General features: G+C 34.3%; 9 protein-coding genes and 1 long non-coding RNA gene across 14 annotated transcripts; 6 read left to right on the forward strand and 4 right to left on the reverse strand.

The window, feature by feature from the left end:
• Positions 1-5,313: 5,313 nt before the first annotated feature.
• Positions 5,314-6,392, reverse strand: LOC105969262 (uncharacterized). Its single transcript, XM_012994011.2, has 2 exons — positions 6,031-6,392; positions 5,314-5,485 (listed from the first exon to the last, which is right to left on the reverse strand). Exons 1-2 carry the CDS (start codon positions 6,390-6,392, stop codon positions 5,314-5,316), a joined length of 534 nt encoding a protein of 177 aa, XP_012849465.2.
• A 5,436-nt stretch (positions 6,393-11,828) lies between these two features.
• LOC105969314 (uncharacterized) lies at positions 11,829-15,978 on the reverse strand. The gene is made up of 11 exons (XM_012994067.2): positions 15,770-15,978; positions 15,597-15,673; positions 15,403-15,464; positions 14,840-14,909; positions 14,494-14,731; positions 14,214-14,318; positions 13,958-14,086; positions 13,726-13,775; positions 13,545-13,642; positions 13,166-13,453; positions 11,829-12,407 (listed from the first exon to the last, which is right to left on the reverse strand). The coding sequence occupies exons 4-11, from the start codon at positions 14,907-14,909 to the stop codon at positions 11,934-11,936; spliced, it is 1,452 nt and encodes a 483-aa protein (XP_012849521.1). The 5' UTR covers positions 15,403-15,464; positions 15,597-15,673; positions 15,770-15,978; the 3' UTR covers positions 11,829-11,933.
• Positions 15,979-21,857: 5,879 nt separating this feature from the next.
• LOC105969301 (putative glycosyltransferase At3g07620) lies at positions 21,858-25,680 on the forward strand. Of its 3 annotated transcripts, none has more exons than XM_012994047.2 (5): positions 21,858-22,201; positions 22,372-23,303; positions 23,376-23,506; positions 24,298-24,649; positions 24,785-25,680. In XM_012994047.2, exons 2-5 carry the CDS (start codon positions 22,470-22,472, stop codon positions 25,451-25,453), a joined length of 1,986 nt encoding a protein of 661 aa, XP_012849501.1. In that variant the 5' UTR covers positions 21,858-22,201; positions 22,372-22,469; the 3' UTR covers positions 25,454-25,680. The 3 variants fall into 3 exon arrangements, with proteins under 3 accessions (XP_012849501.1, XP_088679777.1, XP_088679776.1); XM_088823651.1 differs by having other exon boundaries at positions 22,450-23,303; XM_088823650.1 differs by lacking the exon at positions 21,858-22,201 and adding an exon at positions 22,251-22,371 and having other exon boundaries at positions 22,450-23,303.
• A 119-nt stretch (positions 25,681-25,799) lies between these two features.
• LOC105969321 (uncharacterized) lies at positions 25,800-29,267 on the forward strand. The gene is made up of 7 exons (XM_088823652.1): positions 25,800-26,489; positions 26,663-26,773; positions 26,894-26,992; positions 27,195-27,305; positions 27,380-28,139; positions 28,229-28,368; positions 28,457-29,267. The coding sequence occupies exons 1-7, from the start codon at positions 26,331-26,333 to the stop codon at positions 29,006-29,008; spliced, it is 1,932 nt and encodes a 643-aa protein (XP_088679778.1). The 5' UTR covers positions 25,800-26,330; the 3' UTR covers positions 29,009-29,267.
• A 1,839-nt stretch (positions 29,268-31,106) lies between these two features.
• Positions 31,107-32,574, reverse strand: LOC148767436 (uncharacterized). 2 transcript variants are annotated; one of them, XR_016033724.1, is made up of 3 exons: positions 31,949-32,574; positions 31,734-31,782; positions 31,107-31,220 (listed from the first exon to the last, which is right to left on the reverse strand). It is a non-coding gene; the product is annotated as an uncharacterized LOC148767436 (long non-coding RNA). The 2 variants fall into 2 exon arrangements; XR_016033723.1 differs by lacking the exon at positions 31,107-31,220 and adding an exon at positions 31,584-31,633.
• Positions 32,575-46,860: 14,286 nt separating this feature from the next.
• LOC105969323 (protein CfxQ homolog) lies at positions 46,861-49,304 on the forward strand. The gene is made up of 6 exons (XM_012994081.2): positions 46,861-46,971; positions 47,083-47,181; positions 47,282-47,392; positions 47,742-48,138; positions 48,227-48,366; positions 48,457-49,304. Exons 1-6 carry the CDS (start codon positions 46,861-46,863, stop codon positions 49,036-49,038), a joined length of 1,440 nt encoding a protein of 479 aa, XP_012849535.2. The 3' UTR covers positions 49,039-49,304.
• A 4,370-nt stretch (positions 49,305-53,674) lies between these two features.
• Positions 53,675-54,431, reverse strand: LOC105969263 (uncharacterized). The gene is made up of 2 exons (XM_088824619.1): positions 54,006-54,431; positions 53,675-53,683 (listed from the first exon to the last, which is right to left on the reverse strand). The coding sequence occupies exons 1-2, from the start codon at positions 54,429-54,431 to the stop codon at positions 53,675-53,677; spliced, it is 435 nt and encodes a 144-aa protein (XP_088680745.1).
• Positions 54,432-59,004: 4,573 nt separating this feature from the next.
• LOC105969264 (ribulose bisphosphate carboxylase/oxygenase activase, chloroplastic) lies at positions 59,005-61,169 on the forward strand. Of its 2 annotated transcripts, XM_012994013.2 has the most exons (6): positions 59,005-59,158; positions 59,265-59,363; positions 59,455-59,565; positions 59,644-60,001; positions 60,336-60,475; positions 60,566-61,169. In XM_012994013.2, exons 1-6 carry the CDS (start codon positions 59,048-59,050, stop codon positions 61,115-61,117), a joined length of 1,371 nt encoding a protein of 456 aa, XP_012849467.2. In that variant the 5' UTR covers positions 59,005-59,047; the 3' UTR covers positions 61,118-61,169. The 2 variants fall into 2 exon arrangements, with proteins under 2 accessions (XP_012849467.2, XP_088680047.1); XM_088823921.1 differs by lacking the exon at positions 59,005-59,158 and having other exon boundaries at positions 59,200-59,363.
• A 22,610-nt stretch (positions 61,170-83,779) lies between these two features.
• LOC148767437 (uncharacterized) lies at positions 83,780-87,107 on the forward strand (the record flags this gene model as incomplete). The annotated part of the gene is made up of 2 exons (XM_088824620.1): positions 83,780-83,961; positions 86,753-87,107. Coding segments are annotated over 2 exons (435 nt in total), but the record flags the coding sequence as incomplete, so codon positions are not given.
• Positions 87,108-92,566: 5,459 nt separating this feature from the next.
• Positions 92,567-95,060, forward strand: LOC105969281 (cytochrome P450 71AU50). The gene is made up of 2 exons (XM_012994030.2): positions 92,567-93,773; positions 94,258-95,060. Exons 1-2 carry the CDS (start codon positions 92,889-92,891, stop codon positions 94,867-94,869), a joined length of 1,497 nt encoding a protein of 498 aa, XP_012849484.2. The 5' UTR covers positions 92,567-92,888; the 3' UTR covers positions 94,870-95,060.
• Positions 95,061-144,179: the final 49,119 nt, after the last annotated feature.

Consider the following 144,179-nt stretch of genomic DNA (forward strand, 5'->3'; position numbering starts at 1 on the left):
CGACTCAACTAATATTTTGTTTCAATTGGCTAGATGTTTTAATCAGTTTCGTGTTTGATCGAGTTCTTTGTTTGTGTGTGTGTGTGCATTTTTTAGTTTATTACATAATATTTTAATTTGGAATTTTTTTCTACAATTTGAATGACACGCGTGTCGTAATTAAATGAAATTTTGTATGCTTGGTGAATCTTTTAGGTCAAATTTTATGATTTACCCCTTGAAATTTATGATTTGTGATTTTTGCTTTATTGTAACATATAGTAACATGTAGTAATGTATGAGTTATGTGGGGAGTATATGTTCGTGATGTGTCCGTATATCAGTAGGTGATAGTGTGTGTGTGTGTGTGTGTGTGTGTGTGTGTGTATGTGTGTGTGTGTGTGTGTGTGTGTGTGTGTGTGTGTGTGTGTATAGATTCAAATTTGAAGCAAAATCCGTTGTTTATTTAACTATTTTTTCTTTTTCGCAGGTCTTGGTGTTTGAACTACTATGTATTAAGTTTTTGCGGAGTGGACTTTGTGTTCGTCGTTCAAAACAAGCCGTTCTCGTATTGAAAAATGGGATTTAAGTCAAATATAATCGTATAGATGACTATAGATAACTATAGTCATGTATAGTTCCATGTAGCAATATATATAGTTATATACAAGCTATGTGATTTTTCTGATGTATAGTTATCTTGATTACTGTTTTTTTTTTTCAATTTTTTGTTGGCTGTAGATGAAGTTTTTTTTTTATATAATCAACGATTTACCATAACTTTGGGGTTAAAGGATAGTCAGTGCATGACTACATATAACTATACATGACTGTGGTATACTACAGCCTATGTATTCAATTTAAGTACAATAAATTTATCGAAATTTGAAAAAAAAAATTATAAAAATTAAAAAAACTAAAAATTAAATAATTAAATACTTACAAAGGTAAAAAAGTAAAAATACTAAAATACAAAAAGGGTATATATAAAATATAATAATAAAATAAACATTTATATTTTTTTATTAAAAAAATCTATAAAAATGATAAATACAGGTCCATAAATGCTAAATGCAGCTAACCAATAATGTTGAATGCAGTTTGCAAAAATATTGAATGCTGTTGGGCGAAAATTGCACATAAGGACACAATAGTACTTTTGCCTCACCAGAAGTATCTCAAAGGAAGAATTTTAGGGGTGAACATATCCCTATATATTTCTCATATGAGAGGTGTATATCAAATGGACCCAATAAAAATTTCATTCGGTGAAAAATCTAGCAAATTCACAGTGTAAACTTGTAACCTTATTTTTTCTTACACTATTCGTAAAGAAATATTAAAATTTGAACGTGACACTCATATAAAGGTCTAAAATATCCACTTAAAATGCTTTTGCTATTATAAAGTATTGTATATAAGAACTTAAGACTAAATAGAACAGTACGTGTTTAAAAGATTGAAAATAAAAATAATTGAAGACTTGATGCTACTGCATATCGAAAATAAGAAAGATGTATATTCTCCATTGTAAAACATTCTATTTATATACATAATCAAAATTCTAAGTAAAGGCTATAAAATAACCACGTACACAATATACATATATATCTAATTTGAAAAACATGCTATGTCCATATCCATAAATCTCATATAGGCACACCATGAATCACGTGAAGTGGTAATGTGTCACATGTAAATGAGCCATGCAATTGGTTGTTGGGATACATAGTGTAAATCTATGTTGTCATAACACTCCCCCTTGGACATAGCATAATTGTATCGGCTCAAATGTGTGCATAAGTTGCCTCGTTAAAAACCTTTGCTGGAAAATCTAATGGGACAAAACCAGTGATAAGGAAAAAGAGTGCAGCGCACCATTGCTCCCCCTGAAATGAGCCTTCAATCTTGTTTCATGTTGGCTCTTCTCATTCCAATGCCGTACACTAATTTCTCAAATGTAGAAGTCGGCAAAGACTTTGTAAATAAATCAGCAAGATTGTCGCATGAGCAAATTTGTTGAACATCGATCTCTCCATTCTTCTGAAGCTCATGTGTGTGGAAGACTTTGGTGATATATGTTTGGTCCTATCACCTTTTATATATCCGCCCCTTGTTTGCGCTATACAAGCAGCATTGTCTTCATAAATAACTGTAGGCGTGTCTGTAACTGGATGTAATTGGCAATAATTTTGTATATGCGATATAATCGATTTTAGCCAAACACATTCTCTGCCTGCCTCACAAAGAGCTATTATTTCTGAATGATTTGATGAGGTGGCCACTAATGTTTGCTTGGTAGATCGCCAAGATATACATGCACCATTATAACAAAATAACAATTCAGTTTGTGAGCGAGCTTTGTGTGGATCAGATCTATATCCCGCATCGGCATAACCAACTAACCCTTACTTAGTTGCATTCTTTGAATAAGATAATCCCAAATATGCAGTACCACGGAGATATAGAAAAATATATTTAACACCATTCACGTGTCTCCTGGTAGGCTCAGAACTGTATCGCGCAAGCACATTTACCGCAAAAGCGATATCAGGTCGAGTGCATTGTGCTAAATACATTAACGCTCCGATAGCATTTAGATATGGCACTTATGGGCCAAGTATCTCTTCTTTAGGTCGGAACGGATCCTTTTCAGGATCTAAATTGCGTACAACCATAGGGATGCTCAATGGATTAGCATTTTCCATATTAGATCTTTTGAGCAATCGTTTAGTATATGCAGATCGGTGTATAAGTATGCCGTTATTTCTATGCTCAAGCTCAATACCAAGACAGAGTTTGGTTTTTCCAAGGTCCTTGACCTCAAATTCTTTCTTTAAATATTCAGTTGCATTGGCCAACTCTTCATGAATGCCAATCAGGTTCATTTCATCTACATAAACTGCAATAATAGCAAATCCGGCATTTGATCCTTTGATAAAAACGCATGGCCAAATAGGATCATTTTTATAACCTTTCGTGATAAGGTATTCACTTTATATCATACAATTTCATTGTTCTCGTTTCTCTTACGGACAAATATCCATTTATATCCAACGGGCTTTACATTATCCGGAGTTTGAACATTTTGCCCAAATACTTTCCGTTTTTCTAAGGAAGCCAATTCAGATTTTATTGTTTCCTCCCACTTAGGCCAATCGTTTCTTTGGCGGCATTCCATTACGAAACGTGGTTCACTATCATAATCATCGTACATAATTTCTTGTGCAACTGAGAATGTAAAAATATTATCGATGATTATCTCATTTCTATCACATATTTCATTGGAATAACTTATGGGATTTTCGGTATTCCCGGGATTTGATATTGCTTTTCCGATATCATGCTCAACAGATTCATCTGGAGCATTCTCACTAGGAATTGCCTCATTTGATGGTTCATTGATTTTCCCCTTTCTTTTTCTAGGAACAATGTCCTTTGATGCAATAGGTCTACCCCGCTTTTGTCGTGGGGGATCATCATTGATTTTCGTATGCTCTTCAGGAACAGCGATCCTATCTGGAACATTCACAGCTGGAATATAAGACTTCGTGAATTTACTTGCATCATTAAATGCATCAGGAAGTCTATTGGCAATATTTTGTAAATGAATGATTCTATGGATCTAATTTTCACATTTAGAGGTACGTGGCTCTAGATGAGATAAATGTTGCTCATATCAAGTGAGATTCTCGATTGGTTTTTGTTTATCATTATCAATGATATTTTTATCTTTACCAATCGATGGAAATACAGTCTCATCAAAATGACAATCCGCAAATCTAGCGGTAGATAAATCACCCGTCATTGGCTTTAAGAACCTAATAATCGACGGTGAATCAAACCCAACGTATATGCCAAGTCGGCGTTGGGGACCCATTTTAGTCCTCTGAGGCTGATGAATTGGCACTTGCACAGCGCAACCAAATGCCCGTAGGTGTGAAATATCGGGATCGAAACCTAATGACAATTGCATTGGGGAATGCATATGATAAGTAGTGGGGCGTAATTTAATCAGTGTTGATGCATGCAATACTGCATGGCCCCATGCTGCACTAGTGAGTTTGGATCTCATCAGCAAAGTACGAGCAATTATCTGGACACGTTTAATCAGAGATTCCGCCAATCCATTTTGAGTGTAAACATATGCTATTGGGTGCTAGACATTTATTGCCAGTGCTTCACAATACTCATCAAAAGTTTTTGATGTAAATTATCCGGCGTTTTCCATTCGTATATTTTTATGGGATAATCAGGAAAATGTGCTCGGAGTTTGATAATTTGTGCTAGCAAATGCATTAATGCAACATTTCGTGTAGATAATTAGCATATGTGGGACCATCTACAAGATGCATCTACCAAAACCATAAAATATCTAAATGGTCCACTTGCAGGGTATATTGGTCCACAAATATCACCATGAATACGTTGTAAAAACGATGGTGATTCATAACCGACCCTTTCGATGGAAGGTTTTATAATGCACTTCCCTTGTGAACATGATTCGCATAAATATTCATTGGACATTAAGATCTTTGTATCTTTTAATGGATGTCTCTTAGTATGTTGTACAATCCTACGCATCATAGTCGTTCCTGGATGACCCAGTCGATCATGCCATAACCCGTGTATATCGGGATTAACAAGTTTCAATGGCATAGTGGCATACGATTCGAAAGCTCGAATTTTAAAACAATACACTCCAGAAGCTGTCGCTTTGAGTACTTTTTCATGAACAATTCTTTTGTTCATAACCTATGATGTGATGCAGAGGCACTCCACGGTATTTTCAACCAGTGTTTCTAAATGATATCCATTACGTCTCACATCTTTTAAAACTCAGTACATTCTTATTTGATCTACTTGATATCAATGCATTTTCAATATGCAAAGTGGTACCATTAGCCAACATAATTGTTGTGTTCCCGGAGCCATCTATTATTTCCGCGGAACCTGCTATGGTTTTAACTTGTGCCTTGCACAAAGTCACACTCAAGAAATATATTTTGTTATTGAATATTGAGTGTGTAGTTGCACTATCAAGTAGGAAATTTTCTCTTTTGTCGATGTTCTCCATGTTTGCCTGAATTAAATAACATAAAATTAATATTGAATCGTAGTATAGTTTGCAAATGATATGATAACAAACTCATAGTTTTATACAATCAAAATATCAGCTCGACCTCGGGAGCATAACTTCCAAGGGAGATATGTACATGGATACATCAAAAGTCAAACTAGCTCAATCTCGGGTACTACATCATCCGAGAGAGATATATACAAAGTATACATTGTGAGTACGAAATAACCCAAAAGAGATGCTCATATGGCAATTTACACAAGAGGATCAAGATATGTAAAGAAATCTGATAACTCAAGAGAGGCTCCATCTTGAGCAGGATCTTGATCAAGCATGCTCCCAGATGTGGTGGCTTCAAGAACAACAAGTGGCATTTCCGCCTCAGTGACATGTGTCTGGACATTTTTTCCTGTCTCTTTTTGAATCCTGGTACAGATTTACCAGATGTTGGGCGGTTCTACAAACTTTGGCCTAGTGTCTAGTCATTCCACATTTAATGCACATATTTTCTGGAATTCTTTTCGCGGGCATCTTGCCTTTATCGTGTTTTGCCTGAAATAGTTGTCTCTGCCAGACCTTATTATTATTTCGATGGGGATATTCATATCCACCTCGGTCATTATTTCGGGCATCTTGAGGGGGACCATGTCCACCGCCTTTGCGTGCACCACGCTAGAATCTACGCGCACGGCCTCTAAATCGGCCCATATTTCTATTTTGATTAGCATGTGCTTCAGGCACAGTTTGGGACCCACATGGTCGCAAATCATGATTTTTCAACAGCAATTCATTTGTTTTTTCTGCTGTAAGGAGTACAGAGATCAACTCCGAATAGGTTTTAAACTGGCGTTGTCTATATAGATGTTGGAGCACCAAGTTCGAGGCATGCATAGTCCAAAAACTATTTTTCCAATTTATCACATTCAGATATTTTAACTTCGCACAAGGCTAATCGGGACTTAAGTTTAAACAGTGCCGAAGTATAGTCGGCACCAAATCTGAAGTCCTGCAGCCTTAGGTGCTGCCAATTATACTGGGCATGTGGGAGAATCACGGTTTTTGTGTGATCAAACGTTTCTTTGAGTTTTTGCCATATCTCTGATGGCCTTTCAAGTTGTATATGTTCGTCTTTCAAATCCTCAAAAAGATGATGGTGGATAAAAATCATAGCATTTGCCTCATCTTTCCTGTTTGCCTCCTTGATATCTACACAATCCAAGGCTTTTACAAGATCTAGCCCTTGGAGGTGTAATTTGATATCTAAGCACCAGGATAAGAAGTTACTGCCGGTAACATTAAGGATTTGAAATTTTTGTTTTTCGATTCCGGTCATCGTAAAATAAAATAAGTAGAAAATAGTACAGCAAAAAGAAATTAACCTTTTTACAAACCTATAATTTTGTAGAGCAAAAACTCGTGATGATAATGTGTTATAAAATATTGTATATAAGAACTATAAGACTAAATAGAACAGTACGTGTTTAAAATATTGAAAATGAAAATAATCGAAAACTTGATGCTACTGCATATCGAAAATAAGAAAGATGTCTATTCTCCATTGTAAAACATCCTATTTATATACATGATCAAAATTCTAAGTAAAGGCTATAAAATAGCCACGTACACAATATACATATATATCTAATTTGAAAAACATGCTATGTTTATCCATAAATCTCATATAGGCACACCATGCAATCACGTGAAGTGGTAATGTGTCACATGTAAATGAGCCATGCAATTGGTTGTTGGGATACATAGTGTAAATCCACGTTGTCATAACATTTGCAAAATAATAGATAAATCTGAAGTTATAAAGAAATGGTATATTACAAAAAAACCTATCACGAGCTACTTAATCATAAAGAGATACACATAAAAAAAACAATTTTCACAAAATTTCAAACAATTATTTAATTTCATTTCTCCGGAGGTGTGTAAAAGACTAAAGTATCCCATCACATTTTAATATGCTTTGATTTTATCATTTAATTCAATTTAACCTCAAATTTCACCAATTATTCATTTTTCATCCAAACCCAATTTTTGAGGTCTATTCCGCCCGTCGCCGCCGTTGACTGCCGGTCTGTGGTGTTGATTTTTTTCTTCTTTCTGCCGCAGCTGAATGGCGGTCAACGCCGGTCTCCAGGGCCTTGAATTTTGTTTTTGAAACATTTTTTTTCCTCAACATTTTTTGGCTCATTTAAACAGTAATATTATTGTGGTTGACAGTCATATTAACTATATTATTGTTTAACACATTAGTATTAACTATATTACAGTTTAACACAATCATATTACTATATTAACTATATTATTGTTTAGAACAATAATATTAATACAACAAAAATCACTATTATTGCGAAATTGAGTAATATTAATATGTTTATGGTTCAACAACGGCAAACATAACAAAAAGCTAAAACAATTAATATTGATGTGGTTGACAGTAATATTACCGTCAACCACAGTAATATTATTGTGTTTACAATAATATTACAATAGTAGATAGTAACACTCTTAGATTCAAGGAATGCTCTCACAAAGAAAAACATTTAGGTCTTCCTTTATGTCTTCCCGAATCCAAAGCGGAAGATTTTAATGATGTTTCTCATAGAAATCAACTTGAAACTCAAATGGATGGAGAAGGCTAAAACTCTCTCTCAAGATGGTAGGTCCATCCTCCTATCAATCAGTTGTGTCCCAAGCCATTCCATCATATCACATGGCTATCTTCTCCCTTCCAAAATCTATCACCCACAAGCTTGATGTTGCCTTTCGGAAATTTTGGTGGGGTCAAAACAGTAATGGTAACTCTTACATGCCTAAGTGTTGGGATACCATCAGCATTTCCAAGTTTGTGGGTGGTCTGGGTTTCAAACGCATGAATGATGCTAATAACTCCAAATTCTCCAAACTTGCTTGGGCCATGACCACTCCTAATGACAACCTTTGGTCCCAACTTCTTCAAGCTAAATACCTGGGTCTCTAGAGCTTTTTTCAATCAATCCTCTACTATTTCCCGTCCTTCATGAATCTGGAAGAACGTTTCTCAAACCAAGAGTATTACCCTCAAATATGCCTGCTACTTCATTTCCTTTAGGTTCTGATGTGCTCATTTGGCATGATCCTTGGATTCCCACTCTTCCTCAATTCAAGTCTTCTCCCCTCACTCACATCTCTCCCAACTACAATCTGGTTAGAAATCTGTTGATTAATAATTCTCCAGTCTGGAACATAAGCCTCCTTCTTGAGTTATTGTTTCCACAATCTCTGGTCAATGAGAACAGGAAAACTCACATCTCTCCTGATTTTAAACCAAAATCTCTTTTTTGGGTTCCCTCTTCGTTAGTCAAATTTACCTCTAAAAGTGCCTATATCACTGAAAATTCTACCCGTTTTGAGAGTGCCCACCCCTCTTCTTCCTTCCATTGGAAGCTTCTCTGGAAAGCTAAAATTCACAACAGGCACAAACTCCTTATGTGGAGGCTTGTGCACGATATTCTGTCTACTAACCAGAAACTCTCACTCATCATTCCAATTCACTGCTGCCTCTGCCCTCTTTGTGGTCTTGAGATGGAATATGCCAACCACCTCTTCATTTCTTGCCATTTCATTACTCAACTGTAGTTTGGTTCTGTGTGGAATCTTAATTCGTATGGAACCTTTCTTTGTTACTACTTTGAGCTCTTGGATTGAGATGGTTCTTAAAAAGAATGGAGGTTTCCTGCCTAGCGAAAACCTTGAAAAATTCTTGGTGCATATTGCTCTTCTTTTTGAAGTCTTATGGTGCCTCTCCTCCTTCATTACAGGAAATCCTCTAAAGAATTTCTTTACTTGCCTGGCCCACTGGTCTAGCCAGCTCTCATCTTGTCTCAACAATAGTCTCTCAAGCTCCAAAGTTTGGACCAAACCTCGTCCTGGTTGGCTCAAGATTAACTCTCACTGTCCGTTTCAAAATGGCAAGGCTACCTTACCATTTATCATCCGAAATTCAAACGGCTCAATCATCCATGCACAATCAAATGATTACTTTTGCCATCATGTCCTTGTTGCGGAAACCAGTGAAGCTTGCAGATTTATAAAAGAAGCAACGCTAGCCAATATTCTCTTTGAATCTGACTGTCTCAATGCCATCATGTTTATTCAAGATCAATTTGCAGCTATTCATCATTGGTCTACCCAGGTTCTCATTGAAGAAATTCGAAAGCTGTGTGGAATTTGGCCCAACTGGAAGTTCACTGCCTTAGAAGTTCAAACTTTGCAGCGCATCACCTGGCTAAATGGTGCGTGATAATTGTATCTGAAATGATTTATGCAGCGCAAAATTACGAATGTCGTTCACAATAGTCTTCTCTTTCTCTCTCTAAAAACCCCCAAATCCACCCAAACCCCAAAAGCCCCAAAATTCACAAAAACCCTCAACCTCTCTCACAAATCCTTCCAAATCCGAAAATCTCATCAATTTTAAAGGTAATTAATCATCTAAAGTAGTTATATATATTGAATTTGTGTTTAATCATGTGAAAATTCCAACAAAATCGCGATTTGGGATTGTTTTTAGTGTTGAGTTTTCGAATTTTCCACGCCCAAAATGGGAGTGTGAAAGCAGTTTCCACGCCTAGCCTAAACCAGGTGTGGAAACTGCTTTCACAGGCCCATTTTGGGCGTGGAAAATTGGTTTGGGTGTTCTGTTCAGACGCCGGTTCTGGACCGCTCGTCCGGTTCAAATTTTTTTTTTACCAGTATAAACGAAATGAAGTATTATATTTAAATAACTATTGGTAAACAAACTCGCTTTGGCCTAGTTGGTCAGGTGTTACGTCTATTACACAACAGACCTGTGTTCGAGTCTTGCGTATATATATGAATTTTAAATACTTTTGCGCGCCCAAACGGGGCTTGAATCGGGCTTTTTAGCGCCCGGTTTGGTCGTGAGTCGCGTTATCGCGATTTATAGAACAAAAACGAACAAATTTTACTTCATTGGGTTCCGTATCTCGATCCTCATTCAATGCACTCATTTTTCTTTGCAAATCGCTACAATAACATAGGTTTTGGAACGATGTCAAATATAAAAGCTATTAAAAATAAAATTGTAGAACTTCATTAGGTTCCGTATCTCGATCCTCATTTCGCTACACTAACATGGATTTTGGAATGATTTCTAATATAAAAGCTATTAAAAAGAAAATTGTAGAACTTCATTGGATTCAGTATCTCGATCCTCATTCGACGCACTCATTTTTATTTGCAAATCGCTACAATAATATGGGTTTTGGAACGATTTGTAATCTAAAAGCTATTAAAAATAAAATTGTAGAGAGAGAAAGATACGTATATAGTGGATTCTTTAAACCCGCATTCGTAATTTTGCTACTGCGAATATCACCTCACTAATTGTATTGTTGGTTGTATTGATGTTAATTTCCTGCCCATTTCTTGCTTTCGTGATGGGGGTCATCCCATTGTAGACTCTTTTCATGCATTTGGTTATTATAATATAATTATCTTATCAAAAAAAAGAAAAAAAAAATGGTCATAGACTGTGTGTTGTTAAATGTACATATTTACACTTTATCGTACCTTTTTATTTGAGCTTTTGGTGTGTTTTAACGATAATTGGTGCTTAAAAAGTTGATTTATTGTATTTTATGTACAAATTGAAGAATTGGAAAAGTATGGGGTCAAAACTGCAATTTTGGAGAAAATATGGGCCAAAAGTAAAAAAATCAAAATTTTGAAGATGTAAGGCTCGGACGGCCGTCCGAGTTTTAGTTCAAATCATGGGACGGCCGTCCGAGACTCCAAAGCTGCGGAGTAAAGGGATTTTAATTGCACAAGGAAACTGACTTCTTCCCCAAGTTCTTCACCCTATACAAGACCAAGTCAAGCACACAATTGGAGATCTTTTTTTACGCAATTTCAAGAGAACGAAGAAAAAGAATTCGAAGACTTCAAGCGTAGATTTATCGTCTATGATTTATTTTATTTGTGTTTTTCCTTTAATCATGAGTAGCTAATTTTCTTATTTCTAGAATTTTATTTGGAACCCTATGTGGGATTTATGAACCCAATTCTATGATTTTATGCAAGTTTTAATTCCGGATTATTTCTTCTACTAGTTTTATTAAGTTCATGAAACTGGCCACTTTATGCGCTTTTATGTTATTGTTAATCGCATGAATCGGAAGATCGGGTTAATAATTAGAACTGTGGTAGAAGAGCCTTTGTGGTATTAACATAGGAATATAGTTAATCTCTTAGGTAGCCATTATTGTGATTTGTGCTTAATGCCGTGTTCTAGAATTAATGCATAGGAATATAGTAATTGAATCTAGAGTATTAGAATCGTAATACACGCGGAAGCGGGTTACGATTATTTTAACATCTCAGGTAATAATCCAGGTTAATTGCTTGCATAATTGATGGAATTAGGGGAGTAATAATCACATAGGGGGAAGAATAAAATCCTAGGCTTGCTTATCTTGATTAAATCTTCGTTTTAAATTACTTTCTTCTTTTTGCTTGCTTTTAATTTAGTTTAATTTAGTTAATTCTCTCTAAAATCCGACTGTTTAGGGTAGGCTTGATAATAATTGATAGAATTTAGCGTCTAGGATTAGATAATTAAATATACCATGTGGGTTCGATATCCAGACTTTTAGTCCACTATATTACTTGTACGATACGTGCACTTGCGTGTAGGTATTTTAACCAACATGTGTTAAAGCCGTACCCAGGTGGGTTCATCCAATAACCCGACATATCAAATAAGTATCGATGCATCACACCGTTAAAACCTGCACGGCAACTTGTCAATTTATTCGTTACGGAAAGACCAAAAACATTTTGTGCTTACAAGAATTTAAACTTAGGTTCCAAGTTCGACAAGCATAGTCAAAAGAGCTTCACACATTTCACAAGCATCGTGTTCGTGAGTAGGGTCTTTATTCCAAGAAGAGTAGACCATCCAAGAATGGTCGAGTTTGCGGTCAGGCCTCACAACAACCGAACCAGGCACCTCAGCATCGCGACACGTCACAAGGCCGTCGCTTTTCTCTCCGTACCGTAGTTGAAGGTGCAAAGCGCACACAGCCATTGCAGCCGAAACTGGAACTATAACAGGCACGTTTTTTCGCGCTATTGCATCGTCGGTACTGCCGATCATGTGAGGCAGCCATGGGAGTTCTGCGTGTGCTATGTGTGACATTGTTGATATTACAGCTGGCGCCACACTCGCTTCTGAATGGAACGAGATTATCGGAATATTGTCCGGGAGTTTGTGGTTCCGCACGAATTCCTTTCTTTTATCGTAGGTTAGATCCTCCAGTGCTCTTATATCACCCTTTTCAAATTCATCAGGAAATAAAAATAAAAACATTATCAGCTGGCATATGGGACTTAATTTACGAAAAATAAGAAACTCAGCAGCAAGTATTAAATTTTGAGATAGAACAATCATGAATATCATAAAATCAAAAGAACACTAAGATACTAGTATAAATTATAACGTACAAGGAAACTTTGCAATTTGAGAAAATAAAATCGTAGTCTAAGGTGGTGTTTGCAAAAGCTTTTACAAAAGCAGAAGTTGGTGATTATGAATTAAGTGAACGATAAGTACTCATTTCTAAAAGTTGGGGGTGTTTGCAAAATCCATGATAAATTAATTTTAAGCAACTTATTTTAAGAGAAGTAGTAGCAAAAATTGATATTGCAAACACATCAAAAGTGATTATGCGCCCAAAAAAAAAAGCTCAGAATCACTTTCTAAAAGCTTTTGCAAACCACCTAGATAATAATAAACATTCTTCAAAGAATATCAGAGTTTTAAAGTAGTAACTACCCAATCATCTACACGAGTTCCTTAATTTCGTTGTGATTTTTCAGAGTATATTCCAAAAAACATCAATTATAATTGATTCTTTAAAATCTATTGTGTCTAGTTTTATTTCTGGAGCACTTATATGCAATGTACATAAAGAGTTGTGTGTGTGTGTGTGTGTTTATATATATATATATATATATATATATATATATATATATATATATATATATATATGATACTAATACAAGCAATCGGAGACAATATACTATTATTACCTTAATGAGTTTGCATATAATAAACTCCATGATGCGACGGGTTTCCACGTCAGCGAGCTGGCCTTGACGAAGGATATCAGAAGCAATGGGGGTCCCACCATAAGGGCTCTGCACAAGCGCCAAACCAGCTACTTTATCTCTCAATTCATTTAAATATATCGACAATGCAGCTGCAGCATCAACACCACCTTTGCTGTGGCCCAGCAACATTACTCGCCGCTTCCCAGATCCCCAGTATAGCTCCTCTATATATTCCTTCAGTTCCCATGCATTCTGCTCCACCGACGCCTTCACAATAAAAAAAAGAAAAAAACATTTACGTTACGCGCACACAATTAATTAAAACAGATTAGCAATTTCGGTTTGGATTCCACGTCACCTCACTGTGAATTTTGGCAATATGGCAAGCTAGACCCATCTTCGAGAAAAATCTTTTGGTGCTCACAAAATACAAGGGGCCGTGATTACTGAATAATCCTGAAATTTTGCGTTTAGAGATAAATGTTTTTGCAGAAAATGGGAAAGAAAAATCATAATTCAAGGAAATGAACTCGCTAAACCTGGAATGAGTAGGTAAACGAACGAATCGGGTAGTTTGTGCAGCCCATTCCTAGAACAAAAAATATAATAGAGAAGTATGTACTCACGCTGGTATAATTAGATGAATTACTCGTTAAAAAAGCTACATATGTAACCCTAGTTGGTCCTAATTCCATTTACATGGAAATTCGACAATTTGTTTTGTAACTAAGAATACAACAATTTATGTTTGACAATCAAATGAATATGTACCTAATGCTCTGTAGAAGTTCCCGGAACCTAGACGAACCATCCTTCACTGGAGGCATTCGAGGATCACATTGCAACCACCCAATGTCACCCGAAGATCCATGCAATGTTTTAAGCACACGAGATGCAGTGCTATGTATTGCCAAAAATGAATATAATTAATTACTCGAGCAAGAATACAATTAACGTTACTCGAACAACTGGGAATAATCTTTGAATTTGTGTTAATGTTGTTCAAAATCAAAAGATTATGTTTTACCTCTGCACACAAAGTTTCATCCGTCTTATACGATAACAGAAACATCTCCATGATGCTAATGCTAATCCCCAAGCGGATTCGAAGCAGTATTTGGGGAGCATCAACCTACAAATATAGTACCCGACTGCATATTTTAAATGGCAAAGTAACTAATTCAATTAATAGGAGAATATTATACAGGTAAAATCAAAAAAAAATGATTAGAGTCAAATAAATAATAGATTTGTTACAAACTATTACAGAGGAAGCTTGAACGAACGCACTAGAGCAATAATTTTACCCTCTAACAATGAAGCCGACACTCTTACAGTAACTTCGGTTTACGCTTTCGAATCCTAAATTTATGAATGATTGATCATTGCATTCCCTGACATCACTTTCATGAAGATCACAGCTTGCAATGTTAGAATAGCTTGAAACATTGTGATTGTTGCTTGTTCCAGATCTTAGATATTGGCCACGTGAACTGATCTCTGAATCTTGTAAGAATCCACTCACATCTCTAAAGAAAAGATCCTCTGTAATGATGCAATATAAAAAGAACAAAAGTTAAAACATTGCAAATCCAATGGTCAGAAGGTATCCAACAGCATCCACAAACAAAAAGAGTAGAACTTAGAACTTACCGATAAATTGGATGAGGCGATTGGCTATAGATGAAGTTAGTGCTAACATGCGAGAAAAGATATCATCCATCTGTATAGAAACAACAATAACTTGCATAAAGATTGTTGAATTACCATCTCAACCAAAGCTTAAAGCTGCCTTGCACTCGAAATATTTGAAATGGGTGGCTGTAGGATTCGAACTCAGGACCTTTTCATTGGCATTCAAACTCAAGACCTTTTCATTTAGCCTGGCTCTGATACCATGTTGAATGACTATCTCAACTAAAAGCTTAAGCTGTTATCATTTAATATTAATATCTCCAATAAAAATTATTATTTGTCTTGCAAGTTCATGATTCCGACACGCAAGAAACTAGTGTAGACAAGATATAATAGAACAGAGAACTGCGTTCGAGTTTTATTCAAATGATTATAGAACACATGTGACAAGATTCGAAAATGCTTCTGGAATGATACACATGAATCCGGAGATTAGATTAGGCTAAAAACAGGGACTATTAAAACAATTAATCATTGAAAAACAACAATATTTGAATATTTCGTCATGGTTTAGTTCTCACCTATGAAGGGGTGACACAACACATCCTACATATATGATATCCGCTTCACCATTTTTACATCCCTGAAATAATAGGGCCAATATTAAATTTAAAGAAAAAAATAAAAAGAGAGACAGAGAGGGAGGGAGGGAGAGAGAGAGAGAGAGAGAGAGAGAGAGAGAGAGAGAGAGAGAGAGAGAGAGAGAGGTGCTTACTGCTTACTGAAACTCTGGAGAAATGCTCTAAAAATGGAAGGTTAGCCCCAAATCTGCAGGACCCGGTTGCTGCCTGCCTGTTAAATGAAGTATTTATAAAAAAAATAATAAATAAGTCAGCAAGAGAAATCTAGACATTTCCGTTTGCTATATAGTTTATCTTTCCGCAATACCTGCAACAATGTCCCCATTTCAGAATTCCACAACTTTATCCACTTCACAAAGCCCTCCAATATTAAATCACTTAATTTACGAAAAATAAACACTACTTTTATTAAACAAAAGAAGAAAAATAAAAGAGCAGCAGTAACTGTAAAATAAGTGGCGAAGAAAGTGCATAAAAAATTTAATAAGCCTGGAAAGTAGTAGTAGTAGTGATCGTGTAAATGGTAAACTCGAGACAGCAGTATTGCAGTGTGTGAGGTAATAAGGGACACGTGTCTGTATGGTGATGCAGCGTTTGGATAGTCAGCAGCAGCAGATGGTTGAAAAAAGGACCCCAGATAACAGGGGTCAATTGATTTGCTTTCGATGGGTTTAGATGGACCCCAGATGGTTTGAAAAAAGGACCCCAGAAGATAGCGGTGGGTTTAGATGGTACACGTTGCACTTTCAAATTATGGGTTTTTATATATAATTGTTGACCAACCATCTTTATTATGTTTTAGGTTCGGAGTTTATATCTCTTTCACCAATAAGTCCTACCTTTTAATATGTATTATAAATAACCACTAAAATTAATGTATATGATAAAATTATCTCAACTCTTTAAATCCAATTCATAATTGTAACTCTAATTTAATTTCAATTTAATCAATTTTGACCACAAAAATTTGATTTGACTTTTTTTTTCTGAATATTTTTTTGCAGTCGGTTTTCGGCGTTGACTTTTTTTTTCCCCTAAAATTTTAATCAATTTTTTTACGCCTGCCGTTGAACGTTATCCTTAATTGTATTGTCACTAACAATAGTTATCATGTTGCTGACAGTAATTGTACTATCGTTGGAAGTACATGTACATAATTGTACTTTCATTGGGCGTACATGTACGTAATTGTACTTTCGTTGGCCGTACATGTACGTAACTATCGTGGCAGTACATTTACTGTCAATCACAACAATATTATTATTTTTTGATTTTTTAATTTGTTTGATTTGTTGACAAGTCAACGTAATGACATTAATGTCGTTGATGATAAATTTACTGTAAACACAATAATATCACTGTCAACCACAATAATATCACTGTCGTTGACGATAAATTTACTGTAAACACAATAATATTACTATAACAACAGTAATATTACCGTCTACCACAATTATATTATTGTGTTTACAGTAATATTACAATAGAAGACGTTAATATTATTTCGTTAGATCAAGCAAAACAAAAAAGCTAAAAAAATAATAATAATATTAATGTGGTTGACGGTGATATTATTGTGTTTACAGTAAATTTATCGTCAACGACAGTAATGTAATTATGTTGACTTGTCAACAAATCAAACAAATTAAAAACCAAAAAATAATAATATTGTTGTGATTGACAGTAAATGTACTGCCACGATAGTTACGTACATGTGCGGCCAACGAAAGTACAATTACGTACATGTACGGCGAACATAATTACATTACTGCCGTTGACGATAAATTTACTGTAAACACAATAATATCACTGTCAGCCACATTAATATTATTATTATATTATTAGCTTTTTTGTTTTGCTTGATCTGTTGACCGATTAATGTAATAATATTTACCGTCTTCTATTGTAATATTACTGTAAACACAATAATATAATTGTGGTTGACGGTAATATTACTGTTGTTATAGTAATATTATTGTGGATGACAATAATATTTCTGTCAACCACAATAATATTAATTCATTTGGTGTTTTATTATGTTTGCCTTTGTTGAACGGTCAACATATTAATATTATTCTATTACACAATAATAGTAATTTTTGTTGTGTTAATATTATTGTGCAAGAGATTAATACAACAATATTAATGTGTTAAACTATAGTATAATTAATACTACTGTGATAAACAGTAATGTAGATAATATGATTATCAATCACATCAATACTGATTTTGAAACGGGGCAAAAAGATGTTAAATAAAAAAAATAAAAAAAAAGTCAACGCAGGAGACTGGCGGTCAATGATTTTGTTGGTTCATTTTTTACTTGTGGATTCATTGGCTTTTTTTTCGTTTTCGTAAATATCCTTACAAGTGATTTTTCATCGGCACTGCCCTGTACTTCAAGTTCACCTATTTGTTTAGGATTTTCGGCCCCCAATTGAAAACTATTGGTTCATCCTTGTACCAAAAGGAGAAATCCCTCGCCCCCAGGGCCCCATCCCTTCGTTCGACAAGTAATTGCTGGAGGAATACAAATCATGGTGACTCAAAGGCGATGCAGGAGACTAGCGGTCAACGATTTTGTTGGTTCCTTTTTTACTTGTGGATTTATTGGCTTTTTTTTTTTTTTTCGTTTTCGTGACTATCCTTACAAGTGATTTTTCATCGGCACTGCCCCTTAACCTCAAGTTCACCGTTTGTTTAGAATTTTCAGCCCCAATTGAAAAATATTGGTTCATCCCTGTACGAAAAGGCGAAATCCCTCGCTCACAGGGCCTCCATCGCTTGGTTCGACAAGTATTCGATGGAGGAATGCAAATCATGGTGACTCAACAGCCCGTTAAGTAGCGGACCCGGATCTGGTTCCCCAAGGAACCAACCATTATTGGAGTTGAAATTCCCACACTGGGACTGCCAGGATTCGATCCTAGGATCTTATACCAACTTATCACCTTCAGAACCAGTTGAGTTATACCCAAGCGGGCAATCTTGGTTCATCCTTAAACAATGCAAAAATGGTTTAATTTAAAAAAAAAAAATAGGTCAAGCAAAAATTGCAGTATTTGATTTGATGTATGTTACTCACTCACTGAAATATTAAAATAATTGCTGCAATGATTAAAATATAGGATAATTTTGACAAAACCACCCATCACACAAGTGCAGTTACAATGGGTCTAAATTTATTTTACATTTTTAAGATAAATTCAAAACTGCTTTTATTAATAAAAATTAATTAAGTATCACCATTATACCCTTTCTTAAAAGTAATGTATGTTTATGATTGAAAATCAAAGATAAGCAATATATTTTTTATATATATCAATACATCAAATTTAAACAAATCCACGAATCCCGCTCCTTGATTGTAGATTACCGTTTTCATCGTAATGGAAATTATAATTCTTAGAAATTCTTCCACGATTGTATGAGCAGGAAAGCGGCGTTTCAGATAGAAATTCTTCCACGATTGTATGAGACCTGCGTTTAACGGGGACCGGTTGACGGTGAAGGTCAAAATTGAGGCCACAATTGGTTAATTGGTGACAAATAAGGAAATTAGGGTTGAATAAGGGTTTCAAGAAATTAGAGGTAATTTTAGTATATATGAAACAATTTTCCTTATTAGTAAATAAGTTTGAATGAGAGGAAATATTTGCAAGACAAAAAAAATATTCTTATTTTAATTAAGTGTCAATGTTGTGCACTTCATTTCACACACACAAAAAAAAAAAAAGGAAAAAAAAATAGATAGATGTGTTGTACAATTAAACCTCTATAATTTAATACAGTTGGGACTATCAAAATTTCATTAATTTAGTGAAATATTAACTTATTCATAAATTAATAATTATTAATTTATACATTAATTAATATGGCGAATGGCAAAAAAGCCCATCACATGGGACTTTTTTTTTTCTTTTTAAAACCCTTCAATTATTTTTTTTTTTTTTTTTTTTTGAGTAATTCAAGTCATTACAAGGGGAAGTAGGGGAGGGGGGACTCGAACCCTAGACCTTTTACCCTATTGGTAAGGCTAGGTACCAACTCTCCTAATGAGAGTTGGTTGCCTATCACATGGGACTTAAATGCATTTTGGTCCACAAAAAAAAAGTCTCTCAATTAAGCCCATCCTCATGTCTTTAGTCTAAAATACCCTCAATAATATAATTCTTATCAATTCCACCCATTATGCTCTAACTTCCTTAATATTACACATTGACCCCGGATTTTAACAAATATATCACATTAACCCCCAAAACTTTTTTTTTCAGAAAATAATTTTTTTTCTGAAATATTTTTTTTCTGGCCAGATTCCGGCGCTGATTTTTTTTTTTTTTTTTAAAACTATTTTTTTTCCTGAAATTTTTTCCGGTCGGTCAACCACCGTTGACCGCCGGTCTCCGGCGTTGACTTTTTTATTTTTTCTTAGAAGAAAAAAATATTTTAATTAATATTATTGTTTCAGCTACTAAATTACTGTCTCAGACAGTAATATTACTGTTTGGGACAGTAATATTATGAATATTATTTTTCCGAACAGTAATATTATTAATATTATTGTCTAAGACAGTTAAATTACTGTTGAATACAGTAATTTAGCATATAAGGCAGTACTATTAATTAAAAAAAAAAAAAAAGTCAATTAACAGTTAAATTTCTGTCTCCGACAGTTAAATAACTGCTGGAGACAGTAATTTAGCAAACGAATACAGTAATATTAATTAAATATATTTTTTTTAAATTAAAAAAGTCAATTAACAGTTAAATCACTGTCTCAAACAGTTAAATAACTGCTGGAGACAGTAATTTAGCAACGAATACAGTAATATTAATTAAAATATTTTTGAAGAAAAAAAAAGTCAATTAACAGCTAAATTACTGTCTCCGACAGTTAAATAACTGCCGGAGACAGTAATTTAGCAGCCAAGACAGTAATATTAATTAAAAAAAATTAAGAAAAAACAAAATTATAAAAAAAAAAAAGTCAACGCCGGAGACCGGCGATCTCCGGCGGTCATCGCCGGAATCTGGCCGGAAAAAAAAACATTTCAAAAAAAAAAAATATTTTCTGAAAAAAATAAAAAAAAATTGGGGGTTAATGTGAGATATTTGTTTAAATCCGGGGTCAATGTGTAATATTAAGGAAGTTAGAGCATAATGGGTGGAATTGATAAGAATTAGGGTTAAAATTGGGGTCAAAATTGAAATTAGGGTTAAAATTGGTTAATTGATGAAATTGGGCAAAATTGTGGTGTAAATCATGAAATTGGAGTTGAATTGGGTTTCAATGAATTGGGGGTAATTTTGGTATATATAAAAGGATTTTCCATATTTGCAAATAAGTTTGAATGGGCTGGATTTATTTGAAAAACAGAAAAGTTGGATGTCTCTCTTTTAATTAAGTGCCCTTGTCATGGGTCTATTTGTCATTACCCCTAATTAATAACGTATTAATTTATGAAATTACTTTTATTAGTATTTTCAATAAACACATTATTTAAAAAAAATACGTGTATATTATTCATCGTACCATTTGTTGAATGCACTATAGAAGCCGTTTTACGAACGGAAGCTCTTAAAGCAGTAACGGTATAGAACAATTTATGTTGAGTTATGCGAAAACTATATACCGAAAGTTCCAACCATGTAAGAAAAGTGAAGGATGAGATTGATGGTAATGTGAACTTCAACAAGAAATAAGCGAGAATTAAATTATATTGTATCAAGCCTTAATAGATCTATAAAATATGTATTGTACATGTAATTTAAGAATTATTTTTATGCATTATTAATTTATATATTATATGGGGCTTCTTAAAATTTTCGAATGTGTATTATCTTATAAATTTAGCACGTTGTTTCCGAGTTGGGACTGGAAAAATTTATTATTTAATCGAGATTATTAATTTATCGGGTATTAATTTATTAATTGTTAGAGCAACTCCAATGGGGGAATCAAATGGAGTATTAAATGATAAAACTTCCATTTTGATTCCCAAAACTCAAAATTTTCTCTCCAATGGAAGCATCGAAGGGGTAGTTTTTTTGATACTTCATTTCCAAGAGGTGCAAAAATGCACCCAAAAAAACCAAGTATCAAATATTCCTAGAAATTAGGAACTGCAATTTCAACGTAAAAATAATAAATTTTTTAACAAATTCCTATGGAATATGGACCAAATATATTTATTAATTTATGTTTAATACATTTTTAAAATTAAAATAATTTATTTGATTCCTACAGGTTGGAGCATATAAATTTTTCCGAAGTACCAAAGTATTATTTCAAGCATCAATTAAGAGTTTAGATGTCTCATTTTAATACCTACCATTGGAGGTGCTCTTAAATTATTATAGTATAAGGGTTGGATACTAATATTTATCTTCAAATAACAATAATTTAGATCATCATAACCAGTCCTTAAAATACGGTTCGGGTAACAGTTCTGGGTGGTGGAAACAAAAAGTTTTAATGTTCTTGTGAAATGAAATGCCCACTTTTATTACATAATAGTTAATACTTCCAGTCAATCATGTCAGCATCTTTGTGTTGATTATGCCAGTTAGTTAATTAGCTATTACATCATTACCGAATTAAAAATACAGTAGTGGGAAATTAGGAGCTGAAGTTATATCATCTCCTACCATTATTTTCAGCGCCGACAAAATAGCTACAGTACACTTACTGGGTACAACAAGTCTTCAGAGGGAGCAGTTTGTCCAATATTTGTACTGAGTAAGTAGTAAGAATTTCCACATTTCCTTGCCATTTCCAATTTATGTATGTTTTTTGTTTGGAGCTTAATTTTGGAAGTTCAATTAGCTTTTTTTCAACCTTAATTTTGAAAGCTGAATTGTCATCATTTTTCCTGCTCGTATTGCTGACAAATTCTAATTCGTTTTTAGGTGCGAAATAATGTTGAAATTTTACGAATTAAGTATAACTGGAAGGGGTTTGTTTAATTAGGGTTCCTGTATGAGCAGATAGAAGATTAGGGGTGCATATGGATTACTGTGTGAAGATTAAGAAATTAGTTCAGTTTGAGAAAAGGAAATGGGTGTTCTTGGTGGGTTTGGTTGGTTTGACTCATTTGTTTTGTCAGTCTTTGATGCTTCCGTACGGAAATGCCCTATTGTCTCTGTTACCCGACGACAAGAGCAGCGTAGTTGTGACCGCTGAGGATGACGATTCTTCTGTTAAGATTTCGATTGTTGAGAATCTTGGTACACTTGCTGCCTCAAATCTCGACAGTCAATCTCTATTGGTCCGGAGAGTGACGAGCACTGTGGGGAGAGATATTGGAAATGACGACGACAAGGGATCAGTGGGAACAGACAATCAAGAAAAGATGAATCCTGATCCGGACATGGATGATGATGACGATTTCGATTTTGTCGAGGATGAAACCTTAGTTAATAATTCGAATAATGTCGACATGGATAAAGAGGGTTCCGTGATGCAAATTGAGATAAGCCAACAGCACGAGTCTCTGTCACAAATTGGGGAACAAGGTGATAATATCATGAAAAATATTTCTGTTATTCAGCTTGCAAAGGAAAGTCCCGGGGTTGTGTTAGATTCTGAAACTAGTGAGATGAAGGATAAAAACGTGAAAGGTGGTTCCGTTACTTCATCCCCATTGTTGATTGAATCTCAAGTAAGCACCACCTCATCTGCCGAGGGCCATATTTTGATGGTAAATAATAAGCTTTCGGATTCGACCAATGGTTCGTCTGTGAAAAAGAAGATGAGGTGTGATATGCCACCTAAAACGGTGACACCTGTAAATGAGATGGAACGGATATTAGTCCGCAATCGTGCTCGTTCACGTGCCATGGTATGTTATGTCTTTACACTTTATTTAAATTAAATTCAACATTCAAATTTTTAATTGTTTGATTGATTGTAGAGACCAAGATGGTCTTCTGAGCGTGACCAGGAAATCTTAACTGCAAAGTTAAAGATCGAAAGTCCTCCGATTTTGAACAATGATCCCGAATTATATGCTCCGTTATTTCGAAATATTTCCATGTTCAAAAGGTTAGTTATAACCCTTCATATTCCTGTTTAAATAGCCGAACAGAAGGCTGCATTGTCAGTCATATGTTGTTGTCTCTCTGAATTGTCTAACATCTGTTGTATCGGATGCATGGTTCGCCGGAACAGAACAGTGCATTGTCGCGGACACTGCCGTTCCAGTTCCGTTGCAACGTCGCGGCTGCGTCACGGCCGGAACGGACACATTTTAATTAAATTGTTAAAAAAATACAATATACTTCAATTATGTTTTTAATAACAATATTACAATTCAATAATATGCAAAATATTATTACAAATTAAAAAATAAATATTACAAAGAATATTATGAAAATATAAGCAATATTAATACCAAGTAGAACACCGAGCTAGAATTGTGTAGGATATAATTGAAGAGTGAGGCCAAAGATCTGTGATTCAGGGGAATCTTCAGTATCTAACGTGGCCACCACCGTCATATTATTTGTTTATTTTTTCTTTTATGTTTTTTTTCCTTATTTTTTTTAGTTAAATTTTTTTTTTTCTTTCCAAATTATTTTTCACTGTTCCGGCACCGTTCCGGCCGCGTCGGGGCCGTTCCGTGGCTCCGTCTCGCCCATCCCACCGATTTCTCGGCGTTCCGACGAGTCACGGTGCAACTACCGTTCTGGTTACGGATTCCGGAACGGAGGGCACCGTTCCCGTTCCGGAACGGCCGTTCCGACCGTTCCGACGCCGTTCCGGCGAACCATGATCGGATGCAATATATTTTTTTTAATTGTATATTTCTTTAATTATACTTATCTAACTGGCAGGAGTTATGAGCTAATGGAACGGGTGCTGAAGGTATACGTATACAAGGAGGGTGAAAAGCCTATCTTTCATCAACCTATACTAAAAGGATTATACGCATCCGAGGGATGGTTTATGAAACTTATGGAGGGTGGGAATAAACGTTTTCTTGTCAAAGATCCAAGAAAGGCTCATCTCTTTTATATGCCTTTCAGTTCAAGGATGCTAGAATACACACTCTATGTGCGTAATTCCCACAACCGAACAAACCTTCGTCACTATTTGAAGGATTATTCTGAAAAGATTGCATCCAAATATCGTTTCTGGAACCGAACTGGCGGAGCAGATCATTTTCTCGTCGCCTGCCATGACTGGGTAATGCTCATGTTACCCCTTTCTCTCTCTCTCTCTCTCTCTCTCTCTCTCTCTCTCTCTCTCTCTCTCTCTCTCTCTCTCTCTCTCTCTCTCTCTCTCTCTCTCTCTCTCAATATTCACTGTATATGTGTGCAGGCTCCATACGAGACGAGGCACCACATGGAACATTGCATTAAAGCACTCTGCAATGCTGATGTCACCGGGGGTTTCAAAATAGGAAGGGACGTATCTCTCCCCGAAACATACGTCCGCTCTGCAAGAAACCCTCTTCGAGATCTCGGAGGAAAGCCGCCTTCACAAAGAAGCACACTCGCCTTCTTCGCCGGAAACATGCATGGCTATCTTCGTCCAATCCTGCTCAACCATTGGACAGATAAAGATCCCCGCATGAAAATACTCGGACCAATGCCGCCAGGTGTCGCAAGCAAAATGAACTACATCCACCAAATGAAGAATAGCAAGTACTGCATCTGCCCTAAGGGATACGAAGTCAACAGCCCGAGAATAGTCGAATCCATCTTTTACGAGTGCGTGCCGGTTATCATTTCCGATAATTTTGTACCGCCGTTCTTCGAGGTGTTGAATTGGGATGCATTTTCGGTGATTATTGCGGAGAAAGACATTCCGAATTTGAAAACCATACTCGTTTCCATACCGGAGAAGAAGTATCTCGATATGCAACTCAATGTCCGGAAAGTTCAGAAACATTTTCTTTGGCATGCGAAGCCATTGAAGTACGATCTCTTCCACATGACACTTCATTCCATCTGGTATAATCGAGTTTTTCAAATTAAAAGCAGGTAACATTATCAAAACTATTGAGTAACAAGAGTTTGTTCAGTTATTCGACTTCTTTATCGAGTAGCTCTGGTTCAAGAGGACCGACGAAGTCAATCATCTGCACTAGTTTCCTGTAAATATATCTTATCGTGTTTGTGACTTTGTGATATTAATTGTCGAATGTTTTTGAATACTTGAAACATAGAAGAACTTTTAAGAAACAATGTTAGTATATAAATGTTATTTTGATTTGTTAGTAGCATTAATTTCATACATATGATAGATCAGTTGTGTTTAATTATGTTTGAACTGCATCCTATCAACTTGGATTATTTGATGTCTAATCTCTCCTACACTTGATTAAAATCATTTAAGTTGGAAAAGAAAAAGAACATGGCTGTGAAATTATGAATCATTAAATATGAAATAATACTCCACAAATAAAAAAAATATTGGATCTTAAAAGATTTAATCTTGGTAACGAGGGGTGTTTGCATAATTGACCATTATTCATTAGGTTAAATTAGAAAATATTTTCTGGAAAATAAAATAAAATGGTATTTCGGAATGTTTCAAGAAAAAGAGTTTAATGATAAATTTGGATTGAAGGACTAATTCAAAAAACAGAAAAGAAATAGAAAAAAAAGATTGGTCAACAGGGGAGCAATTTCTGAAAGGTTTCCAAGCACACAACTTGCACAAAAGAATAATTTGAAGTCAACGGTAGCTATAATATTGGTGTTATTAGCTGTAATGAAGTCAGAGTGGACTTTTTCATTTGTTTTACATAACACCTCTGATCAGAAAAAGAAAAGAAGACAAGTAAATTAATAGGCCAACGTAGCAAATCCAGAGATAAAAATTTAGATCGGAAAAAAAAAATAAAAAATAAAAAAAAAAGATGAGGATTAAGGACAAGAAATCAAAGTTGTTGTCTGATGGAAATACTTCCATAATCACCAAAACAATTCATGAATGCGCAGAGACCGGAGATCTCGTCGTCTTGCAGAGTTTACTTCGCCGTAATCCTTCTCTTCTTAATCAAACAAGCGATGACATCGTAAGATCAAATCATCCTTCTCCGAACTATATCTTTGATTGATCAATCTTGCGTTTATCTCTCGGTTTTTTTCTTTTTCTTGCATATCATTTGTTTGACAAGTTTGTATAACATAACAAGTTATCTTCTACATGTATTTATTATTTTTATAATTGTTGTTCAATTGGGTGCAGATGTCACATACACCGTTACATTGCGCTGCTAATTTCAATAGAGTCGAGATAATTGCGTACTTGATTGGATGGGGAGGACCGGGGAAGGTGGAGTTGGAAGCTCGGAATGTTGTACGTACAAGTTATAAACCATAAGTTTAATATTCATGTTACTTCCAAATCACGCTACAATTTCAAGATTTCGATCCATCTAATATTTGGCTATTTTGTTCACCGTTAAATTATGCACAGTATGGTGAAACCCCGTTGCACGTTGCAGCTAAGAATGGATGCAACGAGGCACTCAAGCTGCTTCTTCAATCTCGGGCCTACGTTGAAGCGTCAACAAATGTACTGTACCTTTTCCTTTATTTTTTTTTCTTTTTTAAAAGGAGGATAGATACTGGTTCCCTAATTCCCCTCTTGGTGTCCCGAATACATGACCAAATAGTCCTAGGGGCTTACCAGCAGGCTACCTTGTCTTGACAAAAAATAATATATATATATCACAAATTACTCATTTACTATTTGGTTTGGTTCTAATTTCTCGCAGAACTCGATGACTCCACTACATCTTGCTGTCGGTTACGCACTTCGATCAGGGGAAAACTCGACTGTGAAAACATTGTTAGAATACAATGCTGACTGCTCTGCCAAAGACGACGTAAGATCCATGTTCTCTATTATTCGAATTCGGTACTTTTGAAACTAATATTTCATAATTAATTGTTGGGGCAGGAGGGCATGATTCCTTTCAACTATCTACCAGCAGCACTACAAAATGAAGAATTGATCAGACTCCTCAAAATCAATATCCCAAATCAAAATATTGGTGTAACAAGCTTCTCACCATATCTCGGAAATCAGAATAATATTGTAGATCCTATAAGCAGTTACACAGCACAGTTAAACAACATTATGATTGGAAACGGTACGACAGGCTACTCGTCGTATCTTGGAAATCAGAACACCGTTAATCCAATTAGCAGTTACACAGCACAGTTAAACAACATTCTCAATGGAAACGGAACAACAGGCTACTCGTCGTATCTTGGAAATCAAACGAACAATTCTACAACACAGTATAACAACATCATGGAGCAGATTTACGGTACGGCAGGCTACATATCGCCTGCAAATTCGAACCTCGGCTCTTCAGCATACTTTAACCACATCATGGAACAAATCAACAGCTCAACAGGAGATCTTATAAACCAGACCAACTCCAGTACATCAACGCCCGTACAACAAAATCTTTTCAACCAGACTAACTACAGTACAACGGGGTCGTCCTCAACGAATGATAACAGTGGAATACAAGGAAAGATGGAAGAGTTTGATCAAGAACTATCGAAGATAGTTGGATTGCATGAACTCAAACTCCAGCTCAAGAAATGGGCAAAGGGGATGCTCATGGATGAGAAACGTCGTGCCATGGGCATTGATCTCGGACCAAGAAAACCACCTCACATGGCATTCCTCGGGAATCCCGGGACAGGTAGTTTTGCCGAATGTCCCGTTATTTTCATCTCTCATATCTTTTAATGAGATTTATTATGTTGCATCTTTTGATTATTTCGTGTATAGGTAAGACAACTGTGGCACGAATCTTAGGCAAGCTACTTCAATCTGTTGGTGTACTTTCTTCTGATAGTGTAACCGAAGTACAAAGATCGGATTTGATAGCAGAGTATACTGGACAAACGGGACCAAAGACTAGAAAAAAGGTTTGTCCAATTGTATGATTCGTGAACTTCCACAATGTTGGTTTAGCTTATTCCGTGTTATAATAATCTTGGATTGATGTTTGTGAAGATCGAAGAAGCAATGGGGGGGACTTTGTTCGTCGATGAAGCATACCGTTTAGCACCCGAGCGGGGCGCTGGTGATTCCCAAGACTTTGGCGTGGAGGCATTGGAAGAGATTATGTCCGTTTTGGAAGATGGGGATATCGTTGTCATTTTTGCAGGCTATACAGAGCCGATGAAGCGCGTGTTCTCTTCGAACGCGGGATTCACCAGAAGAGTGACTCACTTTTTCCAATTTGATGATTTTACATGCAAAGATCTTGCGGAGATGGTGATGATAAAGATGAGTAAGCAGAACAAGAAGAGCCGGTTGTACGGATTTAAGCTCCATCCTTCGTGCACATCTGCCGCGGTTCTTGCGGTGATAGAGAAGAACTCCACAGAGAAGCTGCGCAATAAAATGAATGGAGGTTTGGTGGATCATATGCTGAACAATGCTAGAGAGAATCTTGATTCGAGGCTGAATTTCGATTCTAAAGGTGATGAACTTTTGACGATCACTTTGAGTGATTTGGAGGCTGGACTTAAAACTCTATCACAACGAGTGAATGTCGACTGAAAGAGACAAGAAATGGAAACGTCAAGGATTTAAATCATAGAGATGTTCGCTTGTGTGTGATGCAAATACGAATATTTGTTGCAGGAACATTCATCGACAACTGCAACCGACTTACAGTTTCTTAGCGCTCGATTCAATTGATTTAGTTTTGTAAGCAAATAAACTCGAACAAAAGTAAACTTATGAATCAGGTATTGTGTAGTATTGATATTAAGTGGATTGAGTATATTTATATATGTAGCAAATTTGAATGTATTTATATTTCCCTGCATCAATATTAATTATGTATTGCTTCATAGTAGAATCATGCACCTCATGGACAACTTACTTCATAAATGGTGTTGATGTTCAGGTGAAGTTTAATGGAGAAAACTAAATTCAATAAAGAAGACTGATAAACTAAAACACAAAGAACTCTATTGAAGACTCAAAAGAGTGTTAGGTCATAATGAATAACCAATAGTAGAGAGAGGAGTCTAAGAAAAGAGAGGACTAAAAAAAATATAACTAATGCACTATTAATATTTGGCTAGAAAGTTGGAGGTTTTAGCACTAACCACCCCATGTAATTTCTAATTGCCATAAAAATTCCCGTGTTAAAAAAATTAGCTAGGGCCTCTTATGAAAGTTAGTCAAAGCAATTAGGGTCTTGCGAGTTGATCGTAAGATATAGTCAAATATGTGACTCTGGAGAATTTTTTATCTGAAATGACCCTTTAAATTGGAAATGTCGAAAATAAGCCCCAAATAGAAGATTTTAATACTTTCAATCTAGTCCCTTCAATTTTCAGAAAAACCATATTCTTTGTTAAGCTAGGGGACTGAATTGCAATTTTTCCAAAAATATTAAACCTACTCCGAACAGCCGCTCTCCTTCAGACACCCTCTCCGACCTCACCTCCTTCCATACCTCCGTGTAAAACTACACGAAACGCATCATTGCATTTCTTTAATTCAACACAAAATAGATTAAAAAAAACACAATTTTTTTATTCATTTCGTATTGCGTTACACAAAATGCAATGATGCATTTCGTGTAATGCAACACGAAATGAATAAAAATCAGATCTACTTTGAATCATGTTCCTTCATTAGTTTTTACTTTTTATGATACGATCCTAGCAAGCTTAAAGATAAAGAATTGGAAGAAGCGCATGCGTACGAGTTTAAGTAGGCTATTTGAGTTTTTCTTGGAGAAGAAATGCTTGAATCGAATGTTTGAGATGTCTATGGTTTGGAATTGAAAGAAAAGAAAAAAGGAATAAGTTGGACAAAAGTCGAATTACATGCATCCCGAAAGTCCCGTATGATTCTGGCAGAGTTTACCATTTGAGTTATAACTTTCTCATCTGAAGTCCATTTAATCTGATTCAAAATGATTCCGTCAAGTTAACTGAAAGATACCAAAGAGATATTCGAAGGTGGAATAGTGCTGAAATCGAGCTAGAAGTTCTGTACGTGCACAACCAAATGTCTACGCGAGTTTATAAGGGTGATCGAGAAGTCGACTTGAAGATCAAGTTATTTAATTTAGCTATACACGTTTTTTTTTTTTTTTTACGAAGACTCTAGACAACACGATTTTTACGAAGACTTTAGACAACACGACTCGAGAAAAGATGAGATAAACAAGAAGACACAACAATAAAATAAGAAATAGACGACCAAATGATGCGTTTCGTGTAGTTTATGCATTTTGTAAGGGAATTTTAGCTCATAAATCCCTTTTGGCTAATTTCATATATATATATACTAGTGAGGAGCACCGCGCAAGGCGCGGTGCCGGTGCTCGGATCGGCGGTGCTGATTAACAGGAACATTCCATGCTAGGTTACAGAATTTCATTCTATGCTAGGTTACGCAATTTCTTGATGATTGCATCGACCTGAGCAAAAGGAATCTCCATAACTGTTGCTTTCTTAACCAAGTACTAAGACTGAAGAATGTTCTTGTAAATTACGGTCAATAACAAGTATGCTTTAGGCATATAAGCAGTGATTTCAAATGCTAATGTTAATCATACTGTCAACAACTCTAAACAACTCTACAGATAAGTCACCCTTACTGCCGTGCCACTTTACAGAACTGTACATGAGCTGTGGAGCAATAATAAATGACAAGTAAAACATCTATTGGAAACAATAACCCAATATAGTTGAATGAAAAAGAGTGGGACCATTACAGTTTAACCATTCTCCGTCTTCATTGACACCTACAATAACATTTATACAAGCAACAAAAAAACGATGAGCCTGTCCTACCAGTACTGAAAAAAATAATTCAAGAATTTGTCGTGCCGATACGCGAAAAAAAAAACTATAGATATTTGCTAACAATGAAAACTGAATACCTATATCTACAATCACCACTCACTAGACACGATTATGCACCAAAAACAAGTGCAACTGGAAGGAACAACATAATTATAACAAGCGAGACGATAAGCACGCATACAATGCTAATCCGAATGCTAGAGCGATTAGGTATTATATGGTAAACCTGTTTTACTCTGTAAAGAAGATTCTAAAAGTTCAGCAAAATTCTAGAGGATAAAACAAACCTGCTTTCGAGATTTTGCATCCGAAAACATAAATGAAACATGGCATGCCGGCTTAAATGCTCCAACTAAAAAAATATGAGAATAAAAATCGACATGTTCTTCAATGACAAAACAGGAACAAGAACAATAATATTTAAGAATGTCGAGCAAGGGTTGAAACTTTACCATTGCCGAAAATTAACTCAAAATTAAATCAAATCGCCAGCAGAAGCACCTGCAACAAAATTATTTCAGAATTCAAGACCATAAATTATATCAGAATTATAACTGGATATGAAACAAATCCACAAAAGATCACATCCAAAGAGTATAAAGACTGCTCAATAATTCGTGAATAACATAAGCGCAAACTCTCTAAATGAGCCGACGACAACACTGACCTCAGCGACTGCCATAAAATAGACGCGGCGACGCCGGCCTGCCTCATCTTGTTCAAAATCCTGTTAATCGAGTCGTTCAATTTATCGATGCCGGTCTCGACTTCCGAATATCAATTTCCATTTCGCGCAGTGCTCTGAAACGGGGCATCAATGGAGGGTAGGACGGTGCAGGGGGGGGGAGAGAGGGAGGAAAGTAGCTGTTAGGGGGAGGGGGGCAGCTGGGAATTCTTGAGATGGTGGACGGATCCGAAAGGAATATCGGAATTTCTGGATGTGGAGGAGGAGGCGCGGCGGAGCAGGTGGGGGAAAGATGTGGTGGGAAGCGATGCGGGCGGTGACCGGGGCGGCGAGCGAGGAGGCGGCGGCGGCGGGCGTGGAAGTGGGCGGGAGTCAACGATTGCAGGCCTCCCGTCCCATGGCTGTGTGGAACAAAAGGGAAACCTGCTGTGAGAATTGGGCGGCAGAGGAAATCGAAATGAAGGAAGAAAAAGGCAGGGCTCTGAGTGGAGAAGAAGAGGGGCGGAGCGGCGGTCAACATTTGCGGCGGCAAAAGGGAGAGAAGAGAAAAGGGGGAAATTAATTAAATGGAAAAGAAAAAGCAGGTCGATCGTGCATTTTCGGGAATAAAAGGAAAAAGAAAAGAAAGCTGCACGGTGATTGGTGGATTAAAACGAAACGGCGCCGTTTCAGATTAAAAGAGGCCAAAAATAAAGCGTAGAAAAATAGGGGGGCGAGAATTGGGGGTTATGAACATATATATATACTTAATATATACTTTGTACCCATTTTTAATTTCACTTGCACCTAGCTGCTTACTCACTCGAAATGATTGTGATGCCCTTCATTAGATTTTGTATTTTTTTTCTTCTGCATTTTACTATTCTCATTGCCAAACACTCCATATCCTACTTCCAACTAGACACGGCCGCGGGCGGGTCGGGTCTGGGTCCACTCGTTTCACCCGGTTCCGGGTCCGAACCGGATTTTTAAATTTTGTTCAAAATGCTTTGAATGAGATTCGACTCCGGTGCCTCACACATCAATGACAATCCAAACCAGTAAGACAAGGCAATTATTTGTTAAGTTACTTGCAAGAACTATATATCACATAAACTAAAAGTGTAAAATGATTATAATAAATAATGTTAAATAGATTATTAATTATCATATTCATTATTATGAAATAATTTTAATTAAATTATTAACAAATATAATATAATAAAAAAATTAAAATACATTGAAAGAACTTGAGTTTAATCCATTTGATTCAAATATTTGAATAAAATGTAAATGTAAGAAAATGATAAACCATATGATCTACGATTTAATTCTTACGATTTTTACAAATTAAACCAATTATTAAAAGAGAAATCACATCATAATATTTTAATTATACTCATCATATATAGTTTTATTTTTAAAGTAAGAAAATTTATTGAAATGAGATATAATCTATTTTTGTTAAAATAAACATTATCTATATTTTTATTAAAAGAGAAATCACATCATAATTCGATTTTTTCACACTATCGGTTTTAATAACATACGTGAGTTTGTATTAAGTCAACGCATTTATTTATATATTGAATTGATTCTATACTTTATATTTTTCAATAGTGAAGATTATATTGATATAGTAATTAATAATAAATGTTTTGAAGGACTTCATTGTGTCCTCTCTTACTCCAATCTTAGTACGTCATTGTGTCATCTCTTCCACAAAACAATATCCTCTCTCTTTCAAATCGTCTCTTCTCCCCGAGAGACGCCATTTTCTTTTATCTTTCCATGTACACAATTGTCTATTGGGTTTCAAAAAAGGTAGCGAATGGGTTGTGGGAGGCTCTAAAATAGGCTGATTGAGACATTCGAGAGAATACGACGTTCAAGGTAGATTGGGTGGAATCGACATTTGAGAAGCAACGAGTGGACCCATCCATTCGACTACCTCAGGCACGTGGCAATAATCTTCGGCATTCTCTACACTTGCGGGCTCAAATACTAAATACTCTTGGATTGCCCAATCGACATTAAAACAATAGTGAGTGGTATCTCAGACACATGACAATAATTTTTGACATTCTCTACTCTCTTGGGCTAGAAAAATTTTGGGTTGCTCAATCCACATTTGAGCAGTATTACCATTCACCTATCTATATCCCTCCACTTCTCACTTGATTGTTCTTTTTATAAATTCTTCATCCACATTATTTTCTTTGCTTTTTTTCATTCATATCGCGATTGGGTTTCTCTTTTCTACCTTGTTTGGGCTTGCAACGTTAAATAACATACACACAAATTATTGATGTTTAATATTATATTAATTAGGTGGGGGTCCCACCATTCAATAAAGGGCAAATTACCAAAACCCCCCTGAGGTAAGCCTAAATAACGAAAATCCCCCCATGTTCTTGTAATTACGAAAACCCCCCTGAGGTATGCAGACGTCTTACAAATCGCTCTAACGGTGTTAGACTCGATAGAATCTTTTTTATTCTCCCGAATATTCCTCCGATAATACCAATTTTGCCCTTGTACACGAAATTAACCTTAGGGGGGTAATTGTAAGCATTTTATTTAATGAGGGGTCATTATGAATGTACAAAATATTTATTTTTCTTAAATTAAACCCAAATATAATCAATCATTATGAATGTACAATGTATTTTTATTGGATTAAAAAAAATCAATGAATGAGATTTCAAAATTTAATTATTTTTTATATATAAAATTAAATATTTTACAATTCGAGAAATACAACCATGCATCATTCAAGCTAAAAGCATAAATCCGTATGAATACTCCTCTGGATAAATAAAATCAATTAAAATATATAAATAAAAAATATATAAGTGTCTGCAAAATACTTATTTTTCTTAAATTAAACCCAAATATAATCAATCATTATGAATGTACAATGTATTTTTATTGGATTAAAAAAAATCAATGAATGAGATTTCAAAATTTAATTATTTTTTATATATAAAATTAAATATTTTACAATTCGAGAAATACAACCATGCATCATTCAAGCTAAAAGCATAAATCCGTATGAATACTCCTCTGGATAAATAAAATCAATTAAAATATATAAATAAATAAAATAAAAAATTATAAATACAAATTACAAAGTAATAAATAAATTTATAAAAGCAATAAATCATCAACTAAAAGGGATGTCAGGGGGGATTTTCGTTATTTAGGCTTACCTCAGGGGGGTTTTGGTAATTTGCCCTTTATTTTTTACATATTTAACAGAAGGATATAATAGACATTTCACGTTTTCGGTTAAAAAAATTCGGTCAACCGTTAGTCAAGGGGGGTTTTCGTAATTACGAGAACATGGGGGGGATTTTCGTTATTTAGGCTTACCTCAGGGGGGTTTTGGTAATTTGCCCTTCAATAAACATTCATGCATGTGCGGTGGCCGGAAATTTCATTGTCCTTCGGACAGTGGCGAGGCCAGAAACATTTGTGAGGGGGGCTTAAACATATCAGGGGTTCGGGGGCAGAGCCCCCGAAAATTTTTTTGCTATCAAAGAAATTTAAGATGAAAATTTTATATGAATTTTTTTTCCTCCATTTTCAGAAGATAATACCAAAGCGAATTGCGAAAGTTAAATTGCTATCTAAGAAACATGAATATCAAGTCGATTTTGTCAAAAAAAAAAAAAAAGAATATCAAGTCGATTATGAAATTTACACAATGAAATTTTAATTGATATTCATTATAAAAATTATATAAGATGAAAAGAAAAACGTCAACCGTTAATTGGTCTCCGGTGTGCGTTCGATCGGCTGTGGATAGCCATTTAACCGCCATTAGTGCGACAATGCAAAAGAACAAAGTTTTTTTTCTTTTTCAAAGAACGAGAACGAAGTGAAATAGAAGATGTAGACAAGTCAGACATGAAGGGGACTTTGAGAAGTGAGGCGACTTTGAATAAGTGAGCTTAAGTGGAATAAAAGTAACTGGATAAAATAATGTAATTGAGTAGGCTAAAAAAAAAGGTATTATATATATATATATATATATATATATATATATATATATATATATATATATATATATATATATATATATATATATATATATATATATATATATATATATATATATATATATATATATATATATATATATATATATATATATATATATATATATATATATATATATATATATATATATATTAGGAAAAAAATTTGAAGTGAGGGGGGCTTGAGTCCACCCTAGCCCTTGGGTGGACTCGCCCCTGCCTTCGGAGGCCCTTTCAAGGTTTTGCTATTATTAGTGCATTTTTTTAGTTGCAGTATAAAATAATTCATTTTTTGTCAAATCTTTAAACGTTTTTTAAATCTTCTCAACATCTAAATTTTATAACATTCCAAATCATAATTTTTTTCTAATAATATGATAGTAATATGAGTTAGAGCACAACTTATCAAATAAAGATGAACTCCACTTCAATTTTAAGGTAAAAAAATCACATTTTTGTAGAATTCCGACTTTTTTATGCATCTATGCTGGCAGAAGCCAAAGCTTATGCAATTTTGTCGTACGTGAATTTGTTCATGGAGTTGATACGGGACTCCACTCGTCCCACCTAACGCTTTTTGCAATTAGTCATTTAGTACACATATTAGTTAATTAAATGGGCAAATGGCAAAAAGGCCCATCACATGGGACTTAAATGCATTTTGGTCCACAAAAAAAACAGTCTCTCAATTAAGCCCATCCCCATGTCTTTAGTCTAAAATACCCTCAATAATATAATTCTTATCAATTCCACCCATTATGATCTAACTTCCTTAATATTACACATTGACCCCGGATTTAAACAAATATATCACATTAACCCCCAAAACTTTTTTTTTTCAGAAAATATTTTTTTTCTTCTGAAATGTCCAGATTCCGGCGTTGACTTTTTTTTTTGAAAACTTTTTTTTTTCCTGAATTTTTTTCCGGTCGGTCAACCACAGTTGACCGCCGGTCTCCGGCGTGGACTTTTTTTTTTTTGAATTTTTTTTTCTTAGAAGAAAAAAACATTTTAATTAATATTACTGTTTTAGCTACTAAATTACTGTCTCAGACAGTAATATTACTGTTTGGGACAGTAATATTATGAATATTATTTTTCCGAACAGTAATATTATTAATATTATTGTCTAAGACAGTTAAATTACTGTTGAAGACTGTAATTTAGCATCTAAGGCAGTACTATTAATTAAATTTTTTTTTAAGAAAAAAAATGAAAAAAAGCCAATAAACAGTTAAATTACTGTCTCCGACAGTTAAATAACTGCTGGAGACAGTAATTTAGCAAACGAATACAGTAATATTAATTAAAAATATTTTTTTTAAGAATAAAAAAGTCAATTAACAGTTAAATCACTGTCTCCAACAGTTAAATAACTGCTGGAGACAGTAATTTAGCAACGAATACAGTAATATTAATTAAAATATTTTTGAAGAAAAAAAAAATCAATTAACATCTAAATTACTGTCTCCGGCAGTTAAATAACTGCCGGAGACAGTAATTTAGCAGCCAAGACAGTAATATTAATTAAAAAAAATTAAGAAAAAAAAAGTCAACGCCGGAGACCGGCGGTCTCCGGCGGTCAACGCCGGAATCTGGGCGGAAAAAAAAACATTTCAGAAAAAAAAAATATTTTCTGAAAAAAAAAATTTGGGGGTTAATGTGATATATTTGTTTAAATCCGGGGTCAATGTGTAATATTAAGGAAGTTAGAGCATAATTGGTGGAATTGATAAGAATTAGGGTTAAAATTGGGGCTAAAATTGAAATTAGGGTTAAAATTGGTTAATTGATGAAATTGGGCTAAATTGCGGTGTAAATCATGAAATTGGAGTTGAATTGGGTTTCAATGAATTGGGGGTAATTTTGGTATATATAAAAGGATTTTCCTTATTTGCAAATAAGTTTGAATGAGGTTGATTATTTGAAAGACAAAAAAATTGGATGTCCCTCTTTTAATTAAGTGTCCTTGTCATTGGCCTATTTGCCATTACCCCTAATTAAATTAACTTAACTCGTAACAATTAAATTCATTAAATAAAAGTAGTAATTAACTTAATGATCCTTCCCAAATGTATGCAACTTGAAACTCATAATCAAAGTGTGATCGAACGAGCCACCAGGAAATGGACCGTGTAACACATGCGGATCGACCGGCGCACGGTCTCGACCACCACGACCTCCAGCTGCACCTCCACGACCTCCACAGCCTTCGCAACCTCCACGAGGTACATCCACATCGATCTCCGCAACGGGTTCCGTCACCTCCTCCGCTGTATGGGAAGGGCCGACATCAGCATCTCACGTCCCAGCTCTAACAGCTCTCCCCACAACTCTCCATTATTGCACCAACATAGTCATACGCTCCCGTTCCCACTGCTCAACATCAGCAGCAGTTCGTATAAGTGCCTTCGAATTGTCTTCATTTGTGAAATAAGACATTAAACAAATTAACTTGATGTATAAATAATAATAAAGAATTACCATAAAAAAAAAAAAAAAGTACTATTTCATATAGATTTACAAGAAACAAAAGCTCTATTTCGTGTAAGTATACCAAAATGGGTTAGTAAAATTGAAATTCTCTATTTCGTGCTTCGTAGCACGAAACAAATGATTTTTCTCGAAAGAATGGTCCATTTCGTGTAGGTCTACACGACACATAAGCATCTGTTTCGTGTCGATCTACACGAAATGGACCATTATTTCGAAAAAATCGTTTGTTTCGTGCAACGAAACACGGAATAGAGAAGTACATTTCGTACATTCGTTGCACGAAACAAAGGTGGATATTTGTTTTTTCAACCGGTTCAACAAAAAGATTAACATAATCGGTGCAATCTATATATAATATAAAAAGAGGATCTATGCCCTCAATGATTGACATGTGGCAAATGATGATGTCATTTATCAAAATTGCTTAGTTGGAGTTCAATTGATGAGGTGGATTCTTCAATTGATTATGTGACATTTTTATTTAGGTATGTTTTTAAGTTCTTTCCTATTTCACATTTACACAATCATTTATTAATTACCACATATTTATATATAATATTTCAGGAATTTAATATCCTAACATTTCTAAAAATATTATATTGTTTTATAATTTTAATTTTCTGAACTATATTTTTCGCCTGTTCTTTTTTAAAAATTCAGAACACTCAATTTTTTAACGAGTATTCGATTGTTTATATCATATTTTACACACTATTTGTTAATTGCAAAATAATCACAATTATATTTAATTACTTATACACGGTTAATTAATTGTTTTTATCGCACGTTTTAATTTAATTTTATGAAATATATTTGTCGAATGTCTTTTTTAAAAAAAATAGAGCACTCATTTTTTGATGATATATATTTTCGAATTTAGTTTTTTTTAATAATAATATTCAAAAATAATAATAATACTAATAATTATTATTTTTACAAATCATTAATAATTCAAATGAATATAACAATAAATTAATTAATCACCATACATGGATTTTTTTTTTGTTTAAATATTTTGCCAACTTAATGTATATGTATTAATTTAATTTTATAAATATTAATAACTAAACAACATTTAAATTTTGAAATTTATATTTTCGGATTCCAAATTTTGAATTCAAATGTTTTTTTACTATAAATTAGCAATCAATTCCCCAATTTTATGTCATATAATTTGATTTCTTACCTATTTAAGTTGATTGGTTCTGATTCATATGGTTAATTAATTCATGGAAAATATCTAATCAACAATAATTGGTTAAGATTATAACATGAAATGTGTATTTCCATAATAACTTACTATTTACTTTTTTATTTTATAAAACCCAAGTATAAATACCTCTTATTCCAATCCATTTTACTCACTCATACTCTCTACCCGAATTTTACACTCACATAAAAATAAAAAAAATAGGTCATGCCCGAAATGGCTGCAAAAAGGAAATGTTGTATTTTTTTGTTGTTCATATATTCATAGTTTTACATGTTCTTTATTTTATTATTTTGATATAATGAATGTGTGTAATGGTTATTTACACATATACATGTATTTAGTCTAACATGTTATTTGTTGTTTGTTCATGTTATTTTTGTAGATATTATGGATAACATCGACCTATGTGCTATGTGTGACTACATCGGTTGCGTCAAAGGAATAGAAAGAATTTCGTGAATCTCATATGAATTGTGCGAGAAAAAATACTCATTTTTTTCATTCCTTAAAAGACCGTCATCGAAGTGATAAATGTAAAACATGATATGTACGTAATTAACAATTTTCTATTCTTTATATATGTCTGTAATTATTTTTAATATTGTTTCATCAAGCTCATTTATTATAAAGTTATATATGCAATTTCGCTATTTAAAATTTTACATATTTCATTTTTTAATTTGTGTAAAGTTGGATCACCTGTTCGTTTTTTGTTTTGGAAACTTATTGTTTTCGTCTTTTTTTCTTGATTTGTTTCACTTAACTACATTGAAATGTTGAGTACTAATATATCATCACTAATTCATTATAGTAATTATATTGTTTTATAATTTTACATTAATTTATTTTATTAATGCATTATCATATTAATGGAATGGTAATATGTCAATTAATGGAATGAAATATAGTATCGAGTTGTCCTTTTTAGACACTCAATCTTAGGAAATTATACAGATATTAATGGAATAGTAATATGTCAATTAATGGAATGAAATATATTTAAATTGTCATAAATAATTTAATAAATGGTATATATATAAGTAATATATTTCAATATTATTCCATTAAGTATTTAATGAATTATTTAGTTAATAAAATGCATTATTAACTAGATTTTTATATTTTATTACATTTATTTACGAATTAATTATTTTAATAATTTTTAATTATATAAATTACTTTATTTATTTAATTTTTGTAATGATTATTTTGCATATCAACTTATACTTTAGAAGAAAAAAAATAATGTCTTACGTTAATATAAAATAATAATTTGATTTGATTTGTTTAATATTCTTATGAAAAGTATTGATCTTAAGGATATGATTAATGACTTGAATTGATTTGTTTGATATTCTTATTAAAAATATTAATTTTAAGGATATGACTGATCACTTGATTTTATTTGTTTATTTATTTTTTGTTATGTTTGCCTTTGTTATATACAAATTGATATTATTTAGGTTTTTATTTATTACTGTATCAAATCAATGTGTGTATTATGCTAAATAAATTATGAGCATAATATTTTGTACCTAATAAACACGTAAAAATGGTAATATTTTAAAAGCCATGCTTTCGTATCTTTCATTTGACTTTGTTATATCCATTAGCCAATTTTTACGAGGTAGATTAATTGATTTGATTGTTAGGTTATTTTTGTTATGTTTCCTTGATTATGTTATTTCTGATTCTGTTTAATACATTACTATTTAATGTTATTATCAAATCAATACATGTGATTTGAATATTTTTGTAGTAACCCTTAACAATCGCATTTATTTATTATGCATCTCAATAATTTCGGATTCTTATTAATTCTAATTGTTTGAATTTGTTTGATTTGTTCTAACCGAGTAACACAAAAAATAATAAAATATATTGTTTGCTTAAAGTTATTTTATTAACTTATTTAGTATGTGAAAATTAAGTATAAATACCATCAACACAAACTCATTTATCTCATTCTTTATCAACACATTTTGTTATGATCATGCTAAACCAAGGTCCTCCCTCACCTTAAAACTTTTTTTGTCATATTTATGTTTTGTAATTTCATAATGCGATCAATATGTTTTGTAATTGAAGTGCATGCTCGCTTTGAAGCATTTTATTTATCGTCAAATGTTTATTACGTTATACGTTTATTATGTATGTGTATGTATAATAATCTAACGAATCATTGTTTTGCTTTCCTTTTAATTTTCAGATCCATGGATAACATCATGTGTGTTATATGCGGCGACGTCCGCAAGAGAGAAGCATTGTGGCGTTGTGTAGAATGCAAAGATATGATTTATATATATTATATGGATGGATTTTAAAAACTTTTACTTCTGTTTTTCCATCTTTGATTATACATTCAACAATTGTAAGTTTAGTTTCGATGAAGAAGAAGTTGAGTTTAATGAATGTGATAATATAATAAAAAAATACTAAAGTAACTCATGTATGTATTTCGTTATTTGTAATAGAGATTCTTATATGATTTGTTGAATATATTTAAATAAATCCTCTTTAGTTTTTATATTTTCATGTTACAATATTAATTTGTACGTATCGTAATAATTCTTTTATTTTTATCATTTTTTTAATATTTACGTAAAATATTATTAGTTTGTACGTTCATAATAATTTTTTGCTATTAATCTTTTGAATCTTTATGTACATGACATTAGATTCACTCTTCTTCATTCACATTAATTCCAATATTATGATATATTAGCAACATTGTGCCTAGATGTATTTGTGACAATGTTTGATTTTGTATGTCTTGAAATAGGAATAATTGCTTGTGCAAGCATATTAGAATTTAGAAGTACTGCTCTTGCAGAAAAATCTATACTAACTAAAGAAATATATAAATTATATAGCAAAAATTCTACATTGATCAGGGAAGGAAAAAACACATTAAAAATAATGTGCGAAATAGATAGTAAAATATACATATGTGAAAATGGATGTTGTCAATCCAACGAGGACATTATGCGTGTGTATTCTTTGGATCATTAAAAAACATTTTAGAGAAATTATCTATTTCCCTAAAACAAAATGGTTTGATATTCCAATGAAAAGAAATCGACGTACAATATTACGAGATTGATTTTTATGAAGTAGGTCTCGATTACGGATTTGTTGAGATTGCAAACTGAAATTTGAGGAAGATCTCTATGAGTATGAGTATTAGGTCTCGATTACGGATTTGTTGAGATTGCAAACTGAAATTTGAGGAAGATCTCTATGAGTATGAGTATTAGTATTAGTATTAGTATTAGTATTAGTATTAGTATTAGTATTAGTATTAGTATTAGTATTAGTATTAGTATTAGTATTAGTATCAGTATTAGTATTAGTATTAGTATCAGTATTAGTATTAGTATTAGTATTAGTATCAATATCAATATCAATATTAGTATCAATATTAGTATCAATATTAATTACAATATCAATATCACTATGAGTATGAGTATGAGTATGAGTATGAGTATGCGTATGAGTATGAGTATGAATATGATTATGGGTATGAATATGAGTACAAGTATAAGTATGGGTATAAATATCAGTATCAGTATTCGTATCAGTATCAGTATCGGTATAATATCAGTATCAATATCATAATAATATCAATATCAGTATCGATATCAATATCAATATCAATATCAATATCAGTATCAGTATTAGTATTAGTATTAATATTAGCATTAGTATTAGTATTAGTATTAGTATTAGTATTAGTATTAGTATTAGTATTAGTATTAGTATTAGTATTAGTATTAGTATTACTGTTAGTATTAGTATTAGTATTAGTATTAGTATTAGTATTAGTATTAGTATCAATATTAATATCAATATTAGTATTAGTATGAGCATCAATGTTAGTATCACCATCAGCATCAATATTAGTATGAGTATTAGTATTAGTATTAGTATTAGTATTAGTATTAGTATTAGTATTAGTATTAGTATTAGTATTAGTATTAGTATTAGTATTAGTATTAATATTAGTATTAATATGAGTATCAGTAGTATCAGTATCAGTATGAGTATGAGTATCAATATCTGTATCAATATCTATATCTATATGAGTATTGGTATGAGTATTGGTATGACTATTTGTATGAATATTAGTATTAGTATTAGTATTGGTATTAATATTGGTATTAATATTAATAATAGTATTAGTATCAGTATCGGCATCAATATGTGTATGTGTATCAGTATGTGTATTAATATTCGTATCAATATTAATATCAGTATCAGTATCAATACCAATATCAGTATAATTATCATTATTATTATTATCATTATTAGTATTCAAATTCATATTAGTCTTGGCGTATTAGCATTAACATTAGCATTAGCATTAACATTAGTATTAGTATTAGTATTAGTATTAATATTAGTATTAGTATTAGTATTAGTATTAGTATTAGACTATTAGTATTAGTTTTCTTATTAGTATTGGCGTATTAGTTTAAACATTAAATATTCGTATTAGAAGTGGCGTATTATTATTATTAATATTAGTGTTGATATTAATATTAGTATTAGACTATTAGTATTAATCATCGTATTAATAGTAGGATTAGTAATAATATTAGTATTATTAGTGTTGGTTTTAGTATTAATATTAGTATAGGTATTAGTATTATCAATGTTGGTTTTAGTATTAGTAGTAGTAGTTGTTGTTAGTGTAATATTAGTGTTAATATTAGGGTGGATAGGCAATTGTACGCCGCAATGTCCAGTGTTGAAAGTAGAGTTGAGATAAATATATTTATCAACTCAGAATCGGGCGATATAACTAAAATTACGAGCAATGTTGTGTGCACAAAAGATTTTCAGCGAATATGAAGGTAAAGCACAAACAAATGAATATTTTGATTCAATAAAACATTTTTTTTTGGTATCATTTACATGTATGTCAACTGTTCAAAATTTTCGTTCGTTTTATTTTATCCAAAATATTTTTTTTGAAAAAATTGATCCCGTGCACGCACGGGTGAATTACTAGTTTATAAATTACACAACAAAAAACTTTAAATTTGCGTAAGGAAGTAATTTGTTATTTGAAATCGTTGTCGGAATTGCTTGTTTAATTTTGTGATACTTTGAAAAGTGTTTCAGAGGATTTTGAGTTTTTTTGCATAAAACTTATAACTGAAATTAAAATATTTGCTGAAAAGTTAAAATTAAAATATCAGATTATTGTTCTCTCTCACACTAGAATACCTCATTTGTTTCTTTTATAATTATTTTTTTAATTATTTATACGTTTAGTTAGTAAATTAGATAAAATCAGGGTGGGATGGCAATGGGTACGGGTTTGACGGGTCTTGGACCCGGAACCGACCCGTTTGGGGCGGGTAATGGTTTTGAGTTGAGTAATGAGTTTAAATTTCTAGAATCGGATGGTTCTGGATCGGGTTACGGGTCTTATTGGAACCGAACCAGAACCGACCGTATATATATATATATATATATATATATATATATATATATATATATATATATATATATATATATATATATATGTGTGTGTGTGTAATTTCGGATTTCATTTATCAAACTATCAATTTCCATATTTTCTATTCTCATTTACCTATTTTCACTGTTTTATTTTTCGAATCTCATTTCTCATAATTAATATTTATCACTTGTCGACCACCGGTAATTGTCTTGCATTTTGAATTTTACTTATTATCGATTATTATCGAAGTTAAATATAATTAATTGCAATTGTATTGTTCATGTTATATCACTAGTTGAGATTTTTTAAGATATTGTATTATAGTATTGAGATTATTTCGTAAAAAATATACAAGCAAAATGTTATGAAAGTTAAAAAATATTAAACTTTTTGTATGTTAACGGGTCTAACGAGTCAGAACCGTTTAGTTAGGGTCTGGGTTGGGGTGAATTTGGGTCTAAACTAAAATGGGTTGGGATGGGTCTTGGTTTTATATATTTTTCGTGGATAAGGTCTTTGGTTTAGATAAACCCGACCCAAAACCGACTCATTGACATCCCTAACTCAGGGATCTACGACTGAATTCAAAAAAAAAAAAAAAAAAAAAAAAAGATTAGGGGAAATTGAAGTTATTTCCGAATAAAAATGTATTGTAAGAATAATTATGATAATAGACTATTAAATGAACGCCAACAAGTCTTATTTACATATCTTAACAGAACAAAAGAAAAAGAGGGGCGGTGCTGAAACAGAATTCTTCACCGGTCGAAATTCACGTAAATTTTTACTGTATCACTTCTGGTGCCTTGGGAATTGGGATCTGATTGTTGGTTTGTATGATTTCCTTTTTTTATTTAAACAATAAACTATGAAATTGTTCGGATTAATAGGTATTTATTTTTTTAAAGAACTGTGACTGTGTTTGCATCCGAGGTTCATGAATATCAATTGGGTGCGTCTACGTATGCAGATGCTTTGCATGTGTGGGTGTGAATTGTGTGCATTGTGTGTATAGTAGTCTGTTGTGTTCAGTGAGTTCATGAATTTGGTACAGGGTGAACTTAATTTTTCGGGAATAGGACTTTTTTGTTCACAAAACTAGAAAATTGGGAAAGAAAAAAAGAGATTTACGTCTTTTTTTTTTTTTTTGCATTAATTTGAGACTCGGAGAGAGAGAGGGAGAGCGCATAAATAAATATGAGTTAGAGAAACGTAAATATGTAGGTTAGATGATTTAAGGTATATGAACAAGTTAGGGATGTTGCTCATATATTGTTTAAAAATAAGGATTTAATTAACAAAAATGTAATTTAAGGTTGCCGTTTAGTTCAAATTAGGTTTAATTTGAGGGGCTCATAGCATATTACCCCGAATACATAATAAATTTAATCTACTATCAATTTATTTAAATTTGTTACTCAATTAATCATAATTAATGGATTAAGATTAGCTACTTATTTCAATGAATGCGAAGAGAGTTATGAATAAATTCAATTCAATTAATATATTAAACTGTTTAATTTGTAATTAGTCAATTATATTTTCATTTAGTAATTTAGGGGTATAATAGGGCATACATAAAAGGGAAGAAACCACTCCAGAATCATCCTTGTACAAGTCCTTCTGGTTCATCACATAACTACTTGTATTGATTCTCTTTGCAATTACTCATGACTGCTTTTGCATGTAGCAGATGGTAAATATCGAGTTACATACTTGTGCTAGTGAGAATAGAGTTGACATATTGAAGTATTTGCTTGACCAGAAAGGAGTGGGGAAAGAGGATTTGGAAGCTAAGAATCTTGTATGAAGAAGAAATCAATTAATTAAAATGAATTGTTGTTCGTTTAAATGCAAAGGTTTTCGTCTTATATATATATACACACACACACATACGTATATTTGTTTTGCATAGCATGGTGAGACGCCATTGCACGCTGCTGCTAGAAACGGATGTGATGAGGCAGTCAAGATGCTTATCGACTATGGTGCCTGCGTAGAAGCAAGAACTAATGTGTGATATTCTCTATCTTTAAATATACGTGCATCCAAATTTCGTTACATATAACTAACTGAATATTTTACTCTTCTTTATTTGTTCCTTTTTGTCGAAGAATTCGAGGACTCCATTACATCTTGCAGTTGATTATGCAGTGCTATCCGGACAACTCACCGTCGTGAAAACATTGTTAGACTACAAAGTTGATCGGTCACCAAAAGACAATGTACTAAATGTTTCTATTCAATCCTCAATTTGATGATATTTCAACTTAGAGTTTATTGCAAGTAGTAGTACTCTTGTGTTATATCGAATTGCTGAAAAACCACCTGATGTTATTTTATTGGCAAAAATCCTTATGATTTAATTTTTTTTAGCAATTAGTACCCCTGTTTAGGGGGTTGTATGCTAAAAGAAAAAAAATCGAATCATAGGGGGTGTTTTGCCAATAAAATAACGTAGGGTAGTTTTTTAGCAATTCGATATAACACAGCGGTATTAGTTGCAATAAACCGTGTCAACTTGTATCTAGCTCATATTGTTGATTGTGAACACGTTATCATTATAATGTGCAGAATGGCTGGACTCCTGTTCGATCTATTCTAGAAGCTGGCTTACAAGATAAAAAATTGTTGAGACTCGTCTACCAAAACAACGATACGAATCGGAACCCAGTAAATGAAATTAACAAAAAAAGGGGCTCCGAAAATTTGGAAGAGCCAAATGAGAACCCTGTGGATCAAGTTAATAAAAAAAGTTGCTCCGAGGCAAAGAATGATGGGAGTGGAATAAAAGGAAAGATGGATGATTTTGAAGATGAGCTATCAAATATAGTAGGATTGAATGAGCTCAAACTGCAGTTCACGACATGGGCAAAGGGATTCCTCATGGATGAGAAGCGTCGAGCGGTGGGGATGAAACTCGGACCGAGAAAACAACCTCACATGGTATTTCTCGGAAATCCCGGGACAGGTAGTTTGACATGTTATTTATCGGAAATCCCTATGTCCGTCCGTACGTATCGCTCTTGTTTAATGATATTTAAGTATTTGATGTGCAGGTAAGACAACCGTAGCTCGGATCTTAGGCAAACTACTCAAATCTGTTGGTGTTTTGTCGTCTGATAAAGTGATAGAAGTACAAAGAACCGATTTGGTAGGAGAGCACATTGGTCAAACGGGGCCCAAGGCTAGAAAAAAAGTATGGAGTGATAAAATTCTGCATTATAAGAGTAAATGACTTCTTGCATGTTATCTTAAGGCTGTTATATTAATTTATGATTGAATACAGATTGAAGAAGCCATGGGGTCCACTTTGTTCGTGGATGAAGCGTACCGTTTAGTACCTACGAAGGGGACAAGTGGCCACAAAGACTTTGGAGTGGAAGCGTTGGAAGAGATCATGTCCGTGTTGGAAGATGGGAATATTGTGGTTGTTTTTGCAGGCTATACCGAGCCGATGAAGCGTGTGTTCTCTTCGAACGAGGGATTCTGCAGAAGAGTGACTCACTTCTTCCAATTTGATGATTTTACATGCAAAGACCTCGCGGAGATGCTTATGCTAAAGATGAGCAAGCAAAACGAGAAGAGCAGGTTGTACGGATTTAAGCTCCATCCGTCGTGTACATGTGATGCTGTTCTGCAAGTGATAGAGAACAACTCCTCGGAGAAGCTGCGGAATAAAATGAACGGAGATTTGGTGGATCATATGCTGAACAATGCTAGAGAAAATCTTGATTTGAGGCTGAATTTTGACTCTCAAGGGGATGAACTGTGCACAATCACGTTAACTGATTTGGAGGCTGGACTTAGAAAGTTATCACGTACGGCCGAATGTCGGCTGAAAGAGACAAGAACTAATGGAGATGGCTAGGTTATACACTAAACTCCCTCACTATCACTTGGGAAAGATTTGGGAAGCTCTGATCCACATTTATGGTGTCGACGCAAATAAAGGATATATAATTTAGGTCCTTAGCCGCAGGGCCGGTCCTAGGGTCCCGGAAGCCCTAGGCGAAAATGAGAGGCCCCCTTAACCACCAACTTTATTCTTCTGACTTATCAACTCGTTTCTTGACTACAAGTTCACAACTTCATCTTCGAAATATATTTTTTCGCCAGGTGATTTTTTAAACTTAATGAGTTGTTTTTGCGCTTACTTTCTTTTTATCGGGCTAAAAAAATTCTACGACTCATTGTGTCGAGAGATAAAAACTATGAAATTACAAAATATACAATATAATACAAAAGAGCTAAATAATTAAATACAAAACAACCCAAGGTCAACCTGATGACTAGGGGTGTAAATGAGTCGAGCCGACTCGCGAGCTTCCGGAGCTTGCTCGAAAAAAGCTCGTACTTGAGCTCGAAAAATCGAGCTCGAGCTAACGAGCCCGAGCTTTTTGACGAGCCAAGCTCGAGCTTCATTTCAGTTGTTCGACTGCTCGCGAGCCGGCTCGCGAGCTTTACCTTTTTTTATATTTTTAATACATATTAATAATATATAATAGTGGATATTATTGATAATAAAAAAAAGAATAATATTAAGGGGTAATGATAAATAGGCCCATGACAAGGGCACTTAATTAAAAGAGGGACATCCAACTTTTTTGTCTTTCAAATAAATCCAGCCCATTCACACTTATTTGCAAATAAGGAAAATCCTTTTATATATACCAATATTACCCCCAATTCATTGAAACCCAATTTAACTCCAATTTCATAATTTACACCCCAATTTAGCCCAATTTCATCAATTAACCAATTTCAACCCTAATTTCAATTTTGACCCCAATTTTGACCCGCCACCACCGGAGACCGCCGGTCGCCGGTCTCCGGCGTTGACTTTTTTTTTTTTTGAAATTTTTTTTTTCCTGAAATTTTTTTCCGGCCGGTCAACTGCCGTTAACCGCCGGGTCTCCGGCGTTGACTTTTTTTTTTTTTATTTTTTATAATTTTGTTTTTTCTTAAAAAAAATATTTTAATTAATATTACTGTCTTGGCTGCTAAATTACTGTCTCCGGCAGTTATTTAACTGTCGGAGACAGTAATTTAACTGTTAATTGACTCTTTTGTTTTTGTTTTTTTTTTTCTTCAAAAATATTTTAATTAATATTACTGTATTCGTTGCTAAATTACTGTCTCCGGCAGTTATTTAACTGTCGGAGACAGTAATTTAACTGTTAATTGACTTTTTTATTCTTAAAAAAAATATTTTTAATTAATATTACTGTATTAGTTGCTAAATTACTGTCTCCGGCAGTTATTTAACTGTCGGAGACAGTAATTTAACTGTTAACTATTAGTTGCTAAATTACTGACTTTTTTTTTTTTAAATTTTTTTCCTTAAAAAAATTATTTTAATTAATATTTAAATTACTGTCTCCAACAGTAATTTAACTGTCTTAGACAATAATATTAATAATATTACTGTTCGGAAAAATAATATTTATAATATTACTGTTCCAAACAGTAATATTACTGTCTGAGACAGTAATTTAGTAGCCAAGACAGTAATATTAATTAAAATATTTTTTTTCTAAGAAAAACAATTCAAAAAAAAAAAGTCAACGCCGGAGACCGGCGGTCAACTGTGGTTGACCGGCCGGAAAAAAATTTCAGGAAAAAAAAAAAAAAAAAAATTCAACGGCGGTCTCCGGCGGTAAACGCCGGAATCTGGCCGGAAAAAAAACATTTCAGAAAAAAATTATTTTCTGAAAAAAAAAGTTTTGGGGGTTAATGTGATATATTTGTTTAAATTCGGGGTTAATGTGTAATATTAAGGAAGTTAGAGTATAATGGGTGGAATTGATAAGAATTATATTATTGAGGGTATTTTAGACTAAAGACATGGGGATGAGCTTAATTGAGAGACTGTTTTTTTTGTGGACCAAAATGCATTTAAGTCCCATGTGATGGGCCTTTTTGCCATTTGCCCTAATATTAATTTTCTTATTGAATGAAAATTTGGTTGTGTCGAGCTCAAGCTCGAGCTCCTTAGAAACACAACAAGCTCGAGCTCGAGCTGAATATTATAGGCAGTGGCGTATCTAGCATAGTCCTAGGGTGTGCAGTTGCACACCCTTGGATTTATAAAAAAAAAACAAAAGAAAAAAAAATATATATAATATTTTGTGGTTTTTTTTTTATATTTATAACTAATGAGGGGTTAAATTGAAATTTAGTAAAAATTAATACAACCTTACCCAGAGCCCGAGACCCCTAATATGTTTTTTTTTTATTTCTATTTTTTATGTATATATTCCTTTTTAAATTCCAAATCTTTTGTAAATAAATTGGCTTGTAGTTAATTGGTAGAAAGTTTTTACCCATAAGGAACAAGATTTTAATTTCCATTACATACAATATTTCAATTGTTTTCAATTTTTTGAATATGTGGGTATTTTTGAATATTTTATATAATCTAAATTATTCAAAATTCTTAATGTTGTATATATATATATATATATATATATATATATATATATATATATATATATATATATATATATATATATATATATATATATATATATATATATATATATATATATATATATATATATATATATATATATATTATTTCAAGTATTTTCTAAATTTACAACTATGTGGGTATTTTTTTTTATATTTTAAAAATTCAAAATTTGCTAATGAAATACATATTTTGTTACTAGCAACTTTAATATGTTTTCCAGTCCTTTAATATTTTCACCAATTTTATGTCTAAATATTTCCTAAATTAGTCTAAAATTTGTAAAATAATCCCTTTAAATTTGAAAATATTACATATTCTTATTATTTAATGTTTATAGTATTAAAAAAAAATCGGGGGCGCTGCCCCCAAACCCCCATAAACTTTTAACCAACCGTCATATTTTCTACTATATTTAATTCCGAGGGGTTCTTTGAGGAAACCCCCTCATTACTTTTTTAAATGGAAAGAGGTCCAAAATATTTCTGTCCATTTGAGAAAAGCCCACATTCATTTTGAGCTATTATGTTTTCCAGTTTTGCCCTCGCCCGCCACATCATCACTGGGTCCGCGCTCAGCAATTTTTTTTTTCCCGTTTTTTTTCCTCCTTTTATGTACCAGTTTTCTTAATCGACTATGGCGCATAGTCGATTAGCCTTAATCGACAATGCTTCATAGTCGATTAAGGAAATTCTTTATTTTTTTTGTTTTTAATTTTTTTTTCTATATCAGTATATTATTCAACTATGATGAAGCATAGTCGATCAAAAGTCTGCTACTAAAAATAACAAATCAAAAAATGCAAAATCAACTATATTTTACAAAAAAAAAACAAAAAATATAAGAACATTATAATTGAATTATACAATTGGAATCAATAAAAAAAAGGAAAATTGGAATCGATCAACTTTAATCGACTAGCAGAGCATAATCGATTAAGAATCTGCTACTAAAAATAACAAATCACAACTGCGAAAAAATGCAAAATCAACTATATATTACAAAAATAAAAAATATTTATACAATTGGAATCAATAAACGAAAAATCCAAAAAAAGTAAAAAAAATTGGAGTCGATCAACCTTAATCGACTACCAGAACATAGTCCATACTTCGACATTCCAATTCTTATCCAAGATGTTTCGTTGGTAAATTTTAGAATCCTAAAATTTAAATAAAACATGCTTTGTAAATTTTAGAATCTTATTTCGATGTTTAGACTTACGTTGTTTTGAGGTATCAGTAGTCTTGAGGAACGTTTTTTTTTTTCACTTATAAAAGTCAAATCTCGTTAGAAATTGGGATAGTATTGGAGGGGCATTAATTAACTTTAGACCTATACTATAATAGTAAAAGTTATGTACTACTAAAAGTTATGTCCCCTTCTAATGATGGTCGGTAACTAGTATGGAGGAATGTTTGTATGTTGAAAGTTAGAATATTGCAATATTACAAGATAAAATAATACTACTAAAATGAAATATTATCTGAGTAAGTCTGGAAAAAATATCGGGTGTTGCTCCGAACCCTTGAAGTTCTTAACCTACCTTTCGGCTACATTTATTTTTGCAAATAAATTTGTTTGAGTTTGCCCAGTCCGTAGTTATTTGAATATTATATTGGTGGTAGTAATTTTGTTAGGGCACTTTACAAATAAACCCATCAATGGATACTTATTCATAAAGGGGTCTAGACAAAAAACTCTTTTACAAATAAAATCCACACGTTGTCCAGAGGTATGTAAAAGACTAAAAGTGCCCCTCACATTTTAATATGCTCCAATTTCATCCTTTAATTATTTACCTCAATTTGACCCCAAATTTCATAAATTATTCAATTTTGACCAAAAACATAATTTTGAGTACAATTTTGTCCGTCGCCGCCGTTGATTTAGGAAGCTCTGATCCACAATTTTGAGTACAATTTCATATCACTTGGGAAAGATTTAGGAAGCTCTGATCCTGTTTGGTGTCGACGCAAATAAAGAATATATAATTTAGGTCCTTAGCCATAATGAATTCGTAAGTGTTTGGAAATTACAATTTCTGTAAACAATAAAATGTTAAAATTTAATTTGTAATTTAAAAAAAAATATTTTAGAATTATCTAGAGAAGAACGTGATATCTTCTATGATTAATGTGGAAAATTCTCTGTTGTCCCCTAAAAATATTTTAACGGGAACACCTCTTTTCAATATTTCAATCTCAACATATGCGCTGGACTCCCAAAGCATGATATGTTATTGAGGAATTCCGTGGAATATACTTATGCGTTGAGTTATGATAATAACTCATCCTTGCGCATACTATCAGAGAAAAATAAACATTCTTTTGTTCAGTTATGAGCGACAAAAAACGATCACTCACAAAACCGACACTTTCATTAGTTGGTGCAAGAATTGCCATGCCCTCGAAATAATCAGGATTGAACAGGTCGCTCATCAGATCGGGATAAACAAACTCGATAAGATCCAAACAGGGATCTGCAGAATCACGAATCAACTTGTCATTAGAAATTTCAATAGCAGCATCACCATCATTGACCTCACCAACATCGCCATTCCCGATTCGCAGTATCCAGTCTGCGAATTCTACAATTTCATCGGTGTTGGAGGAAGAGGAGCATGACCGAAGTCTCATGTTCTTTTGCAACATCATAACCTTACAGTGTTTCCACAACGTTGAGGAATTGATTGTAGCATGAACAATGTTTTGGCTCGACGCTTTCAACACAACTAGCAGAATTTGCCAAAAGTCTCCTCCAAGAACTACAACCTTGCCTCCAAATGGCATCTTTGAGTCAAGTGCTTTGAAACAATACATGTGCATCATCGGTGCCTTGTCTCATATGATTAGCTTCGCTTTAGATAATAATTCTGCTTGTGGACTTTGTTGTTTGATGCTGCATGTGGAGCTCTCATGTACAATTATTGGCAGTCCAAATCTTGAATATCGATATTACCATTAGTTGGAGATCATAATACGTAAGCACTGTTTCAAAATATATAAGGGAGGCGTTACGATCTATTAATCGAAATTCCCACGTTCATTCGATGGCATACACATCTCATGTATAAAGACACATTCAGACAACACACCACTAAAAAAAGTTATGAAATCTTCCGTTTCCACCTTCCAACATACAACACATGGTCAAATATGCATATGTCTCCTTTGATTGATTCTCTATATACAACGCATATATATGGATCCAAAGGCCGGTCTAATTAGTTGTTGAAAAGTACACATAATGCCGATTGAACACTCATATTAATTCTTGAATTTGTGATGCTAATCAACAAATATAAAATTCACATGGAAAGTATTAAAATTGGTAAATTCTTATGCGACTATAAATTGGGTACTAAAGAGTTCAAAAGAAAAAACATATACAAGAATTAAGAATATTAAAATAAACATCGGCGTAAACATAATTACATATAGTGATGTGAAGTAGATGGCTCGAGGATTGAAAATAAAATCGATGTGAGAAGTTTATATAGTATGAATTATAAACATAATGTTTTTAAAGAGTTTAACTATTCAAAATTCAAATTTCAATATGGGCGGTAATAGATGCAAAGATTTTACAAAAATCTAAATATAGATGAAATAGTGTGATGTTGTATAATATAATATCCTTGATTTTAGTAAGCACAATCTATGTACTTGTAATTGATAATTTTTCTGAATAAAGTAATATTTTCTCCGTGATTATAGTATTATAGAATTACCATCGTATGTAATTGATAATAATTGATTACGTTTCTATTTGATTTATGGAATACATAAATGATCTCCATCAATAGCAGTACACAAAATAATAACATTCTAAGTTGATAAATAGGTAACTGATGTGGGCCAATTCTGTTTGGACCTCAATAATGGTACTTTGGCTTTTGGGCCTTCCAAAGGGCCAGTTTTCGGTCCAAGGAGTCCCCCTAAAAGCAGATAAGACAGCGGAGAAAAGACGGCAAAAATAAAGCATTAAAGGTTTATTAAAGCATTTAATGCTCTTAAATGCCCATCGCATTAAAAGATCATAAAAGCATGAAATGTTGATAAATGCAACATTAAAGAAATAATCTAAGAATAGCTCACCCACATATAAGTGAGACGTCGTCAAGGCAGAGTGGCACCTCGTCTAGGAAACTACCTCGGCAGAAAGCAGCTTTATCTCTCAGGGATGTGAGGTGGATGAATGATGTGAAGAGACAGGTGTCAAGCTAGGATAGGAGAGCGGCCGTAGAAATAGGATAATATATCTGTAATACTCCACATGGTCAAGTAGGGCCCATGAGGACTCATAGAAGAGTAGTATAAATACTTCTCTTCACATTTGTAATAGAAGAAAGGAGAGGATTCCCAAAAAAAAATCTATATTCTAAATAATAAGAATAAACATTTTCCTCTTTATACCCCGTAAAAATCATGATTACATAGATAGTTTGTTAATCCATATTCATTAAAAGTTTTATATAATTGAAGGGTCTTTTAGATCTTATCAGTAACTAATGCTTAGAAATTAATATGGTAATATTAATGGAATAAATAATGTCACGTTGGAGCTGATTAGGATGCCACCTAGGTATGCCAAATGTTGGATGCTAAAGGTATGAGGGTTTCAATTTATAAATTATATAGTTATAGATAAAATGTGAAGAGATATTTTTGTCATATACACACCTCGCGACTTTGCGTGGACTTTTATAAAAGAGCTTTGGGGTTAGACCTAGATATGAATAAGTAGTCAACCATAGGCTTATTGGTAATAGCCCCATAAATAAAAGGCATATTGTACAATTATTGTTCATTTCCCTTAGAAATTGAATAAATTAAGTGATCCATAAAAGAATGAGATTGTTAGCGAGAACCCAAACTAAATGGATTATAAGGATGAATCCCACCCATTTTTCAGTATTAGTGAGCCCCTAATTGTTTAATTAAATAAAATTTAAAGTAATATCCATATCCCCTCTATCAACAATATATAATTTGGTCTTTCCACCTAAAACTCTAATCAAACATAAATTCTTCGTCTCTTCTCCACTTCTTTCTTTTCTCTCCATAAATCTTCCCCCCTTCTACCTCTACGTCGCCCGCCGTTCTATGCCTCAGCCACCACCGCTGCCCCACCCTGCCGTGATTCCAACTACGCTCGCCGCCTCTCCGTGCCTCAGCTACCACTGCTGCCCCGCCCTACATGGATTCCACCTCATCACCGCCGCCGTCTCCCCCTTCCACATTTGTCCTCCTGCCATCGTTTTTTTTTGTTATGCTTTTGATACACAAAGCAATATAGTTGTTTTAGTTCTCGATAGTTTTTAGTTGTCTTCAACACTTTTTAGTTGTTTTCAATTTTTGGTATTTGATTTTGATTTTTTTAGTTGTTTTCAATATATAGAAAAAAAAAAAAACTTGTAGCTCATTTATTTTTAGTCATTTTCGACATTTTTCAGGTGATTTATGTTTTTTTGTTAGTTGATTCATTATTTTTTTTTTTGTATTGTTTTCAATAATATGTAGTAATTTATCAATTTGGTAAATCCGTTGGGAAAAAAACAGAAAAAATGAGTTGGAAATAATGTACAGTTAAACCTCTATAAATTAATACAGTTGGGACCATCAAATTTCATTAATTTAGCGAAATATTAACTTATCAATAAATTAATAATTATTAATTTATACATTAATTAATAATTATTAATTTATGAAATTACTTTTATTATTATGTTTCAATAAATACATTTTTTTTATTTTATGTATATATTATTCATTGTACCATAAGTTCAATGCACTATAGAGTCTGTTTCACAAACGGAAACTCTTAAAGCAGCAATGGTATAGAACGATTTTATGTTAAGTTATGAGAAAACTATACCGAAAGTTCTAACCATGTTAAGAAAAGGGAGGGACGGGATTGATGGTAATGTGAACTTCAATAAGAAAGAAACAACAATTAAATTATATTGTATTAAGCCTTCATAGATCTATAAAATGTGTACTCTACCATGTAATTTAAGAATTGTTTTTATGTCTTATTAATTTATATATTATATGGGGCTTCTTAAAATTTTTGAATGTGTATCCTATAAATTTAGCCAATTATTAATTTAGCACGTTATCCCCGAGTCGGGACCGGAAAAATTTATTACTTAAACAAGGTTATTAATTTATCCAGCATTAATTTATCGAAGTTCTACTGTAGTTGTTTTCGAAAGTTACGGAAAACTGAAAAAGAAAATTGCTGAAAAAAAATAATATTGTTTAAAAAAGAATATTATTTTTAAATAAATAGAATGAAAATAAAAAAATAATGAAAAAAAACATCAAGTGGGTAATGCGTTGGGAATTGTAAATAGAGTAAATTTGAAATAGAAGGAAAAAAATGGCCTATTACTAATAATTAAAAAAAGTCTAGAACCATCCTTATTTAAAAAATACTAGAGTAGATTTTCACTAATAACCTTAAAAGAATTCCGAAAATATGATTAGGGAAATTTAAGAAATTTCCGTAATAAAAAAATAATAAATCAATTGATTACGAGTCTTGTTTGCATATCTGCAGCCGGCTGTTAAAGAATTCTTCATCAGTAAATAAATCAAGGTTTTCAGAGTTTTCAATTTCTTAAGAATTCAAAAGAAATTTTAACAAGGATAATATTTAGACTGTGTTTGTATCTCAGATTCTTAAATATTAATGGATTGTATCTATATAATATATCAACTAATCATAGTTACATATACAACGCAAAAGTTTAATCAATTAAATTCTAAGTATTATTGTATCTATAAAATATGTGTGTCTTGGTATGTGTATGACAGTGTTTTATGTGTATTCTAGTGTGTCCGTGTGCATCTTTTAGTGTGTGTATTTCATAGCTGTGAGAGTGCAGTGAGTTGGTGTTTTATGAGAATATGAATTAGTTAGAGAATTAATTGATAAGTAGCATATATGTGGGGATTGAATAGTTGAATAATGAATTTGATTAGCATGTGTGATTTAAGATTATTTCAAGAATAAATCTTAAGTTGTACCTTATTCGTGAATGAATTATGTGACTTCGTCCCTTTTTCGTTAATGGGATTACGTGCGTTGTGAAGGATTAATGTTGTTTGGCCTTATTTTCGAGGATATATGTAGCCATAGTACATCTCAGTCTGCTTGAAATTTTTATGTCCTACAAGTTTATTTTAAATATTTGTATTTTTATGGGATGTAACAATTAATTAATTTTCTGATGAGAGATGTGAAATTGTGTTTAGGAATGTTGATTTGGGATAATTTCATGTTAAGTTGTACTTGTAATTTTCGGAATATTTTTTTGAAAATTAGTGGATTTATCTCTATGGAGTGACAGCAGATTGTACTAAGATATATACTCACTGTTTTAATTTCTCAGGTGAAAATGATACTGATCGAGTTACAAACTCTTGCTAGCGAGAATAGAGTTGACCTATTGAAGTACATTCTCGACCAGAAAGAAGGGCTGAAATTGGATTTGGAATCAAAGAATGTTGTATGTAGAAGAAATCGGTTAATGAATTGTTGTTTGTTTCAACTCAAAAAAAATAAATTCTTCTTATATATATGTATATACATATATATTTCTTTGTTTTGCACAGAATGGTGAGACAGCATTGCACACTGCTGCTAGGAATGGATGTAATGAGGCGGTCAAGATGCTTATCGACTCTGGTGCCAATTTGGATGCAAGAACAAATGTGCGCTATTTTATATCTTTTTTCTTAAATATATTTACTTGGATCTAAATTCGGTTATGTATAAACTAACTTAATTTATTTGCTCTCGCAGAACTCGATGACTCCATTACATCTTGCAGTTAGTTACGCAATGCAATCTGGAAAAAACTCGGTCGTGAAAACATTGGTAGATTACAAAGCGGATCGCTGGGCAACAGACAATGTATCAAATATTGTTCGGAGTTTCATGATTTTGTTGATATAATATATAGTGAACTTATTATTATTATCATTTTTGCAGAAGGGCATGACTCCTCTCAACTATTTGCTAGCAAGCTTAAAAAATCAAGAATTGTTGAGACTACTCTGCCAAGATAATGTTGCGTGTCAAACTAACAATTATATGGGACAAATTGTCAACGCAAGTCAGAACAATGTAAATCAAATTAACAAAAAAATGCGCCTTGAGAATTTGGAAGAAACAAAGATGGAGGAGTTTGAAGATGAATTGTCGAAGATAGTGGGATTGCGTGACCTCAAAACGCAGTTCAAGAAATGGGCAAAGGGAATGCTCTTGGATGAGAAGCGTCGAGCCATGGGGATAAACCTTGGACCAAGAAAACAACCTCACATGGTATTTCTCGGAAATCCCGGGACAGGTAATACACTAGTAGAAAAATGGCTTTTTACTACGATCATTAATCGTAGCAAAATGTATCAAATTCGTAGTAAAAATGATTTTGCTACGCATTTGCTACGGTAAATGGCCGTACCAAATACTTTTTTGCTACGGTAATCCTAGTATTTACTACGACTTCAAAATTGTTCCGTAGTAAAAAGTACCTTTTATTACGGTTTTTCACCGTAGCAAACAAATTCGTAGTAATAAGCAAATTTTCTACTAGTGATAGTTTAATGTTGCGTGTTAATTTCGTTAATCCCCTATCTTCTAATGAGATTTACCGCGTGCATCTTCAACTATTTATTGTTCAGGCAAAACCACCGTAGCACGAATCTTAGGCAAACTACTCCAATCTGTCGGCGTGCTTTCTTCTGATAAAGTGATAGAAGTACAAAGAACTGATTTGGTAGGAGAGTATATGGGTCGCACTGGACCCAAGACTAGAAAAAAAGTATGGACTCATTTACGATGATTCATGAAATTCGGTTTTGTTATGTACGTTGTTAGTGTTCTTCTTATACCGATTGATGTTTGATTACAGATTGAAGAGGCTATGGGTGGGATTTTGTTCGTGGACGAAGCATACCGTTTAGTACCTGTGCGATCGCAAGGTCATTCCCAAGACTTGGGTGTGGAAGCATTGGAAGAGATTATGTCCGTGTTGGAAGATGGGAAAATTGTGGTCATTTTTGCGGGCTATACAGAGCCGATGAAGCGTGTGTTCTCTTCAAACGCGGGATTCACCAGAAGGGTGACTCACTTTTACCAATTTGATGATTTTACATGCAAAGATCTCGCGGATATGCTTATTCTAAAGATGAGTAAGCAAAGCGAGAAGAGCCGGTTGTACGGGTTTAAGCTCCATCCTTTGTGTACTTATGACGATGTTCTTGGAGTGATAGAGAAGAACTCCACTGAGAAGATGCGGAATAAAATGAACGGAGGTTTGGTGGATCATATGCTGAACAATGCTCGAGAAAATCTGGATTCGAGGATGAATTTCGACGCGAAATTTGATGAATTGGTGACAATCACGTTAAGTGATTTGGAGGTTGGACTTCAAATGTTATCACAACAAGTGAATATCGACTGAAAGAAATAATGGATCGAAAAGTCCGTTTCTGTGTATACATATCATCTTTTAACTACTTCCAAAGAAATACTAAAAGATTCATATTGTAAGAGCATTAAATAAGAAAAATAATAGCCTGTTAGATTCATATTATAAGAGCATCAAAATTGCTATACTACTCCCAAAAAACATGTGCTTGAAATTGCCCTATCCTGTTAAAGCTTAACAACGGTGAATTCTAGGGGTGGTTTCGGTACTGTTGCCGAATATTTTGATCAATACCGTGTACCTACCGAATTATATGGTATTGAAAAATTCGATACCGTTACCGTACCAATAAGTGTGGTATACCGTTATTCGGTATACCGTTACTTTCGGTACGATATATCAGTACATGGTACTCTACCATTAATTTTAATTTGTTATACTTTGAAGACGATCTTTATAAAAATACAACACTTTAAACAAGAAAATTGGCTATTTATATGATCTTATTCAAATTTCAAAGCTCCTTCAATATTTATCAAACTTTAACTTCATTAATTTAGTCATACCTTGCAAACTAAGATTACTAGAGTCATGATTTTTTTTCAATCTCAATTTGCTGCCCTACTATTTCAGTGAAAACCAAATGGGATGTACGTTTTTTTGTTGCACTAAGCTTCAATGTTGTCTCATAAATTTTTAAGAACTGTATTTTAATTTTTTTAAGTTTTGACCTATTTATTTTATGTAGCAATTTTAATTTTAGTTAATTAACCAATATAAAATAAATATATATTAATTAAATTATAAAATTCAAATTTACGGTACGGTACGGTATTACCATGGTACTGAAATACAATACCGCTACCGTACCGTATAATAGTGGTACGGTACTAATACCGTACCAAATGTAATGGTTACCGAAGTTTCGGTAATTTTTCGGTATTGCTTGATATGTATACCGTGGTATTCGGTAGGCCGTAATTATTTTCCAGCCCTAGTGAATTCTGTTGTGTTAAGACTCTGGGCAAATGAAAGATATTTCTATATTACACATAAGGTTATACTAGAGAGCTAATTACAATCGGTGTATCTGTGAAATGGCAATCGATCCATATCGAATCAAAATTAGCAAATACCCTCTTTTATTATTTTTTCTAAAATCTCATTGCACCCTTATATCTTGGAGTTAATGCTTAAAAATCAAGTTTTTATGCAATAACTTTGAATGAGAATGTGTGTGAGCAATTAATTTTTCATTTTATTATTTATTAATACACAAAATTTATTTTTTTATTCTTTTTATTACTATTATTTTTTTTAATTTTTTTTTGGGGCTACTTTCGCTTACCGCTCTTGTACTAATGGGTAACATTCATTTAGCTCTTATACTATACAATCCTTCAAATATTATTGCCGAGTTTCATTCTATACCTATTACACCTATTACAGTAGAACCTCGATAAAATAATAATCTTGCTTAAATAATAAAATTTTCTGGTCCTGATTTGGGGACAACGTGCTAAATTTATAATTCGTTAAATTTATAAGATAATACACATTTGAAAATTTTAAGAAGCCCCATATAATATATATAAATTAATAATGCATAAAAATAATTCTTAAATACATGGTATAGTACATATTTAATAGATCTATGAATGCTTAATAAAATATAATATAACTGTCCCTTGTTCCTTGATGAAGTGCACATTGCCATCAATCTCATCCCTCACTTTTCTTAACATGGTTTGAACTTCAGGTATAGTTTTCTCATAACTCAACAGAAAAGTATTCAATATCATTGCTGCTTTAAGAGCTTCCGTTTGTGAAGGGCTCTATAGTGCGTTGAACTAATAGTGCAATGAATAATATACATGTAAAAAGACAAAAAAAAAAATGTATTTATTGAAAATAATAATAAAATTAAATAATTTCATAAATTATTAAGTTATTAATTAATGTATAAATTAATAATTATTAATTAATATATAAATTAATAATTATTAATTTATCGATAAGTTAATACTTCGCTAAATTAATGGAATTTTAATGGTTCCAATAGTATTAATTTATAGAGGTTTAAATGTTTACCCATTTTACTACCTATAACTCCCTCTTCGGTGTCTTTTACTTTTTTTTTTTTTCGTTTTTAATAACCGAAATTCCGCTATGCGTTGGGGGACTTAGACAATGGTCCTCTCATTATCATAAATCGAAATAATCAGTAAAAATCATACAAGGTGTCAACGGCCAAAAAGTAGCCTAAATAGCAAATAAAAGGAATCAACAGAGTGATAGCAAACCTACAAAAAGCTATCATCTGGAAGATATAGCAAATGCCGAAGTGAAAAAAGGCGATAAGACTATAAGTTCTGTCAAAGCGGGCAAAATAGGGAGCCCTAAAACTAAAAATGAGAATATTCAGAAGGTCGGGAATATTCTGTCTTCAACAACAACTTTCTTCTATTTTTATTATTTTTACAAGTTCACTTAATTATTTTTTTAATTTCTAACAATTATATATTTGTTCATTTTTCTTAAAAAAACAATGTTTTTATTTCAAATAGAAACTAGAATATATGAGAGAGGTTTTCCTTAACTGAAATGATTTGTGCAGGCACAAATTAAACATTCAGGCACATTTTTTACCATTTCTCAAAAAACAAAAGGTAAAAAACTCAAAAACTCTCTCTACCCTTTCGATTTTCTTTCGCAAAGCCCGTGCAAATCGTCAACAGATCGGATGTAATTTTTACGTTTTTACGATCCTCTTGTTATGTAGATTACGAATCCGAAAAAAAAAACGAAAAAAATCGGACTTTGGCCTGCTCGTGTGAATTTACGCGAGCACTTGCCAAGTGCTCGCGTAAATTCACGCGAGCAGGCCTTGTTAATTTTTTTTTTTTTTTTTAATTGCTCGTGTAAAAACACACGAGTGGTTGCAAAGTGCTCGTGTGAAATCACACGAGCACTTTGCAACCACTCGTGTGTTTTTACACGAGCAAATTAATTTTTTTTTTTTTTTTTTTTTATATAATTTTTTTTATAGAATTATAAGATGCTCGTGCAAAAACATGCGAGCATTTCAACAGTGCTCGTGTGAAATCAGATGAGCACTGTTGAAATGCTCGTGTGTTTTTGCACGAGCACCAAAATTTAATTTTTTTTTTTTTTTTTTTAATTTTTAATTTGGTAGGAATAGTACAAAAGGTAAATAGTTATGGTAAAAAGGTAAAAAACCATGGTAAAAAAGTGCCTGAATGTTTAATTTGGCCTGCGTATATCACCACCCGAAAATTATTAGGAACCTAGAATAGGTATATTATATATATTTCTGATCGTAGACACTCTCTCTTTATGTGAGTTCTCTCTCTTTTGAGCCTTCTCCTCCATTGGTGTTGGATCTTAGATCCATTCTTGAATATCTGTATTCACAGTTTTTGCTTTCTCCTATCCTTTCCTTTTCTTCCTTTTCCTTTGTCTTCTTCGTCATCCATGAATTCATCAAAAAACCAATCATTGGAAATCAATGAACTAATTCTGAAAACCCATCTCCTTGAATGCTCTAAGTCTTCAGACATCATAAATGAGCCATTCAAGGAGGAACACACTTTAATAGCCAAAATCCTGACTTCTAAAACCATAAATATGGGTTCATTTAAGACAACCATGATCAAAGCTTGGAATCCTAAAGGCAAAACCCAATCCAATATTCTTCAACAAATTAAATACCGTAGCGTTCATCTTTGAATCCAAGCTAGATATCCAAAAAATCCTTAATCTTTCATGGTCCTTTCGAGACTCTCAAGTAATTATTCAGATCTGGCCACCAGACAAATCCCTTGATGAAGTCAATCTTTCGAAAACTGCCTTTTGGATCCAAGCAACAAATATTCATGTCTGCCTTATGACTCCCTCCACTGCTGCCTTCATTGGAAACTCGGTGAGTCATTTCATTAAAGCTGTCCTGCAATCCCCAAGCCACAAATGGAAAATATTTCTTCGCATCAAAGTCCTTCTTGATATCTCCAAACCTCTAAAGGATATGGTGATCATATCCCGTCCAGAAGGTGCTGCTCTGAAAACTGAAATAAGGTACGAAAGAATTGCTGAGTTTTGTTATTTTTGTGGTATTTTGGGTCATAAGGTTATCAACTGCAACTCTGGCTTAAGTGAAGGTGATAATGCAACTTCGAACCTCTTGTTTGGTCCTTTGATTAAAGTCGAAAATACCCATATTCAAAACCCCTCATTTCTTCACCCCCAAAGCCCAAACTCCACGGCCATGGTGGCAAAATCGCCGGAACTCCCCTCCGATACCACCAACTCTACAAAACCTACCGGGCCACCTACAAAAAGCCACGTGGACCCTTCTGAGTCAATGGAAACCACTTTTGTCAACTTTCCCCATCACTTACCTAGAGAGGCTACTCATAAAAATATTACTATTGCTTCCCAAAAAAGCTCATCATTAATGGGATTAGACTCTTCCAGCTCCTCTGATAAAAATTCTCTCATAAAAAAAGGAAAGTCTCCCATCACCCAACAATGTACAGTTCTCGAAATCCGAGGCAAAACTCTTCCTACATCAAAAGAAGGGGTTCTTTTCCCGCCCAAATATCCTGAAAGCCCTCTCCATGCAAGTACTGGGCCAAATATTTGGGCCAGTCTGGCACAAGTCCATAGATCCCTTGTCAAAAGCCCAACTATATCTCAATTTCTAAAGAATGGGCCTCTAAAAAGAAACTTGGACATCGAAACCTTTCCAAACCCGTGTCTCAAAAGGTCCAAAATTGAAATCCCTATTTTGCAAAACCCAAACCTAAACAGCCAAGATGATGCTGAAGCCCTAAACCGTAAATCCCCATACAGTACTAAAGCAGATAGCCAATACTCCATTCCTCTTTCAAACCTTGACCTGCCAGTTATCTCTCAAGACACCATCGAAGTTGCATTATCACGTCCACGATCAGGCTTTGAGGAGAGGAATTTTTTTCTTATCAGAAGATCTCCTGATGGTTCCTCTGAAATAACAAAACTTCGGCGTCTTTAACTGAATTAGCTGATGAGCAGCCCATTGTGAACAAATATGTGATCTCCAAATCCGATTCTTCAGAAAACAAATAAACCCCCCCCCCCCCCCCCCCCCCAAACTCTGCTGACCCTATGGGGTCAGGGAAGTAGTTCCCAATGAAAATTCTCTCGTGGAACTGCCAAGGGTTAGCTCAACCCAAGGCAGTTAGGGCTCTCAGGCAGCTTCTTCTATCCACTAAGCCTGACATTCTTTTTCTCTCAGAAATTAAAACTTCTTCTTTCTCTTCTATTTATAACACTCTTTGTGCTGCCTCCCTTCCCAACTTTGTTTTCGAGCCTCCCGTTGGAATTGCAGGTGGTCTCTCTCTTGCCTGGAATTCCAATATTGTTGTTAACATCATCATCCAAAATAGCCTCCTTATCAATGCTCTTGTTTCCTTGGACAATCTCAGCCCTCCTTGGCAATTCACGGGAATTTATTGCCCATGTACGTCTCCCGGTAAACAATTTTTTTGGCACCACCTTTCTTGTATCTCTGATGCTTTTTCTGGTGCTTGGTTGGTCATGGGAGATTTTAATTCTCCCTTATCTCAAACTGAAAAAAAAAGAGGCGCTCCTTTTGCTTCCTCTTCGAAACACACTCTTCTCTCTGACCTCAACTCTCTTGGCTTCATTGACCTTGGTTATCATGGTTCCCCTTTCACATGGAGAACCAAAAGACATGGTAAGGATAGCATTAAAGAGAGATTGGACAGGGGGGTTGCTAACCCTTTATGGTGTACTGATTTTCCTAATTCAAGCATTAGCCATCTCCCTACTATTGGCTCAGACCATGCTCCAATCTTACTCAATACTTCCATTGATCTCACCAATAGCCCTAAACCGTTTAGATTCGAAGCCATGTCGCTAGAAGATAAAACGTGTCTCACCACTGTTCAATCTGCTTAGAATGAGATTATCAAAGGATCCCCTCCTTACCAGGTTCACTCTAAAATAAAAAAGATTTGTGCTGCTCTTAGAAAATGGAATACATCCCAATTTGGAAACTGCCATAAAAACATCAAGATGATTACTGAAAAAATCAATACCCTCCAGACCTCTGATAATTCTCATGATACTCTCACTTTTGAAAATGATCTTCAAATTCAACTGGATGAGTGGCTTAAGAGAAATGAGATCTTCTGGAAACAAAAATCAAAAGAGAAGTGGCTTTTAGATGGAGATGCTAACCCTAAATTCTTCCATCTCACCACTCTCATACATGCTAGAGGCAACAAATTTTTTTCTATTAGGGATGGTAATAACTCTCTTGTGTTCAACAATGTCTAGATTGCTAATTGTTTCATTGACTTTTATGCCAATCTTTTCAAATCTGACCATATTCAACCTTCTCTTCCATACCCTCCTAACCTTGATCAGCTCTTCCCCTCTGTTATTTCTGATTCGTGTAATGAAGAACTTTGCCTTATGCCCACTCATGCTGAAATTAAAAAAACTTTGTTTTCTTTTGCTTCTCTCAAGAGCCCTGGGCCAGATAGCATGCCCCCTCTCTTCTTCAAATCATTCTGGAAAACAACTAAACTTACATTTGTTGCTGCTGTACAACATTTCTTCAAAACTGGCCACCTTCTCAAAGCCCTAAACCACACATTTGTTGCCCTTATTCCTAAAATTCCACACCCCTGTAAAGTGGAGCAATTTAGACCAATTAGCCTTTGCAATACCACTTATAAAGTCATTTCCAAAATTCTTGCAAACAGACTAAAACCTCACCTCACCTCCATTATTTCTCCTCTTTAGATGGCATTTGTAGAAGGTAGAAGCATCCATGATAACAATATCATATCCCATGAAATTATGAATTACCTTCACAAGAAAAAAGGTCAAAAATGTTATATGGCCATTAAAGTTGATATGGCTAAAGCATTTAACAGGGTTGAGTGGGGTCTTCTGAAATGCAGTCTTCATAACCTTCGTTTTTGCAGGTTTTTTACAAATCTTATCATGCAATGCATTTCAACTGCATCATTCTCTTTCCTAATCAATGGTTCTCCCTTTGGTAATCTTCAACCATCTAGAGGCATTAGACAGGGAGACCCCCTCTCCCCCTTTCTCTTTGTTCTTTACACTGAGATTCTTTCTAGAATCCTTATTGCTGAGGAAAACTCGGGGATTATCAAAGGCATTAAAATTTCTAGAACTGCCCCTTCTATTACGCATCTTGTATTTGCTGATGATCTCATAATTTTTGGCAGGTCAAATTGTGAGGAAGCTTCAGCTATGAAGAAGTCTTTAGACAAGTTCTTTTTGTGGTCTAGCCAATTGCCTAATCATAGAAAATCCTTCGTTCATTTCAGCTCCAACACTCCTCATTCCACTAAGAATTTTGTTCTTCATCTTCTCAATTTCGATGAGTGCTCCCATAAAGAAAAACACCTTGGTTTACCTTTTTGCCTGCCAAAATCCAAAAAGATTGCCTTCAACGAACTCATTTCCAAAGTTTCTTCAAAATTGAGTGGGTGGAAAGCCAAAAATCTTTCTCAAGCCAGTAGATCCATTCTTGTTGCTGCTGTTGCTCAAGCTATACCCTCTTACCATATGTCCATTTTTCTCCTTCCCGAGTCCATTAATCTCAAACTGGATGCTATGTATAGAAAATTTTGGTGGGGAGAGAATGATAATGGCAATTCTTTTATGCCTAAGTCTTGGGATAGTATTTGCCTTCCTAAAGTTGTTGGAGGTCTTGGCTTCAAAAGATCAAATGACACTAATAGAGCTTTAATCTCTAAATTTGCTTGGTCCATGGCATCTTCTAAAAATTGTTTATGGGTTTAAATGCTCAAAGCTAAATACCTTGGTCTTCAAGATTTTCTCAGAACTGATCATAACCCCAATCGGTCATCATGGATCTGGAAAGGAATCTCTAGCTCTAAAGAAATCATTTTTAAAGGGGCTTGTTACTCCATTTCAAAAAATTCCAATGTTTGTATTTGGGAGGGCCCTTGGATCCCATCTTTGGAGACTTTCAAACCATCCCCCCACCCTTCTTTCACTTTCCCAAACCCTCTTTTTAATCTGGTCAGTATCTTGCTTTTTGAGAACTCTAATCAATGGAACGTAAGTCTCTTGGTAGAGCTGTTTCCATCCCAAGTTGTTAAAGAAATTAGAAAAATTCAAGTTTCTGATATCTTCAAACCCAAAACTCTTTTTTGGTCTCCCTCTTTGACAGGGAATTTTTCATCAAAGAGTGCTCTTCTTACTGAGAATGCGCGTCGTATCTCCAATGTTCTGAATACCAACAATTTTCCTTGGAAGACTTTGTGGAATGCAAAATTACATAATAGGCATAAATTGTTCATTTGGCGCATTGCTCACAATATCCTTCCCACAAGAGCCAAGCTTTCATTTCGTTTTCCTATCAATGACTCCACTTGCTCTATTTGTGGTCTTGATATTGAATCTTCTGATCACCTTTTCCTCAAGTGTAATTTTGTGACTCAATTGTGGTTCATCTCTAAATGGAACTTCCGTCTTGACTCTTTTACAAATGAACCTCTCACTCATTGGATTTCCTTAACTCTTAAGAAAAACGGTGGTCTTCTTCCGTGTGAGGCTCTAAGAGAAGAATTCCTTATTTATATGGTGGTTATTTTTGAGATTATTTGGTCTAAACGTAATCATATCACTCATGGATCTTCTTCTCTCTCTTTGCAGGAAGCATCAAAATTATTGAATTCAACTGCCAAAGACCACTGGAATTGTCAAGTCTCCAAATCTCTTATTGCTGGAAATACTCTTCCACAGTCCCGGTCTTGTCCAAGGATTGGTTGGCTAAAGGTGAATTCAGATTGCAGATTTGTCAACGACATTGCTTACTCAGCCTTCATTATTCGTAATCATAACGGGTCCATTGTCTATGCTCATGCCCAAGATCATTACTGTTCTTCGCCCCTTGTTGCTGAAATTTTTGGAATCTTGGATGCATGTAAATTTATCAATGAGTTCAAGATAGAGAATTTCATTTTCGAATCCGACAGTCTCAATGCTATTCGCTTTATCAATGATACATCATCTTCAATCCATTGGAGTGCTCAAGTTCTTATCAAGGAAATCCGAAAATTTTGGTTTTTATGGCCGAAGTGGAAATTTAAATTTTATCATCGGAGTGCTAATGAAGCTGCTCATCACCTGGCGAAATGGGCTCTTTCGTGTTCATGGAATGGTTTTGTTGATGTTAATGCTTTACCTATTATTTGTTTTTGTGATGGGGGTTTCCCAATTGTAGACTCTTTATTTGTCTTTCTTTAATATAAATGCATTTTAATTATCAAAAAAAAAAAAATACCATGACAGTACAATAACAATAGAGTATTTAGCCCTTTTTCATATTCCTAGATAAATTGGTGTTTTGAGTTCGACAACACATAGAAGATCAATTTATCCATTCTTATAAAATATAAATAATAGTTCACAATTTGGATGGAAGGAGATGAACAATCGGAAAAATTGCAACATATAATTTTAGTACTTTATTGATATACCTAATTGGGCCTCAAATGAGCCCATTATATCTACATATATTGGACCGGCAAAATAAAGGCCCAAGACAGAAAGAAATTAATATAATGATCCAAGCCCATTAAGCTAAGGATTTGGATCCGTTATATTAATTAAGTTTTTGCTATAAAACAAGGGAAAGACAAGAAGAAAGCAAGTGTGTATATGTATTGTATTCTTATTCAAGTGTGTCTCAACCCCATACAATGGTGTCCCTTTTATAGTACAAGAAGACCATTCAAAAGGTCATGTGTTACAAGGGAATGAATGGCCTTAACATTCACCATTATCACCTCTAATTACACACACTAATGACTTTGTAACTCCTATAGACATCCACCATAGGTTACATAATACTCCCCCTTGGATGTCTATGACTATTGAGAGTGTGATGCACTGCCTCGTTAGAACCTTGCCAAGAAAAACCCATTGAGATAAAAACTTGGTCGAAGGAAAAAGAGTACAGTGTTGGGTTATTAATCACACTCTCGCTGATGTTGGAAATAGATCGTTAAGCCGACACAAATTTTATGATCCAGATATGCGGTAATTGCATCCTATGATGCATGTCAAGTATTTTTAATACCATCGTAAAATGATTGCATCATAAAAGTATATTTTCAAAAGGCATTCAAATTTACCGCAATGACTTTACCCACTTTTGCACTAAAGGCTTTCACAACTTTATGTGTAATGACCGCAAGTCAATGTACAATTCATGTCATCAATAATTTCAATTAATCATGGTCAATTGCATTTGTGAATGCATATACTAATGACCAATTAGATGTCGACATCTATTAAGATTTATGAGCTTCAAGCTCTTCACATTACAGAAATAATTGTACATGTAGTTATTCGATAACATCTTTCGTACTCCCCATATTTCTTTATAATCAATCAAGAGCTCACTATTTCACTTTTCGGTACCGGATTCTCCTTAGAGAATTATATTCATATAAATGGGGATTGTAGCCTTTGTGGGTACGATCTCTTGTAGATATCCATATCTTTTCATGTACCATGTATTTTTCTGTTATAGAGAATTTTCTTGCATCTATAAAGTTTTTCATAATACTTTATGTGCTTGAGCTCATTATTTATTTCAATAAAAAATGTCCTATATGGACAAACTGCGCGCTTTTGAGTTTCACAATGTGGAGGGAGTATTGAGGACTACTTGTCCACTTTATTTTCAAACTCAATATAAACAAATTAAATTTGGTACATGAATATTCATTCGAAAAGAATTTTCAACTCTTTAAGATATTATATCGGTACAACAACAAAATTGAGAACTAATAGTCTCAAATGCCTCTGTATTCACTTAGAGAGCAAGCTAACCATGATTTGTTTGCCAATCAACTCTTTATTGGCACATAATGGTTCGATTTAAAATGGTCTCGGTAGCTACCATATAATCATCATCCAAATATGGATTTCATTTATGCCACCATAACTGGCAAGTATTCTCATATCATAGTAATGGATATTGGTGTTGAGGCGTCCCCCAACATCGTCTTTAAGACGAATCCTTTCATCGAATGAGATAAGTAATAGGATGAGAGTATGATGCTACTAGCGCTAGTAGACTTTAATTGAACGGTATTCACACCACTTAAAAGTGTGTTAATCATTCGAACCAACATATATATCTCCCCCTCTTATATGCATAAATTAAGATTGGTTAGTTGTGTACCATAATCATTTTTCACCCATTTAGGGATTCACGATGCAATCACAATGTGAAATTTGTCCTTTGAGGACATTCGTTTATTAAGCCTTTCATGGCAAAATCTAATGTGCAATGTGTCCTTCTTAGACATTTTCTCTTGCACTCATTTGCAACATATATTATAATATCAAGTTGCCATTTTATCGATAAATGCATCTAGCATTTTGCACATTAAAATTGTTGCAATTGAATTCTTTTTTCTTTTGTGCTTAAATATTTCCATGCACAAATCCAGTTGAGACAAAGATCATTTCATATAATTCACGCTGTTATACAAGAACCGGCTTCTTTATCTCCCCCTTAACGACGGGAAAATTGTCTCATTAAAATGACAATTGACAATGTATGCCATAGAAAGATCTCCCATTGGAGGTGCAAAATATTGCATAACATAAATAATAAACAATCCACGTGATATCATTTTATGTGGCTGAATATAAATTCGTTTGAGAATCTAACAGATTCTGAACATAAATGGTCAAATTTCAAATCTTTGAAAATTCAGGGACCAAACTGTAAATTTGGAAAATTTAGGGACCAACTGTAAATTTTTTAAAACTTCAGGAACAAGGCTGCAATTTTAAAAACTTCAGTGAAAACTGAAATTCTGAAATATATTCATAATTGCAGATGATGAGAGGAGCGAGCTGCATATTCTGAAAACCTTTTGGACTGAATTGTAAAATTTTCAAATCCGGGGACTAAAATGAAATTTTTGAAAATTTTGATGGAATAAACTGTAAATTTCGAAAAATCAGAATATGCAGAGGGTTTGGAATTTTAACAAGAATATCAGATCCCCTTTTTTCGTTTGGTTTGAAATTTGTTCTAATCTCATCTAGACCAATTAAAAAAATCATGTACATACCTCCATAGATATGGATTTGGAGTGAAATTTGCATCACTAAACTTTTGTGATTCAAAATCTTTAATTTAATTGGTCAATATCGTGACTCCAAAATCAAAACATGCTTTTCTGTTGGTGCTTCATAAAGCTTATCAACATGCTTTATCGTAAAATGGATATATGACCAATCATTTTTCATATTTTTCACATCTCTACACCTCTAATGGTGAGATAAATTGTAATAAACACCATGATATCTATATAAGATATCTCTTGAAATATTTTGTTGTTGTAATTGTCAAAGAATAACAACAATGAAACGAGCTTTGCATTATTTCAATTTTAGCTCCACAACTCGTATTATAGTACGATATGCTATCAAATTTTCTTGATTTTTGCTAGTACGAGTGCAACTTTAATTTTTATGTTGCCATGTCATGATCATAATATATATCCAAAATTTTGCTACTACGGTAGCATTTCAAGTCACAAACTTAGAGAATATTTTCTCTTACAATTCTCCATTATATGTATCTTGCAAGACACATATATCAACATGTATTCAATTTGTGTCATCAAGACACATACTACCAATACTTTATTTGTATCCTCAAAATACAATAATACTTTGTTGTGTCATTAAGACGCATTCTCATATGAAATATTTGTCTATGTCTACATTACACATTAATGGATCTTCAACTTCAATGATCCAACGCTCATAGTTACTTTTCTTCTTGAGCTATCAAAAATAATTTCGAATTGTGTGATATGTCTCATATCATTGAATTAAAAAGGAATAGTCCTTTCGAGTACATTTATATATAATCTCAAAATTTGAGTTTTATGCTTAAAGTTATATACTCGACTTGAGCCTGAAGGCTTCTTATAAATCATTATAGTACTTGATATGAAATAATAGTACTATAATTAACTCGAATTTTCATATATATCATTGAACCACAAACTGGATAGTTCTTTCGAGTACAATATACTATTCAAACATCAAGGGTTGAGTAATATACCTTGAATTTATGTACTCGATTTAGGCATCAAGCCTTTATATTGGATATGTCTCCACCTAAGCTTTCAAGCTTTCATATTTAAACTAGGCTTTAAGCCTAAAATTTATGAACTTCGAGTTCTTTTTCGATTGATGGAGCTTTTCAAGTCCCATAAATTAGAGAACAAGTGGTTCTTTAATATACCATTCAAATATGCGAGTCACTTCATTGCACGTGCTCGATTTGGGCCTCAAGCCTCCATAGAAATTGTTATAGTACTTACTCGTGAAATAATAGTACTATAAATGGGGGATACCCACTGACTCAAATTTTCAAATTTGTGTATTATCACGTAGACTTTGAGTCTAACATATTCAATCGAGACTGCTGGTCTCCTTATCTAGGCTCCAACCAAGCCATTTACGAGAACTTTATAGGTTCTTGTAGTAAAGAAATATAGTCAGAATCGAATAACATTGAATTGTAGTAATAATGTTAAAAATGTGTACAGTCTGAGATTCTATGACTTTCAATCCGAAATATATACTTAATTATATGTAATATGATGGGAATGTAATCTACCTTTCGAATTATGTCCATCACATATAAATGCAAAGAGTCAAATTTATCAATCCATATTATGCAACCAATCAGTATATAGAAGCAGCAGAAGGACTTCATCAATTATCGAATATGTACTTTATCAACTCAGCATGAGACAATATATGATCACACAAACATAAAGGAACACTTTCATTTAACACTTAAAATAGGTTAATGGTAACATATGCTCAAACATGCCCACGTATATGGATGGATATATGCATATAAATACAAGATAACACCTTTGCAGCAATCACAAATCTGTAGGGACATGTTCAATTATATATTTTAGATAATATAATTATGTGTATAGCCAGACATCATGAGACAAAATGAAAGATTTGGTGACAAATAAATATTTAAAAATAAACAAGATCTAAAGACCACAATACTCAGAATGATCTAAATTTTCTCATTTTTCCTAGAAATCAAAACAAGTGCAAATTCCGTAGGAAAAAAAATTTGATAGAGCAAAATAATCACCAATGAGTAAAATTATCAAACAAGCCACTAAGAACGACAGGTAATAAAAATGAAATAAATAGTGCATAATGACTGTACCATCTGTATATAGTTTCGAAACTAATCAACTGATATGTTTGATAGAAATAATATTTTACCTTTCTATAATCAACTTTCTTTCTATTAATTAGAAAATAAAGTAGAGCAAACTCGTGCTGATAATGTGCTATAAAACAAGGGAAAGACAAGAAGAAAGCAAGTGTGTATATGTATTGTATTCTTATTCAAGTGTGTCCCAACCCCATATAATGGTGTCCCTTTTATAGTACAAGAAGACCATTCAAAAGGTCATGAGTTACAAGGGAATGAATGGCCTTAACATTCACCATTATCACCTCTAATTACACACACTAATGACTTTGTAACTCCTATAGACATCACCATAGGTTACATAATAGTTTTAACATTATAGACTTATAGTTATACTCTAATTATTATTCTACCGCTAATTAAGTATAAATAAGACCTCAGGCACATTGTAAAATTTACGTACTAACATATATCTTGAAGTTATATTGATTTCGTGCTCTATACCCTACATTTTGTCCAATCATATGACTTGAGTGTCGCAGTGGTTTCCACCGGATCAACCCCTAGCTTAGTTCACATGTTTTAGTCTTGTAGGTTTGAGACTCAGGTGTTCATCCTTCCGTGGTTAGATTATTTTAGGGCTAGGACTTTGGGATCGGGATTCGGGATCCGGTCCCGTCCCGAATGGAATTTTACTATTTGGGACTAAAACTTCGGGAATTCGGGATTACGGAATTCGAGATCGGAATTAGGAACTAATACGAGATCGGGATCGGGAATTGGTTCAATCCCGATTGGGATATTTTAATCCCGAATTAGGAATTAAGAAAAAAAAAAACTAATAAAACCACACACACACACACACACACACACACACACACACACACACATATATATATATATATATATATATATATATATATATATATATATATATATATATATATATATATATATATATATATGAGAAATACAATATAATATATCGTTTCAACTTATTTTAAAAAAATTTAAATTTTATTTGTTCCAAGTTTTGTGGTAAAACTAAATAGTGCAAGAACAATAGTATGTATATAATATATTCAAATTGGTTTAGTGTATAAAATAATACTAATGAAAGAAAAAACAATATTTCTTAGTGTTTTAGGCAAAATATGGGATTCCCGATCCCAATCCCGAATTCCCGAAATATTTAGGGATACCGATATTATCGGGATTTAATAGTATGGGACGGGATTGGGATTTAAAATTTCTATCCCGAATCCCAAAATCCCAATCCCGAATTCCCGAAATCCCGTCCCGAACTCACCCCTAGATTATTTACTCGCGTGCAGAGATCTACCCATGTGTTCCCGTTTAATCCACCAAGGTGTGCGATACAACATCATTCTAGTCAAGGGAGATCTGAAGGCTAAGAGGTTAGAGAAAGCGAAGCTCGACGCAACTTAAAAAGAAAAAAAAGGTTAAAAATTTTGTGGAACTAATAAAAGTACGATGCATAAAGCAAACACTCACCCGAAACATCATCCTCTTGATCGTGTCAGTTGGCACCCCTACAAGTTTCTTCAACACGCTCCCCAATCAACCTTCTTGTCCTAGCCAAAGCGATGTCCCATAATGTTTCCACTCCATTGCTAATGCTACCGTACTCGAATATATGCTCTCTGCCCCCGGTTGAAACGGCTCGGGAGTCTCCTCCTCTGCACTGTGTCGTTTCCCTTTAGCGTGGGAACCGCGCTCCGCATTCTTTGTCAGATTCAGCATGGGCGATTAACACGTCAGGTGGAGCCACGATGTGCCTAGACTCACGATCTCACTCCGCAGCTTCATTGCCACCACCACCAGTACCTAAGTGGTCGACGTCTCGACGATGATGCATATGTGTTGATTTGAACGAAATATATAGATTTTTTGGGAAATCTGTTAATATAATGAATATAATGGATTTTCGGAAGTATGCTAATCTAGGGTTGTGGAGAGATTTCATGAATCATTCTGATATGCCTAATTGGGCCAACCCAATGGGCCTACAATTTCTTTACCTACTGGGCTACGAGCCCAATATCGAAGACTAATATCACCGAGGCTCAAACACCTTCAAGTAAGGCTTGGGCCCAACAAAGCAAACCCAACCCAATAAACGACATATAAATAGAGGTTTTACTCATTTTATTAAGGTACGTCCTATTAACTGAGCAATACTATCAACTGTATTCTCTGGACTATTTCTATGATCAGCACGTCTGACTTGAGCGTCGGAGGGGTTTCCGCCGGATCAACCCCCGGCTTAGTTCATGTGTTCTATGATCGCAGGTACCTCAGGATCATCAAGTTGTCAAGCTACTGATCTGCTTTGCTCTCCCAGCTCATTTTCTACACTACCCCTGGTGATTTAAGTAATTAGCATCATCATTTTGGCGCCGTCTGTGGGAACGATGCAAACCAGATCACGTAGCCAACAAGATCCTCCTGAGGCGTCTGCTCGGAGAGAAAATGACACAGCTAACGACCTCCCACCTCGTGGAGGCTCTGGCTTGCCACCTCCTCCCCATCCCATGGATCCGCCTCGCGAGGTTCAGGTGATCCCCCCTCGGGACCCACCACTCGCCGATCCACCACTCCCTGCTCCTCGAATGGTTCAAATAACCGAGGAGGCCCTTCAACACTAGAAAGGGTTATCGACTCCCTGGGGGTTCACATAATGATATGCCTAATTGGGCCAACCCAATGGGCCTACAATTTCTTTACCTACTGGGCTACGAGCCCAATATCGAAGACTAATATCACCGAGGCTCAAACACCTTCAAGTAAGGCTTGGGCCCAACAAAGCAAACCCAACCCAATAAACGACATATAAATAGAGGTTTTACTCATTTTATTAAGGTACGTCCTATTAACTGAGCAATACTATCAACTGTATTCTCTGGACTATTTCTATGATCAGCACGTCTGACTTGAGCGTCGGAGGGGTTTCCGCCGGATCAACCCCCGGCTTAGTTCATGTGTTCTATGATCGCAGGTACCTCAGGATCATCAAGTTGTCAAGCTACTGATCTGCTTTGCTCTCCCAGCTCATTTTCTACACTACCCCTGGTGATTTAAGTAATTAGCATCATCATTTTGGCGCCGTCTGTGGGAACGATGCAAACCAGATCACGTAGCCAACAAGATCCTCCTGAGGCGTCTGCTCGGAGAGAAAATGACACAGCTAACGACCTCCCACCTCGTGGAGGCTCTGGCTTGCCACCTCCTCCCCATCCCATGGATCCGCCTCGCGAGGTTCAGGTGATCCCCCCTCGGGACCCACCACTCGCCGATCCACCACTCCCTGCTCCTCGAATGGTTCAAATAACCGAGGAGGCCCTTCAACACTAGAAAGGGTTATCGACTCCCTGGGGGCTCACATCTGCCCCCAAAACATTTCGCTCGCCAAGGGTTATCGACTCCCTGGGGGCTCACATCTGCCCCCAAAACATTTCGCTCGCCAAGGGTTATCGACTCCCTGGGGGCTCACATCTGCCCCCAAAACATTTCGCTCGCCAAGGGTTATCGACTCCTGGGGGCTTACATCTGCCCCCAAAATATTTCGCTCGCCAAGGGTTATCGACTCCCTGGGGGCTTACATCTGCCCCCAAAATATTTCGTTCGCCGAGGGTTATCGACTCCCTGGGGGTTCACAGTGCCCCCAAAACATTTCATTCGCCATGGGTCATCGACTCTCTAGGGGTCTACTTCCGCCCCCCTCGAACGGTTCAGATAACCGAAGAGGACCTTCAGCATATGATCGCCGAACCTTCAACAAGATCAACTTCTACTTGCTCCTCTAACGGTTCAGATAACCGATAAGGACCTTCAGTGTATAATCGCGGAAGCTTCAACTTGTGCTACCACTGAAGCAGTGGCACCATACATCGTCATAGTAGGAGCCAACGCTCCTCCTCGTGAGGTCCCACTGGGCCCTCAACATCTTCTCGAACGGTTCAGATAACTGAAGAAGACCTTCAGCGTATGATCACGGAAGATTCAACTCGTGCTGCCACTGAATCAGTGGCACCATATAGCGCCAAGGTTGGGCATCTCACCCCAGTTGTTCGTGATCGCCTCATCCTAAATGGGGGGCTATCCCATCCTAAAGTTGGGTATCTCATCTCAAGGGTGGTACATCCACTTTCCTTTCAACCCCAAGGGGTTTCACATCCCATCAAGTGTTTCACGTCCCTACTTCACAAAACAGAAAAAAAGGTCAGACGCGCACGCGCGAACCAATGGCACAACCGTGCGCATCCACCTAAGACCATAGGTCTCGAGCGCCTCATCCTACAGTGGACAGTTATCCCCATCCTAAGGTTGGACATCGCCCTTACCTTTCAACCCCAAGTGGGTTAAAATCACATCTCAAGGAACGAGGATAATCTCCCTACTAAAAAAAAATAGAACATCCCCAAGGGGATGCACATCCCATCTCAAGGAACGAGGATAATCTCCATACTCAAAAAATAGAACACTCCCAAGGGGGCGCACATCCCATCTCAAGGAACGAGGACAATCTCCCTACTCAAAAAATAGAACATCCCCAAGGGGGTGCACATCCCATCTCAAGGAACGTGGGTAATCTCCCTACTCAAAAACTAGAACATCCCCAAAGGGGTTCATATCACATCGCAAGAGACGAAGATAATCTTCCTACTCAAAAAATAGAACATTCCCAAGGATGTGAATATCAACCAAATAAAAAAAAAAAAAGTAAAAAAAAAAGAAGAAGATGAAGAAAAAAGAAGAAGAAGATGAAGAAAAAAAAAAAAAGAAGATGAAAAATTACAAGAACAAGAAGAAGAAAAAAGAGAGTAAAAGAAGAAAAATTAGAAGAAGAAAGAAAGAAGAAAGAAGAAAAAGAAAAAAAAAAAAAAAAAAAAAAAAAAAAAAATTCAAGCCGCCCGCGTGCCCCCTACAAGCCGCGCGCGCGCTCTCCGCGTCTTGAGGCGCGCGCGCCTCTATTCAGAAAAATCACAAAAAAAAAAATAATAATAAAAAAAGGGAAAAGCTGAGGCTGCTAGCGAGTGAGGCACCGCGCGCCTCGGTCGCCGCGCGCGAGAGGAAAACACTGGCAAAAAAAAAAAAAAAAAAAAAAATAGAAAAAGGCTGCTGGCGCGTGCATAGCACGCGCGCGAGGGCAGCCCCGCTTTGGGCCAAATGCGCGCCTCGATTAGCGCACGGTATTAAAACAAAAAAAAAAAAAAAAAAAAAAAAAAAAAAAAGATTTGAAAAAGCATTGCAGAGCCTGCGCGTGGCAGCCATCATCCACCAAAGAAAGCTGCACATGTCAAATCATGTTTTCAATCATGCAGCTCACTTTCTCTCTCCTCTCCCGGGCTCCGTGCCAGCTCCACATCTCACAGCAAAATGTGCGGCTTAAGCCGCGCGGCTCTCTTCTCTCACACGGTAATTTGCACGACTTGATTCCTCAGCTCACCAGCCTCCTCTCCTTCGTCCAATCGCGCGAATTTTAACGCGCTCCACTACATCGCGTCCGGATTTTTACACATTTCATCAAATCGCGTCCGGATTTTTAAGCACTTCACCGAATCGCGCGCGAATTTCAACGCGCTCCACCAAATTACGCGCGCTTTTCATCGCGTCTCACCAAATCGCACGCACTCTCCAATGGGTAAATAAAAATTATTATTACTCCACACCACGCGAACAGTTATCGGTACACCACGACATCAATATACTCTCGACACGATCCGTATCATTTTCGACTAGGCTCCCACATCGAATCGAGAGTCGGGGGCTTGCGAGACAAACCCACCGCGAGACAACTCCCATGAGGAGCCAACTCGCTCGGTACTATAACCCGTTGAGAGGCAACTCCCACGAGGAGCCAACTCCCTCGGATCTACGAAACCACAACGAGATAACTCCCACGTGGAGCAAACTCGCTCTGTCCCACATCCCGCAGCGAGATAACTCCCACAAGGAGCCAACTCGCTCGGTACTACGAACCCGCAGCGAGACAACTCCCACGAGGAGCCAACTCGCTCGGTACTACGAACCCTCAGCGAAATAACTCCCACGAGGAGCCAACTCGCTCGACACTACAAATCCGTTGCAAGGCAACTCCCACGTGCAACCACCTCACTCGATAATAAGACTCGATGCGAGACAACTGCCACGAGGAGAGAAATCGCTCAGAGCGACATCAATCCGCACACTCGTCAGTCGTGCGTCATCCAATGATTCTACAACTTCGCTGCGAGACAACTCCCATGAGGAGACAACTCGCCCGAAACTCACTATGTAATCGCAGGCTCAAGTTAGCACGATTACAACCCTAGAAACACTTAGAAATATTATGAGAATCTATATAGCCTGGCCAGCTTGATTACTCAAATTTATCTACTTGTTTTCGACGGGTCCCTCATTAAAACGTGGCCACGGTCCAAACATACTTAAGACCCACGAGGTCTAACAAGGGGCACGACCCCCATAAAAAAATCTTGAGAGTCTGATCCCCTCCTCAAGTACATCAAGCACAAGGCTATATGTAAACACATGTAAGCAACGCGTCAAAACATCGACAATATCGAAAAATAACAACTCCCACGTGGAGAATACTAGCTCCGTGCTACTACATTATTGTGAGACAACTTCCACGAGGACATAACTCGATCAACTCTATTACCCCATAGACAACTCCCACGAGGAGATTACTTGATCCGTGCTACTACATTATCGCGAGACAACTCCCACGAGGAGATAACTCGATCAACACTATTACCCCGCGACGAGACAACTCCCACGAGGAGATAATTCGCTACTACATCGTCGCGGGACAAAACCGACGACTCAATTAACTTACATCGCAACGACCTTGTCGCGCTATGCGCCAACGCGCATTCACGCCCCTCCGACACACGCTCCAACGCGTTTTCGCATACCATTAGGCCATACGCCAACGATCGACTTCTACATTTTTTACTCTCGACACGATTTGAGACCCATTACAACATGGCCCCCACATCGACTCGAGAGTGGGGGGCTTAATGATATGCCTAATTGGGCCAACCCAATGGGCCTACAATTTCTTTACCTACTGGGCTACGAGCCCAATATCGAAGACTAATATCACCGAGGCTCAAACACCTTCAAGTAAGGCTTGGGCCCAACAAAGCAAACCCAACCCAATAAACGACATATAAATAGAGGTTTTACTCATTTTATTAAGGTACGTCCTATTAACTGAGCAATACTATCAACTGTATTCTCTGGACTATTTCTATGATCAGCACGTCTGACTTGAGCGTCGGAGGGGTTTCCGCCGGATCAACCCCCGGCTTAGTTCATGTGTTCTATGATCGCAGGTACCTCAGGATCATCAAGTTGTCAAGCTACTGATCTGCTTTGCTCTCCCAGCTCATTTTCTACACTACCCCTGGTGATTTAAGTAATTAGCATCATCACATTCTATTTTTTTGAAGATTTTCTATTTATTAGCCTCCAAAATTTCGAATATCTTATATCTAAAAGAAAAAAATATTAGGGCAACCTAATGGCATATTTGTACAAAAACAATATTTTTGTGTTATGGATATATATATATATATATATATATATATATATATATATATATATATATATATATATATATATATATATATATATATATATATATATATATATATATATATATATATATATATATATATATATATATATATATATATATCCTATTTCGCAGTCACTTTTTTTACTAATTACTTCACACCGAATCTCGACTAACACATCCTGATCCATAACACTATATTTTTTTAATTGTTATTATTATTATTTTATTTTCTATTTTCTAGTCTATTTTTTCTATTTCTTCTTTACTTCATTTATTTAATGATCAATTTCATACTATGATAATTAGTTTTATATTTTTTTTCGAAATGAGTTAATGATCAATTTGATCTTATGACAGTTAAGTTCATATATTTTTTTCAGAATGAGTTTGTATTACTAAATTTGTATAAATATTAGTGTTGTACCGATATCACTAATAAATTTTAGGGGTTATTTCACAAAACCCCCTCATATACATTGTCCCATTAAGATAGGTCCAAATTATTTTTTCCTTTTTAAGATAAATTCAAAATAATTTTTAATTAATTATAAATTATACCCTTCACGTAACCCTTAACTCACGTTCTCAATCTTTTTATATTTTTCTCCAGATCCCCTCTCAACATTCGTCGTCTTTTTTTCTTCTCTATTAAAATTCTCCCCCTCTGTTCTTTTTTTTTTTTTTTTGCTTTCACAAAACTTTTTTCTTTCACCACCGACACCGCCTAATCCTTTTTCTCTTGTGTGTTTTTTGTTGAAACAGAGCAGCACATGAAGGGGCCTCCGTCGTCGCCGCACCCCGCCGCAGCACCACCGCACGAGGCCTCTCCGCGAACAAGAAAACAAACAATCCTCCCAAAAAAGCATCAAAATCTCCCACAAAGGCATTCGTTCGGCGCATCAAATACAGAAACATTGTAAACCATAGGAAACCAAATTAATTGGTGAGCAAAAAGAAAATTCCCATGGATTCACAATTGTTTTCGAATTTAAGTTTTTTTTTTTTATTATGTGAGAGGGCCCTATGATCAAAGTATCAGCCCTCTCTCTGTGTTGGTGAAACTGTGTGTTTTTCTTTATTCTTTTAAATGATTTGGAGAAAACGATGATCGAATTATTGGATTTTCTATTTTTAGGGTGTTTCTCGGTAATTATTTTCAAGTGAAGGATGGTGCACTACAACACAAAGCGTCATCTATAGCGCTCAAAAAATGCTATTGTAGGCTATTATAGCGCTTTTACAAATAACGCTATGTCCGCCGGAGCTATAATAGACACCGACCCTTCTACAGCGTTTTATAAACGCTATCATAGGACATCTTTTGATAGCGTTTGTGTTGCGCTATTATCCATTATATTGTAGCACTTTATCATTGCCATGTATTGTATTTGCAGCACTTTATAAACGCTATGTAATTGTATTTTGTAGCATTTTTTCATATGCTATTGTTTGAACATTTATTACATTCGCTAAACTCTATATTTAAATTAATTTTATTTTTGCCACTGCTTTGACTAGTTGCATACCATGAAAATTATTCTATATCTATTGTTGCAAAATAGTAATTAACATACTTCAACTTAATAACAACAATAAATATATAATACTACTTTTATACAGCTCCAAACAATAATATAACAAAATAAAAAAATATCCCATAAGATTTTATTATGATAACAAAGAAAAAGAAAGTGACAGAAATGCCTAAGCCGATATAAATTATATTCGATTCAATAGTATTCACTAGGTTACAAAAGATATGAAATGAGAGTTATTTTGGAGAAGACCACTAGAACCATTGCGACAAGAATAATGCGATAACCAGAAGATCAACGTCCCATTTTCCACTCTAGCTCATGTTTCCTCTGGTACCTATTGAGGAAAAATAAAAATTTTAGGACGCAATATTTGAATAGTCAAGCATAAATTATCTGAACAGCTAATTATACAACTATTGATAGGCAATAGCAACATATTATAGAGTCACGAGTCACCAAGAATAAGCTTTAGACAACGAAATAACAAATACTTTGTTTCTATGAGAGATAATACCAGTTTCTACTACAGGTAGAACATGATACGAGCTAATTAAAACTTCATCATTAGAACTAAGCTTAAATCTACATGTTCATGTATGGATAGTGGAAAAATATACAGAGTAATTTATAAGCCCACATCTTGTTGCAATAGCAACATCATAATTAAAGTTATATCCATAAATGTATGCATGGGTGATGGAAGAATGTAGATAACAACAGTGCACATTATAAACTTACTTATTATTACACTGTCATCTTTTTTTTTTCGATTGAGCGCCGATCACATGCAGTTGGTTTTTCAGCATTCATCAATGTAGTATTTGCATTTCCCATTTTGTTCAAATCTCTGTAAAATGTAACCATAACTTGCATAACAAGGGTCAAAATATAAAAAATAAAGATAAAACTAACTTTGCACTTAACTCTGTACATTAACTTAATGAAATTCTAGACTTCAAAAAAGACTATATATAAACAGAAAAACTAAGAACAACAAAAGGATTTGGGATAAATGAAATAATTGAGTGCAGATTTTGATTTCCTTATCCATCTCTAATACCAAATCAATGAACACCTATCTAGGATTCACTAAATCATTTTGAAGAATTTCATCTTCAGTACACAGTCATTACAGCTTAAAAGTCCTATGTCCAGATGAAAATTCAAGATAAGTGTATTTAGAATTATCACATACTTACAGAGATTGTTTTACTAAAACTTAAATAAAAGGTAATAAGCATTTACCCTTCTTTTTCCTTGTTTAATAGAAGAGTCATTAGAGATTGAAATTTTCTTCAGGCTCTCTTATCCAACTGCCTCCACTGATCAGAACAAGAAATATTGCACGAAAGAATTATCCATCAACAAATCTAATTCCATAAACCTTCTTATGTCCTAAAAGTTGAACCAAAAAGTTAATCGAACATTCATCGTGCAATTTGAGAAGTAACAGTTATGCTAGATCTGCAAACTTCAACAACTCAAAAGTAAAAACCAACAATTCCAAAATATGTGTGCTTGTGAATATATTGTTTTTCACAAATAAATAATCCTCGCACATTCAGATATTCATAAACTTACAAATTGTTTGGTAGAAGAGTTTTTGTATTCAAAGGAAATAATGACTTTGAAAATCTAATCAGTATTCATTTTCTTCTAAGAACCCTAGAGCAATCTAATATTCGGTGGGGAAGAAACACAATAGAAATTTGGGGTTATTGCAAATAAACTGAAATTCAGAAAAATACAGAGAATCGGAGTTACCAATTACGGCTGGAAATCGTAAAGACGGTCTCGGTAAATCAATTTGTAGAGAGACCGACATAGTACTTTGGAAAGGTCGGATGGAGTATTTCACATGTCCGGCAAGAGAAGGATTCCGCTAGAAACGTTCCGGCAAGACGATGCATGCTAATTGACGACCTCAATTGGAGAGAGATGTCAGATTGGAACTGAGAATTTTTCCCTTCAAAAAATGAGGTTTGAAGAACAGGGGTGAGGACGGAGTCTTTTTTAAAGGAGTGTTAAGCGATTTTTTTTCCGCGGCCCAGTTATAGCGTTTCATTATGTATTATAAACTAATTATAGCATTTACTATAAAAACGCTATAACAATGTGCTATAAAAACCTAATTTTGTTGTAGTGGTGGTAAAGTTTTGACTTTTTATCATGTCATCGTGTAATTTATGCAGTAATATTATTGGTGTTGGCTTTAACTGCGGTGAAGAAGTTGAAATGTTTTCCGGTACGGCGGCGTTTGCAATATCTCCGCCGCCGAGCAGTTTGCCTTTGCCAACTTTTTCTATGAGGCCAAAGGCGCTCATCAACTGTTTCAAAGCAGAGGCTGCTGCCGGAATAGATACCGGAGCAACTGACAATCTCCGGCGAATGAATATGCCTGATCTATTTCCACGATCATTAATACATCATAATATATTAATATAGGTAATTAGTTTCTTTTTCGCTGAAATTTGATGTTTTCTTGTTAGATTTCATAGTGGTTTTCGATGTTTATATACTTGTGTATATAGAGTGATTTTTTGTTTATACAGAGTGGTTTTCATATTTATATAGTTGTTTATACATAGTGGCTTTCCCAAAGGGTTACGTTGGATTGATTGAGCAATACGAGGTTTCAAGACCGCGTTAGCCTCAGAGCAAAAACTAATGACTGGAAAGGTGGAGTGGTTTTCAATACTTATTTACATAATTTTATAGTGGTTTTCAATAGTTATGTACATATTTTTATAGTGGTTTTCAATATTTAACATAAACCACTATAAAAATCTGTACAAAAATTATAGTGGTTTTCAATAATTTTTGTACAGAGTTTTATATAACTATATATACAGAGTGATTTTTATGTTGACATAGTTATTATACGGAGTGTTTTTCAAATTTACATACTCCATCTGTTCCACAATAACTGTCTCTTTTTAAAAATATTTTTGTTTCATATTATCTGTCACTTTAGATTTCCAAAACTGCATTAAATGCATTTTTCCTGTTTTAACCTTATTAATGAAACTTTATTCATTAATTTTCTCTTATAAATCATTAAATAATAAAAGTTGTGTTAGTCATTTTTATATGATTTTTCTAAAATCAAGATATATTTATTGAGTTTCTTAATCTTTGTGAAAAGTGACAATTATTTAGGAACGGAGGGAGTAATTGTTATACATAGTGGTTTTCATGTTATATAGTTGTTATACATAGTGATTTTCATGTTTATATAGCTGTTTATACAGAGTGGTTTTCATGTTTATATAGAGTGGTTTTATTTTAAAAAAATGGAAAGAAAAAGAAAAAAAAAACCATTTTAAAAAAATTCGAAATTAAGAAAAAAGAAAAACCATAAAAAACGAAAATACAAATAAAATCATTTTTTTAAATTAAAATAAAAAATATGAAAAATATAATTAAGAAAAAAAAATTAAAATAAAAAACTGAAAATAAAAAAAGTTAAAAAAAAATAAAATAAACTTTCTTTTAAATCGAAATAAAGAAAACCATTAAACAAAATAACAAAGAATAGGAAAAAAAAAACTGAATTGGCGTGATGAAGGAAATAATTTTAGGAAAAGATTTGGGTGTAGATTATGGTTATATTTTTTTTAAATTAAATAATTATACTAATTAATAATTAGTGGGGGCATATATGGTTTTTCAGACCCATTGGATTTATGTCAAATATCATTTACAAATAAATGATTTATCAAGAATTAAAATCCCAATACAGAGTGTTTGGCATATAGCCCCTAAATTTTATTATAATTGTTATTATCGTGTATTAAACTAATCATTATTTTCACTTTTGAAATGCTTCCATCTCACGGGGGAAAAATGCTAGTTGAATTAATTAAAAAAAAAATGTCCATAAATAATCTCATATAATCTGACAATTTAACCTAAAATATGAGCGGGAAATTTTTTCTACAAAATGGAATGCCAAAAGCTAATTATGGTCCATTTTGAGGGATCGAAACCCTAAATATAATAGGCTGAGTTTCAATAAAAGCCGCACATAGATGAAATAACAGAAGGAGAGAAGAAGAAGAAGGCGTCTGAAGAATGAATTCTTCATTCGGTAGAAATTCTTAAGACTTTCAAAAGAATTATGAACAAGGAAAAAGGGTTGACAACAGGGTAACATTACTTTGACTGTTTGAAATAATTTTTATGATTCAACTATGATAATATATAGGAAACTTAATATATACTGTGTGTGTGTGTGTGTTTAGGACGTGTGTTCATGTAAAAAAAATCTGTTGATTACTTATAATAATGCTACTACTTATTAAGTTAGGTTTTAAATAATTTATATGCTGAAGTCTGCATATTGGATTTAATATTACTTAAGCACAGTCTTATATTATTTCAACAAGAAATCTCAATCTTAATAATAATATTGTATTTTGAGATCTTTAGTTGAACTAATAATTATATTGTACGTTTTTTGAGAAAAAGGGCTGAAGCCACTTTGATGCGGACATGGGTGGACCGAGGGCCTTTTTGGTTGGGGCAAAATATGGGCTGAATTAAGAGAATGCAAAAAATATTTTTCATCGACTAAAATGTACAAAATTTTAAATCATGAGAAGGCCAAAGTCGATAAATGAATAGATAAATACTAAAATAAAATAATAAAATTAATGGGAAATTGGTAACAAAAAAAAAAAAAACCTTTTTGGCCCCGAAGCCTACACATGGGTCCGCTCCTGGATGCAGAGTGGTGTCTCGGGGCTCATGGTTAATTCTGCATTGACGAAATAGTGAAGTTGCATCGAAGGTATGATGAGTGTTTTTCTCGGGCCGTCTGTTTAATTTGTCCAAACTTGGTTTCTCTTATTTTTACTGAGTAAGCTTCTTCTACTTCGTTGTTCTCTCCCACATTTTCATTGTACTTCTCAATGTATGTATACATTATTTTTGTCTGAAATAATAGTGAAATTGTAAAATGGGCAATTGAGGGATAGTTATAGTTTTTGTCCTTATACTTTACTACTAAAACAATTTTAGTCCTTATACTTTACTACTAAAACAATATTAGTCCTCACACTTTCACCGCCACGAAATTTGTTCTTAAAACTCACCAGTTTTTGACACTTTTGGTTCGGCCGTCAAGTTTTCCTGTTAAGTTGGACGGAATTGTAACATGCGGCGCATGTGACGTCTATCTGGCAGTTAAAAGCCGAGCTGGAACAGACCCTCGGTCTATTTGACAGATTACATATGAGGTGGAGTGACAAGTCATTCTATCCGCCCATTTCTATTCTGAATTCTCTAATTTTCCATAATTCCTAATAAACCCGTACACCCTACTCCTAAATTCCCTCTGCGAATTATCCAATTGAGGTGAAAATCAGCAACAACAAAATCGCCCAACTCTAATTTTGCAAGTTTTTGAACGTTTGTGGAGTTGAAACATCACAATCATGCAATGATCTTCGATTGTAGTAAATTTCTCCAAAGTTGCTATCTTTGAACTTTGATTTTGGTCAATCTCTCCAAAGTTTTCGCATGGGTTTATGGCTTTAAGGGATTACGAACTTGGTGGCTTACGGTTTCAGAGAGAAATCTGATGGGAATAATTTGGGAATAGGATTGCTAGGGTTTACAAAATTGAGAGAGTGAAAGAAAAATTGGGAATTTAGATTAGAGAAGTTAGGTAAGAGTAGGCGTGCAAATGAGCCGAGCCGGCTCGACAAAAGTTCAAACTCGAACTCAAAATTTTCGAACTCGAGCTTTTTGACGAGTCGAGCACGAGCTATTTTTAGTTGTTCGTGAGCTCGCGAACTTTATTTATTTACAATAAATAATAATTCATTAAATATATTTGTAATATAATTAATATAAAATAAATAATAATTCATATAAATAATTTAAAAAAAAAAATTTACAGGTTATTTTTTTTTATTTCGATTTTTTTATTACATATTACTGTCGTTGACCGATAAAATTACTGTAGTACAATAATATTGCTATCAACCAAATCAACATTATATTTTTTTTTGGCATTTTTATTTTGTTTGATTAATATTATTGTCTACTATAGTAATATTACTGAAATCACAAAAATATTAATTTGGTTAACGGTAACATTGATGTTGTTACAGTATAATATTATTGTCAACCACATCAATATTAATTCTTTTGGCTTTTTATTATATTTGTCTTTGTTGAACGGTCAACATATTAATATTACTCTATTACACAATAATAATGATTTTTGTTGTGTTAATACTTAATATTACTGTGCTAGAGAGTAATAGAACAATATTACTGTGTAAAACAGTAATATAGTTAATATTAATGTGTTAAACAGTAATATAGTTAATATGTCAACCACATGGACCAAAAAATATTGAAGAAAAAAAAAAGTCAACGACGGCAGAAGAAAAAAAAAACATCAAAAAAATTAGCGCCGGAGACCGGCGGAAAAAAGCAGGCAAAAAACAACAAGGAGACCGGCTGTGACGGACGAAATTGTAGTCAAAATTGGGTTATGAGTCAAAATTGAATAATTGATGAATGAAATGATGAAATTGAAGCATATTAAAATGTGAGGAGACATTTTAGTTTTTTACACACCTGTAAACTAGTTGGATTTTTTTGTAATGAGAATATTTTATCTGAATCGCTTTATAAATAGAGATAATTAGTGAAAACCCCCCAATTCATTTACTTATATTAAAGTGAATATAACCTCCTTTTGATTATTAGTGAGACCCCCCACCTTGTATTAAATAACTTTTTTTAATTAATATTGTATTTTGACATGACTAATATATCTAATTTGCCCTTCTATGTTATATTCAAAATAACAAACCCTATTTCACGTTCTTTCTATTTATCTTATTCCCCTCTCTCTTTTCTCTCTACAAACTGCCGCCTCCAACCTCTCCCATCTCTGCGCCGCCGCCGCCACCACCTCCAACCCTCTTCCATCTCTGTGCCACCGTCTACTCTCTTCTCCCAACGGCGTTCCTCCCTCCACCGCCGCGAAAAGAAGGCGGTTTTCACCGCTGGAATTCTCTCGTCAAGGAAAGCGTTAGGGTTTTCGCCAGAGAGAATGACGAGACTATGCAGCGGCGCTAGGGTTGATATTGCGTATGAGATTTCAATAGAGACCACCGCCAACATTGTTTTATTGTTGTTGTTGTTGTTCTTCTTCTCCGATTTTTTTTTTCGGAACCCAATTCTCGAATCTCAATTTTCTTATTTGGAGTTTTTGGTTGAATTCTTATATTGAAGGCTAATTTTGTGTTCAATCAATGGTATAATGGATGTTTGTTTTTGGTGAAATTGTGTTGGTGTTATTAACAGATATACAGTTGTTTTCGTACAACAATACAATTGTTTTCGTACAACAATATAATTGTTTTTATTACTTTTTAGTTGATTTTGATAAATAGTTGATTTAACAAATAGTTAATTTTGATAAATGAGAGTTGTTGGAGATATATAGTTGTTTTAATCATAATTGTTTTAATAACAGTTGTTTTTAATAATAGTTATTTTTAATAATAGTTGTTTTAACTGATGAAAAAAAATATAGTAAAAAAATATTTTGAAAACATATAATAAAAAGTTAAATTTTTTTTTTAAAATATTATTTTTTAAATAAGAAATAAATAAATAAAAAACGAAAATTAAAATTAAAATATGAAAAATAAAAAGTGGATCAAAGCAGTGTATAATAGTGAATAGATGAAGGGTAAATTTGAGAATAAAAAAAAAAAGATAAATCTCTCATTAATAAAGAAAAAAGAGATGGACTCGTCCTTATTAAAATAATGATAGAGGGGGTTCTAGAATATTATAAATAACTAATCCATAATTGACTTATTTGTAAGATACCTTAATTATTAATAGATGTGTATGTTCGGATTCAACATATAAAATCCATAGATATTGCAACGATCAAATCCACGTCATTTGGGCATCAAGCTTCTAGAATAATATCTTTTTCTTAAGGAAAAATTTAATGATTAATAAATTGTTGACTGTTCTTAGGCAAAAAACAATCATATCACATGCGCTAGGCGCGACCCTAATTTTAGTAACACATATATCACAACACTATTTTCTTCTGTCATTCGATTTTGAAATTATGAAATCACAATTTCAATTTACATTCTTTCCCTTTTTGACAAAATCACATTCATTACATAACAAATTTGATTGAAATTAGTTCAATGAAGAAAAATCTTAAACCCTATTACGTTATTACCAATTGGATTCAAATATTTACTTCTCTCCTCGTATAAATACAACTCATTGATACAAAGTACAAACAGTAAACAAAGAAGAAAAAAATAAATCATGGCGTGGTTTTGGACGACAGTGATATCGGTGGTGATCGTATTCCACTGGTTCGTTCAAAAGCTTCTAAACCTGACGACGACGAAGAAGAAACAGCCACCAAGTCCAAAAGGGCTACCAATTTTAGGCCATTTCCATCTCTTGGGGAAAAATCCCCACCAAAATCTGCATCGTTTAGCCCAAAAATATGGTCCAATCATGTTCCTCCGACTCGGCATGGTGCCGGCATTCGTCGTCTCTTCGCCGGCCGGAGCCGAGCTCTTCTTGAAAACCCACGATCTCTCTTTCGCGAACAGGCATCCTTCGCAGGCCGCCGAACACATTAGCTACGGCAGCAGAAACATCGCGTCCGCCCCATACGGTCCTTACTGGCGCAACATGCGCAAATTGAGCACCATCAACTTGCTTAGCAACGTCAGAATCAACCAATTTCAGGCCATGAGAAAGGGTGAGCTAGGGGGGTTGGTCAACCGTCTCCGACGGGCATCCGATAATCGAGAAATTGTTGATGTGGGCAAGATGGTCACGACCCTCACCGGGGATATGATTTGTATGATGGTGTTTGGGAGGAAGTACGGCGACAGCGATTTAGGCGATAAAGGGTTTAAAGCTGTTATCGAGGAGGCGCTGGATATCGCTGCCGCTCCGAATCTCGGAGACTATTTTCCGTTCATGGGGACCATCGATCTTCAGGGATTGACCCGTCGGATGAAACAACTCAGCAAAATTTTTGATGGGTTTCTCGGGAAGATCATCGACAACCATGTTCAGAACAAGCAAGAGAAGAAGGAGACTCAAGACTTTGTGGACACCATGATCGCCATCATGGACTCCGGTGAAGCTGGATTCGAATTTGATCATCGCCATGTCAAGGCTGTGCTATTGGTAAATTTTTCTTTTCTTGCACCTCATGCCTAGTGATATTTTGCGTAAATGGATTTATTTTTCAATAACTGAGATGTTTGGTTATGTTGGTAAGCTTTTGGGCTTCGGCTTTCATTTTATTTTGGGAAAAAAATGATTTGGGAGAAGAATTCGAAAATAAAATAAAGTTTGTTTGTTTATTGAGAGGAGACAATTTGTACTGTAGCAAGTCAAATCATGTCTCAAATCATGTCTAAAATGTGTTGGAAAAAGTTATTTTTGAAGAATTTGAAAGATAAAGTGATTTTAATTTGAATTTTAGTGAAAACAATTTTCACGGTTGCAGTCAAATCATGTTTATTAGTGAGAGAAATATTTAAATTGTTTTTGAGGAAAGTTTTTAAAAATATTTTAGATAGATATTTTTTATTTTGGGGAAATAGTAAAATGAATTTGAAAAGCTAACCAAACGTAGCCTTAATTTCCATTTCATTTGGTTTCGTAGGATATGCTTATAGGAGGAACAGATACTTCAGCAGTAACAGTGAATTGGGCACTCACAGAACTCATTAGGCACCCACAAATCATGAACAAACTGCAACAAGAACTCGACAAAGTTGTTGGCATGGACGAATACATTGAAGAATCACACCTCGACAAGCTCGACTACTTAAATTTTGTCATCAAGGAAACTTTTAGGCTCCACCCCATTGTCCCATTGATAGGCCACAAAACCATGGAAGATCTAACGGTCGAAAACTTCCATGTACCAAAGGGATCATCGGTGTTTGTGAATGTTTGGTCTATTCATAAAGATCCTAATGTGTGGGAAGACCCTGAAAAGTTCTGGCCCGAGAGATTTTCTGAAACTAATGTGGATCTTCAAGGACGTGATTTCCGGCTTTTGCCGTTTGGTTCGGGGCGAAGAGTTTGCCCGGGGTATCAGTTGGGACTCACCGTGGTGCGGTTAGTGTTGGCACAGTTGGTTCATTGCTTTGATTGGGAGCTTCCTAATGGGATGTTGCCTAATGAATTGGATATGGCCGAGCATTTTCGTTTTGTTATGAGTAGAGAGAAGCCTCTCATGGCCATTCCGGTTTATCGATTGCATAAATGAAGGCCCCAATTGGATTTCTAGCCAATCTATTTATATTATATAATTAATTAATAAAGAGAGGATCATTACTTATTTGGAGAGTTTATCAAATGTTTGTCATTCATTTTTCGAGAATGTATGATATTCTTATTTATAATAATCAAGTGCTATGAAAGTTATGAGTTATCCTAATATGCAAGTAATCTGTATATGACATATATATACATAAGAATATATATATATATATATATATATATATATATATATATATATATATATATATATATATAATATTTTGAAAAACATGACCATGTATGGAAACTATTTTGAACTAATTCACCAAGGATATTACATCCTCATGCAAATCCTCTCTATTTTGATATTAATTGAGGATACCTACTGACCACCTTGAAGTACCTAAAATGCCTTTTTAAATTTAATTTTAAATCATCGCCAATTCACAGTCGTGAGCCGTCTCTCTCTTCCTCTTTCACTGTCAGATCAAAATTTTCACCCCCATAGGTTTCCAATCGGCGATTTTTTTTACCTATTGGGTCACGAGCCCAATATTGAAGATCACTACAACCGAGACCCAATCACCTTCAAATAAGGTTTGAGCCCGATAATTATGATCAAGTTACTTCAGCCCAACCAACTCAGTATAAATAAAGATTATAATTATTTGTTAAGGGAGGTTCAATATTTGAACTATACAACTGCTCGTACTCTAACTACTACGACTTTTGCTATCCACACACCTGACTTGAGCGTCGGACGGGTTTCTGCCAGATCAACCCCCGATTTAGTTTACATGTTCTCTGATCGCAGGTATCTCAAGGTCATCAAGCTCGTGAGCCAGTGATCCGTTTTTCTCTTCGATCTCAATCTACTTTAACTACTTAAGGTGATCTAATTCTAGCATCATCACATATCTACGAACAAACAGGTGGTTCGAGTCTTTGACCGGTTCCCAAATTTCAACAGCACCGTTGGAAGATATTACATAATGGAATAGGGCAATAAATACTATAATCCATTCGTATTTTACAACCATCATTTCTTTTTTTATATAAATGGTTTATAATTTAATTAAGGGGCTCTGTGATGAAACCCCCTCATTACTTCTTTTAATAGAGATAGGGCCAAAATATTTCTCTCCGTTTTAGAAAAGCCCACATCCATTTCCAGCTATTATCTTTTCCAGTTTTGTCCGCCCGCCACATCATCACCGCGTCACGCGCTGGTCATCAGCAATTTTTTTTTTCCGTTTTTTGTTTCCGTTTTTTTTTTTTTTTTATGTATCAGTTTTATTAATCGACTATGAAGCATAGGCGATTACGGAAATTCTTTAATTTTGTTTTTAAATTTTTTTTTTAACTTTTTTTTGTTTTTTATTTTTTTTTCTATATCAGTATATTAAACGACTATGATGAAGCAAAGTCGATTAAGAGTCTGCTACTAAAAATAACAAATCAAAACTACAAAAAAATGTAAAATCAGCTATATTGTACAAAAACAAAAAATATAAGAACATTATAAATTATTTATACAATTGGAATCAATAAACAAAAAATCCAAACAAAAAGTAAAAATTTGGAATCCATCAACCTTAATCGACTACCAGAGCATAGTCGATTAAGAATCTGCTAATAAAAATAACAAATCACAAGTGCAAAAAAAAAATAAAAAAAAAAATCAAAATCAACTACATTTTACAAAAACAAAAAAATATACCAACATTATAATTGATTTATACAATTGGAATCAATAAAAAAAAAAAAAAAAAAAAAACTGGAGTTGATCAACCTTAATCGACTACTAGAGCATAATCGATTAGCTTAATCTACTATTTAACATGTACATAGTCGATTAAGATTCCAGCTTGCGCGAATTTCTCTACACACGCCGTTCTCCGCCCGATCCACCAAAAAACCCTAAATCTGCTTCCCCATCATCACCACACCGTCGCACCACACAATTTCAACCAATTCTTACAAGAATAAAATAAATAATTCATACAAAAAAACACAAATTAGCTAGCATTTCAATGTCCAAAAAAAAAAAAAAAAAAAAAAAACCAAAACAAAACAAGAATGATTCAAAGGTATTTGTCAGCCATTGTTGGTCACCCCATAAACAATTTTTGAACACATGACAAAACCAACACTAAAAAGTAAAAAAAAAAAAACTTTCATCAACAATTTCCGTTGATTCTCCTCCAACGAGTGGTTCTTCTTCTTTCTCAACAGCTTGTTCCTCTTCTTTCTTTCTCCATCTTTCGGCGGCGGCTGCGGCAACAATTGGAAGAAGATTGCCGGAGAAAACAGAGAAAAAAAAAAGAACAAAACATAGAAGAGAGAAAACAAAGAAGAAGAGAAGAGAGAAACACATAGAATAAGAGAAGCGAAAAACGAGAAAGCGCCGGAATAAAATTAAAAATAAGATTAGGGTTTTGAAAAAGTATAATAGACAATTAAGAGGTAGTTTTGGAATTATGAAAATATTACATGGGTGGAATATTAGGTAAGGGTGTTTTCTCTAATTATATTTTTGGGAGGAGGTGTTTCCTTAACTATATTTTCTAGATGGGGGGTTTTCTCTAATTTTCCCTTTAATTAATTAAATTATTGTTGTGTGTTTAATTTATTCATGGTGGAAAGCATCTCATATAGGGGTTTTTGTGCATAAGTCCCTGACCAACCATTTTTATAGAAGTTATATCTCTTTCGTCAATAAGCCTAATTTACGGATGGAATTATTCACAAAATTGTGTTTTGGGTCAAAATTGAATAATTTGTGAAATTTGGGGTCAAATTGAGGTTAGATTAAATTAAAGGATGAAATTGAAGCATATTAAAATGTGAGGGGCTATTTTAGTCTTTTACAAATCTCTGGACCATGTGTGGATTTTTTTGTAAAAGAGTTTATTTTTTGGACCTCTTTATAAATAAGTACCCATTGATGGGCTTATATATAAAGTGACTTAAATTTAAATTAATTTGTGTAGTGCTCTTATGACATTTGGAGTGTGTCGTATTATTGACCTAATTTTAAAGGTAATAAATATTAAATAATTCGATGCATGCAGATACATTTTTAATTAATATTGTTCTTATCATCATAAAATATTGGTTCCTAATTAATTATATGAGGGAAATTAAATGAATTAATAGAAAATATCTTTAATTTTTAAAATATTGTTGGAAATTACAAAATAAAAAATTGTAACTATATATTTTAAGCATCCATTAATGAGGATTTTGAAAGCATATATATAACTTTAATAAGAGGTTGAAATAAATAAAATAGGCCAATCTTTTTTTTTTTTTTTTTTTTTTTAACTCCCGCAGGAGTTTTATTTATCTTCTTCCCTATATCATTATTTATCTTTCTTTTTTAATTTTATTGTTTTTTTTAATGTAAGTACATTGTTGTGTGCTTATTCATGCATGCTTGTGAAGACGTACACCTTTAATTATATTGTCTAAAATTTGATTTAATGTTTACTTTGGTCTTATGACACTTGGAGTATGTTGTAACTTGTACTATTGACTTTGTACATATGACTGGATTTTTTTTAAAATATTTTTTTTGGCATTTTGAAATGAGTTTGATGGTAATTAAATATCGAGATTATTGGGATACATTTTTAATTAATCCGTGCGTATCTTCATCGATACGAAACATTAATTACTATTTTCATATAACAATTTACCAGGGTTAATGAATTAAATGTTGAGTGTTTCGTCTGATAAAAAAAATCTACAATCTTCATAACATCCATGTTGTAGTTTTTTATTTTTTCAACTTTTTTTATTTTTAATGTTGTATTTTTTAAAAATATACGAGTGAAATATTAGAAAATCCTGGAAAATGAATTATGAGCAGCCCCAATTAAAAGGAGATGCAAGAAAAAAAACTTGGGCCTTTGGCCCTCCACTCCAAAACAAAATATTTATTTATTAATATTTATATTTCAAAATAAATATATTATATTTTCATCTAGGTCACCGAACAGTCGAAGCATTTACTTTTTCTTGCAACCTAAAGTAATGAAAATGTTGAAGTAAGGAACGGTTTGGTTAAGTTTATTTTAAACAGATGGTAAGTTTTTAAGGTATATGTATGTTTTAAGAGTTGTTAAGTTGTTATATCTTATTTTTAAAATTAATTTTTAAAGTGTTTGGATAATGATTTATCTTCTATTTTTACTCATTATAAGATCTTAAATAAAAATGTGTGGTAAATATGTTCTTTTTAAATATCTTATTTTTACTCTCCAACAACTTATTTAAAAAAATTGTAAAAAAATATCAAACACTTTGAAAGAACTTATAAAATCTTAAACCTCTTATACTTGCTCTTATATTGTTGGAAATTACTAAATGTAAGATAGTATTTTATCAGAAATTTATTATGATGTGTACACTACAAGAAAACAGGGCTTCACCGACGAAAATGCGACCAAATAAGTTGTCGCTATTTATTGACAAATTAACGACCAATTTGTGACAGATTACAGTTTATTTGCGAGGGATTCTAATTTGGTTGGAGACGAGTCGCTAATGTAGCGACACATTTGCGTTTCATTGCTAAATCGTCACTGATGTTGCGCGCAATCAAAAGATGTTACTAATCGGTTGCTGATTTTGTGACGCAATCACAATAAATCGGTAAATAGTCACTATTTTTGTGACGAATATCATCTTCGTCGGACAATCGTCGCTGTTTCTTTAATGGATATAATTTCGTCAGAACTGCGTCACTAATTGCGACGAATTTCATTTCGTCGGTAATTTCATTTGGGACGAACAACATTTAAGTACTGTGACTAGCTATATATATATATATATATATATATATATATATATATATATATATATATATATATATATATATATATATATATATATATATATATATATATATATATATATATTTATATAGAGAGAGAGAGAGAGAGAGAGAGAGAGAGAGAGAGAGAGAGAGAGAGAGAGAGAGGGAGGGAGGGAGACTGATTTAGATATATCCATTTAAGTAAAAAAAAATAAAAAATTAAAATTGTGTCTATTTTTGTTTACATGTTAATAATTAAATATGTATTAGTGAACAACAATCAATCACTCAGTTAAAAAACTAATGAAAATATAACCATGCATGCACGTACTATTTTCGACGCTACAACTGCACGACTTTTTATTTATCTTCTTCTCTATATCATTACATAGAGAGATTAATATACGATACAACCTTATATATATATGTATATGAAATTAAAAAAATAAATGAAGAGGAGGTGGCGCCGACACATTATTATTATTAGAGACTAGTTTAAAGGAAATGAGCTGGAAATCAGAATCTCTAATGAACCACTTACTCACCTGTGCTTCATATATATTATTAGGGATGTGATAAATGCGGCTCGAGTTTTAATAATACCGTTTCGACTTTAAACGTGATTTTGATCATTTTTAATTCCAAATTTTGCAAAACCCGAAAAACAGAATTTGTAATATTGTGAGTTAGTTTTCTAATGCAACTTGAATCACCAAAATTGGATGTCGGATGAGAAAGATATATATGAATCAAGGGATACTGCCCACAACTTAGATGTATTGAGGTACCTAAAATTCGAAATGTGACTCATTTATGCATAACTTTGTCACACGACATCCAATCTAGCGGATTTAAGTTGGATTAGAAAGCTAACCCAAAGGACTACAGTTTTCGTGTTTCGAATCTTGCCAAAATCAAAATAGAAATATATCAAAATCAGGTTCGAAGTCAAAGCGACATTAGTAAATTAAAATTGAAACGACATTTAACATTTCAGATATTATTATTATTATTATTATTAGTACCATCTTTTGTTTCAATTGTGAGATACATAAAAAGCCTTGATTTTCCGCTGGACCTCTTTGCTTTCAGCACCCTTACGAGTTTCAAATTTTTATGTTCTAATTTGTTGTATTTTTCTACAGCAAACTTGGCGCACGTTAGCACCAGGTCTTCGCCTCCATTTTTGGCAGCAGATACCTCAAAACTGTCGGAATAACTTGGTACCAACACTAAAATGGCGGCAACCGTTATTAGAATCACCCATTCAGATTTTACACCCATTTTTTTTTTTGTTATGTAATAAAATTGTTGTGTGTTTATTCATGCATGTGTGAACCTTTATATAGCAGTCGTCTGAGTTATTTATGACTGGATTATTTTTTTTTTGGTTTATTTCATTTTATTTTCGCATTTTAAGATAAGTTTGAAGATAATAAAATTAAATAACGAGATTATCCGGATACAGTCTTAACTAGGGATTATTTTAGGGACACACTTATATGGAAAATATTTGGAATTAACCACAAAGGGGATTACACCCTAGTGCATACCTCCTCCTTTGGGATAATTAGCAAAAACCCCCCATCTAGGAAAATGAGTTAAGGAAACACCTCCTCCCAAAAATAATTTGAGAAAACCCCCTTACCTAATATTCACCCAAGTGATATTTTCATAATTCTAAAACTACCCTTAATTGTCTAATATAATCTTTCAAAACCCTAATTTTAGTTTATATTTTCCGTCTCTTCTCTGCTTTTTTTTTTTCTCTCTTTTATACTTTTCTCTCATTCTCTCTTATCGGAAGATGAAGAACCAACCACCGACATCACCGCCAAAACAACGATGCCAATTCCGTTGAAGCCGTCGTCGTCGTTGCCGTTGCCGTCTTCGTCGCCGTCGTTGCAGATCTTAACAAAAGCCATAAAGATGATAATGATTTTGATAGTGATTATGAGTTCGAATGCCACGATTGCTACATCGACGGCGAAAAGAGGTAAAATTGTCGATTGGAATCAGATTTTGATGGGTGGTGGTTCTGCTTTGGTTGGTGGCTTTATTTTGGTGATTTTGACCGTAGTACATGGTTCTGTTTTGATTGTTTGTATAAAAAACAGTTAGAATATGGAAGTGGGGTGGTGATGGTGTGGTGTGGCGACGACGTGGTGACGATGAAGAACAGATCTAGGGTTTTTTGGTGGATTGTGGCGGAAGACGGCGCAGAAAAAAAAATTCGCGCAGGCAGGGCCCTTAATCGACTACGTGTGGTTTAATGGACTATGTTCAGTAGTCGATTAAGGCTTAATCGACTATGTTCAGTAGTCGATTAAGGTTAACCGACTCCGGTTGTTAATTTCTTTTTTTTTTTTTTTTTTTTTTTTGTTTATTGATTCCAATGCATAAATCAATTACAATGTTTGTATGTTTTTTTTAAATATAATTGATTTTGTATTTTTTTTGTAATTGTTTGTTATTTTTAATATTTAAATTTTTAATCGACTATCCATTAATAAACCTGATAGAGAAAAAAAATAAAAAAAATAAAAAAAAATTTAAAAACAAAATTAGAAACAAAAAAAATTAAAAAATTAAAGATTTTCCTTAATCGACTATGAAGCATAGTCGATTAAGGCTAATCGACTATGCTCCATAGTCGATTAAGGAAATTGATACAGAAAAAGACGGGAAAAAAAACGGAAAAAAAAAAATCGCTGAGCGCGTGACCTAGTGATGATGTGGCGGGCGGGGGCAACACTGGAAAACCTAATGGCTGAAAATAGGCGTGAGCTTTTCTCAAATGGACTAAAATATTTTGGGCCTCCCTCAATTAAAAAAAGTAATGAGGGGTTTTCTCAAAGAGCCCCTCCTCCTTTTCGGCTTTGTACAATTTATACTTGGTGAAATACATCATGTGCTTTTAAACCGTAGATCTACACATAATTAATGACACACATACCCATATGTATGTGTGCTTAATGTGTAGTTATTTATGTAGATCTACGGTTTACAACCACATGGTGTATTTCACCAGGTGTAGGATCTCAAATTAAATGCTCTCCTTTTTATATTAATTTGACATACCCTGACCAATTTAAAGTAACTATAATGCCTTTTTAAATCCATTTTAAACTCTAGCCAACTGATCACAACCGTTTTCTTTGTGAGTGTTTTAATGTTCTTTCAATTTTTTTTTTGCATAACATAATTTTTTTGTTTTGATTTTGCAATTGCAGCTAATTAATGAAAGTCATTGATCCTCTCCGTCAAGGTTGTAAAAAGTTTGTTTGAAGTTACATGTGCTTCAAGTTACAATGTTCTACAGACTGTATACATTACTGTACATTACTATACATTGGTTACATGTAGTAACATATGCATATATAATCTTTATTACTTGTATATAAGGATAGGTGTTGTACATCAATAAAATATCTTTTATGAGAATCTGTAACACCTTTATGGTATCAGAGCCTTCTAAACTCCTACGAGTAAGATCCTAATTTTTTTTTATCTCACACCAATTCCATGGCTGGTACTGCCACCACTCCCACCACAAATCCCATTATTCAATTCAACCCCGCATCTCAACTTCCCATCAAACTCATCGGCATCCAAAATTTTACCACATGGAAAGCTCAAAATCGCTATGATGATGCACGGCCATGACCTGTATGGTCATCTCGACGGCACCACTCCAGCCCCATTTGGAACCATCACTCAAACCACTGGCGAAATTCCCAATCCTCAATACAAGATCTGGTTTCGACAAGATCAACTCATTCAAAACGCCTTAATGGCATCGGTTGATCCAACCATTGCCTCCACTGTTGCTGGTGCAACCTCGTCAAAACGAGCATGGGATTCTCTGCACACATTGTTTGCAAATAAATCGCAAACACGCATCTTTAGTCTTCGCCATCATCTTACTAAAATTTCAAAAGATGCCAAATCAATTGCAGAATATCTCTGAGAAATACGATCTGTTGCAGATGAACTTGCAACTGCCGGTTCGCCGATTTCTAATGAAGAACTTATCGTAAAAATTCTAAGTGGTCTTGGTCCTGAATTTCGGGAAGTTTCCGCTGCCATACGAGCTAGAGACACTCAAATTACTTTCGAAGAGCTCTTTGATAAATTGTTGGACCACGAACTCTTCATAACACATGAAGACCTGAAAAAGACGACGGTTAATATTACTATTGCCGTTGCTCAGAAGAATAATACTTCTGCCTACTCGAGAAATAATCGGCGACCCAATACGAACCAACCATGGCGTCAAACCCTGGCCCGAGACTCTGCCCCCATGGCTCCAAACATGCAGCAACAATGGCGCTCGTTCCACAATTCAACTCAACCTTCTCGAGTCAAGTGCCAACTCTTTGATAAAATTGGGCACGTCGCTCGTGTTTGCCGATCTCGCTCTCACAACCACTTCGAAGCAAAAGCAAATTTCGTGTCCTCTAACAATCCATGGATCCTCGACTCCGGCGCCACTCACCATGTGACAACCGACTCTCACGGCTTACAACAATCTGAAGCATATCATGGCCCCGATGATATCTCCATGGGTGATGGTAATAAAATTCCCATCACACACACTGGTACAATCAATTTAAGTGCATCAAATCATCAATTTCAGCTCTCTCACACTCCTTGTGCTCCTCAAATTAAACAAAAACTTATCTTTGTATCTAAATTTTGTCGAGATAATCTAGCCTCTATTGAATTTTTTCCCTTATCTTTTTTTGTGAAGGACTTGCGTACGAGGGCACTTCTGCTGAGAGGGCAGAATAGGAACGGACTCTACGAGTGGCCTTGTGGAACACATCTCACCCAACCTCAAATAAACAGTGTTACCAAAGCTCCCTCTAAAATTCTTATGGCATAAGAGATTAGGTCACCCCAATTCTCGAATTCTTCAGACTATTTTACAGACCTTTTCTTTACCAGTTTCAGGTTCCAAGAATTTTGATTTCTGCAATTCATGTTCTTGTAATAAAAGCCACCGGCTTCCTTTTCATCAAAATAGATTAGCAAAACACCATTCGAACTTGTCTTCAGTGATTTATGGGGACCATCTCCGACTTTATCAATTGATCGCAAATTATACTATGTCATTTTTGTCGATCAATTTACTAAGTATACTTGGTTGTTTCCATTAAAGAGTAAAAGTGAAGTTCACACAGTTTTCTCCCACTTTCACTCTTTGATCAAAAATTATTTTAATACCAAAATCACCTCTTTTTAAAGTGACGGGGGTGGTGAATTCGCTGCATTAAAACGATATCTTCACGAACAAGGAATTGAACATCTGGTTTCTCCCCCATATACTCCTCAGTGGGTGGCTTTAGCCGAGCGTAGACACAGACATATTATTGAAACATCCAAAACCCTCATGCATCAAGCCTCCCTACCTTTAAATTTTTGGACCTTTGCCTGCCAATTTGCAGTTTATGTTATTAATAGGCTCCCAACTCCAAATCTCCAGCAACAATCTCCATACCAAAAATTATTTGGCGAAGCACCCAACTATCCCTCCATTCGAACGTTTGGATGTCTTTGTTATCCATGGCTCAAACCATATATGAAAAACAAATTAGAACCTAAGTCTAAACCATGTGTGTATCTTGGCTTCTCACAGGTCCACCACATCCATCAGTGTTTTGATCCCAATTCTTCAAAGATTTTTGTCTCACGTGATGTGTTATTTGTTGAAAATCAATTCCCTTTTGAAAACATATTTTCACAGTTGAGAAACAAAAATTATTTACAGTTACAATGGGATAAGCCTGTAGTCCAGCACTCGAACTCCTCTACTGATCTCTCATCCTCACCTAACTCGCTCGAAATACCCCCACCAATTATTCCCGATGTAACCACAAGGCAGTCTCGGCACGTATCATCCTCTTCTGCTCAACCAGCAGCTTCACTCGTGCCAGGTACAACACAATCTCAAATACCCATCATTTCTCAATCTTCAATTGGTAATCCACCTCCATCTGCACAAATCCAAATACCACATACATCAGCACCACCGACCAGCCAAACACCAGCTACAAACCCACAAAATACATCCACCGCTCAACCATCTCACCCAACCGAAATCCCACCTCCTAATCCGAACCGTGTAACCACTCGCTCACAAAGAAATATTTTTAAACCAAAAAAGATTGTTGATTACATTGCTCAACTCTCTCCAAGTCTCACACCCAATACCTTCAAGCAAGCTACTAAACACCCACAATGGAGAGCTGCAATGAAAGATGAATTTGATGCCTTAATGAGAAACCAAACATGGGAATTAGTACCAAATGATCCCAACAGGAATATCATAGAGTGCAAATGGTTGTTTCGCATCAAAAGAAAGCAGGATGGGAGTATTGATCGGTATAAAGCACGACTCGTTGCAAAAGGCTTTAATCAAAGGCCTGGGATTGACTACCACTCCACATTATATTGATGTTGTTGACAGTAATATTATTGTGTTTACAGTTATTTTACTGTCAACGACAGTAATATAATTACGTTGACTTGTCAACAAATCAAACAAAATAAAAAAAAAACAATAAAAAATAAAAAATAATAATATTACATTAATTTACTGTCAACGGCAGCACAATTACATAAAAGTAATGTCAACGGCAGTACAATTACGTCAATTAACTATCATTGACAGTATAATTATGTTAATTTACTGTCAGTGACAGCACAATTACGGTCAACGTTTAGCGGCGGACGTGGAAAAACAAAACAAACCAAACAAAAAAAAAAAAAACTTAAAAAAACACATAAAAAAGTCAACGTCGGAGACCGCCGGAAACCGGCGAAAAAATCCGGAAGAAAAGAAAAGAAAAAAAAAAGAAAAAAGCAAAAAAAAAAAAAAAAAAATAGGTCAACGCCGGAATCCGGCGGTAAATTTTTTTTTTTTGAAAAAAAAAATGTTTGTGAAAAAAAAAGTTTTGGGTCAAAATTGAATAATTTGTGAAATTTGGGGTCAAATTGAGATTAAATTAAATTAAAGGATGAAATTGAAGCATGTTAAAATATGCTCAAAAAAAAAGTCAAAATTGAAACCGGCGAAAAAATCCGGAAGAAAAAAAAAAGAAAAAAAAAAGTCAACACCGGAATCCGGCCGCAAAAAAATTTTTTTTGAAAAAAAAATGTTTGTGAAAAAAAAAGTTTTGGGTCAATATTGAATAATTTGTGAAATTTGGGGTCAAATTGAGATTAAATTAAGTTAAAGGATGAAATTGGAGCATATTAAAATATGCTCCAAAAAAAAGTCAAAAATTGAATTTTTGTGGTCAAAATCTGATTTTTGTTGACAAAATTGATTAAATTGGGGTTACAATTAAGAATTGGGTATAAATGGTTGAGGGTAATATTGGGATATACATGAGTGTTTCCTTTATTTATAATAAATATTAAAGTGATGGGCTTATTGGTGAAAGAGATATGTCCCCTAAACCTAGAATAATAAACATGCTTGGTTGGAGACTTTATCACAAGAACCCCATAAAAGTAAGGTTGGTCCTACTAAACTCTAGGAAATGTTTCCCGCTCATTTGATAATTATAATTTTTATTTATTTATTTATTTTTATTATTTATTTTCATTTAATATCTTATTAATAAAAGTAAGGCTGTTCCTTCTATACCATAGGAAATTTTTCCCGCTCATTTGATAGTTATAATTTTTATTTTTTATTTATTTTTATTATTTAATTTAATTTAATATATCAAGGTTAATAAATCCACTAAGAGCAACCCAACCCATAAATATCAAAATGAATTATCAAATATGTATTTGATATTTTATATTTTAGTTTGATACCTAACTAAATTTATTTGCTGCAACCATAGATATCAAATAGTTGATAATTAAAAATAAATAATGTGATTATATATTTTAATTAACACATGTCATTTTCTAATTGGCTATTTAGGTGGTTAAGTTGTGTAACTTCCAATTGGCATTATTTCTTCCGGATGTATTTTTACATCCCAAAAATTAAAATATCAAAATAGAAACCCATTTGATAACTCCATTGGAGTGGAAAATTTCTAACTTGAATTATCAAAATCCAGATTTTTCCAGATTTTTTTACCCCAAATCCACGTATCTTATTAATAAAAGTAAGGTTGCTCCTGCTAAAGCCTATTAAAAAATTTCCTACTCATTTGATAGTTATAACTTATAAATTATAATTGTCATTTATTTAATTAATTAATTTTATTGTTTTATTATATCTATTATTATCAAGTTTAATAAATCCGTTAAATATCTAGACTTTATGGCCCATAATCTACGTATTTTTTCTCACTAAAATTGTCATTTTACTTAATATTAATTTGATGGAAAAATTATTTAATTGTTTGGATAAACATTTGGTTCTTATCTTATTAATAAACGTATTTTTTCTCATTAAAATAGCCATTTTACTTAATATTAATTTGATGGAAAAATTATTTAATTATTTAGAAAAACATTTGGTTCTTATCTTATTAATAAAAGTAAAGTTGTTCTCTTATTAATAAAGGTAAGGTTGCTCCTGCTAAACCTTATGAAATTTTTTCCGCTCATTTGATAGTTATAAATTATAATTTTCATTTATTCAATTAATTAATTTTATTGTTTTACTATATTTAATATAATCAAGTTTAATAAATCCGTTAAGAATCCAGACTTTTTCGTCCCAAATTTACGTATCTTTTCCCACCAAAATTGTTATTTTTACTTAATATTAATTTGATGGAAAAATTATTTAATTATTTAGAAAAAATATTTAATTATTTAGAAAAATATTAATATTTACTCCTGATAAAATCTTGAGATTTAATGGCATCATTGATTTATAGTAAATTTACTAAGGCATGTTATGGGTGATAAAGAAGAAAATTCGTCAAACTTCAACATCAACGGAGATAAAATAAATATATAACCATATTACATCAAAAATATAAATTTAAATTAATAAATATGGCAAAAAAAGTTATGGATGGGGGATTATCATCAATATATATAGCAAAATATCAAAATGAATCGAAACTTCAATTTTGTCGTTTAAATTGAACTTTACTTTGTATTAATTTTACTTCAATCTCGTGTATCGTACGGACCAAAAATCTGGTTTATATATAAAAGAAAGGTTTTGCCCCAGAATCCTAATCCCATTTTTATGAAATATTTGTTGCCATAAGGGTATTTTTGTCCGTTTAATTGAAAGTTATTATTATTAAAAAAATATTTTTTTGGACAATTTGTAGATTACACTACACGATTACATATTACAGAAAAATCACGATAAAATATATGTATCCCACGATGTTTTTTTTTTTTGATAATATATCCCACGATGTTAAAACCGACAATTTCCATTCCCATTCTTCCTCAATTCTAACCAAATATGGGTTCCTTCGATGCTACACCCGGTGTTTTTCTTCTGCTGCCACGTGTTCTTTTTTTTTATTTTTCTAAAACCCCTAAAGGTAAACCCTAGCGGGGAATCTATTATAAAATATAAAAAAGAGACACGTGGCAGCAGAAGATCCACCCGGTGTTTTTCACCGGGTGTAGCATCGAACAAATCCCAAATATGTATGTAAATCTTAGAATAACTCCCCACGTTTCCTCTCATATAATCAGTTTTCCTATTATCTTTATATTTCTTCACCGCTGTCGCTGTTGCCTGCAATTTTAATACTACCTAATCGCAATGAAGAAATGGTTAGTGATCTTTCAGTTTTAGGGTTCATTTTTCGTGCTCTGAATTCCTAAATCGATCAATGTTTAGATTTTTATTTTGGGGTTTTATGAAATTTACCCTTTAAAAATAGGTTTGGAATATAATTTCTTCGTTATTTTGTTGAAATTTCATTTTAGCAACGATGTTTATCAGCAGCCTCACATGCTATAATTAAAAAAGTATAGCTGTATGATTTTTCAAATTCCCATGGAGTGTTGTATGAAAACTGTTGATTATTAGTTTTGTTTAGTACGTTACTTAGACAACTTTTTAGCAATTTTATTTGGGTAAATAGCACTTAGCCCCCTTGTGGTTTCCACGTTGTGCACTTTACCCCCTCTGATATCAATTTGGTCATTTTACCTCCTTATGGTTGACAAGTTGTAGCGGCCGTTAAAGTTAACAGAAAAGGTTAAGGGGATGTTTGGTTATGTTTCCAATGGGAATTTCTAGTTTTCAAAATTTCTGATAGAAAAAGTAGTTTATTGATTTTTGTGTAGAAAATGAGAATATGTTTGGATGAATGGGTATTTTTAGTTTTATGTAGGTGTAGAAATGAGAATATGTTTGGTTGTGGTGAATTTTCTCTACGAAAGTACGTGCAAAAGTAGAATATAATAATTGAGGATTATTATTATTATTATTATTATTATTATTATTATTATTATTATTATTATTATTATTATTATTATTATTATTATTATTATTATTATTATTATTATTATTATTATTATTATTATTATTATTATTATTATTATTATTATTTTTATTATTATTATTATTATTATTATTATTATTATTATTATTATTATTATTATTATTATTATTATTATTATTATTATTATTATTATTATTATTATTATTATTATTATTATTATTATTATTATTATTATTATTATTATTATTATTATTATTATTATTATTATTATTATTATTATTATTATTATTATTATTATTATTATTATTATTATTATTATTATATTATTATTATTATTATTATTATTATTATTATTATTATTATTATTATTATTATTATTATTATTATTATTATTATTATTATTATTATTATTATTATTATTATTATTATTATTATTATTATTATTATTATTATTATTATTATTATTATTATTATTATTATTATTATTATTATTATTATTATTATTATTATTATTATTATTATTATTATTATTATTATTATTATTATTATTATTATTATTATTATTATTATTAATATTAATAGGACTAAAGTACAATTATCAGAATTATTTCTTCTCCTCGCCTTCAAATCCGCTTGAACTGTTCCAGACCCCTTAAAAAAAAAAATTCCCAGAAAACTCAGAAAATTACATACAAAAAACAGAGGAAAAAGCCCAAAGATTTCATGTCAAAAAAACCACTGTTCGAGTTTTTTTGTCTTCTCGGGCGAACATCTCAGATTCCTAGGGTTTCGATTCTTCTTTGAAATCCTCAATTTTGTGAACAATATTGATAATTCTATGTTCCGTATGATTACATTTAGAGAATTTGGTTAAGGGTTTGATATTTTACAATTTCAGAAATATAAGTATTTTGTATTGTAGACACAGAGAATATATTAGATTTGAGGATCTTAAATTAGGTCATTGAGTTGGGTGATGGAGGGGGTACATAAATGGCAACCACATTATGGCCTCCGAAATTTTTCAGAAAGAAACGTGCGGTTTTTTCCATCGACGGCGCGTCGATAAAAATCCAGATTTTCCATTTTCTTACATCCGTTTCTTTTTCTCTATTTTTATTTTTTTCGTTGTGTATTTTTGATTAGGCAGGATAAATCAATCAGCCATTATTAATCCTTATTTCGTAACTTATTTTTTTAGGGATTTTCTTTCTAATTTTTCAATTCATATATATATATATATATATATATATATATATATATATATATATATATATATATATATATATATATATATATATATTATAATTTAATTTCTTAGCATCAGTTGTAAATTTGTTTTCATCCCATAGCATAGCAAATGATGATTATTAGCTGTAAAAGAGTTCAATGTTCATATGTATTTAAATAGTAATTAATCTAAAATTTAAAAAATTATGTAGTACAAAATTTTAGAAAATCTATTTTCTGTGCACGAACAGCTGTAGTGAGGAGCAAATTAGGAAGGGTTTTTTTAATTAAAAGAAAAATGAGAGATTGATATAGGGGTTTTAATTGAATGAAAAGGGGCAATATGGATATTATCAAGAATTTTAGCTTGCAAAACCTTCAACCACTTCAATTTTGGGCGAGTGAGATGCACTCGCCATTAACTTTAACGGATTATTAGACGGCCGCTACAAACTGACAACCACAGGGGTTAAGTGCTTAAATTGATATTAGAGGAGGGTAAAGTGCACAACGTGAAAACCACAAGGGGGTTAAGTGCTATTTACCCATTTTATTTTTTAAATGTTCATGATATTTGAGGAATCAACTGTGACATTTGGGGAATCAATTGATGAGTAGTTATTTATTCTTTCTATAAGAAAAGGAATCGAAATGTTTGAAGTTGTTGCTATTTTATTTTGGTGTTACCGTAACATATCTTTTTCGTACACCATGGCCATATATACTCATTATTTTCAGCCAAAAAAATATTTTTTTAATATTTTCTCTAATATCTGATATAATCCGAAAATAAGAAATCTCACAATAAATATATTAATATTTGTTTTCCATGTTTTTTAACAGGTTTTGTATCTGGTGATGAGAGTATCTTTTTGCTTCTTTTAACAATTTTGTTTTAGAGTTTTATTAGTTTTGTATTTGGAGGTGTTTTATGATATCATGGAAGATTGCTGCTATCTAGAGAATTGTGGATGACAAAAAAGAAATAAAAAGCAAGAAGATTCTTCTCCAGAAACGATAATTGGTGCATTTAGTTGGGTGCTCACATGAATTAGTTGTTGATGAATCGAATATATATGAGGACGAGACAACATGGTATTATACTATAATGATTAATAACGTGACAAATGTTTTCTAATTGGCAAGGTAGTTTTCTTTTCTCCATCCCTCTTAGATTACTACATTTCCACCTTTTCTTTTGTGCTGTAAATCTATTTGCTCTATCTGTCGATATTAGCAATGCATTTTGTATAGTGATTTAATGAAATTCTTTTGCAGCGTTAACACTCTTTATTGTGTTCTTTAGTAAACTTTTTTAACGCATTTTTCTTTATCGTTTGTTAATTTTGCACCGAATGTCATTTTTGCTATCATTTTCCTCGTGTGATATTTTTTGCAGCACTCGCCAGTTTCTTGGCAGTTCATTTATGGGATCTATTGTAAGCAGACTTAATGAAGAGAATTGGCCGTTCATTTGTGGAATTCTTGCAGAGAAGATGATGACTTGGGGGGATGAGAGGGGATGTATTCATTAAGATGAGAGGGCAAACGCTCTTTTCCTACATTGATTATCTAATTTGCCAGTTATGGACTCATCGACGGTTTTTTGAAGAACCAGAGGTGACTTTTTTTTCCTTCTTATTATTAATGTTTCATTGTATTCAACAATTCTGAGAAGAACTGCACATGAATGTTTCAATTTTTATTTTAGAATAGAATATTCAGAAAAATTTATTTTTGTTCGACTTCACTCAAAAATTACAATAAAAACAAATCACATATGTAAGGTATTGCAAAAGATGTTTGATTTTGATGTGGTACGATTCCACGTCACGTTTTGCAATTCTTCCCTCGCACTTCTTGATTCCTCGCGTGGGCACTACCTGCATCACAAAAAGTCGTTAGGGCGCCTGGATTGGTCCCGGCGAAAACCCTCCGACGCTCAAGTCAGCTTTGTATGATAGAAGAATTGAGAGACTACAAGAGACTGCTCGGGAGTTATGAATTGCGTACCTTCAATTGTGAGGTTTCCGGGTATTTATATGGAGATATATATTCTCATGGGCCTAAGCCACTTAATATGGGTCAACTTGGGCCTAACTGTTTAGATCATGCCAGTTTAGGCCTTAGCCGACTTGGGCTTGTACTATTATCTTTAGTCGATTTGGGCTTGAATTGTGTGCCTCTATGGGCTTGTAGATATGGGCCTTTGGGTGTGGACCCATCATAAGCCCCCCACTCTCAATCGAATCTCGGGTAGCGAGAATTGATGGAGAGTAGTTAGTGCGTGTAGTCATGTTAGGGACATTTGTGATTTAGTTAGTCGATTTGACAGCTCGTAGTGGAAGCAACTTGGCGATTGATGAAAATAGTTGAAGGGCATTTCGCGATGCCGTTGACAAATTGGTAGCTCATGAGACGGTAAGTTGCTCAACGATTAATAGAAATGGCGGTTGCCATTGACAAATAAATAACAAGTGAGACCTTGATCAACTCAAACATTTATAGTGACAGTTGACAGCTTGCCCTGTCATTAACAAGTAGGCATCGTGAGGTCGTGTCGGCTCAATGATTAGTAGAAATGACAGCCGATTGACATGCCATCGCCAAGTTGGCAGATCAATAATTAGTAGAAGTGAAATTTGATGGCTTGTCTTGCCATTGGCAAGTAGGCAGCTCATAATGTCGTGGGCGGCTCAACGATTAATCAAGTGGCGATTGATGGCTTGCCAACTCGCGAGACACTTCATTTTCAAGTTGGCAGATCTGGAGGAGTCGTGTGTCTGTGCACAATTCGTGATATCATGATTGATGTTAAACGGATTATATAGAGCTCTGCAAGAGTCGTGTGTCTAATAGCAATTCGTAAAATCGTGAATGACGGTGTTGCCCCGGAATGACAAGTAGTAATAGAGAGTGGTGCATTCCTGTATTGACAGTCAAGACCTCAAGATAATTCTCGAACCTGAAATAAATATCCGAGAAATAAAAATAATCCCTCGACAATCATATTAAATCGGGAGAAACGAAGAGTTTCCTCCATAAAAAACACATGTTCACGAGGAATTTCCTGCATAAAAAACACATGTTTGGGCACCAAATTATCAACGAAAAAACATAAGATTGGGTGTACAAGGTCTTTGATCAAGCCAATTAGATATGGACTATAGGATGCCATCTCAAAGTTTTTCAAGTTCTTAACTAAGCCACCAGAGGACAGACCGCGAGCTGCTAGCTTAGAGTGTACCGACTTGGAATGAGACAAATCAAGGGTGTCGTCTTGGAAGGGGACAACCTGAAATAAGACAATTAATTAGAGGTAACAACTTTTTGGGCGGCAGCTGACAAGCAATCAGCGGCAAGACGGCTCAAGATGTGTCGTCTTGGAAGGACATGGTCATACTATCTTTGAAGATGACAACTAATTAGAGGTGACGTCTTAGAATGAGAAAGCTCAAGGTATGCCGTTTTGAAAAGACTAGCCGTGGTAACCATAGACGTCGACTTGTATGGAAGTTGTCAATTGCGAGGTGGCGAATTTGGGGGATGCAACCTGCAATATGATTATTTATGAGTTGGTGAGTTTCGTGACGTTATTTATTTCGCCCACAAGGTGCCATCTTTGATGGATACTGCAAAGTGGAAGGTAACGGCTTTTTGTCTTCACATAGTGGCGGTTTGTGGGTGCAGATACAAGGCTTGTCGATTTTGCGTCCGATCTTGAATGATGACAACTCAAAGGATGCCGCCTTGGGTATGGTAATTAAAAATTTTCCACCTTGGGTGATGGTTGTTTAAAAGATGTCATCTTGGGTGATGACAAAGGTGTTGGATGAAGATGATTCAAAAAGTACCAGCTTGGGTGACGACAGTTCAAACAATACCCCATGTGGAGATGACAAATTAAAAAATGCCGCCATGGGTGATGACATTTCGAAAGGTGTGAACCTGCAAAGAAATGTAACCATATATCATAATTTCAAGATGGTGCTTCATGAGGTGGTTGCTCGCATGAGGTGGTTGCTCGCATGAGGTGGTTGCTCGTAAAACGGCCGCCTCCAAGGTTGGGTGATGGCGATTCAAACGATACCGCATGGGGAGAGGACAACTCAAAAAATGTTGTCAATGGTGATAAGATTTCAAAAGGTGTCAACCTGCATAGAGATGTAATCATATATCACAATTTCGAAATGATGATTCGTGAGGTGGTTGCTCGTAAAACGGCTGCTTCCAAGGTTGGGTGACTGCAATTCAAACGACACCGCATGGGGAGACGACAACTCAAAAAATGTTGTCAATGGTGATAAGATTTCAAAAGGTGTCAACCTGCATAGAGATGTAATCATATATCACAATTTCGAAATGATGATTCGTGAGGTGGTTGCTCGTAAAACGGCTGCTTCCAAGGTTGGGTGACTGCAATTCAAACGATACCGCATGGGGAGACGATAACTCAAAAAATGATGTCAATGGTGATGAAATTTCAAAAGGTGTCAACCTGCAAAGAGATGTAACCATATATCATAATTTTGAGATGGTGCTTCACAAGGTGGTGGCTTGTGTGCCAAAGTGGCGTTTTTGGGCCGTATTGGCGGGTAGAAACGGTGCATAGTGCCGGCTTGGACGGCGGTTGCTTTGTTCATCGCGTTTTGATAATGACATGTCAAAAGGTAACCTGCAAAGAGATGTAACCATATATCATAATTTCGAGATGGTGCTTCGCAAGGTGGTGGCTCGTGAAACGGCTGATTCAAAGGTTGGATGACGGCAGTTCAAACAATACCGCATCGGGAGATGACAACTCAAAAAATGCCGCCATTGGTGATGACATTTCAAGGTGGCGTTTTTAGGCCGCATTAGCGGGTATAAATGGTCAATGTGTCGGCTTGGACGGAGGTTGCTTTGTGCATCGCGTTTTGAGTAATGACAAGTCAAAAGATGTCAACCTGCAAATAGCTGATAAATTATAGAATGGTTGTAGACTTGTAGTGCATAAAGAAATTGCTCTATGAGGAGTCGACAAGGGCTAGAGTGCATGCATCAAAGGGACTCCACAAATTTCTCGGTTCTAAGGTGACATTTTCAGGCTGCATCGGCTGGTACCTATAGTGCATAATGTCGGCTTGGACGGCGGCTGCTTTGTGGACGCCGACGACTTCAGTAAGGATAACTCAAAAGTGTCAACCTGCAAACATATGACAATTGTTGAATGGCTGCAGTGCATAAAAAACTTGTTCAATGAGGAGCCGGTGGTGGCGAAATGGCGTGCCATTGGAGAACTTGTCAATGTGATCAATGAATTTCCACAAATTTGAGTTAACGCTTGTTCCGAAGGGACCATTGACCTTTTGAAGTGATACTTCTTTTGCTCTTTGCCATTGCCAACGTCATATGTTCTTTACTTCATTCTCAATGACCAGGTAGTGTTTTCCCACAGACGGCGCCAAAATGATGTGGTACGATTCCACGTCACGTTTTGCAATTCTTCCCTCGCACTTCTTGATTCCTCGCGTGGGCACTACCTGCATCACAAAAAGTCGTTAGGGCGCCGGGATTGGTCCCGGCGAAAACCCTCCGACGCTCAAGTCAGCTTTGTATGATAGAAGAATTGAGAGACTACAAGAGACTGCTTGGGAGTTATGAATTGCGTACCTTTAATTGTGAGGTTTCCGGGTATTTATATGGAGATATATATTCTCATGGGCCTAAGCCACTTAATATGGGTCAACTTGGGCCTAACTGTTTAGATCATGCCAGTTTAGGCCTTAGCCGACTTGGGCTTGTACTATTATCTTTATTCGATTTGGGCTTGAATTGTGTGCCTCTATGGGCTTGTAGATATGGGCCTTTGGGTGTGGACCCATCAGATTTGATTTTAGGAACCGCACAATTATAGGGGTGGGTTTGGTAGGGCAACCACACCAAACCCCTCGAATCGCTACCATTACCAAAATTTCGGTATTATGAAATTCATTTCCATTACCCTATCAAAACTCCGGTATACCAAAAGTTCGATACGGTAGGGTATGGTAGTGATAATTACCAATTTATGCTATCTACTATTTAAGTCTAGATTGAATATAATTTTTTCAAAGCAATTGAAGTTTAATACAAGTTTAAAATGTTCAAAACTAGAATTTAAATACAAGTATTCTAAGTATATGTTTTTAATTTACTTAATAGAAAGAAAATTCTTGAATAAAATTAAAACATAAAAACTCTTAACATCAATTATATCATTAACGAAAGCAATTGAAAATATTTTTGACATAACTAAAGAATATAATTAATTTGAACTAATACTAGTAAGTTTGGATACAATGTTCACTTTTTATATGTAATAGATTAATTATTAAAATAAAATTTTATTTATTAATAATATTTCAGTACGGTAGGATAATACCATTTTAATAATATTGAGTACCGTTGCCCAACAAAAATATTACAGTAGGGTATGGGATGGTAGGGCAACGGATTGGTAGGGCAATTTAGTAAAAAAAAAAACCAACCCTAATATATATATATATATATATATATATATATATGTGTGTGTGTGTGTGTGTGTATTATTGCTATAATAATGTATTAAATTGGTCATTTTACTTTTTTTTTTTTGAACTTTTGAAATACTATCTGTACATCGCACGTGAAGAAATACTATTTTTTCCTAAAAAAAATAATAAGGCTAATACACTCTACTTTTGATTAAAAGAGACAATAATGATGTAACATAGTGAGTAATGTTCAAGTCACGAAAAGCAATGTAATAACCAAAACAATTTACACTTGTGGTAAAAGTAGGAATATCATTTCAAAATCACAAAAATATTTCAATGACCACTTAAATATTATTGTAATATTGCAATTAAATCAATTAATAACTATCGATTTTCAGGATTAATATAATTAATAATCTTTCAAAAGCTAAATTTTCATGACTCGAAGATTGTGTAGCACAAACGTAAGCAAAAGGACATAATGAAATATTATTCACATTCTAGTATAATACATAATCACCAATCAAGATTTATAATTTCCTTATAAATCAACAAATAACACCGATTAATTGAATTACAATTAGCTTCTTCTTTCTTTTTTTTTTTTTTTTCTTTTTTGAAATATCAAAATAAAATGAAGAGACTCCTCTTTTTATTTCTCCTATCACTATACCTAAACCACTCAACCAAGGCCATTTCTTCTCTAATAAGAAAAACTCTAAGAACCGAGGAAAAAATTCAAATCTTCGACAAAATCGAGCGCAAAACTTCGCCCGGACAAGGGTACGAGGTTCATATTGTCAATAAACTACCCATAAATAGTACATTCCCTTTGAATATTCATTGTGCCTCTAAAGATGACGATCTTGGTAATCACACACTTAACCTTAATGATGACTTCAATTGGCATTTTAAAATGAATTATGGGTTGAGTACCATGTTTTTCTGCCGGTTTAAATGGGGTTCGAAGGATCAAGCGCATGAAGTTTTTAATAAACACATTGCATTTTATTGTGAAGGTTACAATGAAAAGGCAGATGGGAATATTTGTCTATGGTCTATTAAGGAAGATGGTTTTTGGATTAGCAATGAAATTCCTCCTCGTCTTTGGACACAGATTTATCAGTGGTAATTATATTATAAAAAAAATAGATCACTAAAAAATAATTGTCTATTTCGAATAAAATGGGGACAATTTAAAATAAGGAGGAAAGTTTAATATGATATGAAATTGCTTCTATATTCTTTTTTTTTTTTTTTTTTTTTTTTTTTGAGAGACGAAGATATTATTATGCATAATTAGCCAAATTAGACAGGAGGCTAGATCCTTCCGTACAACTTAAATCAAAACGAGTAGCAAGACAATGAGTCAAAGAATTACCAGAACATCTAACAAAGGAAAAATTGCAAAAATCAAACGAGCTAATAAGGGAGAAACAATCCACTATGAACACTCCTATAGGAGCTGAAGAAGCAACATTAGCCTTGAGAGCATTGATTACTGTCATGAAAAATGAATGTTTGATATTCCTTTTTTTTTTTTTTTTTAATATTTGTAGTGGTCTATTGGTGTCCATTTATCAATATTTACTTTCGACAAATTATTTAATTAATATATTATAACGCAAACTCATTATTTATTTTTGTTGTCAATAAATTCATGAAAAAATTCAATTTAGAAAATTAATAGAATCATTTAGACAAAGAAGACACAAATTTTACCTTTTAGTGAATCTATATAACATATAAAGGATGATTTACACACATAATTGGTTGAAATTTGGCAATTTCAATTGATGACATGTTCTCAAATTCATCTCATGTGGCAAAATGATCGGTGGAAATAAATCATCAAAAAATATGTTATCACCACTTCCCACTATTTAATTATTTCCATGTCATTTGTTTTATTATCTAACCAACTTCAAACAATAAATATATTTTTTATTCTTGCAAAACTCTAAATAGATATATTCTTGAATTTACTTTTAATAGTAATTAGTTTAATTTTAATTTAGTTAAATTTAATTTGAATTTTTTTCTTATTGTAATTTCATGATTGGTGTTGTTATGGAAATTTTGTATTTTAATTCATAAACTTGAATTTGTATTAAAAAAATATTGTAGATTAAATCATTTGATATTATACATTTTACATGATATGACCAAAGAATATATCGATTCTTTTTTAATAATTTAATATATGACCAATTATAAAATATTTACTACAGTCCATTTAGCTACAAATATTCTGACTAATTTTAAAATTAAAATTTTAAACTATATGAAAGTAAACATATTAATATACGGTATTATTGCGTAAATAATTGATTATTAAATACTTTAACATTGTATACATCTCGCTATCTTTTTGTATTGGAATGCATGAGTTCTTTTGTCTAACTTAAAATTTATGTATCTAAATTAGTGAAATATTCTTAAGTTTTCTATTTTCCCATCGTATTATTATATATAATAAGATATATTTATTTTGTTAATTTCCGTTTTTTAAAATATTTGTAAAATAAAATTATTTATTTTTGTAAATTTTATAAGAATCAAATATATGTTATACATCTCTATGTTTTTTTTTGAAATCACAATATATTCGACTGATTTAGACAAAAAATCAATCAATTTTTATTTTTCCATTTATTATTCATATAAGCATTTTATAGTGACTTTTGTCTGAAAATTGATCTGATTTCATTAGCATCAGCCTTTATGTTAGTTTATAATGTATGGTCACACGTGTAAATCAATTTAAGTTGTATATATTAACTAGGATAAATTACGAAAACCACGTGAACTTAGGCTAAATTAAGAAAGACGACCCCACATATTTGTAATTACCAAAATTTCCCTGATGTTTGTTTTCGTCTTACACAGACCCCTTGCAGTATGATTTTTCACCAAATATTTTACTACATTAAATATTTCCCGAAAAATGTTGATTCTACCCTACAGATGTGACATTTCTTTATGGCACTTTTTAAAGACAATATTACCCTAAAGGGGACATTACATGGAACCTATATTCTCTTAAATAACACATTCACAACTTTTTAGTATTACCATTACTCATGTATGCCGATGTCACAACACCTGATGAGACGATGTACACATACACTAAGTGCTAGTCTCAAAAGGGAAGTGGCGGTATCCGCATTATTGGCGTAACCCATCGACTACGAAACAATTTAATAGTTAAGTTACGTATATTGAATCATCTCGTGATTTTACTGCATCCATTCAAAGTAATATAGTAACTCGTTAGGACTATATCTATGTGCTTGCATGGGATTAGAGATATAGAATGCTAAAAAAGTTAATTTCATTAATACGAATTAAACTGTTTTACAAGAATACAGAAAGACCACAACCACAAGTTCGCTTGTTGGTCAGCTACACTAACAATGTCCTACTTAACCTAAAGACAATCACTCATAAATCTAAGCCCCGTCAACTCTCTCTCATGGACCGATCCAGATAAAGGCTTGGTGAAGGGATCTGCAATATTGTCCTCTAAAGTGAGTCTCTCAAATTTGACGTCACCTTTATCAACGATCTCTCCGATCATATGACATTCCTCAGTACGTGCTTGGACATCTGATGAGATCTCGGTTCCTTAGCTTGATCCATGGCTTCAGTGTTAACATAGTACAAAGTTACTAGATCATTTGCGCCTGAAATGACACCCAACTCTTGGATAAAGTTCTGTATCCAAACAACCTCTTTTGCACCATCTGATCCATCAACGTTTTAGCCTCAGTGGTGGAATCAGCCACCGTATGTTGTTTGGAACTCTTCTAGCACACGACACCTCCATTGATTTTGAATATGAAACCCGATGTTGACTTTGAGTCAGTCATCCACATCTGATACGCGTAAAACCTACGTATGAAAAACCGCAAGTGTACAAAATCGTGTTTTGTAGAATAGTGAATTCCAAATATCGATCCACAGGGAATTAAGTTCCTAAATATACCAAGTACTGTAATTAAACTATCCTAAACTTTATCTAGACAATCCAAAGAGGTGGGGGATGAAGCTAGAAAGAAAAAAAAAACAATAATAAAAACAACGTTCCGCAAGTACAAGCGAGGAATTCCGATATGTGATGGCTTCTAGGGTAAATCCACCGAGGGGGACTTCGCGGAGTTGTCTAGACTTCCCGACTTCCTATTCTTCTTTCCTTTGGGACGAGATACCGGAAAAATGGATGAAATTTAGCTTTAAACCAAAAAAAACAGAAATGAAAATAACAAAGAAAATAAATGACGAGAAATAAATAAGGGGTTGCCTCTCATTCAGAGCCTGTTTTACTGTCGACGACTCGACACAATTTGGACGGATTATCTCCAATCCAAAACCTTGTGGATTGCTCATCCATCCATCAATCTTGGTACATACTTTACAATCATATAATGGAATAGATTGCAATCTTGCAGCGACCATCCCCTCCCATGGTACTTTTGGTTTGCTTTGGAAATCAATCGGTAGGAGACTAGGATGGGTTGCTTGCCTACCGATCTCTCAAACTCGTAAACAAGATATTCGAGCTTTGGAGTAAGCTCTACCTCAAATTTGATACTCATCTTCTCGAGCACAATCAAATCCGGAGTTACAGTGTGGATATAATTTTCTTCGTCAAATTCCGCATCTACCATCATCTTCATCCCACTCTCATCCCACGCAAAAGTATTTACAAGACTGGGAGTGAAAATTCCCTCAAGGTGCTCAGCCCCGTCGTTCATACGAAAATCTGTAAACACCTCGTTGTCTTCATATTGGATGGTTGGATGGGGTTTGGGACTGTGACATCTCAGAATGTTTTTGAAAATATTGGCCAAAAAGTGGAGTTCGTCTTGTAAATAGCACAAGTGCTCAATTGTCTGTCAAATTCCATTTTCTAGGTTCAACCTTCGATGTCCTTCAATGTTCTCCAACTCTTGTTGAATGTAATCAGTTGTGGATTGAAGCTCCCAAAGAGAGAGATAATAAATTGAGGCCATCAATGGATACAAATCTGCTAAAACAAATGAAAAATAAAATCAACATGAAAAAAATCAAAATGAAAACAAAGAAAATAAAAAAGCATAAAGTAAAGCAAGGATAGTTGGTAACCCTAATAGTAAATTCAAGATTAACTAATTCCCCAGCAACGGCGCAAAAAAACTTGATACGCGTAAAACCTACGTATGAAAAACTGCTAGTGTACAATATCGCGTTTTGTAGAATAGTGAATTCCAGATATCGATCCACAGGGAATTAAGTTCCTAAATCTACCAAGTACCGTAATTATACTATCCTAAACTTTATCTAGACAATCGAAAGAGGTGGGGGATGAAGCTAGAAAGAAAAAATAATAATAAAAACAACGGTTCGCCCGTACAAGCGAGGAATTACGACGTGTGATGGCTTCTAGGGTAAAATCCACTAATGTACTTTCGATAAAGATCTACAAATTCGAATCTAATGTCAATTCTATATTCGCTAACCTAGACACTAAAATACCGTAACCCCCGTCTCCAGTGTAGTTAGAGTCTACCCACAAGTCCGACGTCTCCGTTCAGAACCTGATATTAAGTGAGCATTTAGGTCAAGTCCTTAAGGGCTACCCGTGGTGCATCACGTGTTCGTTTCCACAACCCGAGCTATATTTTACGAAAATCAAACGGGAAATCCTCTCTCGAGTTGGCCAAACAATTGAAAGCATATAATACATGAAAACATAAACAAAATCAAAGAACGACAAATAGATCACATATCTGAAAATCAAAATTTAAATATACAAGGTTTCATTTCCCTAAAAGAAAATGCTCATATCATTACAAACATAGCATCAAAATGAATAACACAAGATATCATAAACTAAACGTAAAGAAAAAGCTTATGAAAAACACGAGTGGAAACCCTCGTCGAAGCTTCCCGCGAAGAACAGGCGAAAACCGAAGAAAAATCAAAGAAGAGGTCTTGAGTAAAAATGAAAAAGAGACCTTCTATTATAATAAGAAGTTGTATGCGAAAGTTATGCGTGAAATACCAAACACTGCCACAATCCGCGACAATGCACTTTTGCACGTGTTTGGTTTGATTTTCGGCTTCGCTTCCAAAATCGTTTCTAATCGGAAAAAATAGCTTATCTTTACCTAAAATATAAATAAAACAAAAAAATCATAATATATACAAATAAAGCCGAAAATTCGGACGAACGAAGACCAAAACTCGAAGAATTGATAAGTGAAAATCATGCAAAATGAACACTTATCACACCCTCAAACTTAGATCTTTACTCGTCCCGAGTAAATCAAAACAAAAATACAATACAAAAGAATAAAAACAACAAACTAAATCTGGGCCACTAACGTAGGGAATCACGATTGCATTAAGCGTATGCAACAAGCCTTTGAACCCATGGTACCCCCAAAGGACGAGTTGTGTCTCGTGAGGGTTTTCGGACAACACATCCACAAAGTTGCCGGATTGGTCAAAGCATTGCAATTAATTTCAAAGATAAAACGAGCTAGATAACCTAAAATCTTAGAATAGCATACGACATAAGATATTCGACTTCCCTACCGACGCAATTAGTTGTTTCTACACCAAAATATTAGATAGAATCAAGAATCCGTAATCAAACAATAAGCACAATCATCGAGGGTTATGAGTAGAAATGTGGACGAAAAGTAAGTTTTGATTCTGAATTCAAAAACTCGAATTGGGCACAATTAGGTCTATTTATTCAATAGAAAAATGACAGCAACAATTTTTTTGGTGATTTTCATCACAATTTTTTTTTAAATGCGATACAATCGTGACTCGTGTAAGGCTCGACACCACTATGTTATCTCTTTTACCCATTTATCGAACTTTAGTCCAGGAAACCCTCATGCTAGTTAGCTCAAGAGACTAAGCGACGAAGTGCACTCTACGGGTTTAGCTCGAGTCAGAGAGGCCGGGAAATCAGAGCATGAATCTCGGCAATACAATTTTTTATATATACAACAAAACAATAGAAAGTAAAAACATAAAGACCTTTTATTGAACTGTTAGCCAACAAGTCGAATCGTGAAAACATAGTGCAATTCTATCTCACCCCCCAAACCACAGTCTATTATACCCCTCAGAAAAGTGTGCTTATGCTTAATCGGAAAGGATTCGAAAGACTCTCAAAATAAGTTGCAGAAACGTAGTCGGAAGGTTCATCTATTAATAGCTAGTTATGCACAACTTCAATTTTAAAATCAACTAGCCAGTTTATTAATTCATTAACTGCTTTGCTTCAATATAATCCAGAAATGCAACTTAGACTCTATCATGTATTAAATGCATGTGACAAACATAACACCAATACGAAAAATTGAAATACATAAATGAAACTAACTAATATCATATGCATGCAAAAGACCAAAGAGGAAATAAGTTAAACGCACCGCCAAACTTAAATCATGCATTGCCGTTAATGCGAAAAATAAAAGATATGAGAAAGAAATACGCCATGAACAGTCGTGCCGCAGATTGATCAGTGTTCTACGGTTGCGAAAGTGTTCTTTGGTTGCACGGGGTGCCGTGGATTTTGGCACCGAGGGCGACTTCTCAGAGTTGTCTAGACTTCCCGACTTCTTACTCTTCTTTCCTTGGGGACGAGATACCGGCAAAAAACAAGAAAACTGGATGAAATTTAGCTTTAAACCGAAAAAAACATAAATGACAATAATAAAGAAAATAAATGACGAGAAATAAGTAATGGGTTGTCTCCCATTCAACGCTTGTTTTACTGTCGACGGCACGACAGAATTTGGACGGATTATGTCCAATCCAAAACCTTGTAGACTGTGCATCCATCCATCAATCTTGATACATACTTTATAATCATGGAATATATTGCTATCTTGCAGCGACCATCCCATCCCATGGTACTTTTCGTTTGCTTTGGAAATCAGTCGCTAGGAGACTAGGATGGGTTGATTGCCTACCAATCTCTCAAACTCGTATGCAAGATATTCGAGCTTTGGAGTAAGCTCTACCTCAAATTTGATACTCATCTTCTCGAGCACAATCAAATCTGTAGTTATAGTGTGGATAGAATTTTCTTCGTCAAATTCCGCATCTACTATTATCTTCATCACACTCTCATCACACACAAAAGTATCTACAAGACTGGGAGTGAAAATTCCCTCAAGGTGCTCAGCCTCGTCGTTCGTACGAAAATCTCTAAATACCCCGTTGTCTTCATATTGGATGGTTGGATAGGGTTTTGGACTGTCACATCTCTGAAATTGTTTGAAAATATTGACAAAAAAGAGGAGTTCGTCTTGTAAATAGCACACGTGCTCATTTGTCTGTCCAATTCCATTTTCTGGGTTCAACCTTCGATGTCTTTTAATGTTCTCCAACTCTTGTTGAATGTAATCGGTTGTAGATTGAAGCTCCCAAATAGAGAGATCATAAATTGAGGCCATCAATGTATACAGATCAACTAAAACAAATGAAAAAAAAAAATCAACATGAAAAAAATCAAAATGAAAACAACGTAAATAAAAAAGCCTAAACTAAAGCAAGGATAGTTGGTAATGATATTAGTAAATTCAAGATTAACTAATTCCCCAGCATCGGCACCAAAAACTTGATACGCATAAAACCTACGTATGTAAAACCGCAAGTGTACAGTGTCGCGTTTTGTAGAATATTGAATTCCAGATATCGATCCACAGGGAATTTAGTTCCTAAATCTACCAAGTACCGTAGTTACACTATCCTATAGTTTATCTAGACAATCGAAAGGGGTAGGGGATGAAGCTAGAAAGACAAAAAACAATAATAAAAACAACGGTCCACCAGTACAAGCGAGGTATTCCGACGTGTGATGGCTTCTAGGGTAAAATCGAGCAATGTACTATCGATAAAGATCAACAAATTATAATATAATGTCAATTCTATATTCGCTAACCCATACACTAAAATACCCTAACCCCTGTCTCCAGTGTAGTTAGAATCTACCCACAGGTCCGACGTCTCCGTTCAGAACCTGGTATTAAGAGAGCATTTAGGTCAAATCCTTAAGGGCTACCCGAGGTCCATCACGTCTCCATTTCCACAACCTGAGCTATGTTTTCCTAAAATCAAACGGGAAATCGTCTCTCGAGTTCTTTCCCATTTACAGTCAATTCAATTGTTGGCCAAACAATCGAAAGCATATAATACATGAAAACATAAACAGAATCAAAGAAAGACAAATAGATCACATATCTGGAAATCAAAATCAAAATATACAAGGTTTTATTTTCCTAAAAGAAAATGCTCAGTTTATTACAAACATAGAATCAAAATGAAGAACATGAGAAATCATAAACTAAACGTAATGAAAAAGCTTATGAAAAACCCGAGTCGAAACCCTCATCGAAGAACTAGCGAAACCGAAGAAAAATCGAAGAAGAGGACTTGAGATATAAAAATGAAAAAAAGACCTTCTATTTATAGTAAGAAAACAAAGCAAAATATCTGGTCTCGATTTATGTGCCTAGTCGCGGCCTGGCAGCCTAGAAAACTGAGCACCGCCTTGCCAGATCGCGAACGGAATTGTGGATCGCAATATGGTTCTTGTTCAAAAAATGTTCTGTGAGACCCCCTGATCGCGATACATGAAAGCTGGATCGCGATCTGGGTCCTGATAAAAAAGGCCTTCTGTAAGACCCCCCAGATCGCGAAACAGGAAGGGTGGATCGTGATCTGGCTTTTGCGTCAACTTCAAACACTATTTTTACCCTTTTGTAGCCCGAATTTGATAATTTTGCATATTACAAACGTTGTAGATCTTTAAGTTATCGTTCTAAGGTCGCTTGAATTAGCTCAATAGGAGGTCGTATGCGAAAGTTATGCGTGAAATACCAAACACTGCCACAATCCGCGACAATGCACTTTTGCACTGTTTGGTTTGATTTTCTGCTTCGCTTCCAAAATCGTTTCTAATCGGCAAAAATAGCTTATCTTTACCTAAAATATAATAAAAACAAAAACAACATAATATATACAAATAAATCCGAAAACTCAGACGAACGAAGACCAAAACTCGAAGAATTAATAAGTGAAAATCATGCAAAATGAACACTTATCAACATCCGATTGACAACTAGAGTCTGTGAAAAGGGTTTAAGGGAAGTTGAAATCTTATTTCAACTCCTCTTAATTTTTTATTTGTATTAGGGTTCTCAACTCTAGTGGGCTTAAGTATTGGACCGGGTCCATGAAGTTGTTTGCCTCATCTCCTCGTATGCTTTGTTTCCAACAAAAGGACACCTTATGCATCCGCTATAGGAAGCATAATGTATGGCATGCTATGTACACGACCTGATATTGCGTACGTTGTGAGCGTCACAAGAAGATATCACGGATTCTAGTTTTCAATCGGACGTGGATGACTCGAAGTCAAACTCGGGTATATATTCAAAGTCAACGGGGGTGCCGTGTGTTGGAAGAGTTCCAAACAAGGCACGACGGCTGATTCCACCACCGAGGCTGAATATATTGCAGCATCAGATGCTTCGAAGGAAGGGTCATGCATTAGGAAATTCATCCAAGAGTTGGGTGTATTTCCGAACGCTAGCGATCCAGTACGGTTGTACTGCGATAATAACGGAGCCGTAGCGCAAGCTAAGGAACCAAGAGCTCATCAGAATTCAAAGCATGTGGTGAGAAAATACCATGTGATCCGAGAGATCATAGAGAGAGGTGAAGTCAAGCTAGACAGAGTCACCTCGGAGGACAATATTGCAGATCCCTTCACCAAGCCATTGTCAGGATCAGTCCACGAGAAACATCGAGAGTCGATGGGACTTAGATTTATGAGTAGTTGGCTTTAGGTCAAGTGGGAGATTGTTGGAGTAGGTGACCAACAAGCCAACTTGTGGCTGTGGTCTTTCTCTTTTACCTTGTAATAAAACAATCGTTTTTCGTTCGTAATAATAAAACATTTCATTTGGCATTCTATATCTCTTATCCCATGCAAGTAGCATAGATATAGTCCTAACGAGTTACTCTATTACTGTGAGTTGATCTAGTAGAATCGTGAGATAACTCAGCAATGTAATGTAACTGTTAAACCTTGTTCCTAGTCGATGGGTTACGCCAATAATGAGGATACCGGCCTTTCCCTTTTGAGACTAGCACTTAATGTATGTGTACTGTGTCTCATCAGTCCTCGGTGTTGTGACATCGACATACTTGAGTGGGTGCTCATACTAGATGAGTTCACTGAACTCCCTCGCCCTAGAAATCTATAAGTGGTTCTCATTCATCGAGTAATAGGTTTCTAAGATATAGTTGTACACCATTAGTCCTTAAGACCCAGACATCACCGTGACTTCACTAGAGGACCGATTGTATCGTGACCTGTCCCTGAGTCCCACAGCGGACCACTCCAAGGGCCAACGTTCGTGCAATCCGAAATCTAGTGTGAAGTCTGTGCATTGTAGTAGGGGATTCGAGCGCTTGAGTAGTCATGGATGTCTTGTGTGTTCAGACGGTTTATAATCCAAGGAATCTCTGGCCAGAGTTGATAGTGGGGTGATTAGGGAAATGTGTTTCCCTAAGTCGCACATGAACGGATTTATAATACCTAGATCGTTCGCACGGTTATTGAACTTTATAAGAGGTCTCGGTGAACCAATGCCTAGTCAATCGGGACATACGCTGCGAAGGGATCGTACTGTACGCTAACTATATCATAAGGTTCTTGCAGGCACTTCACTTGTATCTAGGGAATCATGATGCGTAGTTGCTAGACGCCAATCTTGATTCGTTGGGCACCGATTTGATCGGGGATTAGGTAAAATGAGTTTTACTCTAATCGGGACTGTTGGGAGGAGTTCGTATAAGAACAATGTGTTCTTCGAATCACAAAGAGTTGTGAGCCCACGGCTAGCATACACCTGAACCATTGAGGGTCACACTTCTCGTGTAATACGGATCCTTGATAACAATGAGCATAGGTTAATATGTTAATCTTTGCAAAGTTAGAGGTCAATATGATTGAGTCCAAGATTCGTGATTGTGGATTGCGAATCGGAATAAGCGTGGAGAAAGAGAGAAATGCGGAATCTAGTGAACTTTCTAGATTGGGAAGTTTCCCGATTTAGCAGGTGCACTGAAGAGGAAGTTTCCAATTTTGGAAATTGGAAATTTCGAAGAGGCACTCGTATCGACGAGGACTTTAAGCTCGTCACAAATATAATTTCGTTATAATTTTGTGAACGATCGTTTGTTAGAAACGAGGCCGACGAGGGAATGGACTTAATGCATCAGTGGGTCAAGCCCAATGACTTAAGCCCACAAGGGTTGAGAACCCTAAGTATAAATAGACCTCAAACAAGAGTTTGAGATCAGATTTTTACACCCAAAAACCCTAGCCGTCCAGCCCTAGCCGTCAAGCCTCTCGGCCACCGCTGCCCCGCCGCACCGGCGCCGTCCGCCGCCGGAATCCGCCGGTTTTCCTCTCCTCTCTCTATCGTATTTCCCTTGTTATCTAACCCCTTTGTATCTAGTGCTACAGTAGGGGGAGATTCGTTTATTCGAGGTGAAACCTAATTGGAGAGGAGCTGCTGCCCCGACGGAATTGCCACGCCGCTGCACAGCCCACGCGCCGCCGCCGCTGACTGCCACGCGCCGCCGTCGCCTCACCTTCGGACCAGCTGCTGTTTGGTGGTGTTCCTGCAGCCCCTAGGAGTTGTATAACGCAACTTGTACGTGTTTGAGTTCTAGTTTTCGATTCGTCGAAATCTCACGCTACAACAGGTAATTAAATCGAAACTTTCGTAAATTGATTAGATCATGTTTGTATGAATTTTAATTTATGAGCATGAGTAATATGTGATTACGTGTTTCGATTTTATTGAATGATGAACAAGCATGTTTTATAATTTTCGGTTTTACATGTTTTTAATAAAATCGATAATTACCATATGTATGGCGGAAGCGTTAAGGTACGTTGACTATGTGATTAATTTATGCATGTGATCGAAACTAGTTCGATCTAAAATTTTTAAATTCCGCTGCGTATACATGCACGATCCCCAACAATATTAGTATCAGTATCAGTATCTGTAGTAGTATCAATATTAATATCGATAATAGTATCAGTATCAGTATCGGTATCAGTAGTATAAGTATAAGTATAAGTATCAGTATCAATGTCAGTAGTAGTATCTGTTTCAATATTAGTATCGATATTAGTATCAGTATCAGTATCATTATTAGTATCAGTATTCGTATCACTATTGGTATTGGTATCGGTATTGGTATCGGTATTGGTAGGGGCGTATAAATCTTATCTCTTTTGCAATATTGATAAGTTGTATTGTTGTTTGAGTAATATGCATCACTAATTGAACGCCGTTGGTGATAAACTTGCAGGTTATTTGAATATCTATTGTGTTACTTCTCAGCTACCGTGTTTGTAGTTAAGTTAGTTATTTTGCAGAAGATTCACATGGCGTAGTAGATTGCGATCCATGAAATAGAGTTATACCATATATTTTAAATATTTTCACTTAATCTTCATATCGTATTTTGCGCGCTTCGCGTTTTCTTCTTTGTAATAATTAATTTAATTTCATATGTTACAACTCTCTGTGCAGTTTCAGAAAATGGTTCATAACTTATTCAATATAAATCCGATTTATGCATAATTTATATCAACATGAAGCTAACCGAAAGATCTAGACTAACATGGAATTTCATAATTTTATCTTAGGGATTACCCGATGAGACATGCAATACAAACAGAGGCTACGAAACTGAAATTCAATTAGTGCTCATCAAGAACTTTATCTTTTAAAGCCCAAAATTAAAACCACAAACATATAATTCATTAAGACATATATAATTCATATTAATTAGGTTATTATTTCAGTAAAGACCAAGAGGTCCTTAAGCAAGCATCACTTATATGCTTGTTTTCCTTAGTCTTGCGAATACTCGATTCACCCCTAGTCTATTGTTTGCTCGACTAGAAACTATTTTCCTTTTACCCTCTTCTTCCACTTTGAACTATTCTTAGAAAAAAAGATATAGAAGGTGTCGACGGCAAAACAAACGTTTCTTCCTTTATAACTGACTCGTATTTCAACATGTTGACCATCTCTTTCAAAAAAAAAAGATTCAACCATATTCTCATTGAAATTAATTATGAACGTTTCATAAGAGGTAGTAAGTGATGGAAGCATGAGATTCACCGAGAACTCTGGTGGGAGAACAACATTGAGGTCACGCAACTTCTTTGGGAGCGAGTCATCTTAAACCATGCTCACGGACCGGAGTCCTTTCGCGTAGTCTAACAGACATCAACTCCTTAGTCGTCACCAACCTCATTGCCATAATGCTCTCACTACACACGATCTCGATGTAAGCCTATATGTCAACAACATACAGATGATTCTCATAATTCCTTGCTAACTCAGGCGACTACATGCTATCATATAGTATTTGGTCATAATGGACACCCTTCTTCCACTGCTAATAAGTGGTGGTTTCCTAGTGAGTCGAGTTATCATAAAGTTTGGTTAGGGTATATTTGAGTACGCACAATAGATCTTGGAGCAAAAGCACCAAATGAATGTTTATTGAGCCAATCAAGGTAATTGTTGCCATTAAGTTTTGTTGATGTCGAGAATCGACGATAAAAGATTCTTAGCATTTATACTGAAAAGCTTTAAGCAGACTTATAAAAGATAATTCGTTATTAATGAATGCAATTGAAGATTTGGACTTTTATCATTAAATTATACTCCCACTAAATTTTATCGAATTCCACTTTCCTCTAGCAGACAAACGAGAAAACTTATTTTTCTTTTAATGGGCTTTAGGTCCAATAGGCAAATGTAACCCATAGTTAATCTAGCCCGATTATATTTGTCCAAAGGTAGATCTCCATCAATCATATCGTTATATGACCCTAAAGATATATTTTCCTCACACTTGATAATGACCTAAGTTAATCTAGCGAATTCAAAATATTCGTGTGTCAAGTCTAACCTACCAGTCAAAGATGCTCATAGAACTAATTATACCAAACCAATGCAGCCCTAGTTAATCTAGCCAACCACGTTAATCTAGCATAACCCTTTATATGGCTACCTTCATCATTATGTCAATTAAATTACAGCTTACCCTACCATAACACTCCCCGCTAACACGGCTTACTGCACTATTGCAAGGGGCTACACATAATTTAACCGTTGGTAGAAGGAAAGAAAAATTCAACAGATTGGTGTTTCTTTATAGCTTGAAATAATTCTTAATAAATCAAGAATGAGGGATTTATTATTGTTTTATTGTTATCTCATCAGAATTATTGGACGGGTCGATTGGATTCCTACAACTATGTTCTCTAAAGGTATATGGAAACGCATATTGTCCTGAGAGGAACATTCAACCTAAAATATAATTAATTACAATAATTAACTATGAGGAATTGATTTTCAAAATAATTAAAGGACCTTAATCAACATAAATCAATCAAATAAGATTAAGGTACAATTAATTAAGTTGAAGTATAATCACTATTATACATGTGTTCTATTAATGAAACTAATTTAACATTTAAATTAATTAATTAATCAAACACTTATTTATTGAATATTATTGATTAATGGATCGAATATATGAATTGGGCTTTAATTGATAAAAAAATTCAGAAAATTCTAGCGAGAGTTTTTGTGCACGTTTCTTGATGCGCATTCATGTCCTCGAACTGTAGTACGTATTTTCATGATCGCTTTTGGCCAATTTTGACCATGTTCGAGTCCGAATTTGGATTTTTGCCGTTAGACACGAATTGTAGCCAGCTGAAACAACTTTGGAACCAGTTAATTTCGACTCCGGATGAGAAAGTTATGCTCGACTTCGTGGACGTACACTACCAAAGATGTTGAGGGATTCTCTCTTCTAATTTGATTTTATTTTCCTAATTGCCACTATTTTCTTACTCTTTGATCATTTTTGTTTCCTGGACACCTAATTTTCGATTTGTACCTATAAGATACCAAATCCACCAATTCAAACAGAAATATAAATTAATCCAAAAAAAATATCCACGTAAACGTAAACGTAGAGTTTTATTTATACACTTCACTGTATCTTTTTTATCTAGTGTTTTTGCCGTTGTTTGTTGATGCGTATTAAAGTCCTAGTATTGTAGTTCGTGTTTTTAAGAACGTTGTTGCGAATGTACTTTTGCGCATGTTTTTTACATGTACGTTTGTGCATGTCCATTTGAGCGAGTGTGCTTGTGCATGTTTGTTGATTTGTATTAATGTCCTAGGATTGTAGTTTGTGTTTTCATGATCCTTTTTGCGAATGCACTTTTGCGTGAGTACTTTTGTGCATGTTTTTGTACTCTTACTTATGTGCGTGTCTTTCTAGCGAGAGTTTTTGTGCACGTTTCTTGATGCGCATTCATGTCCTCGAACTGTAGTACGTATTTTCATGATCGCTTTTGGAATCCAATTTTGACCATGTTCGAGTCCGAAGTTGGATTTTTGCCGTTGGACAGGAATTGTAGCCAGCTGAAACAGCTTTCTAATGCCGCTGGAACTAGTTGATTTGGATTCCGGATGAGAAAGTTATGCTCGACTTCGTGGACGTACACTACCGAAGATGTTGAGGGATTCTCTCTTCTAATTTGATTTTATTTTCCTAATTGCCACTCTTTTCTTACTCTTTGATCATTTTTGCTTCCTGGACACCTAATTTTCGATTTGTACCTATAAGATACCAAATCCACCAATTCAAACAGAAATATAAATTAATCCAAAAAAAATATCCACGTAAACGTAAACGTAGAGTTTTATTTATAAACTTCACTGTATCTTTTTTATCTAGTGTTTTAAATGTTGTTTGTTCATGCGTATTAAAGTCCTAGTATTGTAGTTCGTGTTTTTAAGAACGTTGTTGCGAATATACTTTTGCGCATGTTTTATTACATGTACGTTTGTGCATGTCCATTTGAGCGAGTGTGCTTGTGCATGTTTGTTGATTTGTATTAATGTCCTAGGATTGTAGTTTGTGTTTTCATGATCCTTTTTGCGAATGCACTTTTGCGTGAGTACTTTTGTGCATGTTTTTGTACTCTAACTTATGTGCGTGTCTTTCTAGCGAGAGTTTTTGTGCACGATTCTCGATGCGCATTCATGTCCTCGAACTGTAGTATGTATTTTCATGATCGCTTTTGGAATCCAATTTTGACCATGTTCGAGTCCGAATTTGGATTTTTGCCGTTAGACAGGAATTGTAGCCAGCTGAAACAGCTTTCTAATGCCGCAGGAACCAGTTGATTTGGACTCCGGATGAGAAAGTTATGCTCGACTTCGTGGACGTACACTACCAAAGATGCTGAGGGATTCTCTCTTCTAATTTGATTTTATTTTCCTAATTGCCACTCTTTTCTTACTCTTTGATCATTTTTGCTTCCTGGACACCTAATTTTCGATTTGTACCTATAAGATACTAAATCCACCCATTCAAACAGAAATATAAATTAATTAAAAAAAAAAATTCACGTAAACGTAAACGTAGAGTTTTATTTATACACTTCACTGTATCTTTTTTATCTAGTGTTTTTGCTGTTGTTTGTTGATGCGTATTAAAGTCCTAGTATTGTAGTTCGTGTTTTTAAGAACGTTGTTGCGAATGCACTTTTGCGCATATTTTTTTACATGTACGTTTGTGCATGTCCATTTGAGTGAGTGTGCTTGTGCATGTTTGTTGATTTGTATTAATGTCCTAGGATTGTAGTTTGTGTTTTCATGATCCTTTTTGCGAATGCACTTTTGCGTGAGTACTTTTGTGCATGTTTTTGTACTCTTAGTTATGTGCGTGTCTTTCTAGCGAGAGTTTTTGTGCACGATTCTTGATGCGCATTCATGTCCTCGAACTGTAGTATGTATTTTCATGATCGCTTTTGGAATCAAATTTTGACCATGTTCCAGTCCGAATTTGGATTTTTGCCGTTAGACAGGAATTGTAGCCAGCTGAAACAGCTTTCTAATGCCGCAGGAACCAGTTGATTTGGACTCCGGATGAGAAAGTTATGCTCGACTTCGTGGACGTACACTACCAAAGATGTTGAGGGATTCTCTCTTCTAATTTGATTTTATTTTCCTAATTGCAACTCTTTTCTTACTCATTGATCATTTTTGCTTCCTGGACACCTAATTTTCGATTTGTACCTATAAGATACTAAATCCACCAATTCAAACAGAAATATAAATTAATTCAAAAAAAAAAAAATCACGTAAACGTAAACGTAGAGTTTTATTTATACACTTCACTGTATCTTTTTTATCTAGTGTTTTTGCTGTTGTTTGTTGATGAGTATTAAAGTCCTAGTATTGTAGTTCGTGTTTTTAAGAACGTTGTTGCGAATGCACTTTTGCGCATATTTTTTTACATGTACGTTTGTGCATGTCCATTTGAGCGAGTGTGCTTGTGCATGTTTGTTGATTTGTATTAATGTCCTAGGATTGTAGTTTGTGTTTTCATGATCCTTTTTGCGAATGCACTTTTGCGTGAGTACTTTTGTGCATGTTTTTGTACTCTTACTTTTGTGCGTGTCTTTCTATCGAGAGTTTTTGTGCACGTTTCTTGATGCGCATTCATGTCCTCGAACTGTAGTGCGTGTTTTCATGATCGCTTTTGGAATCCAATTTTGACCATGTTCCAGTCCGAATTTGGATTTTTGCCGTTAGACAGGAATAGTAGCCAGCTGAAGCAGCTTTCTAATGCCGCCGGAACCAGTTGATTTGGACTCCGAATGAGAAAGTTATGCTCGACTTCGTGGACGTACACTACCAAAGATGTTGAGGGATTCTCTCTTCTAATTTGATTTTATTTCCCTAATTGCAACTCTTTTCTTACTCATTGATCATTTTTGCTTCCTGGACACCAAATATTCGATTTGTACCTATAAGATACCAAATCCACCAATTCAAACTGAAATATAAATTAATCCGGAAAAAAATCCACGTAAACGTAAACGTAGAGTTTTATTTCTAGACTCCACTGTATCTTTTTTATCTAGTGTTTTTGCTGTTGTTTGTTGATGCGTATTAAAGTCGTAGTATTGTAGTTCTTGTTTTTAAGAAAGTTGTTGCGAAAGCACTTTTGCGCATGTGTTTTTACATGTACGTTTGTGCATGTCCATTTGAGCGAGTGTGCATGTGCATGTTTGTTGATTTGTATTAATGTCCTAGGACTGTAGTTTGTGTTTTCATGATCCTTTTTGCGAATGCACTTTTGCGTGAGTACTTTTGTGTATGCTTTTGTACTCTTACTTATGTGCGTATCTTTCTAGCGAGAGTTTTTGAACACGTTTCTTAATGCGCATTCATGTCCTCGAACTGTAGTACGTATTTTCATGATCGCTTTTGGAATCCAATTTTGACCATGTTCGAGTCCGAATTTGGGTTTTTGCCGTTAGATAGGAATTGTAGCCAGCTGAAATAGCTTTCTAATTCCGGCGGGACCAGTTGATTTGGAGTCCGGATGAGAAAGTTATGCTCGACTTCGTGGAAGTACACTACCAAAGATGTTGAGGGATTCTCTCTTCTAATTTGATTTTATTTTCTTAATTGCCACTCTTTTCTTACTCTTTGATCATTTTTGCTTCCTTGACACCTAATTTTCTATTTGTACCTATAAGATACCAAATCCACCAATTCAAACAGAAATATAAATTAATCCAAAAAAAAAAATCCACGTAAACGTAAGCGTAGAGTTTTATTTCTACACTCCACTGTATCTTTTTTATCTAGTGTATTTGTTGTTGTTTGTTGATGCGTATTAAAGTCCTAGTATTGTAGTTCGTGTTCTTAAGAACGTTGTTGCGAATGCACTTTTGCGCATGTTTTTTTACATGTACGTTTGTGCATGTCCATTTGAGCGAGTGTGCTTGTGCATGTTTGCTAATTTGTATTAATGTCCTAGGATTGTAGTTTGTGTTTTCATGATCCTTTTTGCGAATGCACTTTTGCGTGAGTACTTTTGTGCATGATTTTGTACTCTTTCTTATGTGCGTATCTTTCTAGCGAAAGTTTTTGTGCACGTTTCTTGATGGAGTAAGTTCGTTGCTCATCCACTCATCAGTTATTCTGTTGCTCATCCACTCATCAGTTATTTTGAACCAAATATCAAATATATGGCAGTACGATTGGGTTGGGGCTGGCCTCAAGATATGGACACTTAGTATTTATTATTTATTAGTTTTTTCTTTTGTTTTTATATAAGTTAAATCAAAGTTAATTTGGTATACAGGTGGACCACTATCTCTCAAGACAAAAAGCATCAGACGAATGAGGATAAAGTCAAAGTCAGCATCGCATAGATGAACGACTTAGATGAAATCCCAGTAGCTCGAAGCTAATGTCAAAAGGAAAGTAAGAATGATTACCACAAGCAAATTCTATAAGAAGAGGAATAATGCTTAGTTCGAAGCTAATGCCAAAAGGAAAGTAAGAATACTTAGCTCAAAGCTAATACTAAAAGGAAAGTAATAATGCTTAGCACAAGCAAATTCCTTAAGAAGAAGAGTAATGCTTAGCTCGAAGCTAATGCCAAAAGGAAGTAAGATTTCTTAGCACAAGTTAATTCCATAAGGAGAGGAATAATGTTTAGCTCGAAGCTAATGCCAAAAGGAAATTAAGAATGCTTAGCACAAGCTTATTCTATAAGGAGAGGAATAATGCTTAGCTCGAAGCTAATGCTACAAGGAAAGTAAGAATGCTTAGCTCAAAGCTAATGCCAAAAGGAAAGTAAGAATGCCTAGCACAAGCAAATTCCTTAAGAAGATGAATAATGCTTAGCTCGGAGCTAATGCCAAAAAAAGAAGTAAGATTTCTTAGTACAAGTTAATTCCATAAGGAGAGGAATAATGTTTAGCTCCAAGCTAATGCCAAAAGGAAAGTAAGAATGTTTAGCTCAAAGCTAATGCCCAAAGGAAATAAGAATGCTACGCACAAGCTAATTCCACGAGGAGAGGAAAAATGCTTTGCTCGAATCTAATGCCAAACGGAAAGTAAGAATGCTTAACACAAGCAAATTTCATAAGAAAATATAAAAATAAAATAATATGTAATAAAAATAAATAAATAAATAAACCAATTCGATAAGAAGAGGACTAATGTTTAGCTCGAAGCTAATGCCAAAACGAAAGTAAGAATGCTTAGCACATGCTAGATCCATAACGAGAGGAAAATGCTTAGCTCGAAGCTAATGCCCAAAAGGAAAGTAAGAATGCATAGCACAATTTAATTTCATAAGGAGAGGAATAATACTTAGCTTTAAGCTAATGCCAAAAGTAAAGTAGGAATGCTTAGCTAAAAGCTAATGTCAAAAGGAAAGTAAGAATGCTTAGCACAAGCTAATTCCATAAGAAGAGCAATAATGCTTAGCTCGAAGTTAATGCCAAAAGGAAAGTGTTAGAATTATTTCGTGCAAACTAAATATATATTTGTGTCGGATAAATCCCAGATTCGGTTTCAGTTACTGTTTTACGGAGAGTTGCATCAGTTAGTAAAACAGTAATAAAAAGACACAAAATTTAAAGTTTTTCATGATCCTTTTTGCGAATCCACTTTTGCGTGAGTACTTTTGTGCATGCTGTTGTACTTTTACTTATGTGCGTATCTCTTCTAGCGAGTGTTTTTGTGCACGTTTCTTGATGCGCATTCATGTCCTCGAACTATAGTACGCATTTTCACGATCGCTTTTGGAATCCAATTTTGACCATGTTCGACTCCGAGTTTGGAATTTTGCCATTAGACAGGAATTGTAGCCAGCTGAAATAGCTTTCGAATGCCACCAAAACCACTTGATTTGGAGTCCAGATGAGAAACTTATGCTCGACTACGTGGACACTACAAAAGATGTTCAGGGATTCTCTCTTCTAATTTGATTTTATTCACCTAATTGCAACTCTTTTCTTACTCTTCGATCATCTTTGCTTCCTGGACACCTAATTTTCGATTTGTACCTATAAGATACCAAATCGACCAATTAATATAGAAATATAAATTAATCCGAAAAAAAAATCCACGTAAACGTAAACGTAGAGTTTTATTTCTACACTTCACTGTATCTTTTTTATCTAGTGTTTTTGCTGTTGTTTGTTGATGCGTATTAAAGTCCTAGTATTGTAGTTCGTGTTTTTCAGAACGTTGTTGGGAATGCAGTTTTGCGCATGTTTTTTTACATGTACGTTTCTGCATGTCCATTAAGCGAGTATGCATATGCATGTTTGTTGATTTGTATTAATGTCCTAGGATTGTAGTTTGTGTTTTCATGATCCTTTTTGCGAATCCAGTTTTGCGTGAGTACTTTTGTGCATGGTTTTGTACTTTTACTTATGCGCGTATCTCTTCTAGCGAGTGTTTTTGTGCACGTTTCTTGATGCGCATTCATGTCCTAGAACTATAGTACGTATTTTCACGATCGCTTTTGGAATCCAATTTTGACAATGTTCGAGTCCGAATTTGGATTTTTTCCATTAGACAGTAATTGTAGCCAGCTGAAATAGCTTTCCAATGCCGCCGAAAGCACTTGATTTGGAGTCCAGATGAGATAGTTATGCTCGACTTCGTGGACACTACCAAAGGTGTTCGGGGATTCTCTCTTCTAATTTGATTTTATTTTCCTAATTGCAACTCTTTTCTTATTCTTTGATCATTTTTGCTTCCTGGACACCTCATTTTTTATTGGTACCTATAAGATACCAAATCCACCAATTAATATAGAAATATAAATTAATCCGGAAAAAAATCCACGTAAATGTAAACGTAGAGTTTTATTTCTACACTCCGTTGTATCTTTTTTATCTAGTGTTTTTGCTGTTGTTTGTTGATGCGTATTAAAGTCCTAGTATTGTAGTTCGTGTTTTTAAGAACGTTGTTGGGAATGCACTTTTGCGCATCTTGTTTTACATGTACGTTTGTTCATGTCCATTTAGCGATTATACATATGCATGTTTGTTGATTTGTATTAATGTCCTAGGATTGTAGTTTGTGTTTTCATGATCCTTTTTGCGAATCCACTTTTGCGTGAGTACTTTTGTGCATGGTATTGTACTTTTACTTATGCGCGTATCTCTTCTAGCGAGTGTTTTTTTGCACGTTTCTTGATGCGCATTCATGTCCTCGAACTATAGTACGTATTTTCACGATCGCTTTTAGAATCCAATTTCGACCATGTTCGACTCTGAATTTGGAATTTCGCCATTAGACAGGAATTGTAGCCAGCTGAAATAGCTTTCGCATGCCGCCGAAACCACTTGATTTGGAGTCCAGATGAGAAACTTATGCTCGACTTTGTGGACACTATCAATGGTGTTGGGGGATTCTCTCTTCTAATTTGATTTTATTTTCCTAATTGCAACTCTTTTCTTACTCTTTGATCATTTTTGCTTCCTGGACACCTAATTTTCAATTTGTACCAATAAGATACCAAATCCACCAATTAATATAGAAATATAAATTAATCCGAAAAAAATCCACGTAAACGTAAACGTGGAGTTTTATTTCTATACTCCATTGTATCTTTTTTATCTAGTGTTTTTGCTGTTGTTTGTTGATGCGTATTAAAGTCCTAGTATTGTAGTTCGTGTTTTTAAGAACGTTGTTGGGAATGCACTTTTGCGCATGTTTTTTTACACGTACATTTGTGCATGTCCATTTAGCGAGTATGCATATGCATGTTTGTTGATTTGTATTAATGTCCTAGCATTGTAGTTTGTGTTTTCATGATCCTTTTTGCGAATCCACTTTTGCGTGAGTACTTTTTTGCATGCTTTTGTACTTTTACTTATGTGCGTATCTCTTCTAGCGAGTGTTTTTGCACATGTTTCTTGATGCGCATTCATGTCCTCGAACTATAGTACGTATTTTCACGATCACTTTTGGAATCCAATTTTGACCATGTTCGAGTCCGAATTTGGAATTTTGCCATTAGACAGGATTTGTAGCCAGCTGAAATAGCTTTCCAATGCCACCAAAACCACTTGATTTGGAGTCCACATGAGAAAGTTATGATCGACTTCGTAGACACTACCAAAGATGTTCGGGGAATCTCTTTTCTAATTTGATTTTATTTTCCTTATTGCAACTCTTTTTTTACTTTTTGATGATTTTTGCTTCCTGGACACCTAATTTTCGATTTGTACCTATAAGATACCAAATCCACCAATTAATATAGAAATATAATTTAATCCGAAAAAAAATTCACGTAAACGTAAACGTAGAGTTTTATTTCTACACTCCACTGTGTCTTTTTTATCTAGTGTTTTTGCTGTTGTTTGTTGATGCGTTAAAGTCCTAGTATTGTAGTTCGTGGTTTTAAGAACGTTGTTGTGTATGCACTTTGGCGCATGTTTTTTAACATGTACGTTTATTACGAATGCACTAGGGTTTCGTGTTTAAGTTGTGGGTTGTGCAACACCTACAAATCAGAGACTTAGAGAGATTACAAACTATAAGAACACACAGGACATCCAAGACTATTCTAGCGATCGAATCCCCGACTACAATGCACAGACCTCCCACTAGATTTCGGACTACACGAACACTGGCCCTTGGGGTGGTCCTAGGTGGAACTCAGGCACAGGTCACGATACAGCTGGTCCTCTAGTGAAGTCACGGTGATGTCTAGGCCATAAGGACGAATGTTGTACAACTATACCATAGATATCTCTACTCGATTATTGGGAACCACTTATGCATGCCGATATCACAGTACCGTTTACTGATGAGATGCAGTACGCATACACTAAGTGCTAGTCTCTTAATGGGAAAGGCCGATATCCTCATTGGTGGTGTAACCCTTTGACTACGAACACGTTTAACAGTTATAATACTAAAGTAAATATCTCACGATACTAACGATCAATTACTCGTACTTGTAATAACTGTAAGGAATATATATATATATGCTTGTGACAAAGGGACAAAGATATAGAATGCCAAGGTATTTTATCATTAATATGAAAAAGGTTTGTTTATTACAATAATAAGAGGAAAGACAACAGCCACAAGAGGGATTCTTCGTATTTTTATTAAGTCCTATTATTGTATTCGTAAAACTAAAAAATAGTTAATTTCATTTGCAGGCCCCTGTGGATGTAGGGTACAATTGTATCCGAACCACTTTAAAATTTGTGTCTTTTTATTACTGTTTTATTAACTGTTGCAACTCTCCGTAATACAGTATCTGAAACTGAATCTGGGATTTATCCGACACAAATATATTTAATGTGCACGAAACCATTCTAACACTTTCCTTTTTGCATTAACTTCGAGATAAGCATTATTGCACTTCTTATGGAATTAGCTTGTGCTAAGCATTCTTAAAATAGTATTTATAGTGTTTAAGTTGTGTGTTGTGCAAGACCTACAAATCAAGTATTTATAGTGTCTTGTATAAAACCCTAACGAGCTTAACTCTGACCGGGCCCAACAACTTAAGTTCGTTAGTTCTTTTACTCGCTCGTCTCTCTCAATTTGATGATCGGAAAATTATAACAATTACATTTTCGGAATCATTATAATGTCCTCGTCATTACGAGTGCCAATTCTCAATTTCCAACTGTCTAAAAGTGGAAACCCTAATTCAGTGCACTTTCTAAATTTGGAAACTTCCCGATTTAGAAAGTCCACTAAGGTGTTCGCCTATTCTTTTCCTTTTCTTATTCTCATTCATAATTCCAAATTATGAATGTTGGACCCAATCATATTGACCTCTAATCATGCCAAGATAAAACATTTTTACCTTTGGCCGTTCATTCAAAGATCTCATGTGCACGAGCAGTGTGACCCTCGATGGTTCAGGTGTAAGCTAGTCGTTGGCCCACAACCCTTTGTGGTCAAAACTCGTCCCTTAAAGTTACGATTAAGATGAAGCTCGTTTCACCTTAATCACCCAACGAATCAAGATTGGCATCTAGCAACTACGCGTCCTGATTCCCTAGACACAAATGAAGTGCCTACAAGAACCTTTTGATATAGTTAACTTACAGAACGATCCCGTCGATTCATATGTCCCGATTGAAATAGAGGCATTGGTTCATCGAGACCTCCTTCGTGTTTCAATGACTGTGCGATCGTTCGAAGTGTTTTAATCGTTACGTGCATGACTTAGAGAATTGAATTCTCTAATCATCACTTAGTCAGCTCTAGCCAGAGACTTAGAGAGATTACAAACTATAAGAACACACAGGACATCCAAGACTATTCTAGCGATCGAATCCCCGACTACAATGCACAGACCTCCCACTAGATTTCGGACTACACGAACACTGGCCGTTGGGGTGGTCCTAGGTGGAACTCAG

The sequence above is a fragment of the Erythranthe guttata genome, chromosome 10, assembly GCF_056151865.1.
Source record: "Erythranthe guttata isolate IM_541 chromosome 10, IM_541, whole genome shotgun sequence".
NCBI classification, from domain to species: Eukaryota; Viridiplantae; Streptophyta; class Magnoliopsida; order Lamiales; family Phrymaceae; genus Erythranthe; species Erythranthe guttata.

Bases quoted from the DNA above. Each gene is read 5' to 3' on its own strand.
- LOC105969264 (XM_012994013.2), top strand. From the start codon at position 59,048: ATGATACTGATCGAGTTACAAACTCTTGCTAGCGAGAATAGAGTTGAC. The intron at 59,566-59,643 runs GTATCAAATATT...TCATTTTTGCAG, and splicing joins ATCGCTGGGCAACAGACAAT to AAGGGCATGACTCCTCTCAA. The intron at 60,476-60,565 runs GTATGGACTCAT...GTTTGATTACAG, and splicing joins GACCCAAGACTAGAAAAAAA to ATTGAAGAGGCTATGGGTGG.
- LOC105969262 (XM_012994011.2), bottom strand. From the start codon at position 6,392: ATGACCGGAATCGAAAAACAAAAATTTCAAATCCTTAATGTTACCGGC. The intron at 5,486-6,030 runs GTTTAAACTTAA...AATCTGTACCAG, and splicing joins GCCGACTATACTTCGGCACT to GATTCAAAAAGAGACAGGAA.
- LOC105969263 (XM_088824619.1), bottom strand. From the start codon at position 54,431: ATGCCATTTGGAGGCAAGGTTGTAGTTCTTGGAGGAGACTTTTGGCAA.
- LOC105969314 (XM_012994067.2), bottom strand. From the start codon at position 14,909: ATGGATGATATCTTTTCTCGCATGTTAGCACTAACTTCATCTATAGCC. The intron at 13,454-13,544 runs GTGACGTGGAAT...TTTATTGTGAAG, and splicing joins TTGCCAAAATTCACAGTGAG to GCGTCGGTGGAGCAGAATGC. The intron at 12,408-13,165 runs GTAATAATAGTA...GAATTTGAAAAG, and splicing joins TTATATGCAAACTCATTAAG to GGTGATATAAGAGCACTGGA.
- LOC105969323 (XM_012994081.2), top strand. From the start codon at position 46,861: ATGGTAAATATCGAGTTACATACTTGTGCTAGTGAGAATAGAGTTGAC. The intron at 46,972-47,082 runs GTATGAAGAAGA...TGTTTTGCATAG, and splicing joins ATTTGGAAGCTAAGAATCTT to CATGGTGAGACGCCATTGCA. The intron at 47,393-47,741 runs GTACTAAATGTT...TATAATGTGCAG, and splicing joins ATCGGTCACCAAAAGACAAT to AATGGCTGGACTCCTGTTCG.
- LOC105969301 (XM_012994047.2), top strand. From the start codon at position 22,470: ATGGATTACTGTGTGAAGATTAAGAAATTAGTTCAGTTTGAGAAAAGG. The intron at 23,507-24,297 runs GTTAGTTATAAC...TCTAACTGGCAG, and splicing joins AATATTTCCATGTTCAAAAG to GAGTTATGAGCTAATGGAAC. The intron at 24,650-24,784 runs GTAATGCTCATG...ATATGTGTGCAG, and splicing joins TCGTCGCCTGCCATGACTGG to GCTCCATACGAGACGAGGCA.
- LOC105969321 (XM_088823652.1), top strand. From the start codon at position 26,331: ATGAGGATTAAGGACAAGAAATCAAAGTTGTTGTCTGATGGAAATACT. The intron at 26,774-26,893 runs GTACGTACAAGT...AATTATGCACAG, and splicing joins AGTTGGAAGCTCGGAATGTT to TATGGTGAAACCCCGTTGCA. The intron at 28,140-28,228 runs GTAGTTTTGCCG...TTTCGTGTATAG, and splicing joins CCTCGGGAATCCCGGGACAG to GTAAGACAACTGTGGCACGA.
- LOC105969281 (XM_012994030.2), top strand. From the start codon at position 92,889: ATGGCGTGGTTTTGGACGACAGTGATATCGGTGGTGATCGTATTCCAC. The intron at 93,774-94,257 runs GTAAATTTTTCT...TTGGTTTCGTAG, and splicing joins ATGTCAAGGCTGTGCTATTG to GATATGCTTATAGGAGGAAC.